Source organism: Amblyomma maculatum, chromosome 11 (genome assembly GCF_055883805.1).
Source record: "Amblyomma maculatum isolate TAMU_Amacu chromosome 11, ASM5588380v1, whole genome shotgun sequence".
Lineage (NCBI taxonomy): Eukaryota > Metazoa > Arthropoda > Arachnida > Ixodida > Ixodidae > Amblyomma > Amblyomma maculatum.
This window is the reverse complement of record NC_139354.1, coordinates 96716796-96853005: the sequence shown is the minus strand read 5'-3', so window position 1 is coordinate 96853005 and position 136210 is coordinate 96716796. Positions and strand designations below refer to the sequence as shown.

The 136210-nt window shown below is 44.7% G+C and overlaps 1 protein-coding gene and 1 pseudogene across 6 annotated transcripts; one reads left to right on the top strand and one right to left on the bottom strand.

Moving 5' to 3' along the window:
- Positions 1–67074: 67074 nt before the first annotated feature.
- On the bottom strand, positions 67075–123707 carry LOC146174449 (uncharacterized). Of its 6 annotated transcripts, XR_014701753.1 has the most exons (7): positions 123488–123707; positions 119343–119443; positions 112161–112354; positions 85042–85093; positions 69996–70135; positions 68975–69026; positions 67075–67282 (listed from the first exon to the last, which is right to left on the bottom strand). XR_014701753.1 is itself a non-coding variant. In XM_084583422.1 (5 exons), exons 1-5 carry the CDS (start codon positions 123541–123543, stop codon positions 67123–67125), a joined length of 498 nt encoding a protein of 165 aa, XP_084439548.1. In that variant the 5' UTR covers positions 123544–123705; the 3' UTR covers positions 67075–67122. The 6 variants fall into 6 exon arrangements, 3 of the variants coding, with proteins under 3 accessions (XP_084439548.1, XP_084439550.1, XP_084439549.1); XR_014701751.1 differs by lacking the exon at positions 119343–119443 and having other exon boundaries at positions 123488–123704; XR_014701752.1 differs by lacking the exons at positions 112161–112354; positions 119343–119443; positions 123488–123707 and adding an exon at positions 121623–121765.
- LOC146174450 (uncharacterized) lies at positions 96403–106865 on the top strand (annotated as a pseudogene).
- Positions 123708–136210: the final 12503 nt, after the last annotated feature.

The window sequence follows — 136210 nt, the reverse complement described above, 5'->3', positions numbered from 1 at the left end:
GCAACAAAAAAAAAATGGTTTGTGAGGTAATTATACTAAGCCACACTCGACACATATTGCTATCCCGGGTAGAACCCGGATGTTATGTCGGGGTTCTAGTTTAGGAGACGTTGTTTCGAAAGGTGGCCATACTTCCGGGAGACAGGCGTGATTTACATCGCCAGTGTTCGCAATGTACTCTCTGTGCCTGTTCTCTAAATGCGGATGGAGACAAAAACACCTTCATGATGGGCTTTCCGCACAACCTCTTCCACAGTATCATTGGATGAAAAAAGGTCTAGGTAACCCCTGATAAATAATGTTTTCCCATTTATTGTTGGCGAAATCATATATCTTACGGATTTGCCCTACGAATTTCTCGTAGGTGACATAACGGGTGTTTTGTAAAGTCTCGAGCACTATCGATTATGCGTAAATATATACCATTGCTGGAGTTAGACGCGGAAATTGGGGCGAGGGAGTCAATGACGGAACAAAGAGCCGTAAGCTCTGAACCAAACTATGACACCTTTTCTAGTTCTTCACACTTGGTTCACTGTTTCATACCGAACTGATTAGAAAGTGGTTTGCTGCATCTCATTGTATACCCGTTCGAAAACCTGTCTTATAGAAACGTTTCACTCATTATTTTATTTTCCTAGTGGGTACGTGTCTGGACTGTACCCAGCGCAGTGTTCTCAGGAGAGTGTACTTAACACAGTGTACCCAGCACAATCTACTCAGGAAGAATTTAGGGGGTGGCTTCACCGTATATGGACTTCTTACTATAGGAAGCAATGTGTGCGGTTAACACAGCAGCCACTTTGCAGATATTATTTCAAAACGCTCAATATTAGGGGCGTTCTGTATCGCCAGATGCAGATGCATCCTTGCAGAGTATTTCATCGGAGGCATCCATTTGTTTCCGCCATCAAGGAGACAAGCATGGAGAGTGATATGGATACCTTGGGGGCGCTGCCGTCTACTCAGGCAGATTTTAATGTCATTATCAACCATGTTCTACGCTTGTCGGTTTGTTTTCTGTTTCTGTAAAATGCTCTCTTTCGTTCGGGCCTGCCACAAAATAACGACACTGAGGGCCTGTTTGGCTGCAATGTTCTGCCTTTTACAAGGCTGTTATGGCTAATTAATGTTTATGATTGGATACTTTCACTCAGTTCGCCAGTTTGTTCGAAAGTGTTGCTAATTTATTTCACTGTCCGTGAGGTATCGTATTAATGGGTGAGTTATATTTAGTTCGTGCCAATTCTGATGCACGCGACAAATCAGGCGGTGAAATTTCATTCTGTGTAGGAGGTACCTCAGTGATGGACGCAGGAGTGTCCTTCTCTGCTTCTGTTTATTAGCCCATATTCGGGCTTATCTCATGCTCGTCTAGAAAGGAGTTATGCATCTTACAATTCATTATCTGTTCGTCGCTCAACGTTGTTGTTGTTGTTGTGGCTGTAGGAAGACGGTAAAGAAAATGCACGGGCCTGCTACTGGCTCTGTAGCTGAGCCACCTCCGCTTCCTCGTGCGGACAGAGGAGAAAATAGAATAGCCCAACGTTCCTATGGGTCCAAGCGCTGCTTTGTGCCACTTCCCGATAACTCAATTGCTCTCTTCATTTCTCCGACCACAGAGCTTCTTTCATGACAGCCAAGAACCGTTAGTGGAGTATTTTTTGAAGGAATACGTGTGAAAAATTAAAAACAAACGTTGTCTGTACTTGTACATACGTGTCTTGCTCGAAATATTTGCCTCAGTCTATCGAAAAGCTGAAACAGATGATGAGCTGCGCTCAAATTTCGCATCTAGAAGGAACGTAATCATGGATAATTTTTTTTCTTCGTCCTTCAGCCACAACGACATGCTCTATAAGCGCATTCAAAGAGGGCGCATATCGCCCCGACCGACCTGTTACCACGATCGGTATGCAGGAAATTTAATGCTCAATGTGGTGGCGCAGTTTATAATTTTTGCTGTATATCAATGCTCATGCATAACACCTACAACTGGAAGGGTAGGTCGGCCTCAGGCAAGCTCATGAAACCTAATTACCTTCATACCGAATCTAGGGTCATGTCTGACACCTAGCTGCTGCACGTCTGATTGGTCCTGAGTAGAGCCACGTGATTTGGTATTTGAGTTTACCAAAAGTCCCAGATAGATTCAAGCGATCATTTGGTGACTTATTGCGGTGGAACGCAACCTTGATACCGAACACCTAATGGTATAGGCATATGAAATCATTATGCCAACAGTTAAGAGAAAAAACCGTATTAAAAACAATATGCGTTAAATAAGCCCTTAGTTTTACCTTGCCAGCGAAATCATAAATATGAACCTGCTACATCGAAGTTGGCCCTGCTTGCTATGATGCTTGCGTTGCACCCGACCTGAGAAGAATAGCCAGTATTTTGTGATAATCTCCCTTTGTTCGCCTCCACAACGGTATGGTAGCATACTGGGCATCGCCTAGTTAACCTCCCTGCCTTTCTATTCTATTCTCTCTCTCTTTCTCTCGGAAGCAATGCAGTACAGTTTTGATTGCACACAGATGAAGCTGCAGTAATAGGTGCTTTACACAATGCTCTGATTCTGCCACATGAATTCATGGTCATAGGGCGAATTGATCGATCGTCCCAATTAAACGTTTTTGAAGCTAAGCAGTTTCAAAAGTGTCCTGCAGAATCTTGGACAGGGCTCATACGGAAACAGAAGTCAGATTCCTATCCATAATTTATCTCCAAGGTTTAACTGAGACAGTCAACCTTTGCCTGTAAAAAACGAATGCAAGATGCCAAAACCCACGTTTTACATCATCAAAAAAGCTACTGGGTTTATTGAGTGGATAGAGGGTGTCCCTTTTCGCCAGGTTACATGAAACCTTTCACAACACAATTTCTCCAGTGCTGCAGAAGCTGTTATGACTGTGAAAACCTTAAGCTAAAGCACACCCACATGACTGCAGACTTCCGACATTGTCAGCCTTTTCTGTGAATAGCTGAAGAGTAACACTGAATAAAATACACTTTTGAAACTTCCGCCAGCATTTTCGCAGCAAGCTATCTGCACAAAATGGAAATTAAAAAGCATCCCAAAGGAAAGGCATTCTGGCTGAAGTACAACAGTAGCAGGTAAAGTACATGAGATAAAGGTTAGAACAGCCACAGTAAAGAACGAGTGGACGTCTGCAGCAGATTTTTTATTATGACTGAATAATTCGTCATTTCCTGCTATTTTCCCTAAAACACGACAAAAAAAAACAATTTATATTTGGTTTTATTACTTTTTGCGATGTTTTGAAAAATTCATTTCGCGAGTTTTGCCCATATGTTCAGGAAAATAACTGCTGCACATAAAGTCGACACCTCCAAGTGAATGGCAAAAAAATGGCAGGAATTTTTGTAATGTCTACGTCATAAGATGCTGCATGACCTTGCAAGACCAGAGACCTATGGTAGAAAGCACTAAAAAAAGAATGTGAGCCTATAGGCATTCAATATATATTTTGTACTCAAACATATACAGCACCCAGACTTCCAATATGTGTTTGGATAGTTGTTGAGAAGCTGAGTCTAGATCTTATTGTGATATTAGCTGCTTTTATGTGCAGATGTTATTGTAATACCCCCGGGGCACTCTCCTCAACACTATTTTTGAATGGTTGTGCTTCCTTCGCGGTGTCCAGCCTACTACCTACGCTTCACCCAGCTCCTAAACCTCGTCTCTTCCTCCATCGACCTTTCACTGCAAACCACCAGGCTCAACACAGTCCACTGCCCTTTCCATCGTTGGTGGACCTTGCCTGGAATGCACCTCTCGCGCAGCCTTCTATTCCTGCAACACCTTTCGCACGAAAAGGCTATAATGCCTCAACACTGCTACCCATGTCCAGCCTCTTGCGTCAGGACCAAATGCGCAATGGAGACTACCACCTCTCCCTGCACTACCTGGCCATGTGCTGATATAGCGCCCTGAACCTGACACCAGTTCAACGTAACTAGCCCCTTCCATCTCGACCCTGTACCCCATGCCTCTTCTACTTGCACTACATTTTAGCCCTCACGTCTTTGTGTCACCTCGTGGAATTCAGATTCATATGAGTTCTCAATAAATTGTTTTTAAAAAATGTTTTGTTTGTCTCATTCATTTGCATTGTTTTCGCGGGTCCTTAGGTTGATGATATGCAAGGTGGCATTGGGAAATGACTGTGCCAAAAAATCACAGTTGTCAGACTGACAATTATTCAAAGCAAATGGCGACAGTAGGGGCAAGGTGAAATAACTAAAGGTGGCTTAACAGTGGCAGTATCAATGAAATGTATGCCAATGAGTCCATGTTGCATTCCAATAAATCACGTTGCACATGCAAATACTGGTTCAATGTTGGCATATACACGGTCCCAATATATTGTCACGTAAACGGCGACTAAGGATACCTGTGATAGCAAGGGTAACCCAGGCACAATGGCGACAAGCAGCACAGACGCAAACGCGCAAGCGACACTTCGTCGTCCTTTCAACTTCATCCTCCTTTCACACCTCAGTCATGCGCCACATGGCAACGATAGGTGGCATTACCCCCCTTCCGAAAAAAAAAAGAAAAAAGTGAGGACTGCCGGTAAAAACGGTGTGAAAAGCAAGAGAATGGTCACAGCGGGTAGTCATGCGCTATCGGTGGTAGTACGGCCTCAGTCGCACAATGTGCACAATGTCCGAGCTGGGCTTTCGACGTTTTGGTTGTGTGGCAACGTCTGGGATAGCTTCATAACTGAGCCCACTCACACGACGCAACACTTTGTACGGCCCGAAGTAGCGGGAAAGGAGTTTCTCTGACAAGCGTGGACGGCGAACTGGTGTCCATACCCAGACTTGGTCTCCAGGTTTGTAGTCAACCTGGCGGTGCCGGAGTTTGTAACAGTGCGCATCAGTGGTCTGCTGCCGCCCGATGCGCACACGGGCGAGCTGGCGGGCTTCCTCAGCGCGGATGGCATATTGCTGGGCATCTGAGGAAAGCTGGTCGTCATCTGGGCACGAGGCATGGAATCGAGCATGCTCTGAGCTTCGCGTTCGTAAACAAGTCGAAATGGTGTGAAGGGCGTTGTCTCTTGTAAGGCTGTATTATACGCAAATGTGACGTACGGCAGCACCTCGTCCCAGGTCTTGTGCTGCACACCGACGTACATTGACATGTCCGCAATCGCCTTATTCAATCTTTCTGTAAGACCATTGCTTTGTGGATGGTACGCTGTGGTCTTGCAATGGGTCGTGCAACTCAGCTCAAATATGCGGTCGATGAGCTGCGAAGTGAAAGCTGTTCCTCTCTCAGCAATGACGTATGAAGGGGCGCCATGGCGCAAGACTATGTTGTGCATGAAAAACTCTGCTACTTCGGAAGCTGTGGCATGAGGGATTGCCTTTGTCTCAGCGTATCGAGTCAGGTTGTCAGTAGCGACTACAATCCATCGGTTTCCCGCCTGCGGCAAAGAGAAAGGACCAAGGAAATCCATGCCAAATTGGTCGAACGGAATTCGGGGTGCTTTAACGGGCTTGAGAAATCCGGCAGGCTTTTGGGGCGGTGTTTTACGGCGCTGGCGTTCGCGAAAGCTTCGTACATAGCGTTTCACAGCTGTGTAGAGTCCTGGCCAGTAATACATGTTGCGCACTCGAGCAAGCGTCCGTGAGCAACCCAAATGACCAGAGGTCGGTTCATCGTGGCAAGTAAGGAGATGATCCTCAGGAAGCTTGCATGGCACTACCAGAAGGTAAGTTCTGTCTTTCTTGGCCCTTGCAGTTTCTTTTATACAAGTCGCCTTGCCGCATGCAGAAGGAACTAAGGTGCCGAGATAGGTGTCGAGGCAGGGTCGTATCACGGCCTTCCAGATAATCGATGAGTGGAAGGATGTCTGGATCAGCGCTTTGTCAATCCCTGAGCTGAGATGCGCTGAGGCTCCTAGGAAACCGCTATCGTCATCGGCTGCAGTATCGCCAGTGTCAACGGGTGCTCGTGACAGCATGTCGGCGTCTTCCTCTTTGCGGCCGGACTTATAAACAATAGTTATGTTAAACTCCTAATGCCGTAATCTCCAGCGTGCATGTCGTTCAGAAGGGTCTCGCATATTTGCCAGCCAGCACAAACAATGATGGTCTGTGACGACTTTAAATGGTCGGCCGTAAGGATAGGGGCGAAAATTCATAGTGGCCCACACGACCAAGGCATTCCTTTTATGAGGCACGAGAGAAAGGGCGGCTAGCATAGGCTATTACTCGCTCAAACCCGTTTTGATGCTGAACAAGGACCGCGCCAAGACTGATACTACTGGCGTCAGTGTGCACCTCACTGTCAGCCGCTTCATCGAAGTGCGCTAGAACAGGGGATGTTTGAAGGCGCTCCCGAAGCAAAGAGAAGGTCATCTGCTGCTCAGAGTTCCACACAAAGGAGGTGTCTATTGTGAGGCGCGTTAGAGGTTCCGCGATCCGAGAAAAGTCCGCAATGAACCGCCGATAATACGCGCACAGGCCGAGGAAGCGCTGAGAAGTCCTCTTATTAGCTGGAACGGGAAACCGTGCTACGGCAGCAGTCTTATCGGGATCCGGGCGCACCCCATCAGCGCTTACAACAATGGCCGAGGAACTTGAGTTCTGTATACCCGAAGTGGCATTTCTGTGGCTTTAGCGTGAGATCAGCAGAACGGAGGGCTTCCATGAAAGCTCGAAGACGTTCGGGGTGTTGATCAAATGTTTCGGATAAAACAACTACGTCGTCCAAGTACACAAGACAGATCTGCCACTTGAGGCCAGTGAGGACGATGTCCGTCATCCTTTGGAATGTAGCTGGGTCAGAGCACAATCCAAATGGGAGTACTTTGAATTCATATAGGCCATCTGGAGTGACAAATGTGGTTTTTTCTCGGTCTCTTTGTCTACTTCGATTTTCCAATAGCCACTTTTCAAATGAATAGATGAAAAATACTTAGCACGTCGCAATCTGTACAGTGAGTCATCGATGGGCGGCAAAGCGTATACATCTTTCTTTGTCATATTCAATTTTCGATAGTCGACGCAAAATCGGAGAGTGCCGTCCTTCTTCTTGACAAGGTCTACTGGTGAAGACCATGGACTTGGCGTAGGCTGCCCAACACCATCATCTTGCATCTCCTGAACTTGCGTATGGATCATTTCCCGTTCTTTGGCAGAAACACGATAAGGCTGCTGTCGTATAGGGCGACCGTCTTCATAAGTAATGATGCGATGTTGTGTGATGGGCGTTTGACGAACCTTAGAGAAAGAAGCAAAACAGTGCTTGAAGTCCAGCAGCAGTTGCTCTAAGGCCCGCCGTTTCTCTGACGAGTGGAAGTTAATGTCGATGTTGTCAAGAGATGGCTCGTTAGTTTTTACTGCCGTGGATGCAAAACAGACCGGATCGTGCGCAACATGGTCAGCGAAAGCGATAGTAGTTCCCGGAAACAAGTGCCGGTGCTCATTAGAAAAATATGTGAGAAGGAGTGCAGCCCGGCCATTTTGAAGCGACAACAAACTTCAAGCAGCGCAAATGCGTTTAGCAAGCATGCGTGAATGGTTCGCCTCCGCTACAGCATCACCGGTACGGAAATCGTCACAGGTCGAGCACTGCTTCGCGGCGGCAGCGATACGCTGTCGCCGGAAACACGAAGTGCGGCATTGCAAGGACTGCTACTATCTTGTTCGGCAGATTGTCTCATCGAAAATGTGACGAGTCTATTTCGCAGGTCGATAACTGCTCTGTACTCCCGGAAAAAGTCAATGCCGAGGATAAGATCGCGGGAGCAGTCACTTAAACAACGCAACTAACAACGAACGTACGTCCGTTAATCTGAAGCGAGCTATGCACATCCCCTTTGGAGTAACTATATGACCGCCGGCGGTTCGAAGGTACACACCTGGCCAAGCAGTGGGCACCTTCGTCAAAACAGTCGCCATGCGACCGCTCAAAATTGAATAATCGTCACCGGTGTCCACTAATGCATTGACCGTAGTGCGGCCGTCTAAAATAACCGGGATGTCTAGAGAAACGCTTTTTGCTTCCCTAGGTGACGGTACCAGCAGCTCGCCGTCGGATCGAAGCGGCGCCGACGGGAAGTCTTCAACGCAGCGACTACCAGCGGCCCCGCCCCTGAAGGTCGCTTTTTTTCAGTTTTTCCGATAAGGGCTAGATGAGCGGCCTTGGTCCTCTCGCGAGGAACCGTGGGTGAACATCGAGGAGCGCCTTGGTGAAGTGGAGCGGGACTGAGGCTGCAAACAAGATGAATGCTGCTCCGCCAGGTACTCCTCAATAACTCGGGGTTGTTGACCAAACCGGGGAGGAGGCGAGTCGATGCGGAAGCCGTGAAGACCGAGGCGTCGATGCGGACAATCCCGGTAGAGATGTCCTGGTTCACCGCAGTGAAAAGCAAAGCGTACCGCGGTCAGGCGTGCTCCAAATGTCGGCCTTGCGTCGGGGCAGCGTACGATTGCCGAGGTTCTGCACAGGCTGCATCGAGGGCAGCGGAACTGTAGGTGGCGCGAGTATGGGCGGCGGTGAAGGGGGAGCCTGACTCTGTAGAACTTACGCATATGTGGGACGGTTGTCGGTCCCCGACAGCAATGTGGGGCTCGTAACTACAGGCGAAAGAGGGCTTTTGAGCGCCTGTCGCACCTCCTCCCACACTATAGCAGAAACGGAAGCATGCGATTGTTGCAGAGGGCTCCAGAACCTGCTCAGTTGTTCACGCACGACGCTGCGAACCAGTTCGCGCAATGATCTGGATGCCGCTCGGAAGATGCAAATGATTCCGCGATTGTGCCTGTATAAAAAGGTCGGTCATAAGCCGTGGCACGTTGTTGTAGCATCATTTTCATTGTGGTGGCCTCCGCATGAAATCCGTTATAGTCGACGATGGGTTGCGCACAAGGTCTGCGAACAACTGCTCTTTCAAACCCCGCATCAACTGCCTGACCTTTTTGTCCTCGGACATGGCGGGTTCGGCTCGCCTGAAGAGCGCGTCATGTCCTCGTCGTACGCTTGGACACTCTGATTCGGCATTTGGATGCGAGAGTGAATGGCACGTTCTGCCTGCTCGCGACAATCAGCGCTAGTGTAAGCCTCGAGCAGTAAGCCGCCACGATGTTAACACTTGCTCTCGGTTCTCGAACCAGATACGGGCGCCGTCCCCAAGGCTGAAGTAGACGTTCCTTAGTTTGGCAACATCGTCCCACTGGTTAAAAGCAGCGACACGTTCAAACTGAAGGAACCAGTCCTCCACAATCTCAAAGAGGTCCCCATGGAAAGACTTCGGTACCCGAGGGGCCTGCAAGGTGTAGTTACAGGCCGGTGCGACGCCCGTTACGTGCTGAGCAGAAGCACTGGATGTCATGGGGGCTGCTAATGGCTGAAGCTCTGGAGACTGTCCCCGGAGCCGTCGACTGGGGCGATGCACTGGGGTGTCTAATGGTACAGGGCTTGAGCGACGTCTTGCAGATGGAGACTCTTGCATAAGCGATAGTTTTACCCAGCAGCTCTACCAGAATGTCACGTACATGGTTACTAAGGATACCAATGATAGCAGCGGTAACCCAGGCACAACGGCAACAAGCAGCACAGACTCAAACGCGCCAGCGACATTTCGTCGTCCTTTAAACTTCGTCCTTCTTTCACACCTCAGTCATGCGCCACCTGGCAACGCCAGGTGGCAATATGATCATGTAGTAATATCTTAAAATTCAGCGTTATGCCAATGCTCGTTCCACTTTTTGCCAACATTGGACCGCGGTTTGTGCGGTGTTGGTGTGCAGCCCAGGCGTCTGATCTGCAAACCCAACGTTTTCAATTACATAATTCTAACAAAACATGTGCGCAAAACGACAAAGGAGATTATCGAGGCGGAGGCAATAGCTAATGTGTCAGCACACCATCGATTCTGCTATCTGAAAAAGAGTTGCCTTTCCTAGATGTGCGAAGGTAACCCGTAATTATAGATGCCGGGGAGTCCACATCTTATCTTTGTTGTGTTCGTTTTGTCGCAGTTGTTTCGTAATAATTCTGACATGCTCCCGAATAAACCTTTATTTGTATGTTCAGCGCTTGTTCCTCTTCCTGACCGCGTTTCCTGGTGCGCTGTTTATAGTTCAGTTCAGTCGTTCAGTCGTGTCCGACTCTTCATGACCCTATTGACCATGTCACGCCACGCTTTCCGGTCTCTCACTATCTTCCTAACATCACATAACTTCATCTGCAGTGCCTCGAGGATGCCATCTAACCATCGCGTTCGCTGCCTACCATTCTCCGGCAACCCTCAACCTTTCCCAACATCACATCTTTCTCCAGCGACTCCTCTCTTCTCATCAGATGACCAAAGTAGCTGAGCTTTAACTTTAGAATTTGGCCCTCCAATGAGCAGTCAGGGTTTATGGTCGACAATATTGACTGATTTGATCTTCTGGCAGTCCAGGGAACTCTCAAGAGTCTTCGCCAGCACCACAATTCAAACGCGTCAATTCTTCGGCGGTCAGCCTTTTTCGCAGTCCAACTCTCGCATCCATACATCACAACTCGAAAGACCATAGCACGAGTTATACGGATCTTGGTTGGCAGACTAATGTCTCTGCTCTTTACTAGGCGGTCAAGGCTAACCATTGCTCTCTTTCCCAGAAGCAGGCGTCTCCTAAGTTCATGGCTGCAGTCTCCTTCCGAGGTAATCTTGGAGCCCAAGAAGAGAAAATCTGTCACAGCTTCCACTTCTTGTCCCTTGATGCTCCAGGACTTGATAGGGCAAGACGCCATGATCTTTGTCTTTTTAATGTTCAGTTTAAGCCCAAACTTCTCACTCTCTTCTTGTACGCGCATCAGAAGTTTCTTGAGTTCCGCTTCACTTTCTGCAATTAAAGTGGTATCATCCGCATATCTAAGGTTGTTGATACGTTTTACAGCAGTCTTCACTCCAGCTGAAGACTCGTCCAGACCGGCCTTCCTCATGATGCACTCTGCATATAGGTTAAATAGGCAGGGCGACAGTATGCAGCCTTGCCTCACTCCCTTCTCAATCGGAAACCAATCAGTAAGACCATGCCCAGTTCTGACTGTGGCCTCTTGCCCTTCATACAGGTTCCTGAGGAGAGAGATGAGGTGAATTGGAACTCCCATCTCTTGGAGAGCTTGCCACAATCTGCTGTGATCTACGCAGTCAAACGCTTTCGCATAATCAATAAAGCAGAAGTAGATGGGTTTCTGGAACTCTCTTGCTTTTTCCATGATCCAGCGAAGGTTGGCAACTTGGTCTCTAGTTCCTCTGCCCTTGCGAAACCCAGCTTGCACGTCCGGAAGCTCCCGATCCACATACTGCTGCAGCCTACCTTGGAGGATTTTCAACATCACCTTGCTAGCATGCGAAATAAGCGCGATCGTGCGGTAGTTGGAACGATCCTTGGCACTGCCTTTCTTTGGCTTGGGGATGTAAACTGACCTCCTCCAATCCTGTGGCCACTGCAGGGTTGTCCAAATCTTCTGGCATAATGTATGCAGAATGTTAATGTATGCAGAATGTTCCACTCTGCACGCTTTCTATCCCTTAATGTTACTCCTACCATTTTTCGTTCCATAGCCGTCTGGGTTGTCTTCAACTTAAGTAGAACTCTCTTGGTTAGCCTCCACGTTGCAGCCCCATAGGTGAGTACAGGCAAGATGCAACTGTTGTATACTTTCCTCTTGAGCGATACCGGTAAGCTGCTAGTCATAATATGCGAGTGCTTGCCAACTGCGCTCCATCCCAATCGTATTCTTCTTGTTATTTCCTTTTCGTGGTCCGGATCTGGGGTTACTACCTGTCCTAAGTAGACATATTCGCCTACTGCTTCCAGTATTTCGCTACCTAATGTAAGCTGCTGTTCCTTCCCGAGGCTGTTGAATATTACCTTAGTCTTCTGCATATTGATTTTCAAGCCTACCTTTCTACTTTTCCTGTCTAGGTCATCAATCATTATTTGCAGTTCATCCCCCGAGTTGCTTAGCAAGGCAATGTCATCAGCAAATCGCAGATTACAGAGGTATTCTCCATCTACCCTTATCCCTAACTGCTCCCATTCCAAGTCTCTGAATACTTCCTCTAAACAAGCTGTGAATAGTACTGGGGAGATTGTGTCTCCTTGCCTAACACCTTTCTTTATGGGAATTTTGTTACTTTCTTTATGCAGAACTATGGTTGCTGTGCAGCCGCTACATATATCTTCCAGCACTTTCACGTATGGCTCGTCTACCCCCTGATTTTGCAATGCCTGCATCACCGCCGAGGTTTCAACTCAGTCAAATGCTTTTTCGTAATCAATGAATGCTATGTATAAGGGCTGGTTATATTCCGAGCATTTTTCTATCACGTGATTGATGGTATGGATATGATCGAGTGTAGAGTACCGTTTCCGAAACCCTGCTTGATCTTTTCCTTGATTGCAGTCTAAGGTTGTCCTGATTCTATTAGCGATTACCTCAGTAAATAACTTATACGTAACAGACAGTAAGCTGATTGGTCTGTAATTTGTAAGGTCCTTAGAGTCCCCTTTCTTGTGAATGAGGATAATGTTTGCATTCTTCCATGGTTCCGGTACCGTCGATGACACCAGGCACTGCGTATACAGGGTGGCCAGGTTTTCTAGCACGATATCCCCCCCGTCCTTCAGCAAATCTGTAGTTATCTGATCCTCTCCAGCTGATTTCCCCCTTTTCATAGTTTCTAGTGCTTTCTTGACCGCGCCCTTCGTCACTGGTGGAACGTCTGGCTGTTTATCCTTACCGCCAATCTCATTACGGTCCTGACTACTTTGGCTACAGTAGAGATCTGTATAGAACTCCTCGGCTACTTTGACTATCTTTTCCATATTAGTGATGACGTTGCCCGCCTTGTCCCTTATCGTATACATCTGGTTTTTGCCTATGCCCAATTTCTTCTGTACCGCTTTAAGGCTTCCCCCGTTCTTTACAGCATGCTGAATTTTCTCCATGTTATACTTCCTAATATCGGCCACCTTGCGCTTACTGATTAGCTTTGATATCTCGGCCAATTCGATCTGGTCTGTTGGATTGAAAGCTTTCATACTGTGGCGTTTCTTAATCAAATCTTTCGTCTCTTTAGACAGCTTACCGGTATCCTCTCTAACTATCCTACCGCCTACTTCTACCGCGCACTCAGTAATGATATCTCTGAAATTATTGTTCCTTGCCTCTAGGGTAATGTCGCCATCCTCATTTAGAGCTGAAAACCTATTCTGTAGCGAGATCCTGAACTCTTCTGCCCTCCCCCTCACCGCTAATTCGTTGATGGGCTTCTTTCTTACTAATCTGTTGCGTTCCTTCTTCAGATTTAGGCTAATTCGGGACCTCACCATCCTGTTGTCACTGCATCGCACTTTCCCGATTACCTCTACATCTTGCATAATGGCGGGGGTTGAACACATTATGAAGTCGATTTCATTTTTAGTCTCTCCGTTAGGACTTTTCCATGTCCATTTCCGGTTCTTCCGTTTGCTGAAGAAGGTATTCATGATTCGTAAGTTATTGCGCTCTGCACACTCAACTAGTAACTCCCCCCTGAACCAATGCGATAGTCACCTACTGCCTTGTCTCCTGCCTGTTTTTTCCCTACCTTGGCATTGAAATCGCCCATTAGTACAGTATACTGCGTCTTTACTTTTCGCATTGCCGATTCTACATCTTCATGCAGTAGAAGCCTCAATAACTAAAATGGTCGACCTAATAGTTGCTACTGCCACAGAGCGTTTTTCAAACGTTCTGGAAGTTCAGCTAACGCAAACCCTGCAATCAGGAACAGCCCCTTTCATAGCAAACATGCCCTCTGAAAGCTCTCAACTTCTTAAAAGCACTATTGTTGCTTCGCCTCACAGGACTACTCCTCCAGATGAGGATGGAAACATTATGACGCAGAGATGGTGGAATCAGATGTAAGAATTCTAAAACGGTGTGGGCCTCTCTGCGGCTGCCCAGATTTCGCAATCATAGGGCAACTAAAAGTTATCCAGTGGAATTGTCGTTCAATTCTAACAGCTTCAACAGATTTAGTCTACACTTCTTCTGAATATTATCTACATATAATTATGTTGCAAGAAACTTGACTAACACCCGAAAAGCATTTCTATTTACAAAATTATCATTCATTCCGACAAGGTCGCCAATGAAACGGATTAGGTTTAATTATATTTGTCTGTACAAAATTCTGTCACAGGGCTAAGATTTCTTTCCAGTTATCTTCTATAGATTGTGAGTTATTGGCCCTAGGCTTTTAAATCCCAGGACACTCTTCATTTTCCTTAGTGAATGCTTATTTCCCTAGCGGTGCACAAGGTACAAAACCTCTAGATCTGCAATTAGTTAATTGTCGAAACTCAGATCTTCAGGCAGGTGATTTTAATTCGCATCATAAATCATGGGGCTACAAGACAGATAGTTGTCACGCTCAATCGGTGTTAGATTTACCTTTTACCTCTCACAGTCGTTTCGTTAATAATTGGTCGACAGTTGGTTGTGGCACCTCTAGTGACCACATGCCGATTGCGTTTGATGTTAATCGCCCGGTAACTCCGGCGACTTCTCAGTTTAAGTCATTTATCAACTATATTAATTTTCAGTTAACGTTATGCTCTAATCTTGAGTCAGTGATTACCACGGATAAAAAACAAAAATCAAAACGCTTATGCTCGGTGATTGAGGATTGCCGTAGGAAGTCTGAGATCTTGGTACTGAGATCAAAGGGGAATACTTCAGCTGTTTGGTAGAATGCTGATTGTTCCCGAGATTAAAGACGAAGAAAGGCGGCATGGAAAAAGCTTCTGCACAACCAGTGTCCGAAAAACTGGCATGATTATAAGTTCATTGCAGCTACATTTAAACGTACAGTTGCAAAAGCGAAGGACGAGTATGATGTCAAGCATTTTGATTTTCTGTCGAAATCTGGCAACTGAACTGCTCTTTTTGGTTTTTTACACTCGCGGAAAACGATTCCGCAATCACAAAATCTACATTCCAATATTTTGACTCCCCATGAAGCAACAGACCCAATTGAAACAATTCCCAAAGGACTGGAAAAGCGTTTCTCATTTACACTTCTTTCATGGTCGATATCTGTAATGCCAATGGAAACAGTTAATTATGATCCTCAAGTTTCCGTTTCTGACCTTTCTCCTATAGTTGAGATTATCAGCCGCTGCTCCCGGTCCTGATAACGTAACTTCAAAACTGTTAAAAATTCTTTTTGACGATTCACCTGAGGCGTTATTAGAGCTAGTAAATTATAACATCAAACATGCTTGGATACACCCAGAATCGAAACTTGCCAAAATAATTCCTTTCCTTAAGAATAAAGGCGGTGCCTTGTCCATTGATAATGTTATACCAATTGCAATAACATCAAAAATTGCAAAATTGATTTAAAGAGTCATACTTATACGTATTTCGGACTTAATGTTTAAAGAAACTATCCTCAGTCCTTGTCAAATTGGTTTCCGTCAAAAGAGTTCTATCTGGAATGCGCATGCTGACCTCGAGAGTCGAGTTCTTTTAGCGCGGCGCCAAAAAATGCACGCTGCTTAATAACGCTGGAGCCAAAGCCTATGATAGCGTTGAACAAAACATTATGTTGTGAAAAAATAAATCTCGGCAGTTTCCACATTTTTTAGTAGCCTGGATATCTGAATTCCTCAAAAACCGAGAGTTTTACTGTGCATTAAATGGCGTTCTTTATGGCAGATATCAGCAAGCCAGGGGAGTGCCACAAGGAGCAGTCCTCTCACCAGTCCTTTTCAACATACTACTCAGCTCAATACCAGCTAATCATGACGTTCGCACTTACGTATATGTAGATGACATTGCATTCTTTGCAACTGCATCGGATATTCAATCCCTTTATCTCCGCTTGCAAACGTACCTAAACTCTATTGAGAATTGGTTGTGTGGATTGCGTCTAGCATTAAATGTGAACAAAAGCGCGGTCCTCGTATTCAATATAAAAATTCCGTAAGTCTGCAATGTATCCGCAGCAAATATTACCGAAGGTTAAATCATTAAATTATTTAGGGGTCACTTATGATGATAATCTTTCATGGCAGCCCCACATTTCCGACTCTCTATCCTTGTGTTCATTCCTTTCTTTGTCGATGGATTCTGCAATAGTTAAAACCTTTGTCTCCCTGGTCCCTAGACATTTCAAAATTGTACATAAGGTATGGGTACCAGGTCACAACAATGTGACTTTAAATGAATATGCCGACAGTGTGGCAAAAGAGTCCCTCAATGGCCATGTATTATCTATCCTTCCGGCGACAGCGTACGTCACCGCAGCCAGGTTTGGAAGAAACGTTCTATTAAATATGAAAAATGGACATCTTTTAAGATCTGATGACTCCCTGCATGTAAATTATTCTTGGGATAGAAAATTGTGTCATTCACGGCAACTTGAGATTTCTCTAACAAGGCTGCGATGCCGTATCCCACCTTTATTTCTATCTTTACAGGTCTGGTTTGGCACTGTCTCCCGTCTGCGCATTTTGCGGTGAACAAGAAAAATTAGATCACTCTTTATTGTTTTGCCGCCACTTCACTACGTTGAGAAGACAGTTAATGGAAAGGCCATTGCAACAGCTTGGCCTTAGTTTACGCAGCCCGACATTGTTATCATTTGGCGCCACCATTCTTGGGCCCAGTCACAGGTCTGTTTTTATCGCCATGCAAAATTTTTTACTGGAATCAAATCGTTTGCCTTGCTAAATACTTAAAGATCACTTGTTCTACAAATGCAGTGTCAATCTCCCGGGAGTGTTTCCACTTTTCATTTTATATTTCTCGTATTTCCCGTTTTGTTTCCTTTCATCTACTCCTCGAATCAATTCTGTTTATGCAAGTATACTTCAAAAATTTTTTTGCTACCCTATTCTTGGCCGATCCCCCTCTGTTGGTATGTGCCATAAGTTATTTGGACAACAATAATAACAACAATATCACCCGAAAAAGGACGACGACCGGTATCAAGCTAAGAACTGGCGCATCAAGTGCCCGAATTAAAAGCAGCGCAGTTGCGCGCCCACTGCCCTTCCCTGGATTCAAATGGTGGTCCGTGTATTTTTGAAAACGACTGTGCTTCCTCTGGCTGTTTAGCTGAAGTTAGCCGTGCAAACGGGAGAAACTTTCACGTGTGAGGGGATATTTACGATTGCCATCTGGTCTGCTGAATATCACTGCCGAAATCACACAGAAATCACAAATGAAAGATTATAGAGCTTGTGCAAGCAACAAACGCACCCGCAGAGCAACCGTCATCACCCTCGTCACAGTTAATCACCCGTCATTTCTTTAAACATTGATCTCAGAATATTGTCACGGAACTTGCTAGTACAGTGACGACAGCAATAAAATGTTACTCAATGTCTTCACCGTGCCAGCATCATTTTATTGTTTTATTTTTTACAATGGAAACCATTTTAGTGTTCGACGGCCTAGGAGTGCCTTGGCCTATAAATTGTAAGCTACTTTCTTTCGATTTTCGTGAATAGCAGCGCGTAAATTTCCATGCTCCTAACACAGGGCTCTAAACAGGAGTGGTTTTAGTGGGAATTTGAACCAAAAACGTGCGCCCTTCTGTTATTGGCTAGGCAGCATCTCATCCGAGTGAAAATTTTATGTTAGGGGCTTCTTTTAATCGGTTCAAACCAAACATTTTTTTTCGACATCAACGAGTTGTAATCATAGTCAGGAAAGTATTCTACTTTCATTACTTTTCGCATATCAACGGGTATTTAGGTAGCAAACGTGTTGACATTTAGGTTGGCCTCTTGTTGGGCTAGTTGGTAGATGATTATAGGAAATTTAAAGGCACCAAATACCACACACACACATTCACACAAGCGAAGGCACTCTGTCCGGTTTTCTTCGCTTGTGTGTGTGTGTATGTGTGCGATTTGTGTCGCCTTTCACTTTACCATAAATTGATATTGTTGTTTAAGTTTTACGCGGTAGTTATCACAGCACCTCTTCTAGCTTTAAAGTACCGAAAGGAAAAGATACAAAGGCTGGATTCCCATGCGTAATTAAATCTACATTATTTACCTATATTTGGTACAGGCTGATGGTACAAAATAGAAAATGTTCGTTGTGAGTGCGTGATATATATAGCATTATATACTGCATGACCTCAGTATTGAGAGTGGTTTGAACTTTGAATATACAATAAAATTTTGATTTTACTATTTTTGTGCGCACGTACCGAGAGTAGTAGAAATCTCCTATAGATAATCGGCGAGCTTTGTTTATTTCATTACTATTAGAACACAAGTAAAGTTCATTTGACTAAAGGTCTGTGATTATATTGATTTTTATTGTGAAGTAGACGATCGTCTTAAATTCAGTTCAGCAGTGTTTTCAAGAAAATGCCCCAAAGGACTTCATACATCTTGGTACGATACCTCGAACTAAAACCAGGTATATGTGCCGTCATCCATGATAAATTCAATGCTTCAGCATAGAAGAGAGACAGTTAATATCATTGAGTTTAGTTTGAAGACCATAAAAATTGTCTCATTCCATTAGGGAATAAGATAGGAGCATTTTACAACTGCTGCGCCTTTCCAGGGGGCTGTTTACAGACATTGGGTGGGATGTTATCAATTTCTTTCCTAAGAAAGCCTCAAGAACACAGTCCATTATGATAAAGATATCACTTAATCTCACAGACGGAAACCAATGTGCGCCAACGTAGCTCTTTCTATGTGACTTTACTTGATTCCTTGTAATTTCCAGTGAACTGCTGAAAAATGTTATCCACAAATGCGAAGTAATTCTTTCAGTGTCAGTAGTGACGAACGCTCTTTCTTGATCATCATAGATTTTATGATTTGCGTGATAGGCATGACTGCCCATACCAAAGACCATATAAAAAATGTTGAATAGAACATGTTCTTCCCAGTACGCTTGCGCTTGCCACACGCACACATTCACACCTAAAAAGGAAGAAAGAAAACGTTAATGGCGGTATCTGGCGCGGAGCTACAGAGAGCACGGTCCATGACCTGCGCTCCAAATTAAACTTGTCATCGGTAGCATCCGGTTCCCCGTAATCAGCTGTCGCTTCTCAGCAACGCTATTAGGTCGGGAGAACCAACAGCTAGCGGAACCGCGGAGCCTTTCCCACTTTGTTTCCGACAGCGACCGTAGCGGATCGTTCCAAATAGACTTCGAGGCCATTCGCCCCGCTCTCGTCTGTTTCTGCTCATATTGCATATGATAGTACGCCAGTCTGCCTTCGACCTAAGTGCAAGAGTGGGAAGAAGGTGATGCAGTTTTTTTTATGGACACATTTTCAGTGTCCGAGGAGACACTGTGGAGTCTTGTGGGGATGAGTTACAGACACAAGGTGCAGTCATGTCGCCCCAAATATATTTAGCAGGACCAGCTCAGCCAGGCCGGAGCAGGACAACGCGACGCCATTATTCATTTCATTTCATTTATTATTACTGTCAGTCTATGCAGGTTATTACTGGAGTGAAGAACAAGCAAAATCCACAAAAAAGGGAGCAGATTTCAACAACTACAAAAGTCCGATACAAAAATGCAAGCAAATACAGTTTACGTAAAACAGAAAGTCAAACAATAAAGCAAAAAAAGAGGAAACCCATTATGCAGACGGACAACTTTTATATAGGTACGTTATGTTCAAAGTTTATTTTCAGGCTTTCAAGAAAGGCATCTAGAGTATTACTTTTTACAATTACGTCAGCAGCATATTCCATTCCTTAATCTATTGACCAAATTATCAGTTGACCAGCCACAAAAACCTATCTGCGCGCTGTTGTTGGCCTCTTAAAAAATGAGACGTGCCTGGTAGGCGTGCTAGGGCTGTCGTCACCGTTTCTGCCGGACCACAATAGTACGCAATTTATTCACATGCCCGATTTGTAAAATGATAATTCATAGGCTTAGAAAACTTTTTGCAGGTCCCCCTGAAGTGACTGTCCTGCATTTGCTAGCCGTCGGTAGTGACTACTTCACCCTTGCTTGGGAGCGACCAACTGGGCGTTTCGACAGCTACAGGGTTCACGTCATCGAAAACAGTCAGAAAAGTGACAGTGGTCAAAGGTGCCGACTGGGGTCGTGTGTCAATCTCACCACCCTCCACACAAGCCAGACGGAGTTGGCGGAGGTGGCTTCGCCGACTGTTGCCTTCTTTCCTTGATGTATTATATTGAGTACCCTCATTTGCCCTTCATTTATCTGCTTGTAGCCTACGGGGGTCCGGGTCTGGCAGTCTTGAAGCCATAGGTAGCGTACGAGGGTTCTAGCACAGCTTTCGTCCTCGCTCTTGATCACATTCTACGTGCCGCCGGCGGTAACACGACGTTCCATGTCCACCGCTATGGTTGAGGGTGGCGCTGATGAACGCACTCAAGGTTCGTATACAGACGACAATAATACCCAAGAAAGTAGCAGGGGGGACAGCGGCCGATGTAGCTCAGTTGGAAGAGCACCGCATTTGATATTAGAAGGTCGTGGGTTCGGTTCCCACCATCGGCAGGTTGTTTTTTCTTCTACTCTGTGTTTAATTATCTTTCCCCTAAACAGATTACATTACTAATTTATGTTATTACCGAAGCAACATTAAAAAAGCAAACTACAATCCCTAAGGCTTTCCTTGGCCTCGCCGACTGTTGGCTTCTTTCCTTCATATATATATATTGCCTTGCTAAGTAACTCGGGAGATGAACTGCAAATAATGATTGATACCTAGACAGGAAAAGTAGAAAGGTAGGCTTAAAAATCAATATGCAGAAGAGTAAGGTAACATTCAACAGCCTCGGGAAGGAACAGCAGTTTACGTTAGGTAGCGAAGCACTGGAAGTAGTATGCGAATATGTCTACTGAGGACAGGTAGTAACCTCAGATCCGGACCATGAAAAGGAAATAACGAGAAGAATAAGATTGGGATGGAGCGCATTTGGCAAGCATTCGGAAATTATGACTAGAAGCTTACCGGTATCGCTTAAGAGGAAAGTATACAACAGTTGAATCTTACCTGTACTCACCTATGGGGCTGAGACGTGGAGGCTAACCAAGAGGGTTCTGCTAAGTTTAGGACAACTCAGAGGGCTATGGAGCGAACACGGTAGGAGTAGCATTAAGAGATAGGAAGCGCACAGAGTGGGTCAGAGAAATAACTCAAGTTACTGACATTCTAGTGGAAATTAAGAAGAAATGGGCATGGGCAGGACATGTAGTGCGAAGAGAGGATAACCGATGGTCTCTTAGAGTAACTGGATTCCAGGGGAAGGAAAGCGTAGCAGGGGGCGGCAGAAAGTAAGGTGGGCGGAGGAGGTTAAGAAGTTCGCAGGGATCAAGTGGATGCAGCTAGCACGGAACCGCGATAATTGGAGAAATATGGGAGAGGCCTTCGCCCTGCAGTGGGTATAGTCAGGCTGATGATGATGATGATGATGATATATCGAAGTCGAAAAAAACTACAGACCGTTTTCAAAAATACGACAAAATATCCTGTAGTTCTGACGTAGCCATCAGATTGTTCTGTGGTTCTGTAGTTTTTCGGTAGTATATTTTTTTAGGATATAACTGTGCATTGTTGTCTAGCCACAGTTGATGCACACAGTCTACGGCAACCGACCAGGCAGTACACTGTCAGTGCTACATTTAACCTGCTTAATCCTTGAGTCAAGTACGATAATGAACCAGGCTGTCTTGATTCATTTTAAAGTACTGCAGGTCAGAGCCCGAACCTTATATGTGCGTGGCTTTGACCCTAACTTTGCGTGTCTCATTCGAACAGAGTTGAAAATGCGATGGGAAACTTAAAGCTGTCTTTAAGCACGTGGTACTCTTCAGGCCTAAGTATGAGGCACATGACTGCGATACCACGTAAATGCGTACAAAGTGATGCCAGTAAATATAAAAGACGGGTGCTTGTGTGCCTTGTTTTCCTAATATCTGCGCTTCTTCTGCTGCATTGGCGAAATCCAGAATTTTGTTTCTGTAATATTAGAACACTCTAAATAGTAAATCGCTAATGCTTTACAGAAGGCACGTTTTCATCGGCAATAAAGCCTCTGTAAACTTGGAAGCATATTTACGTAGTGTGTGTTTAAGCGAGCGCCTCCGGCTGCTGATCTACAAAATCGGAGCGATGGCGGCGCCACCTCTAGGTCAATTTCACGGCGAAGAAAAGGGGGGAAAATTTCATACATACTGAGCTCATCAAAATTAAACAATGATAAAGTCTCAGGATGTACACCATGCAATTAACCTTGCTGTAAAGTTTGTCCTGTAATTAATGCAGCCACGACGGTCTAATCAAGCTCTTCTTTTGCATTCAAAATTTTGAGAGTCTTTAACTGTAACACTAGTCCTGCGTTCTGCCTTCTCGAACGCAGCGTTTCCGGTGAGCAATATATTGGGCAAACAAAAGCGTCTTTCCTATTAAGAAAAAAAAATCATCGCGCATATACATCACTGTCAAGTCTTCCGATCTTAAGACACGTAAGCACAAAACAGCATTCGTTTGACTCCTTCAGGGTGATGGTACTATATCCAGGCTTCCTAACACATTATCACGGGGAAGCTTGCAAGTCGTGCTTAATATACAAATTCAGCACCGTGAATGCTGGCATTAATGAGCTCGCAGGTAAACTCTCCTGTGTTTCCCCATAAACTGCAACGTTACCCGCTGTCTACAGTTTGAGGAGTGGATGTTATAATTCTGAAGACTAATTAAGTGTTCATAGGCTTCATTTTATTGCGATAGTAATACTGCGCCAGGTTTCGAGCAGTCGCGTGGTCTTGGCGGAGGCCATGCTTGACCTTGAACAGCCGAAGAGGAGGATGAGGAGGAGGAGCAGTAGAAGAACAAGTAGGAGAGGAAGGAGGAAGAAGAAGAACAAGAAAAAAAAGAAGACTGGTAAATTACGCTCTCACGTTACACTCTTCAAGGATAAGCTTAGGTGTCCCTAATAATGCAACACCTTACACTGATAGGGCGTGATCGGAGAATAATGTAGCAGGCAAAATAAGCTTCCGCTGTTGCTATCGCAAGTCAGCTAGGGTTAACCAGAGTTAAACCACAACTAATTTTTCTTTTTAGACGCAGTTGATGTTTGGTTTTCTGTCATGTTTGTTATATTGACGATGAACACTGCCTTATTGTGGGGTGCCACCCTTTGATGAATGTCTGTACAGTGAGAGCTTCTGTTGACCGAGGGACAGTGCCGCTGAGTGACATTCATATTTATAAAAATGTGGTGCTTTCTTTGTATTTGTTCGGGTACCTTGAAACTGTTATGGCGTGCTTTGGTTGGTTGGTTGGTTTGTGGTGTTTAACGTCCCAAAGCAACTCAGGCTATGAGAGACACCGTAGTGGAGGACTCCGGAAATTTCGACCCCCTGGGGTTCTTTAACGTTCACTGACATCGCACAGCACACGGACGCCTTGCTTTTCGCCTCCACCGAAAAGCTGCCGCCGAGGCCGGGATTCGATCCTGCTTTATGGCGTGCTTTCGTCGATAAACCTGTGTAGACTGATTTTGCAGAGTCATAAGTTCGCTTATCTGTACTGCTTTAGCTTCATTTGTTCCTTCTGCCTTTCCGTGTCCTTATGATTTTAACTCCTGGATTTACTTCTCGCTCACGCACTGAACATCACATTCTGCGCTTTTTACATGCTGTATCTACCTCATGTTACAACCGCATTGCTTCACCGTAACAACGCAAAGCCGCCTCAAATTCCTGCCCTCAAACAAATGCGTAAACCCGTCGAGATGCCCCGTCACCTTCTTGGGTTGTTGACCACCCGCTCTGGTTGTCGTTTTCCTGTTTGCCTTTTTCGTTGCGTGCGAAACCCGGTCCTCTGTGGTGTTCGCCCTTTATATGCTCGAGTGGCAGCGAAATTCTTCCTACGTTTTCTTGTTTCTTTTTCCCCTCTCTCGTTCTTTCGTTAGTTGTCCCTATGCATTTCGCCTTCCTCTGCCTTCTGTGGCTGCCATTGTCAAACCTTTAAGGAGGTACCGGACGCACTGTAAAGACTTTCTTGAGCAAGGTCAAGTAACGATCGAAACATCGAAATAGGTTTGTTGGTTTTAAGTTTCTCAGTGTGGCTCTCATAACGTACTACATTATATATATATATATATATATATAAAGGTTTTTTCCGTGAGTGCGTGTGCATTTTCATTGAAGTTTTCGGAATTTTGCTGTGCTCTGGGTGATTACTAATAATATATAGTTGATTGGTTCAGCCGGACCGTTGCCTGCCATATTACTAAAATTACTTGGTCGTTTTTTTCTTTTCTGTTTTGGTATTCATTAAATATTGAAGACAACCATTTGGATGTGCAAATGATAAATTCAAGGACAGTACAAATTACTTCTAACCTGTCCCACATCAACAGCTGTCTGAAAGCCGATTGCGCTGTTTGGCTATTTGTAGTTGGAAGAAAAACTACTGGTCCCATTCCTTGCAACTTGGACGCGGGGAAGAACCTTGTGTTCTTATTACATCATGTTCGGCAGCACGAATATAACGCGCTGATCATAGTGATTAACATACCTCATATAAACGAGATAATTTATAAAGCAGTTTCTTTCCAGCTTGCTTGGCAGAAGAGAATCCTTTCAGTAAAAAAGGAGAATATTTAATAACGTATAATTCTAGGGGCCAAAAAAAGTGTATAATTGGTTATAGGCAAAGGTAACAAATATTTGTTCGATATTATCCTGACTGCATTCCTATAACCCCGTCCACTGAAACGTCATATAAACTTTCATCAAACTGTGGTCGTCTTTATAAACGAAGGTGCTCTTCAACGTTTCCTGTTCTCCCTGTTCTCCTTTGTTAGCAAATTATTTTCATCGGCTCTCACCGGGTCTTATGTATGCTGCCGGCAATCATAAAAATAATTATTCATGACATAGCGCACTTAATAAAGAATATTTTTCTGAATGAAAGCTAGAAAAATATACACCCCCCGGCCGGTTTAGAAAAAAATTTGCATGATTACGTTTAACACTTTTTAGATCTGATTTTGCGAAGATGTGAACACGGCCGCGAAGGCCACCACAGCCTCTTCAGACGTTGCAACACACAGCGTCGGCAAAGACGCAAGTATAATACTTGTACGAACAGTCACATGATGGATTCTCTTCAGAAAGCCCTTTCGTCGACTTGTAAGGCGCGGATCACGTACCCTCAAATGCGTTGAACCAACTTCAGCGGTTGCGTTGGCATCGACAAAAAAAAATCGAAGTTTATTCTATCAAAGCAGATGTTTCTTCAATAAAACTACCTTTTGGGCGAGTTGGTAGCTCGTCGTGATGTATGGTTTTTAGCACAAATAAATACGAGGTCAAGAAAGGCAAGACACACACACACACAAGCGCTATAACGCGCTTGTGTGTGTGTGTGTGTCGCCTTTCTTGTCCTTTGTGTGTGTGTGTCACCTTTCTTTTCCTTGTATTTGTTTGCGTTAAAGAAGCCATACATCAAGATGCTTCTTCAAACATCGCAAATCTCGTCCTTGTCGTTGTGACTGTGGGCGACGAGCCACTGAGATCGGAAGGAGGGGCATGGCCTTGAGGGAGCGTAGTCGCTATACCGGCCCGCAGACGCCCTCAACATGCGCACTGTCCCATACATGCGAGGACGAGCGAACAAGCCCGTACGTAGAGATAGTAATTGGTGCATGCCCTCCACGATGTCTTTGCGCTCAAGATACTACTTCCCTCGCGTAATTGCTAGCTCATTCATCGTGCACGCAAGGGCTGCATCGCTTCTCATCTATATGTACCCGCTCTCTTTGTACTTCTGTCAACGGAACGTCAAAAGGGCATGCCGCGTTCGAATACTTCAATCAATCGGCATAGAAAATGGTTTTCTGCTTAAAATGCGGTCGTTCGTCGCCCATTCCTCTCAGGTGATGAAAAGCAAGCTGCTGGGCGTCAGTTTGCGCCACTTGCCGATGCCAAAATGTCCTTACCAATGAAAGAGAAGGGTTGAAATGAACAGCGCTCAATGCGGTATCATGCAGTCAACATTAGAAGAAATGTCTCGCGTTAGGGTTGGTTCGAGCGGCAATATGTCTACCTAACATAAGAAAATAGCGCAAACGAATATCGCGCATGGTGGTTTTCAGGATGCGTTTATATTTTGAAGCAACAGTGGGACACTGCAAGGTAGTTGCATTCAAAATTTGATTGGAATAGAATAAAGCTCCCAAACGTAGCTCAATACAATTTCAAATTTCTTCCGCGCTCTAAACGAGTTTCAAAACAACCACAAATATAAAATTCTCTGCATTTTAAATTATATTGGAATAACTGTAGAGCACTTATTTTACCAGACATGTATTACATAACCGCAATTTTGTAATGTGCTTATTTACATCAAAACTGTTCTTCTGAAGCTCATGCTGCGGTGAAAACGATATTTTGTGGCTGCCGTTGCAACGCAATGGTACGCATTTCTTAATCAATATATCGCAGCTGAGGTAGTAATCAAGATACTTTTTCCATATGGGAATTAAGATGTTATATTCTTCGCAGGCATAGCAAAATTCTCTCCTGGACTTTCTTCCTTTCGGAACATGAACACATGACTGCCCGCAGCTTTGATGTTATTAGCGTTTGTTTTCCAGTCTCACGAGTACAGCCTTGTTCAAAACTGTATAGCCCCCGGGGTCGGCTTAAGAACCGCGTAGCAGCATTTTTTAGCATTAGAAGTGCCTCTTCCTACTCGCTAGAGTAGGAAAAAAATCTTATATCCAACTAATTCGCAACACTGGATATGCAATACTACCCGCACGAAGTGGCTCAGGAGTCCACCACCTGGGCTCTACTTTGTTGAGAGACCTTACATCTTCGGGGCATGTCAAAGGCGGAAGTTAATCTGAGTGTGATCGCTAAACAGCTCTCGACACAAGACTGAGGAATTAAAATTTTTCTTGTCATATCGGCATAAATATTTATCAAAAGAGCAAAAAAAAAATTTTTGCACACACAAACACACAATTTCCTTGAGTGTTGTGATTGCTTGCAAGGGGAACATGTTTTCGGAAAGTTCAATAGTAATTTGCAAACCATTGTTATCTTTTACCTGCTGTACATATTTGACGAAGCATATTGATTACGCTGATATCGGTGGGTCCCAGGGGGTATTTTATACGATAGCATAGGCGTTCTAATGCAGCGTTTCTTTGACCACAGCAATGAAATAAAATCTTTGCGAGCTTGTGCTAGCATATAATATAAGAAGGAGTTGAACTGGAGATGACAGAAATTAAGATAGCCTTTAAAGAAGCGGAAATAATTTTCTGTAAAAGTTACTTTAGATATAAACATAAAAAACTCCAGATGGGAGTAACATAAATACACCAAGGTGAGAGAAACCTCTTGAGTAAAAGGCTGCTGAAACAGAGCTCGGTTCTGATTTTCCATTTCCATTGATTCCTTATGTTCATTTTTGGTTGTTGATGTTTATTAGCTTGTTTGAGATACAGAAACAACTATGTTTTTGCTCTGGTGTGTTCTCAGAAAAGCAAAGCACTTCATTCAGACACATTGTTAGCCACTAAGCTTTTTTTACCAATCTCTGTTCAAAAACGGTAGACGTAGGTCTGGACAGGGATGGATAATATGTTGCGTTTTGCAAAGTTCCACAGCAGTGGTGTTGGTGGCACGTCACAGGTGGGCCTCTTTGGCATTGCCGTAAGGCTTTTCTTTATACTGAAGGGCATCTTCCTCTCCGGTGGTAAATGAAAGCGTATTGCGTAAGCACTGATGTTGGAGGCAAGCTGGTTAATCAACTTAATTCCCGCGATTCCACTGTCCCAAAGGAACAATCGGACAGTTGTGGACATTTTCTCGAATGTGGACAGTGTGTGAGAGTTTTTAAGTTCCCTCATGTCCATTATAGAGCATGCGTAGTACGTTGTTTATAGCTAATTTTTCTATTCTTTATTCTCTTACGTTTCCAAGATTTCTATTTTGCACAAGCCGTTTTAATATGAAATGGAAAAACCAGTTTGCACAGAAGACGAACTTTGTTTTTATTAGCTCAAAAAGACTCTTGAATGTTAAGCACGAAGGACAAATGTAAGGGGAAAGGACGTAGAACTCTATATGTCACACATAATAATGGTTTAATCATTGTAGATCATCATATTATAGCAGTGTATAATAAATATAGTCCGTGCAGATTCGCGTTTTATTAGTGTACAATGCCTTCTATTCGCGCATCGCCTCAGCACCGCATCTGGGACATAATATTCTCGTGCCGCTGATGATGTTCTAGTCATTCAGCAGTCATTATAGACTCTGAAGCTCACAATATTTTTTAGGATTCAGCAATTGTACAAAATTCGGCTAGCAGCTGCTACATAATTTAGGATTGGTTGGTTGGTTTGTGGGGCTTAACGTCCCAAAGCAACTCAGGCTATGAGAGACGCCGTAGTGGAGGACTCCGGAAATTTCGACCACCTGGGGTTCTTTAACGTGCACTGACCAGGACCTATAATGATACGCTTTCCAGCTGATGTTGTCATTCCTGCCAAGCAATAAATTCGCAGAATGCGCAAAGCATTCAGCACATTTCTAGAAAAAGTTACAGCGGGAAAGGAAACACGTCATGGAGCCCAATACCTCCCTGTGAATGCTCTTTTGAGCCAATAAATGTCTTTCACCACCACACCACCGGAGGCCGTGTTGCTGCCTTGGTTGATTTTTTGCCTGAATTGCGCCGTTAGTAGTTCATATATATATATATATATATATATATATATATATATATATATATATATATATATATATATATATATATATATATATATATATATATATATATATATATATATATATATATATATATATATATATATATTGTAACGTATGAAATTGTTTTAATACAAGTTAACGTCGTATGAAGGACGGACGCACCCGGCTCAGAAACCCGGATCAGTCTGCGCGTGCCTCGCTTCCTCTGCTTGTTCTTCTTCTGCTCCTGCTGCTTCTCAGAGCGCCGCTACGCGGCGTACGAATTCCCCCCGGGCAAACGATTCTCAAGAAACTTAGGCAGACTGAAGATGGCAGAGCTTCAGGTGAGCCACGTGAACTACTTGTGTCTTGCGGGATCGGCGGTTGTCTGTCTCGACTTTAGCGATGACGTAATTCACGTCATTCAGTTGGTCCAATATGACGAAGGGGCCATCGTACTTGCAGACAAACTTCTCATATAATCCTCGCTTGCGAATGGGTGCCAAAAGCCACACGTAGTCTCCAGGGGAGTAAGCAACTGCACGATGATGTAGATCGTAGTGTTCTTTTGAGCGGGTCTGAGAAGCCAGTGTGCGTAAGCAGGCTATACGACGAGCTTCTTCGGCACGGCATAGTATCAGGGAACGAGACACATCGTCGTTGGGGGAAAATAGGAAGATAGTGTCTAGGAAAACGTGGGGAGTTCTTGCATAGAGTAAAAAGAAAGGATAATAGCCGGTAACTTCATGATTTGTAGTGTTATAAGCGTACGTCACATACGGTAGCACTGACCCAGTTGCGATTGTCAGACGAGACGTGCGTGGACAGCACGGTTGTCAAGGTGCGGTTGGTGCGCTTGGTGAGACCGTTGGTCTGCGGATGATACGACGTCGAGTGTCGGTAGTGTGAACCACAAAGTCGGAGCATTTGTTCCACGACATCAGCAGTGAATTGCCGACCACGATCAAATATACTTGAGTAAAATTTGTCGGGCTAGTTGGTTCATAGTTCAATGCAATAAAAAGCTGCGCTAATAAGGCACGAACGAAGGAAAGGTAGGACGCACACAAACGCAGACTCACAACTTTATTTCGTGAAGAAAACCATGGCATATATACGCGATCTCCGCTACTATCTAATCACAAAAAACAGCAAGCGAAGAGGTGACGTGCACTAAATCAACACACAATATCAAATTCTACTCCAGAGATGATAAACTTAACCAGGGCCGGCCCACTAAGTAAACCAAACCCAAAAGGCTATGTATAATGTCGGCTTTGACCTTCTTTCATGTGTCTGCGTTGTGGGTTGCGTGTTAGTCGGATGTCATAGCTTCGCGAAATTTGTTGTTGTTAGTGTTGTTGTTGTGGTTGAAATTAATGTTAGACAATTGGTTTTAGCCTGACTTGGTGCCTTTTTTCACTGTATTGCTTGTTTCTGACGAGGCTTGTATAAGGTGCTTGTGTGACCTGGTTTTTATACCATGTTTTGTTTGTCTAGCCTGAAGATGGTGTTATGATGTACTATGGGTTTTGTCTTGCATCACTGTGTTGTATTCGTGCTTTACCATTTGATGGTTGTGCTGATAATCCATCAGACTGGAAGATTTTTGGCTTACTTAGTGGGCCGGCCCTAGTTATTTTTAGCATCTCTGCAGTAGAATTTGATATTTTGTGTTGATTTAGTGCACGTCACTTCTTCGCTTGCTGTTTTTTGTGATTAGATAGTAGCGGAGATCGCGTATATATGCCCTGGTTTTTTTTCACGAAATAAAGTTTTCAGTCTGCGTTTGTGTGCGTCCTACCTTTCCTTCGCTCGTGTCTTATTAGCGCAGCTTTTTATTGCATTGATCAAATATAATACCACGGGGTGCGTCATGGCGAAGAATAACAGAATGCAAAAGAAACGACGAAACATCATCAGTCTTTGCGGCACCGAGAGCAGCGAGCGGTCTCCGCGTATCTGGTAAGATAGTCAACGCAGACGATAACCCAGCGGCAGCCCTCTACAGTCTTTGGAAATGGACCGAGCAGGTCAATTCCAATCTTTTCAAAAGGTGAGGTAGGTGGCTTGACGGTTTTTAAAGGCCCGACCAGCGTGGTGGGGCGTGCCTTAAGTCGTTGGCATTGTTCACATGTCGCAACGTATTGCTTGGTTGTCTTATAAATTTGTTGCCAATAAAAACGCTAGCATACTCGGTGTAGGGTACGACAGAAGCCTAGATGTCCAGAGGTAATATTATTGTGCATGGCATGCAAAATTGTGCACGGAGACTTCTTGGGACGACCAAAAGAAGGGTAGCATCGTCAACTGAGTAGTTCTTCTTGAACAAAACACCGTCTTCGATAATAATTTGCGTTGACACTGCTCTTCCTTCGGCCTCTTGTATAAGAGGCTGCAGTGACCGTTCGTTGCGTTGTTCTCGCCTGAAGGTCACCATACTAGGAAACTTTGACGCGATTGAGGTTAAACAGCCGTCGAAACCGTCTTCATTATTAGCGGAAGTCGGCAATGGGTGCCGTGACAAGCTGTCTGCGTCACTGTGACGTCGTCCACTCTTGCATGCGACACCAAAGTTGTATTCTTGTAGGCGCAATGCCCAGCGCGCCAGACGACCAGATGTATAGCGAAGTCCGATGGTCCAGCATAGCGAATGGTGGTCAGTAACTATGCTGAAGTAGCGTCCATATAGGTATGGTCGGAACTTATGCACAGCGAACACAACTGCGAGGCACTCCAATTCGGCAACTGTGTAGTTTCGTTCATATTTTGTGAACGTGCGGCTGACATATGCAACAACGTGCTCGGCCACACTACGCAGGTGCACAAGCATCGCCCCAAGACCGATGCCACTAGCTTCAGTGTGAACCTCTGTCACAGCAGAAGGGTCGAAGTGACGCAGCAGTGGTGCTGAAGTTAGAGAAGACTTGAGCAGATTGAAATGGGATTCGCACTCTGGGGTCCACACAAATTACGAATCTTTATGCAGTAGAGAAGTAAGGAGATGGAAAAGTTGCGCAAAACGAGCAATGAAGCGCCGAAAATAATAAGAGAGGCCAAGAAAGCTCCGAAGACTTTTCAGGGGGCCTGAAGTTTCGAAGTCGCGTACTGCAGCAATCTTCTTTGGATCCGGCATATTACCATCAGTAAACGTCAGGTTCTTCTTGTTTCTTCAAATCTTCCACACCTCTCCAAGGTGCCCTTCGATTAGGCAGGTGACGTGTAGTTCACAGACAAACACACTGAGATGTAGGACGACGAACTTGCAGTAACAAAACGAAAACTAACTTTATATAACAAGAACACGAAGCACAAGGTACAGAAAACTTATTTACACGAGGCAGTGAGCCATCACACTTTACAAACGAGACTGAGCGAAAGACTAATTGCAAACTGAGCGCATCGCTCCTTTTACGACTTCTCAGTCGGGGCCTTCCTGCTACGCTATCTTCTCCGAGCGAGAATCAAACCAAAATCAGAACCAGAACCGTCGATGGCTGCGTGGCGCGTTCTTAAAATGTCAGCGCAGAAGCTTCTAGGCGCGGAGGGGGAACGGAACACAGCTTATCGCTGCCAAAGCTATTCCTCCCCCCCCCCCCCCCCCCTCGGCCCTCTGGAGGGATCTCGATTTTACTTGAACATGGTCAGCACGCGCGGCCCTCCCGCGCGAAGCGAGAAGGAGGGCCAGGACCGTGCGGAGGAATGCACGCGTGACTCCGCCCATGACGACAAGGGTGAGGAAGCGCAGCGCGGTAGCCGAGATTGCGTAATTGGTGGTGTCGCGTTCTCGAAGCTTGCAGAACTTTCCATCGCCGTTTTCTGCGGCGCCCGCTCCGAAATATTAAAGAAAGGGCCACCGCGGCCTTACACCATCCTCGTTGACGAGGAACCCAAAAACTAAAGTTTGTCGCTCTCCAAAATAGCACTTCTTCGAATTCAAAATGAGGCCCACTTTGCCAATGCATTTAAGAATATTATGGAGCGTCTCATTGGGTGCGCATGGAAGGTATTTCCAAAAATGATAACATCATCAAGTTAACACATGCATATTTCCCATTTGAGGCCACAACGGATAGTGTCCATAAATCTCTCGAACGTCGCGGGAGCGTTGCATAATACAAAGGGCATTACATTAAATTTGTATAAACCATCTGGTGTTACAAACGCATTCTTCTCACGGTCGGATGGATGTAGAGGAATTTGCCAATAGCCAAGATATTTGTTTATATATATCTTTAACTAACTTATTCACAGATCGAAATGGTCGTTTATTCAACTATATAGCAGTGCATTTTAACTTGGGAACCGTCGTTTTCTTTGACGTCCATGGGCCTGGGGTCTAAATCCCCAAGGTAGCTGAAGGCTAGGGTCAAGGCACACTCCAGATCGTTCGTTTCGTGTCTCTGGGAAACAATGACATCCCAGCTTGCATTGCATTCGCAGGTCCATTGGATCGCACTGAAAACAGCAAAAAGTTTTGCGTTAGTAAAGCTTTTTTAAGAAATGATATATAATTAAATCAGTTTTTATTTGCAGCTTCTACGCTAGATACGGCAATAGCTATCTATTTGTTTTTCTAATACCGGTGCAGAGGGGAAATGGTTTCAGCCCACCAAATTTGAATTTTTACACGGCGGCAAGAATAGTTGCTTGGACACGGCGATGGTCGTGCGCTTGTTTGTCCCTGAGAATGCGTCTGACCACTATTATCTACGAGCTGCAGATGTTTAGCATAGCAATTTTACTGAAAGCAGGTGTCACTTGACCGACATTAAGGCTTGGGTACCATTTTCACGCTAGGAGAACAACATACGGTTTTGTTTCTCATAATTGCGAGATATATAAACTGCTTGAATTAATTATTCACGCTTTTGGTATTATATAGCATCTATTCTCTGAAACTAAGCAGCAGCAAAGAAGCACCTAATCCCAAATGGGACTTTGATGCATTTGAAATTATTGTGGACGAGACCGTTTTGCATGGACTCAACTGGTAAAAAAAGGTAATTGAGCTGTACTTCCAATTAACTTTTTGTATAGGCCAATGAATCAAAACATTTTCATTTCAAGCTAACTCTTAATACTAGGGGCGTAATCTGGGAGGGCAAAAATTTAAAACTGGGCTTCAGTGATTTAATAGTTCCGTGCACAATGAATTAGGCAGATCTACACAGCGTGCGCATGCTCTGAAAACCGCCTAAAACGAAATTTCTTTTGCTGCGAGGTAAGCAGCACGACGCGCTGCTTACTTCTTCTAGTGAAATCAGCCAGGTATTGCTTGAGTCTTCTGTAGACACGTACAATATTGTCTTACAAAGCTCCAGGGTCGAAGTGATAATGTTCATAGTGACATTTTCCTGCTCGGGCAGCGCTGCTGCCTGTAGTATTCAAATATAAAATAAAAAAGGGTCGTCATTAACTGAACACACAAACATACAACATTCGTACCCATAGGAATGGCTTGTCTGATTCAACCCAACCTATCGGGTCAGATCTCTTCACACCTGCTGAAATCAAATGTGTTGCATATGTTAGGAGCTCCTACTAACTCTGCAATGTCATATAATGTGTGACGCCATACAATATGTGCACCAACCTGTGCGTGCCTATATTACTTTGAAATTGGCACCTGCAAGGAGGATACCTGCTGCATGTCGCTCACTCCAGCGACAACGCCAAAGCCAGGTTTTCCTGAGAACGAGTCCTTTAACGGTGTCGCGTAAACGAGCTTTCCAAACCTTAGTGCCGTGAACGTCCTGTTCTCGGCACCTTAGAGGTTGTATACAGTGCGCGTGCACGTGATATAGGGTTTCATTGTGAAAACTACAGCCCCTTAGCTCGGCGCATACCATTTTTCTCGTTGAATGTGTGCAAGTTGTGGCGTAAGGAATTACACTTTCCTATAGCAAGCTTTGCTTATATAAGACGGGAAAGAAGGTGCTTGATAGAACACCTGAAGGGATATAAATAAAAATTAAACACGAATTAGCTTAATGTGCTAACTGGGAAGTATGTCCGCCAGCTTGTAGCGTCCAATGTCGATTTGGTTCAGACCTACAGTTTCAATGTCAACGTTAAGAATTGGGAAAATGATCAATGGGGATTCTGCTGTTAGCGCATAATAACATTTGTTGGCAGCCTAGTGAATCTTAAAATTGCAGTGCGAGAGCGAAGTGTTGGGGGATGATTGTATCAGTATCTTGGAGAATTCGAGTGATTGCACCACATAGCGGCAGTGAGTGCTAGCTATGTAGGCTTAGCACTTGAAAGGCAGAGGCGGGTCGATGACTGAGTGCTTGTATGAAATGTTCATTGCAATGGATCGTTTGGCACAACTTCGGGATGGAATTCCTTCTTCGGAAATGTTTACCTGTATTTAGGTTATTTCTGTCTGCGGCTCTTCCTGGTTTCAGATAAGCACAGCGTCTAAAGTTAAAATAGAGATACATCAAGTTGGATGCTACGGATTCCAACATAGAAAGGCTATTTCCTTTGTAACGTATAAGCTGTTCATAACCAGGCAGTCTCACAAGAGAATGCATGCCGTTATGACCTGCAGAAATAATTAAAATTGATTGTGCGAAGTATCAAAGCGCTTCTATTTTTTCCTCATAAATACAGGGTATTAGGATAACGTAATCAGCAAGCTATAGTTAGTTTTCTGACTGTTAAATCCATTCAGAAGTCAGTTTTCTTGGGCTTATGCTTAAGATCTGCATGGCTCGGAAACAGAAAAACGCTTAACACGATAAAGTGTTATTTCCATTTACTTCCTGAATACTCTTGTACAAAATCTTGTGACTCACGTTGGCGTCTACAATACCATTTGCACAGATTAGTTTCGTTATGCAACCTCTTAGTTCTGTTCCAATTTGATGTATTCACTGGAAATGATATTCCTTCTTTAGTTATTTTTACATTTGTATTGCTCCGTTACTGTGTGAACTAGACACCGTTAGAAAAAATTGACAACTTCGTGTAAGGAAACAGATAAGCTAGATGAAATGCATAATTTCTTTCAAAACGTTTGCTTCGATCGTCGTTGAAGCTAACCTTCAATTTTTATATTTACGCTCCTACTGTACTGTTGCAATGCATACTTTTTACTGTTATCAAACATATATGGTAATTACAATTGGCATGTGTGATATAGCAGCTGCTGGGCAAATTACATGAAAACGTATTTAGCCAGCCTAAAAACCCGGAAAAAAGAAGTAGATGATATGCCGAGTCTTGAAGTTTCCACTGGAACATTTAATTATCGCCTGTGCATTCGAATCGAATAAGTAGATTATTGGAAAGAATATTTGCCCTAACATTGTCTCACCCTATTTTAAAAAGCTAAAAAAACTTGGCTCACAGGAAAACAAGCAGCTGTACAATTCTATGAAGCTAATATAATTAATATCGGTCGCAACGGGCACGCGACTTTTAGAGTGCGTCAATATTTCCGCTATCACCAACGCCAAAATATTCAATTCTTGTAAAGACGTAGCCACAATACAAAAACCTAAAATATTTAAAGAGTGAACACTAAGTTTCGTCAACCTTCGAGAGTGCGCCAGTGGCATTTTAGATGCGATAGATGGCCGACTGTACACCTTACTTCTGGGCTACTTTTCAATGGCAGTGGAAGACAATGCTCCCGGGTATTGTGTGTTGTCTCAGCATGCACATTACGACTCTACGACGATTGAATTTACCATCACTTTACCACTTCAGCTTGCTTCATGCGCCGTGTAATTGTTCCACGTTGTACTATATAGCATGACGCGTTTGAATTGTGGTGCTGGCGGAGACTCTTGAGAGTTGCTTGGACTGCCACAAGATGAAATCAGTCGATATTATCGGCCATAAACCCTGACTGCTCAATGGAGGATCAAATTCTAAAGTTAAAGCTCCGCTAATGTGGTCATCTGATGAGAAGAGAGGAGTCGCTAGAGAAAGATTTGATGTTGGGAAAGGCTGAGGGTTACCGGAGAAGGGGTAGGCAGCGAACGCGATGGTTAGATGGCATCCTCGAGGCGCTGCAGATGAAATTATGTGATGTTAGGAAGGTAGTGAGAAACCGGAAAGCGTGGCGTGATATGGTCTATAAGGTCGCGAAGAGTCGGACACAACTGAACGACTGAACTGAACTGAACAATATAGCATACCAATAATCCTTTAGTGCATACCTTATGGGATCAAATGTCTCAGGAAACGTTATAAGTCCAAGCTTTGCAGTTAGCATGCTCTACCACAGTTCTACATATTTGATAAAGCCAAATGGCTTCCTATTCTTTAATATGTCTCAGAAAATAAAAGCCACGGCCATCGGTTATAGAAGCAAGCCTAAGAAGTAACCAGACAGTAGACTACTAGCTAGAATTAGTCAACCGCTGGTTAGTTACTTTATTTATTCGTAGTCGCTCTTCAGGTGCATAAAATTAAAAAAATTATGCCTTGAGTTAACGCGTTAGTATTGCTTAGCAGTAAAACCAAATGGTGTAATTCAAATACGTCTCGGCCTACAGAGGCGCAATAAGTGTATTATATTGGTGAGATCATAAGCGCACCTGGACTTCCTTCTTACTTATCTGTTACTATGATAGGTGAATTGCCGCTCGTTGTTTTCGTGCCAATATAATCAAATTTGGGAGTAAAAATAACAAAACAAGCACAGAATAAAGTTAGTGGTTTATGAGGTTTTTCTTCTTTGGAATAGACATTTTTAGCAAAAACAGGATGGGAATTTAAAGGCTTAGGTGCGTAGGAGTAACCTGACATTTTCATCAAGGCATCTAATTCTGATGTTTCTTTTCTGCATAGCTGGGCTAATAATGTTTGCAATTCATTAGGAGCATCGGCTCGCTTTGTCGAAAGAAAAAATGCCAGCGCTGTTTTATACGTTTTAGTTAACTTCATTAACGCTACCTCACGGATTAAAAGCTTTGCGATGCACGCCTTCGGTAGCGGGAGCAAGAGTCGTTTTAATCACAAAGAGCGCTTCATTTTGCCATACAAAATATAAGGCGTAAACTATTGACTTACCGGTTTCATGCAGCTAAAATGGTTTCGCGATGGAGGTTGCGAGACTCCTTTTCTGAAACATATCAAGGTAAATGTGCATCGCAGTGAATTTTATTTATAATACAATGATGATGGCGGCCACATCGTATTCTAAAGCAAACAAATACATGACAAAATAACGAATGCACGCGAAACACCTCCCGGAAAATCAAATATTTCACATATTTAGAATGCCTAAAGCTATTTACTCTAGAGAAAGCTCCGTTGAACCTAGTAAGGCATGGGTTGCTTCTCTAGCAACTCCACTACGGGTCCAAACGGGGCGGATAAGTTGTACCTGTGGATTGTATCTTAAAGGGCGCTCTGTTTACATGACTACGCCTGATGGAGATACTGATACTTCCTGCTATCAGGTCGGTCATGGAGCTCCCCAGGGAGATATCCTCAGCCCAACTTTATTTAACGATGCGCGAATTGGCTGCATGAGTGAACTGCCAACTAATATCCACATCAGTGTATATGCTGATGACATCTGCATCTGGGGTTCTAGTTCGACGCGCTCACAACTACGTGCGAGATTGCAATGACGCTGTGTCATCTACATCGATGTACCTACAGCGTCCATGTTTGCTTTTATCGGCAGAAAAGTGTGCAGTTATTGCATTTATGGCAAAATGTGTCTGCTGCTATCCGATTACATTTCTTTATTGATTTATAGGAAGGGAAAGGCGCGGTAACTGTCTCACTTGTTTTCTGTGGACGCCTCAACCACGCTGTAAGGGAAGGGAGGAAGGTGGGAGTGAAAGTGGAAAGAAAGAGGAGCCGTAGCGGAGGACTACGGAGTAATTTCGACCACCTGGGGATCTTTAACGTGCGCTGACATCACACAGCACACGGACGCCTCTTCGTTTCGCCTGCATCGAAACGCAGCCACAGAGGTCGGGTTCGAACCCGGGTACTCCAGCGCAGTAGTCGAGTGTCTTACCACTGCACCACCCCAGCGGGGCTACTCTTCATCAAGTTCTAATACTTTACTTCTCCAATGTCAGATACTTGGAAGTAATTATTGACCGCATACTATTTTTGTAGATTTATATTATTATGGTGAAGAAACGGCAGGTGAATTTTTGTCACTTTCTTCGTTTCATAGCTGGAATCAAATGAGGTGCAACTGAGCGCTCCTTACTATCGCTTTACGAGACTCTGTAAGTTACATCCGCTACAGACGCCTAGTACTTTCTGATATGAGCATTTTCTTTTGGTGAACTTTAGAAAGTGTGAAAACGTATGCACTGAAAATAGGCCCTGGACTCTTCACATGCACCTCTAACAAAGGTGGAATTGAAGAGGCACATGCTCGCGCATATTTATAAACTTGTCACACGAGCCACTTCGAGTATATTTACGAGCGCTTACACGACACCGTTTTCACTCATTGAGCAAGATTCTGGACGGGAGGCCGGACTTCAGTTTTAAAAGTGCACTCCGCTGCCATTAGTCTCAAGTACCAACAGGATATGCCCTCCCATATCATCTCGACTAACCCGAATGGCTGATGGATAAACATTTGGTGCACATTTGTGTTCCCGGGATACTAAAAAAATCAATGGTGCCAGTTAGTGGGCTCAAAGAACTTTCTCTGGAGCTCATCTGGTGAGCATATTCAAATTATATTCACATATACACTGACGGATCTGTGGCAGCACAGGCAACTGCTGCAGCTGAGGTCCTACGCGCTCAGAAAACAACTCTATATTTCTTTCGGGACATATTTCTAAGCCAACCACCGCTGAATTTGTAACCCTGAGGGAATGTATTCGCTACATATGCATGGAACCACGGTGTATATTTACGGCCTTGAATGCATGGTGTATATTTACGGCCTTGAAGACTGCATTGAAAAATTTGGAAAATTTATTACGTCACACTGCTTACCAGTCTCTGGTACTAAACTTTAAGAAGCCTCTTACATCTTCCCGACTGCAAAGCCACATCATAATGTCGCAATTCATCCCTGCCCATTGCAGGCTCCTTGAAAATAAACAGGACGATGTTGCAGCAAAACGTGCCCTAAGCAATGGCCTCTAAACCGTTGTGCCTTTTTCAAGAGCGGATGTGACGTGTCTTCTTACCAACTACATAAAAAATGCCACTGATGGGCCCAGCCAGACGCTCGACACATTCGTTTAACAAGGTTTGATCAAATATTGTCACGTGGGGGTGACCAGGGTCGATGACACAAATGAGGACACAGGCTTGATGGTACGGAAATTAATTCTTTATTGGGCTGACTTGCACCCGCAAAACAACTAAGCAACTAAGCAAACAGATAGCAACAAACGTACTGGTCGATCGTCGAACAAAGAATGCTCGTCGCAGTCGTCAACGCTCAATGTAAAGGCTGCACAGAACAATCTAGATAACGCCGCAAACAGCTACCAGCACGGGAAGGAACATTGTGGAAAGACACACGAGTGGCCGGAATCTTCGAGGCAGATCCCGGTGCATCTCGCGCTACAACGAAACTGATAAAGGTGTGACTGGCGACATCGAGCATTAACAAACAAAGATTACGGAACTGATACGCGATACAGAATCAGAGCGATAAGTGTGTATGCCGGCGGCTGCTAAAAAACAACAAATACAGTTTTGAAGGTTTCGCGGCAATATGGACATTTTATGTTCTGCGTGGACTTCCGCACCATCATACATGTTTTCTACATAAACTTCTTTAAATCGTGACTTTCGCGCGCCGGTACTTGCATTTAATTAATGTTCAACTTGTGTTTTCCCCAAAACTGTGAAGCATATATTATTGATGTGGCCAACATATGCGCGTGGATGAAATGTTGTAGTCGTTTCCTTGAAGCGCTTTGACAAGACGCTTCTGTCGGAGGAACTGCCGCTGGGCGCTTGACAGGGCAAGGGGAAGGATGTCCAGGCAGTGCATGCTCTTTGCCGTTTTTAGTGCGCCAGCGGACGTGCTTCGCGCTTGTAAAGCAAGCTGCCCGGCTTGTATGTTTTTTCATAGGCCGTCTCTTACATCGCCACCCATCATAATCCTCTTTCTTCTCCATTCCCCTTCCCCAGTGCAGAAAAGCAGGCCAGATTTTATTCATTCTGGCCAACCTTTCTGCCTTTCTTTTCAATAAATCCATCCATGTATCTTACTGCCGCCTGAGTTGCTCGATAGGAATAAAATGAGACCAATATGAGTGTTGTGGTCTTTACTTTCAAATTGATTGTGATGTTCAGCAACTGCCCCTTGCGAATAGAACAAACTGAAATGCAACAAAGGAAGACACGCAGTCCCCGCTACGAGTTTCTGGTTGCCAATATGCAAGTTTGAGAGTTGCTTTGTTAAGTTTGTCGTGATATGCTATACATATGGCCTATATTCTTAGGGTTAATGCACTTCTTGAAAGCACAGATAATGATAAAATGTCCATTTTTGGGAACATCTCTACTTTTGGCACACACATGCGCAGTACGCGCATGATAAATTTCTACCCTTGGTGAAATTTGCATTTATTTCCTTGTCGGGGAAAATTGTTTACTCGAAGCGAATGCTCGTTGGCCCTTATATTTACTTGTTTGTTTGCTAGGAATCTCTGGTAGTGCATGTTATTGGCACTATTCTAAACTCTACTATGAAAGTTTGAACAGTATATTATTTCACTGGCACCCTTCCTTGTAGCGAATTCTTGTGTAGGTGCACTATGGCACTTCTTTGTTGAGGGATCAGGAGAGAACAATTTCTAATTTTTCAAAAAAAAAACAACACACGGTTATAAAAAGAAAGAAGCCTACACTAAGGTAATCTATAGATATATGCCAGTATTGTACTTTTCGGGTTGTAGACATTCGCCTTTAAAGAGCAAGAAACTTCACCCTAGACGGTTCCGATCCCTCTAGTTGATCAGAATCTTCGATTGTCATTTGTTTCCAGACATTCTTGCGGATGATGATCTGGGGAGCCTTTAAAATCATGCCATACATCTGGCTGGTGTTGAAAAGCACTGCAGTCCCTGGCATCACCGTATTGATCTATTCTAGTGCTCGTTTCAGTTCTTCCATACGAGATCACTGAATAGTGCTGACAACTTCGAAATCCGTGGTTCACTTGAATAGGTGGTGCGTATTTTTCGCAGCAGCTGTACTGCGAGACCTGACTTCACAGGTAGGTGGGATAAATGGCAACCCACCACGTTATGTTACGCGCCCGCCAACAGATGTTTCTCGATGGGCGTTAGAGCACAACGCATGCCGAGGCATCGCGAAAGTCAATATTGCGAAACTAAAGCTGAGTATTAAGTGATGCTTTTCTCGATTAACGGATACAACTTGGCGATTGCAGAAAGAACCAGTCCGTTTTTTGAACTGGGCAGTCCACATTTACGCATGCTCAAAAAACATGTTTACGTAAAGCTCAAATATCTTGAGCAATATACAGCGTTCTTTTATGACTTCTGCGTGGCTGCTGCCATGCAAAAACTGCCGCTGTTCTGTCGATAATAGCGTTCGCAGCAGCTTCTAAAATGAACCATGAAAATTTGTAAAATATGTGCTTTTATGGCAAGCTTTACATTTTCTATATTTGACAGCACGCGGATGTACTCGACCACCAACCTTTAACAGTTTGGAGCTTCAGCAGTGGTAGGTGGCGGTGCAATAGATCAAATTGCATTTATGCGACAATTGTCGAGCTTCGGTGGAGGGAGTTATGGATAATCCAAGATTCTTTCATATTTATGCTTTTTGAATTTTAGTCACACGCTTTATCTGCTCTAGAAACAATATTTACAGCAGCCGATGCAATTAGACAGCCTCCAGCTTGTTACCGCTTTGTTTCTCTATGCTTCTACAATGATTCTTGTTTTGTTTGTGATTTGCATACTTAAATATCTTAGAAAACAAGCCTGGCATAAATATATATTACCTATTTCAAGTAAATTATTTGGGTTCTCCCGGCGCTTCATTTATATGAATTTTTTTCTTTAATAAGCTTGCAGTTGAAAAGAGCAATGCGTATGAAATTGACTAAACTGCAGAAACAAAAGACGTGTTCTGATAATATCTGATGATCTGCGATCTTTTTGAGGCAAATAAGCGCATATTTTACTTCTCTTCAGCCCAGGTCGAGGCGGCTGGGTATGGCCCTTAACAAACACATAAGCTCTGGCATAAGCAAAGCGCGATTGTATTCGCACTTGCACCACAAATAAAGCGGGTGTTATCAAGAGGAAAGTACCTAGACAGAAGGACATTCCCTCGGAAGCAGTTGTCAGGGGGTGCCGAACAAGAGCACCTGAGTCCTATACAATGAACAGGGCAACAGCGAAATTTCGAAATATAATGCCTGGCTCCTAAACGGGCATCAGTGCTGTAGACTCCGAAAAGCAGCCCTCGACCGACATCAATATGTTTGTGAAGAAATAAATCATTCTTTTTTTAAGGCTAGGTTTTGGGCGCAAATATGTTGATATGGACAAAATACAATAAAAAAGTGCGTTTATCTAACCGGAGTTTCTGGTTGCCTGGCAAGAGTTCGTAAAAAGTAAAAAAAGAAAAAGATGTGCTGGGAATAAATATGAAATATATAAAACGCATGCTTCAGGATCACAATAGGTCTTAATTTGATTGAATCCCTGCCTATTGATCTTAACATCGAAGAGAGTGGTTAGCATTTCAGCAGCTACGTTGTGATCAACACGAGTCGCACTTTCTGGCACTCTGTTACTCCGTGACTCCGGGACAAGGGCGAATATTCCGCAATAACTGATACGGCGACACCCTCCACCACCATAGGAACTAGGCGGTCTGAAGCTGAATATCTCAAACCCTGTACACAATCATGAAGACTCTCTTTATACGGCCAGTGTCTGCCAACTGAAGTTTGAATGCTACTGGTCGAAATAAATAATAGAAATACGCGTGGCGTCTCACTCAGCAAACTGGTTGGTTGGTTAGTGGGGTTTAACGTCCCAAAGCAACTCAGGCTATGAGAGACGCCGTAGTGGAGGACTCCGGAAATTTCGACCACCTGGGGTTTTTTAACGTGCACTGACATCGCACAGCACACAGGCGCCTTGCTTTTCGCCTCCATCGAAAAGCTGACTCAGCAAACCGTTTTACTTCTAGGTAGATTACACCTGTAGCTTCGACATGCCTCAACATATCCGGTGATGATGTTTCGCTTACGCTGAGTAGCTGTAGAGCTTTACTCGGACGCTCTAAAGTGGCAGCTCTATATTTTTTTAATATTTGCCTTGCTGTTCGCCGCTCGTCTCACAGAGTTAGGTAGGTTTTGATAAAAATATGTCTATGTTTAACGCTGCTTGACCCGTTTTATTATAGCGCAAACATTACACGTCAGCCAATATTATCGAATTTGTAAATTCTCCAAAACGCTATGAACGTGTACAGCGGTTGTAAGCAACATCCAAAGAACTTATCGACGGGTAAGCTAGTACCAAGGTTTTTTGGAAACCCATCAGAAGAGGGCGTCCTTATGAAATCTGAGTAACATGTTAAAACAATGGCTTGCCTTGAGGCTCTAAATCGCCTGGTATGAAAACCCTACCGGCATATGTTTTCTAGATCAAACGTCTCCTAGATCCTTTAACGCGCCCTCATAAAAAATCGGACGTCTACGAATGTTTTGTGTGACATTGCTCATTATAGTGACGAAAGCTTCCTTAATTAGAACGCTCGTACTGCATACTGCGTTGACGTTCTATATGTCTCTGAAGGATCTAAAATTTCATTTGCAGAATATATAAATGCGGTTGAAGGCCATTGTTTTCTAGGGTGATTATTTTGATCTATGATTCATTAGAGTTGATTTTGCGCTCATAAATATGGGGATATGGACGCTCTCAAGTGCGTGCTCGCGCCTCACTGAATTCGAAAATTGCCATAAGTGTGTGTGTGTTTGTGTGTCTATATATGTCGCACCTGCGTGCGTGTGCATGTGCGTGTGTGTACGTATGTGTGTGTGTCTATATATGTCGCGCCTGCGTGCGTGTGTATTTGCGTGCGCGCGCGCGAGCGTGTGTGTGTGCGTGTGTGTGTGTGTGTGTGCGTGTGTATTTTCGTGCGCGCGCGCGAGCGTGTGTGTGTGCGTGTGTGCGTGTGTGTGTGTGTGTGTGTGTGTGTGTGTGTGTGTGTGTGTGTGTGTGTGTGTGTGTGTGTGTGTGTGTGTGTGTGTGTGTGTGTGTGTGTGTGTGTGTGTGTGTGTGTGTGTGTGTGTGTGTGTGTGTGTGTGTGTGTGTGTGTGTGTGTGTGTGTGTGTGTGTTGGGGGAGTGCATAGTCGAGAAACACTGCGCCCGGAGGAATATTAATTCTTCCTGGCCGCGACCCGCGCTTCGGGGCTGCAAGTTGACGCCTCTCGCGACCGCTGGCATTTCGCAACCAACCACTACTCTTCTGTCATAGGAAAAGGAACTGCGGAAGGAGTACGATCAAACAGTGCTTTGGCGAATAGGACTTGGAGAGAGAGAGTGACTTCGAAGAGAGCCCATCGATAAAACAGACAAGACAAGAATGAACTCGAGTGCATAGACGATAGGCCACATCATGAAGGAGAAGTAGGGCTGAGTGTGTAAATATCAGTTCAAAAACTTTTGTTATAAGTAATTAATGATCTATGTTAATCGGGAGAAGTGACATATGAAGAGAATAAAGCAGCATGTAGGGTAAGTGAAACTAAGCGATAGAACCTTGACGCTATACAGAAAACTGGAAACATATTTCGTATTGAAAGCAAAGAGTTGCATGAAAAACATTAAATAGCCGGCCTTAAAACATATGTCAGCGTTATGTTTTATGATTATATGTTTCTACGGCGCGTGCATGCATGCATAAAGCTATAGAAAATTTGAGACTAGGTTTCAGGCAAATAGAAAAACTGCAGAATGTTGTCTGATACCAATATGTTCACTGATTCTGGTATAGTTCATTTTTGTTCATCTATGCCGCCCCTCGGGGCGAAAAACTTTCTTATGATCGATAATGTTCGGCGAAAGTTTATTGTGTAGACCACATGGATACTGAGAAAAAATAATACTCACTCGACAATGACGGCAAACATAAGCAAAACGCATAGGCTGAGCGCGGGTTTCATCGTTTCCCGAATTACGGAAGCTGTTTCCTTGCAAGCTAAGTATAGCATTTAAGTGTTTATCATTTATAATAGTGGGAGAACTGTCATGCGAAATACATTGTTAGTAGCACCAAAACTTGCGAAATCACGATTCGATAGCAGTGACGCTTGCGGAAATGATAAAGCCGTTGCAACGACTGTATGTCTGGCCTCATCAATATGCAATGAGCATTTCGTATTTCATAAACATTATTATGCCGTTATGAGCTGCTAAAACGGAAGAGTGATTACCAGGATAAGAGCAAAGTATGCACGTCGCCGTCTTTCGTATTCTCCTAGAGTAATATATTGTGCGAAATTTGCACGGACAATCAGGCGTGTCCCAGCAGGGCTCTTTGTAGCGTTAATCTGAACCATCATTTTTTATTTACGAATCCCCAGGAAGTTTTTTTCATATATACAGGACGGAGACATGATATTCGGATGATTACTAATGATTCAAAGAGTGCAAAAAGTAGTGTGTGCGAATGAATGGGCAGCAGTATAACTTTAAATGTCAACCGGCACAGCGGTCGAGATATTCTCGGTGCATCCAAGTGATTGTGTATCATATTTCGCTGTTCTTCGGAACGCAATACATTGGCCTTAGTGGGAGATGTGCGAATGAATGGGATGAGAAATTGAAAAAGCAACATGAGGGAATCTGGCAGCAACCTTGCATTGGAATGCAAATGCTGCAAAATTTTCAAGAAATAAAATTGCCCATCCAGCCTATATAACGCTGAAGATTGTAAATAAAATATCGACGTGTTAACGCAAGACATTATAGAAGCCTGAGCACAAAAGCGTCGCGTGTCCGTTTTTTTATTGAAGAAGGAGGTCGAATTTCTCTCTTATTGTCAGGACCGTGAACGAAAACGTTAGCTGTAGTTATATGAAGTGAAGAGGAAAGAAGATCCGCGGGCATGAATAATTGTCGCATGTACAGAGGAGAGAAGTTATGGTTGGCCTCTTGAGAAGTGAGTTGTAAGGGCAGCATCGTCTTTATATGTGTTTCTCTTTGTATTGTTGTCTGTTCAGCTGCGTTGTTCATTACCTGCTGGGCGTTATTAAAAATGATATAAATAAATTTCTGATATAGTTATGCAAGTAGCAATTATAGTTTCGTCGTACTCGTGGCGACAGCTGTGTGAGACGACTGCAGATGATGGGACAGGGTAACAATCTCCAAATGTCAGTGAAATTGATCAAAGGTTTTCATAGAATGCAGGCGTTTTGATGTTATTTTTACGAACAATTGCCCCAAATACATAAAAGATCAAACATGACAACAGAAGTGTCATATTTTGCTTCCGCCGTTTGCCTAAAACGGCGTGCTTCGAAAAACAGCGAAACGCCTATGCACACGTACTCCTATAGACATGGAAACATCGTTTTCATCATCAAGCATGATTTTAAATCAGCACAGCCGTAAGTGCTAACGCTACGGGAACTATGACGATATAAGTTCTCCATAATTCATAATGAGGTTCAAATGCACCACAGCACAGATGCTGCAAGATTTTAGTACCTTCTATAAATATAAATTATATAGAACAATGCTAAGGACAAGGTTTCCATGATACATTTCAAACTTGTTATTAACAAAGATGCGTTTCTATGGAATCGTGACGAGAGCAAAACGAAGAAGAGGAGTGACTCCGTCTGAACGTCGCACAGCGTCATGTGTCAGCTTGCTCTGTGCTTGCGAGGAACTGTCAAAAACGTCAAACCAAAATCAATGCATTCCACGTAATATCGATGATTTTAGAGCGATACATCTACCAAATAATATTTCTGCAGCCGAAGCCTGGCTGACATTTCTGTGAATGGGCGCGAAATACTTCCGTCGAAATTCCAAGTATTTCGATTTCGAAAAGATTGACGATCTCGTGGTCGCTTCGTATTGATTGGGGGGGAACACCGACATAAAGTGAACAAAAATATAAATCCAGTATAAGGTGTCAAAGACCGTATGCTAAACCCTACGCCCCCGGGAAGGTGAAACACTGGTTTAGAAGACATTTTCCCGGTCATTCTTCTTAGACGCAGGCGTTATTAATCCCTTAGATTGTAGCCTGGCCTATTCCTCGGCTGCGAGTGCAATATAAACTGGGAAATTCAATGCTCCTGACCTTACCTGGACTATAGTTCTTAGAAGGTTTCTTCCTAGTGATCCGTGCGCCAGCTCCATGCAACGGCAGGGCGTGGCACCACATGCGATGAATACGCGTAGCTGGCGCCAGGTGGAGCAAGCGCATGGGAGGGTGCCAGCCCAACGCACTTGGCCTGGCTGAGGCGGGTGGTTAATGCGTGGTGTACAAGTTGTTAAGGGCCTCTTTTCGTGTTTTCGTGGTATGAAGCGTTATGTGCTTGGAGCTTCGACAACAGTTCTGAACGAAGACTGAATCAATCGGAAATGTCTACGCCGAAGCGCCAATGTAAAGAAAAAAACATGTTTTGTGCCGTTATGCAGGAGCGGCTACCGTTCAAACAAGGACCCTGTTTCTCTATTTACTGCACCAACGGATACTGCGCGGCTTGCAGTGTGGGAGGAGAATATCAAGAGAGAAGATAGAAGGCTGACACCTGGCTGTGTAGTGTGCGAAAAGCAATTTGAAGAAAACTGTATTGAGCGCTCCTTCAGGATCACTGTTAATGGAGACGTGAACGAGCTCCCTCGTGACAAACCGCGCTTGAAGCCCGACGCTGTTCCGACAATATTTGATGGATATCCGAGGCACCTTCTCCCCAACAGGCTACAAAGAGAAATACGAGGGACATCTGCGAACAGCAGAATAAGCGCGAAAGCACTGAGGCCTAGTGCAGACGCACAATTTCTAGAAGACTCCATAGCCTACCTGGAGAAGTGGGAAATGCATGCAAAGCCAGCAGGTTTTTTTGTCAAAGAGTACTGCTGCTGGTTTTAGAGTGATTGTCAAGAGCACCCTAGATCTAATGCAATATTTGACTTCAGTTGTAGAGTTCTCATACCTTTTAACATCCTGCCTGTGCCAAGATAAACTAGAGAATTTATTTGGTATAATCAGACAGTAATCTGGTTGCAACAATCATCCTACAGTCACTCAGTTTTTAATCACGGTAAACTTATTGACTATGTATAATCTTGCTGAGCCACCAAAGGGAGGAAATTGCTCGCCAGAAGTGATAAATGCATTGCTTTACCGGCCAGCACAGTCTCAAAAACCCCAAAAATGCCTTTTGGACACTGTTTATGATTTTTTGGACCAAGGGAAGCTTAGCGAGCTGGGAGTAATTATTCAGGCTCTTTGCTCAAATGAGGATCATGTCAGCTACACCGAGAAAAGGAGCAAGAGTACTTTGATGTTTTGCACAGCAGGATATGTGGCACGAAAAGTTATTGCTAAAAGTGCATGTCCAGATTGTGCAAAGCGCCTGTGTGTGTGAGGGAAGCAGAGGCAGATGCTAACTCGTGCTTAACAGCCCACTTCGACAACGGTGGCCTTATATATCCGAGCCATGCGCTGTCCCTAGCTGTAAAGCTCATGGAAAATGCTTTTACTTCCTTCTTCAGTAAACATAAATTACATGCAGGAAGCTTGGCTGACTTTGCAGAGCACCTTGAAGCATTGACGCTACCACAGCTTGGTTGCACAGAGCATGAAGGAGCCACATTATCCCAGGTTGTGAAGTTTTATGTACTGCTTAGATTTCGGTTTTTTGTGAAAGGCACAAAGAAAGGGATGCTCAGAGGCAGAGGCATAAATTGCTGGAATTAGGCCACTGCCAGTGACTAGCCGCTTCGCAGAGTTTAACTGCTGCCTTCGAAATTTGTCCGATTCCGGATCTGTGTATGTGGAAATTTTTTTCTTGTTATGCCATCTGTGTTAATTTTTCATTTTACGCAATGCATTATTACTGTGTTTGCAAGCGAGCAGCAAATATTGTCATGTCTAGGCAGCCTTAAAGGCGCCGATCACTCGAAAGGAATTTCATTGTTGCAGATTTTAGATAAGCTGTTACCGGTCAAGCTTCACACTGCTTCGTCGAAAAAAAAAATCCATTCGGTAAGTTCCGCGGCTGACAACTTGGATCTACCACCCCAAGTATGTAAGAGAAATCACCCGAGTAGTGCTAGGGGGGCTCTTTTTATCCGAAAACAGTGTAGCATGCCGCAACAAATTTGTGGTCTTTAGGGCACTTCCCGATGGACAACGAAAGCCCAAGCAGAAACAAAATAAGAACGCGCAGCAGTTATTACGGCTGCGAATGAAGAAAGCGCGGAAGGCTCGCATCAAAAAGCGGCTACCCGCTCGCACCCTCTCGCACGGCAGCGCCCCATGCGGCAGCCGTCGGCATCCATTGCGTGCGGGGCCTCTCGGGCGCTCGGGAACGACACACTAGGAAGAAAACCTTCCAGGCACTATACCTGGACGGACCATCCGCGACCTACAGGAATCCCATCTACAATTTACACAGGGATAAATAAATAAATAAATAAATAAATAAATAAATAAATAAATAAATAAATAAATAAATAAATAAATAAATAAATAAATAAATAAATAAATAAATAAATAAATAAATAAAATGTAAGATGGGAGTTTATTGGGCAGATTAGCAGGACTGGGTAGATGAGCAGTGAACACAGCGACAACGAGCACTGTCAGGTCCAACACGCGCAGCGATCACGATGCCACTGACTGGCATGTTCATTGTGCACTTCTTCCTCTTCACAATTACCCGCGGGACGAAGAGGAGACATCCTGGCGACCTACGGCGTGAGCAAGACGGCAGGGTAGTAATAGGGTTTGAGGCACTGGGCGTGAACAATCTCGCGTCCATGCTGGCGTAGATCATGCGACAGTGTAACAGGATCCACCACATAATTAACCGGAGAGGTGCGCTCTAGAACTCGGTATGGGCCATGGTATTTAGCAAGAAATTTTGAAGACAGTCCAGGAGCATTATAAGGTATCCACAGCCACACAAGAGCGCCACACGGGAAGTCCGGCGTCGAGTGTTGGCTGTCATGGTTGGATTTATGGCAGTACTGGCCGTGAATGCGCGGGCAATTCGTTGAGTCGTCCGCATGCCGGGCTGCTTGACACGCAGGAGTATACTCTGATATGGCTGGCTGATACGGGAGTATGGTGTCGATTGTAGCAGAGGGGTGATGGCCGTAGAGCAGAAAAAAAGGAGAGAAGCCAGTAGTAGACTGCGTAGCGGTATTATAAGTGTACGTGACATATAGAAGGACGATGGCCCAGTTTTCAGTGCTGGGAGGAGACGTACATAAAGAGCATGTCGCCAAGGGTACGATTGAAACGCTCAGTGACGCCATTAGCCTGCGGATGATAGGCGGAGGTGGTTCTATGAATAATGTTACACTTGGTGAGCAAGGCTTTCACAACATCACTCAAGAAAACGCGTCCTTTGTCGCTGAGCAGCTCTCGAGGTGCGCCATGGCGAAGAACAAATCGCTGCAAAATGACGGAAGCTACTTCTGACGCTGTGGCAGATGGAAGTGCGGCGGTTTTTGCCTACCTCGTCAGATGATCAACGGCTATAATAGGCCAGCGGTTGCCGGCCGCTGATGCGGTCGACTTCAATGCTGACACAGCCGAAAGGGCATGGCGCGCTGAGTAACGGCAGCAACGCTTCTGCAGAACGTTGAGGAGATGTCTTGCGACGTAGACAGGTGAGGCATGAGCGAACGTACTTGAGTTCAAAGGTGTACTACATGCCCCGCCAGTAGTAACACAGCCGGAGACGAGTGCAGGTCTTGAAGACGCCCGCGTGACCGGATTGTGAGTCAGCGTGCAAATAGTAACAGATTTGTGAACGCAGCTGCCGGGGAATAACTAGCAACCATTTGCGGTCATCTGCGCAGTACTTGCGGTGGTAGAAGAGGTTATCACGAATGACGAAGTTGGAAGCATGGCGGTGGAGAGCACGCGATGGAGAAGCAGCTGCAGGATTGGAGATAAAATCGAGGATAGAATTTATCCAATATCTTGCCATTGCGCTGACGGCATGTCATTGATGTGAAGCGATGGCGGGGAATCGTCGGAAGAGGAAAGGCTCTCGACCTCAGCTGTAAGCGGGCAGCCGGAAAGAGCATCGGCGTCCTGATGCTTGCGGCCGGAGCGGTAAACAACGCGGACATCATATTCCTGAAGGCGAAGAACCCATCTTGCCAGTCTGCCGGTCTGGTCATTCAGTGAGGAATGCCAGCACAGCGCGTGGTGGTCCGTCATTGCGTCAAAAGGGTGGCCATAGAGGTAAGGGCGGAATTCAGCAAGAGCCCAAATAATCGCTAAGCACGCTTTTTCAGTGACAGAGTAATTGGATTCAGCCTTCGTGAGTGTACGGCTAGCATAGGCGGCCAAGTATTCAGTGTAACCTGATTTTCACTGAGCGAGCACTGCGCCGAGCCAATACCACTGGCGTCTGTGTGGACCTCGGTAGGCGCTGTGGGGTCGAAGTGACGCAGGACAGGCGGTGCCGTGAGGATGTGGCGTAAAGCATTGAAAGCATCGTCGCACGCTGGCTACCACGACGCAAGGTCGGAACTGCCGGACAGAAGTTCTGTCAACGGAGCAGCAATAGAAGCAAAATTTAAAAAAAGCAGCTAAAATAAGATAACCGCCGGAGGAAGCTACATAGATCTTTGATGGAAGTAGGTTTGGAAACAGCTGCTACGGCACGAAGTTTGGCAAGGTCTGGAGACGCACGTTTTTTGGAAACAACGTGGCCGAGAATGGTGAACTGGCGTGTGGCAAAACGACATTTTTTTGAAATTCAGCTGCAGTCCCGCATTAGATAGGCAGATCAAAACGTGCTGTGTGTGTCAAAGCCAGGGAAAAAGACGACAATGTCGTCGAGGTAGCAGAGGCCCAGTTTCCACCATCCGCTCAAATGTTGCCGAGCATTACAAAGGCCAAACGGCATAACTGTAAATTCGTACAAGCCGTCGGAAGTTACAAAGGCTGTTTTGGGGCGATCAGCCGCTTCCAAGGGAACTTGGAACGTAAATCTAGAGAAGAACAGAGCTCGGTGTCTTGCAAACAATCGAGAGCGTCGTCGGTGTGTGGGAGATGGTAGACGTCCTTTCGCGTAATCTTATTAGGGCGGCTATAATCGACCCAGAAGCGGATAGAACCATCTTTCTTTTTTACGAGGACAACAGGTGACGCCCAAGGGCTGCTTGAGCACTGAATCACGCCATTCTGGATTATTAGGTCGACTTGCTCTTCAATAGCCTGGCGTTCGCTTGCAGACACACGATAGGGGCGCTGTCGCAGTGGTGCGTGGGTGCCGGTCTCGATGTGTTGAGTGACTGTAGAAGTTTGGCCCAAAGAACTTTGATGAGAGTCGAAGGAGGAGCGAAAGTTATGTAGTAGGTTCAAAAGCTGAGTGCGCTGCTCTGAAGGAATATCGGCGTCGATGGAACAGATGAACAAGTCTGCAGAGGGGGGAGACGCCGCAGGTGAAGGTGGGCTGAGAGTAGACACGGCAGAGTGGGGCGCGTCGTCAGGTTCCTCAGAGATCAGAAGAGATGCGATTGGCTGGATAGTTCCGAGGCATTCTCCACGGCGCAAAGCAGTAGGGGGGTTAAATGGGTTAGAGACCCATAACATGGAAAGGCCAGCAGAAATAGCGAGCACTGCCTGGGTCATTGGAAGGCACTTGCAGCACAGGAATGTATGGGCTGATGTGAAGAGAACGGCGTCATCGCTAACAGAGGCACAAGCGACACGGACAAGCCCAGAAGAGCAGGGAGGAAGGTCGATATCTTCAGCGACGAGGGCTTTAGCACATGAATTTGGTGGATCAGCGTCTGGTAAGGCATCTGGCACAGTCGAGAACCCCACTTCAGCTCGAGCACAATAGATAATAGCAGCGTGACGCGACAGGAAATCCCAGCCTAAAATTACAGCGTGTGAGCAACTTGGCAGCACGACGAACTCAATCGTATAAAGGCAATTCTGGATAACTACTCGAGCGGTGCACGCTGCTAAAGGCTTGATATGCTGAGCGCCGGCCATTCGCAACGAAAGTCCCTCAGTTGGCGTCTTAACTTTCTTTAAAGTCCTACATAGTTTTGCGTCCATAACCGAAATCGCAGCACCAGTGTCAACTAGAGCCATGACAGCAACACCCTCGACGAACACTTCAATTAGCTTGGCCGGCAAGAGATGAGGACTTATGAAGTCGACGGGGTCGCAGTTCTCGCCTCAAGAACGGCGGTTTCTAGTTTTCCTCACGTGAAGCGTTCTGTCGACGTCGCGTCGGAGAGATAGAGCGGCGTCGCGGCGACGGTGAACGGTGGTCGGACATGGCAGAGTTGTCTGGGGAGAAATGACGGCTGGCTGGAGGCTCAGTAGGCGCGGAATACTGAGGCGTCGGAGACCAGTACCCAGAACCGTGAGTAGGTGGTGCCGACACTGAGAGGCGGTTGCGGCAATAGCGAGAATTATGTCCAGCAAGCCCACAAGTGCAACAAATTGGCCGGTTATCTGTCGTGCGCTAGGGATTGTGTGGTCTTAGAGCCGGTCGAATAAACTGCGCAGGTTTTCGCGCAGTTTCAGGAGGCGGCTGAACGTAGGCAGGTGGCGGCGGAGCATATGTAGGTGGTGGTTGGGCACGGCGCTGCGACAGGCATGGATTGAAGGGCTTGAGGAAGAGATTCAGCTACCTTTTCTTGAATAATTTGGCGCAAACTGGGAGCTAGGTGTGAGGAAGATTCTTGATGGCAGGATTTAAGGGACAGCTTTCGAGCAACTTCTTCCCGGGAGAAGCTCTTGATTTGTTTGCAGGAGAGCAAAAATTTCGCCTGCATCCGTCAGGCCAACAAGCTACTCAGAGTGCATGGTGTTCGCCCGAGTTATGGGCCTTTTTTGCGCAGTTCATCATAACTTTGACACAGTGTGACCACTTCCGCGATGGTGCGGATATCTCGAGCCGACAGCATCTGAAAGGAGTCGTCATCAATGCCTTGCCGAATGTGCTTGATCTTGTCGGCCTCTGACATCTGTGCGTTCACACGCCTGCACAAGTCGACGACGTCCTCGATATAACTCGTGAAATTCTCGGCAACGTGCTGAGACCGCGCACGTAAGCGCTGTTCAGCGCGGAGTTTCCACACAGCCGGACGGCCGAAAACTTCAGAGAAGCTGGATTTAAACACGGACCATGATGGAATGTCCGCTTCATGGTTCCGAAACCATAGGTTTGCTGCGCCGGTGAGATAGAAAATCACGTTGCTTAACTTCGTTTCCGCGTCCCATTTGTTGTAAGCGCTCACTCGCTCACAGGATGTGAGCCAGTCCTCGACGTCATGGCCGTCAGTGCCGCTGAAGATGGCGGCGTCTCGCTGGCGGAGGGAGCCGGGACAGATGATGGCCGAGCCAACTTGTACGGCTTGATGGTTAACGTCCTCAGGCATGGCAGGAGGTGGTTATGTGCGGCTGCGGAGTTCCAGGGCGAGAGGATAGATCAGAACCGGCAGCTCCACCAAATGTGAGATGGGGGTTTATTGGGCAGATCAGCAGGACTTGATCGGCAGGACTGGGTAGATCAGCGGCAAACACAGCGACAGCGAGCAAAGTCAAGTCCAACACGCGCAGCGGCGATCACGATGCCACTGACTGGAATGTTCCACGTGCACTTCTTCCTCTTCACAATATATATATATATATATATATATATATATATATATATATATATATATATATATGCGAGAACATCTAACGCACTTGGCCGCTAAAAAATTAGAGTGAAGAGTACGCTTCATTTAAACAAATATTTTATTGGACTCGACGTTTCGACCAGCAGCTCCCCTTCTTCAGGAGTGCGAATGCAAACGATGCGGGTAGGTTCTATAGGCGAAGAGTGGAAAAGAAACAGATGGCGGAGAGGTGTACAATGACATTGTAGTGGTGGGTGGGGTAAAAAGCAGGTGCAGGCGGGGAGTGGAAAAGAAAGGGCAGGTGGCTAGTGCGAGAAAAAAAAAGACTGCATGGAAGGAAGCACAGTAATAGGTATGACCACAGGCGATAAAAGCAGGAATTGTGTGGCCTTCGTTGTGTGTATGGTGGGGGAGGATGACATTCCTTCGGTCTACTGGCAGTAAGCTTGACTTGGCAGTTTGGGTGAGTTTGCGGGGGGAATTTAGGGGGTAACTGAACTTTATTTATTTATTTATTTATTTATTTATTTATTTATTTATTTATTTATTTATTTATTTATTTATTTATTTATTTATTTATTTATTTATTTATACAAGTACCTGCAGCGCCCAGGGGCATTATAGCAGGGGGGGCAATAACGGTAAAAGAAATACCTAAAATGAGCATGTTACTATACTGAAAGTATACAGTAAAGCACATTTGTTTAACAATAAAAAGAACAACACTGAAAATGTGAGTGCGAGAAACAGGTTTAAAAGGGTGGAAAGCAACTAAGACAAATTGGAAGCCAGGAAAGACTGAAAATGTTTACCTGTTTTACATTGTTCTATGCTCTTAGGAAGACTATTCCAAAGTGAAGAAGTGTGAGGAAAAAGGAATTACGGAACACGTCAGTTCGACATCGCGTTACAAGAACTTTCAGCTTATGGTCGCGGCGTTCAGAGATAAAATGTGGAGGTAGAATGTACAAGCTCTTGTTTATTCCCGTAAGATCAGAGTATATTTGGTAAAAAAGTTCTAATTTTGCGGTTAGTCTCCGGTGAGCCAATGTTTTCCATCTAAGGTTTTCTTTAATTATTGTGATGCTACTACGGAAGTTATAGTTGCCGGAAACAAACCTGGCAGCGCGGTTTTGGATGCGTTCAAGTTTTTCCACAAGGTAAGAGCGTTGAGGGTCCCATGCCGCACAAGCATACTCGAGTATTGGACGGACGTTAGTTACGTACAGCAGTTCTTTTACTTTTGTGGGGGCTTTACAAAAATTTCGTCTAATGCGATTTAGCGTTCTAGATGACTTTAAGGTTAAGTATTCTATGTGTCGGTTCCATGTCAAATTTTCTGAAAAATAGACCCCTAGATACTTGTAATGTTGGACCTTTTCAAGTGGTAGGCCGTCCAAATTATAGACTGATCTCACGGGAAGACGTTTACGGGAAAATGACACATACTGGCATTTAGCAGTGTTCAAAGACATGCCCCATTTAGAGCACCAACAATGAATTTTGTTCAAAGACATGCCCCATTTAGTGCACCAACAATGAATTTTGTTCAGATCACTCTGTATTCTACTTACATCAAGATCATTTCGTATATTTCAGTAAATGGCACAATCGTTAGCATATAATCTCACTTTACATTCAAGCCCTTCAACAATGTCATTTTTAAAGACTAGAAATAGCAAAGGCCCCAAGACAGACCCTTGGGGCGCGCCAGAGGTTACGGTGACATTCGTTGAATTAGTACCATTGATTACAACACTTTGAGTTCGCCCAGATAAGTAATCTCTAATCCAGTCTACTACTTCGGGGTGTATACAGAAAGAAGATAATTTATATAACAATAAAGCATGAGGAACAGTATCAAAGGCTTTGCGGAAATTCAAAAAGATGCAGTCTACCTGAAAACCAAGATCAAAATAATAAAAGAGATCATGAGAAAATTCTACCAGTTGAGTCGTGCACGACAAGCCAGGCCTGAAGCCGTGTTGAGCATTAGAGAAGAATTTATTGTTTTGGAGATGTTTCATCACAGAGCTGTAAATAATGTGTTCAATAGTTTTGCAGCATATGAATGTAAGAGAGATTGGTCTGTAGTTTTGCAATGCCTTTTTGGGACCACTTTTGTGGACTGGGATGACATTTGCTGCCTTCCAATCTGCAGGTAAAGAAATGCTGTATGGTGATTTATTAAACAAGGCTACTAAGAAATGCGCAATTTCTTGTGAGCAAGATTTCAATACATGCGACGGGATGGCATATGGCCCACTGGCTGATTTGTTTTTTAGGCTAGAAAGTAACTTGAGGACACCGTTATATGTGACAGTAACCGCGGGCATGTCCTCGTAGGCTTTTTCTTGTGTTTCAGGCAATTCACCAGAGAATGCGGCAGTAAAGACGGATTGAAAATAAAAATTGAAACAGCAGGCCTTCTCATAATCGTCGGACACTGTTTTCTCGTCAACTAACAAAGTAGGGACAGAGGTCACCTCTTTACTATTGATTTTAACAAATTTTCAAAATTCTTTTGGATTTTCTCTTAACCTTGTATCAAGCGATGAAATATATATATGTTTATTTACCTTTATTTCTTGTTAATTTTGTAGCTTATCTGGCGCATTTCCTGGAAAACAGACTGCTTGTGATTTCTTATATATGTGGCATACAGACGGCGTTTCTTATTAATTAATGCCCGAATTTTCTTATCCACCCATGGCTTATCATTCCGGCCTCTACGTGTAATAATTTTTGAAGGGATGTGTTGCTCAATTAAAGCCATTAGTTTATCTCTGAAAAGAATCCAAGCTCCATCTATATCCAGTGACTGGATGACTTCATAAAAAAGAGGGTAGAAACTAGAAAGTTCTCTTGAAATTGACATGTAATCACCTCGGTCGTAAGAAAACACTTTCCTGGGATGTTTGTCGGCAGATCGGACTGAAGTGGTAGAGCACGCGGCCACAACACTGTCATGGTCACTGATACCAGGGATGACAACTACCTCTTTAATCAATGACTCAGAGTTAGCAAAAAACAAATCCAAGGTACTCTCACTATCATGACCTCGTCTGGTGCTCTCAGTCCCGAATTGGGTCAGGTCATTAGTTGTAATAAACTCTGAAAAAGCTAGAGATAAGTTAGTCGAATCAGCGAAAACAGGTTTCCCATTATTCCAGTGAACGGCAGGCATATTAAAGTCTCCTCCAAGTATATAATCACTATTTATGGTAGTTAAAAAGCTTGATAACTCATTAAATGATTCTGGACTAGAAGAACCAGGAGGCCGGTAAAAGGACCCAATAGCGATGTAACTGCCATGGTTAAGTCTAATCCTGCACCACACAGATTCAGAATTATCAAAAGAGCTAGGTAACTCACTACTCTGAAGGCATTCATCAATAAGGACAAAAACACCACCACCATGTGTGTTTCTATTACACCGGTAAACTTCATAGCCACAAGGAAAGACTTCGATATCTGCAACGGATTCATGAAGCCAAGATTCAGTCCCGATAATAGCATGTGGTCGAACAGAGGAAAGCAATGCAGCAAATTCGTCTACCTTATTTTTCAAACTTCGGCAGTTAACTAGCAAAATACTAAGCGGAAGGCTGCAAGAAGAATCAGATTTTGCACTGGCGCACGAAGCTTTAGACTTTGAGCAGTGGTTGACATTTAGCTATCTATTTATTTCCGTCACCATGTCATCTCCGCTATCGTAGACAAAAATTTTGTTGTCAATATGTAGTTTTTCGAAACGCAGTTTGAATGAGAGGTTTGTGGTTTGAGCATATTCATACAGTTTTGAGCGAGCGCGTCTAACAGCGGGACTGAAATCCTCACGAATAGCATATCGTTTACTCTTTAGCTTTGATCCGCACGACAACAGTAGTTCTTTAGCTTTAAACCTACAGAAAGTTACAATAATCGGCCGGTTCTTTCCTTCACGAAAAGTTTCGAGCCTGTGAGCACGTTCGATATCATCTGCGTGGGTGATCTGGTCAAGCTCAGTTTTGAAAAACGCGATAACATTTTTCTCAGATTCTTTCCAACTTTCATTTTCACAGTCAGATAAGCCAAAAACTATCAAGTTATTTCTGCGTGTCCTGTTATTTGCATCCTCGAGGGACGATTTGGCGTTTACCAGTCTACGCCGATTATCTGAGGCGCCTTCTTTGACTGCACCCAGGTAGCACAAAGTGGGCTCTGAAGGGTGGGCCCCGGTGGGCCCGATGTAGGCAATGCAGGACAGCCCCGGTGGGCTCAATGTGGGTGCTGCAAGAGGGGCCGACGTAGGCCCGAAGGGGGCTGTCGACAAAGCCCCAATGGGCCCCTCTAGGGGCCGATGCAGGCAGCCCTTGCGGGGCTGCCCACATTTTTCCGGCATTGTTAAAAGGGCACATGCGCCAACTCCCCGCGATGGTCCTACTTTGGACCGATTTGGGCAGCCGCTTTGGAGGAACATTTTTTTTTATTTCAGTTAGCCCCTCAGATAATGACATAGGACCAATGCGGGTTTTATAGCGCTAGCCGCACTTGGGCTTGCCCACATTATTCTCATAAGGGTCCGACGTAGGAAATTGGTGGAAAGCCCTAGTCCAAATTTTCCCAATCAATATTTATGCACATAATTAAGTAATTATTTTATACATGTCTGCACTTTCTAAACAGCCACAATATTAAATTTTACAATAATTCATAACATTCATCTAGCCGAAATGACTTCATGTGCATCTTGTTCAGGCTGTGGAGATGTGTGTTCTGAACAGTAATATTGTGCTGCGAGTTGCAGGCTGTCCAAAGCAACCACATAAGAGGCAACAGTTAGCAATCAGTTTGTTTTAGTATTTGTAGCGCAATTTGCATGAGCGCGAGAACTAAAGCCATGTAAATTTCTAATCGACTAAACATGACAACAACTGTTATACAAATCATCTATAATAGTAATTTAGGGCAACATCTAATGCAAATAAAAGTTGGAAACAATGATTACGCAATTGCACGCACGCCTTCTAGCCCCATTACGGCCGATGTGGGACCTACAGCGGTTTTATGTGGGCAGCCCCAATTGGGCTGGGTGTTGGTTTTGAACCTAAAGCCCACTTGCTGTTGCACGTGCCTTCAAATTCCCCACAAGGGACCAATTTTGGTATCATGCGGGCCCTCCCGCCTTCCAGCCCCATTACGGCCCATGTGGGATATAAAGCAGTTTTATGTGGGCAGCCCCAATTGGGCTGGACGTTGTTTTTGAACCTAGAGCCCACCTGCAGTGGCACGGGCCTTCAAAGTCCCCACAAAGGACCGATTTTGGTACCATGCGGGCACGCCCGCCTTCCAGCCCCATTACAGCCTATGTGGGACCTAAAGCGGTTTAGCTAAGGCTGCCTCATTTGGGCTTCACGAGGGCTTGCCCAAATTGAGCCCTTATTCATATTTCACCTGCCCTCAAGTAACCTACAAGGGGCCGATTGGGGCAGTATGTGGGCATGTCCGTTTTCTTGCCCCACTACGGCCGATGTTGGTCCCACAAAGATTTAATGGGGGCGGCCTCACTTCAGATCTATGAGGGCTTTCCCATAAAAAGCCCACATTTAGGTTGGATTGCCCTCAAATATCCGGCAAGGGACCCTTGTGGTCTGGATGCAGGAATGTGCTCTGCATTAGCCCAAGAAACGCCGCTATGGGACCCATGCAGGAGGAGCAGGGGCAAGCCCAAATGGGGCTTGCCCACTTTAGCCCCATCGGGGACCGATGCAGGTTTTATGATGGTTGCCCCAGCCCCTCTTGCCTACATCGGACCTACCGGGGCCCCACATTCTGTGCTACCTGGGCAAGTAAATCATTTTGCAGTACAGCGACTGAGTTTTGAAGTTCCTGTAGCGAACGAGAAAGAGCATTCTGTTCCTTCATAACTATTTCAAGATCGGCAAGAAAGCGTGTCTGTCCCTGCTCTAACCTGCGGACAACTGCATTAATGCCCCCATTAGTACATGCATCAATACTACCACTGTCCGGACTAGGGCCAGGAACATCTCCCGAGAGGAGTAAAAGCAATGCAGAGAAAGCACGATGGGACAAAGTACGTAAACCCATGCATTTCTTAACCCACTCCAACAGACTGTCGGGGCACGACACCGCAATCACACATCGGTTCGAGCACCGGTAAGAAGAAGCAGGGTTTCGATAACCAACCTGTGCGAGAATACGCGGTAAGCTCATGTCGACAGCGGTGTAGCGCCCCGGCAGTCGAAAAAGATTAGCAGGGCTCTCAATTATACCGGCCTGCAGGGCATTAAATTTAAATATAAAGTGCGATTCTCGTTGTTCCCGTTCGCGGTTGCTATGGAAGCCGCTCTGGAGTAAGATAACTTTAGGTTTGTCGAATTCGTGACTTTTCTGTTAATGGTGTTTGAACAGGGGAAGGTGGGGGAGAGATTTAGTGTGCGCGCGATGGTTGTTGAATTGAATTAGAAAGGGGTTTTCGGTTTGCCCTATGTATTGCATTTGACACTCACCACACTCGAGCTTCTATACCACGTTCCTGGAGTCACAATTCAAATTTCCGCAAATGGAGTGTTTAAAATCAGAGTGTGTGCTCTTTGCCGTGAACGTTATTTGCATGTGTTTGCAAACTTGGTATCTATTCTTTCTGCACGGCACGCAACCCACAGGATCTGCTTTATCGGCAGTAGAGTGGAATCCATAATTTTGTAAATTTTTTGGTCGCATGTATGTAACCCGCGGAACCACAGAAAACTTTTTGGAGAGGCGATCACTTTATTTGATGATGTTAAAGTGTTTTTTTTTAGTATTTTTAGATGTTCGGAAGGTTGTTAGGGTGGTTAGCAAAAGTTCAGATCAGATTTGAGCGGTGGTCATTTTTGTGCAGTCGGCCGGCCTTCTCCAAATGTTCCATTACGATCAATTAATCCCGCTTTTCGGATGGCATCATCAATAATAGGGGGCGGATAGTGCTTGCCTCAGAAACTCCTGCGGATAGTGCTCGTTGCGGTGTTCAGCGTCTAAATGTTGCGTTGTAGGCTCTTATTCAGTCACAGATATGGAGGTACACAAAAGAAATGACGAGCAGCAATTGCTGCATGTAATGAACGCTTACACTCGCTGTTGAGAACGAGTAAGAAGCCATGCAATGCACCTATATTCTTGTCAGCTGGGGTAAGCTTCGATTGACTCATATCTTTAAGGTATATGCGGAAAAACTATCTCACATGTGCAGAAAGGTTGTATTCTACACTGCTAACGTTTTCGCGATTACCAATTCACTGTCATTATGTTGCTTACCCCAAACTACCACGCAAGCGCCTCCGCACATGCAAAGACCCCGCTCACTTCACTGCTAATTTCCCATTTCCATACTGTTCAAGAAAAGCGCCTCCCCCGCACCATTTATTGTGCACCGCGCCCAGGCACCATGCGCAAGGCCCTTCGAGGTTAGGTCTCCATCCATTCCAATGGAATCCTGATTTGCAGTTGTAGTACAGCCTTGATTAGATTAAATGTAGTCAGAGGTGCCTGGTGGGACAGTTCGGAGTGTTGATGGTGTGATAGCAATTGCTCTTGCATACACTCCGCATAAACTGAAGCTGACAAATTGTGTCCGACGACCACAGCGAGCTACCCACCCAATGCGGGTGTGTTATGAAGCAAGTTGCCGCTGTGACTGTGGGAGCTTGCCCTGAAATGAATTCAAAACAACCACAGCAACATTAAGATGTTGCCTCGATCTGCGTTCGTCGACGACGGCCGCGGAGCAGAGTTCTGGCGCACACTTCTTGTCCCGATCCCATAAAAATAAAATTTTGTCTGCGCCATTTCGATTTTACCGGCGATTCCACAATAGCGATTCCTCTCACATTGCAGGTAATTTCCACCAGCTTAGAAAGAGGCGCTTTCTTGGAATGTTTTGCTAGCCATTTTGATTGAGCTGCATCGATACGTCCTGATTCTGCTCCGAAGGGGATATACTCTTCCCGGAAGGTTTGAATCGGACAGGGTGTGTCCGTTGTGTGAGCTTCATGCTGAAAAGGTACGTCCCGTTTGAGCTCAAAACCAGACCTGCTATCCGCTTTTACAGGCATGCTGAACATGGTTCATCAGTTATGAGCTCCAACCCGGACCGGTATGTCTGATTTCAGATCCACCACACAATGACGGCCCCATTAGACCTACATACTGGTCGTAGTTCGTTCAGTATGAACTTGATTCCGGACTAGCCTGTCTGATTTTTGCATTATACCGGTCCGGTATCCACCTGCTTAAGCATTACACCGGTCGGGTCACAACAGTTACAAACTTGTGCTTTATCTCACAGGTCAGGTAAAAATTGGTCAGGCGCGGTACGCTATATTTCAAACGGGCAGACAGAGAAGTTGCCGAATTGTGCCTTCTCCTCACACTGTACATGAGCACCCTGCATTTTGCTTTCCTTCATCCACGCGGTCAAACCTGTGTCTTGCGGCTCACTAACCCAGCGCACTAGATAGTTATAAAACATGTAAGGTTTTTTTAATAAATGACGGTCCACTTGGCGGCGTTGCGTCAAAGCGGAGAAACAGATTATGTATTCCCCACATCCTTCTTTAAAGTATGTGGCCGTTCGCGAACATGACAGATTCGCAAAGTCCTCTGAACATGCCAAGCGAGGCTCTCAGAGATGAATTCCTTAAGCTGAGAAAGGTGCCCTACATAGTGTTGTCTATAGCGACGACTCTTTATTTTGTTGAGATATGGTGCAGTTCATCACTGTGGTCAGGAGCTCTCTGAGCGAGCTGACATGCTTTGAACGGCAGCGTTTTGCAAAAGCTACGCCCGTGGATGGACTCCCACAGCAATGCCAATTTTTTAAGCACGAGGCTTAAATCCTTGTTCCGTAGGTTGCAGCACTGCCATCACTTTTGCCAATTTATATTTTATGACAATCGTATTTTTCTTTGGAGATTGCTTTTCTACGGTTTTCTTCCCTATCACGTTCGAAAACTCATCCGACGTTATTATGCCGAACAAGGAGAATTACAGACTATTATTAGGTAGTCAGTGTGGAGTAGTAGTAATAGCTCTCGGATGGAAATCAAATGGAATGCGGATTGACATCAGTCGGTGACACGATTTTGTGTCTACCAAAATGAACATTATGCGGTCACATTCTGCCGCCCAAATCCTATGACGTGATCTGCTCATGCCACTCAATAGACACTCAGTGCGTTAAGGATAAAATATAAATATACGATTTCATCACAAATCTGTCCTCTGTAAAAAGCGTTAAAGACTAGGAGTTTTGTCATGGTAGCTATTAGGCGCGCGTATTATTAAGCTATTTTATTTCTTTCTTCAAGCCAAAAGATCACAAAACTGCGTAGAACTACGCACGAGCCTAAAAAATTGATTGCTACATTGAAAATTCCTCCACAATTTATATTACATAATTACGAGGACATAAACTTAGCTATCTTCTACCCTTAGCCTCTTCATGCTCTAACATTTCTCTGTGCACCTTTTCTGCATTCATGAATATCTTGCTGCTCACTGTCACCTCACGCATGCTAGCGAGTTTCTTAGATATGCCAGCATAAATGAAATTTGCCGTTTTACGTTTTCTACTAATGTAATATGCTGTTGGCTGAAGGCGTTACCTTACTAGGTAACTTCTGACCGCTAAGGCAAGGTTCGAGAGGGCAGTCTGTCAATCGAGCGACGTTAAGTGGGCTTTACTGATAATTGCATAAGTGCCTTGACAGTCCCATGAGATTTCATAAAAGGCAGCTCTCTAATCTTCTATTTGTGCTTTGTATATCTCGAATTTTTCTTACAAGTCTTGGAAAAGTCTTATTACTTGCAACTAAGCGTTACCCAATCAGAAGCTCACGTTGTATTGTTAAAATACGCGTGTGGTCATGATAGGAGAATCTGTGGGATCCATGAAGGAAAGAAGCCAACAGTCGGCGAGGCCAAGGAAAGCACTGAGAATTGTACTTTGTCTTTTTTATATTTTTAATTGATATTGACATAAATTAGTAATGTTAGGGGAAAGATAAAAAAAACAAAGTAGAAGGAAAAACAATGCGCCGATGGTGGGAAACGAACCCACGACCTCCGAATATTGCGTCCGATGCTCTTCTAACTGAGCTACATCGGCCGCTGTCCGCCCTGCTACTTTCTTGGGTATTAATGTTGTCTGTATACGAACCTTTACAGTGTTCCCAGCGCCATCATCAAGTGTAGCGATGGACGTGGAACGCCCTGTGTTACCGCCAGCGACACGTAGAACGTGATCAAGAGCGAGGGCGAAAGCTGTGCTAGAAACCTCTAACGCTACCTACGGCTTTAAGACTGCCACAACCGAGACCCCCGTAAGCTACAAGCAGATAAATGAAGGGGAAATGAGGGTGCTCGGTATAATACATGAACGAAAGAAGCCAACAGTCGGCGAGGCCAAGGAAAGCATTGGGGATTGTACTTTGTCTTTTTTTAATTTTTACTTGATAATCATATGAATTAGTAATGTAATGTGTTTAGGGGAACACATTACATTACTAATTAATGTAATTATCAAGTAAAAATTAAAGAACAAAAGACAAAGTACAATCCCCAATGCTTTCTTTGTCCTCGCCGACTGTTGGCTTCTTTCCTTCATGTATTATAACGAGCACCCTCATTTCCCCTTCATCTCTTCGTGGGGTCCAGGCAGACGAATTTTCGGGCTGCGCTGTATGCGCTTGGCATGCGCAAGCTGCGTGACCCAACCCACTCGGAAATCACAGGACGTACCCCAGGAACGGAAAGGGAAATTCCGTGCCATTCCCCTCCCAAGGAGCACGCAACACAAGAGCAATCCATGAGGCGCCACGCAGGCCTCGACACTATAAGATGAACAGACTGCCCAAGGGCGAGGAACTCTTCATGGATGCAGGACGTCGCAGCGCCAGAACAGCACCACAGCAGCAGTCACTCGGCTAAGCCATATGTTGGAGCCAATGACTAAGCATTCAGTGACTCACCACTTCATCAAAGCATTGATCGCATTAGTAGGCAGCACACAGCGAATCTATACTCATTGTTATCGAGTTTGAACGACCTATAATATTTAAATGCGAAGCATGGGATCTCCACTCACGCGCTAGGAATCTTAGTCCAAGCCAGGCAACATGTTCGCAATACTAGACATGAATCATGTTCACTGGAATGTATTATGTAAATATTTCGGCTTATAATACGCCCACTGATATGTTAGGCGTTAGAAAACCAGTCGCGGAAGAAAAAAAACCATTGCAGGGCAAGAAGTGCGCTGAATGGATACTGTAAAAATCTATGCGCAGGTGTGGGTAGTCACAGCTCGCGTGCAGGACTGCCTGTTTCCAAATAAATTGCAGGCGTAACAACTTATAGCGAGTAGGAGAATAACGTTGTAACATCTGCCGCCGGCTACTAGTTAGCTTAAGAATGTTTACCGAATAATTTTATTCAGCGGCTGTACACTCTATTACGGACTATTCCGCTTGGCAATCCTCTGTTTTTTGTGAACGCTGCTTCGTACGCTGGAGGAGGTGGGAGAACAGAATCAAGGCACATCCCGATGGTTGGGTCACTCGTCTCCCGGAAACACTGACATCCCGGTGGGCAGCGGTGTTGTTGGAGACGTGGATCACACTGAGAAGACAGGAAACGACAAAACATTGTGCTTATTTGAAGGTCTTGCACACATAGTTTCTTTGGGAGCCGCTTGAGCGACTCGGGAAAACACACTGCAAAACACATGAAAAGAAAAACGCATTTCGTCATATTTGAAAACACTGGCTTAAGATGCAAACTTATAAAACAAATATATTTGCTAACTAATGGTTGTGAGAGTGAGCTTTTTATAGCTGATGCAACATAAGGGAACAAACTACACTGTCCGATAATAAATTTATTGTGTTATGTTCTAACCTGATCTCTCCTGGAGCGATGGTATGAAAATTATATAGAGATAGGAATAACGCTGGCTGCTTGCCGAATGCATGTTTCCGTCTTTTTGTGATCATCGGCAAAAGTGGATCAGTGTCCAAGCTGCTGTCTGCTCTGTGGCAGTCTTTACATGGTCTTAGGCTCTCGCATTTCAAGCCGATTAGTGGCCTGCTGAGATGCGGCCGGAGTTTTAAGTGGACTAAAGGGGATTAAACGAAACCAAAACGCCGCCCTGTGTTTACGTGCCATTGCATGTTCAGGATTGCCAGATAGGTGAAGTGAATCGTGGAGCCTTCGACTGGTCTTTCCTCACAGCCTCTGCGGTTTCTTGATGTTCTCTTTCAAACAAAAGCACTATAAGTTCTCCATAACAACGTACCTTCCAGCAATGTGGCTGGTTTGCCTGCGTCCAATACGACTATGGGGAATGTGGCCACAGTAGGGCTATTTCCCCCGTTCATACTTTTCTTCTGTGTGAATACATATGCATGTTTTTCATACCTAAGTGGGTGGCCCTGATATGAAACGGAAAACTGCATCACTGCATAGTTTCTTTTGGTTAAGTAAGCACATCGGCTGTGTGTTCTTTGTAACTAGAATCGCAGCTTTGTTTGCAAACCTTCCATTGAAATTCATCGTCACACATTGTGGCGATGTCAACCATGGAACCTCATCATCCTAGGAGAGAAGTTTCGAAGTATTGTTAGAATTCTCCAGAAAATAAAAATGCCGTGAGGCGGCCAGTTTTAAAGGTAGGCGAAAATCAAAGCGCATGCATGCTGTGCGATTTTATGCACCTTTAAGAATTCCATGTGATCGATATTTTTGAAGCCTCCACTACGGCCTCTCTCATAACCTGAGTTTATTTGGAATGGCAATCCCCATATATTAAACTAAAATTTTTGGCTTCAAATCATGCAATGTCTAGTTTCTAGATTACACATAAATAATAAAGGCAAGTATTTAGAGAGCAATGACTGGATGAGTGGCGAAGTGTATTTAATCAAACCAGTACTCCAAAGGGGAGTTGCGGGTGGGTTTCGTGAGAGGGTAGACTTATAATTTTATGACTGTGATTATGATGGTCACGAATTATTATAATTTTAGGCGCCCTTTAACTTTTATTTGGGTTTAAATCTCTAACTTCTACTCTGGCCTGTTGAAACGTTCATGGAAACATAAGGACGAGTATTATGGTGGACATTTCTAAAAGGCTTAGTTGTAGGCTTCGCGCATCGGTCCCATAGAGAAACATTTGGAAACAGTTTTTGTCATAAATATTTCATATCGCTAAGAACAAGGGCGGGAACATTTCACGTCCTTCCAACGGCTTCACTATGGTAAAAGGCAACTGTACCACTTATAAGGAAGCGCCATAAAAACGTTTTGCCTTACGACTTTCAGGCACCGTAGATGATTTCTTGCGTGAACAGGCCAGCTTAATGCCCTACAGTAGAAACAGTGAAATGAGTAAATGCAAAAAGTAATAGTAACCTGAATTCTTTTTTGAACACACACAAAGCACGCACTCGCATTATATTGTATACCGAATACTTTGCAGAGGGAATAAATAAGCAGAACTCTGAAACCAGGCATGTGAAATGCAAGGTTTAGGGGCCACGCACATGAATACGGGCTACTATGGACGCCGAAATTTAAAAATGTAAATACATCAAAGGAACCACGATTTATCCTTTACACTGGCAAAGTTCAGTAAATGTGCACACATTGCATTGCGCCTGGAAGGAAACACCCAATGCGTAGGCGACACCACATCCTTTCTTACTACTCGCGAATGCCACAGACAGTTCGATCGACAGCCATTGAACGCCGGTTTCGCAGAATGCATGCAAAATCTGTATATGAAGCAATGGCTCACACTCCTATCTGTGATGGTGTGGGCGTGTGAAAATGAAAGGTTTAGGAAAACGAATGTAGAAAAATTGATGTAATTTTGGAATGTTTGAAAAAAAAAATCAAATTATGGCAAAGCAAAAAGACGGAAAAGCTGTAGAAGGGACAAAATAAGCTATAAACAGCGACATTCAAGGGTAAATAAAGATCACAATATAATATATAAAAGAACCACATTTGCTTCTTAAAGAAAAATAAATATATCTAAGCCATTATCAACATCAGCAAAGCATAGCGGCAGTTGGCAGCTAAAACAACCTTTGCTGTATTGATTTGGGTAAACAGTGAATGGCATGACACTTCTAGGTTTCTAACTAGGGCTGTTGTCTTCAAGTGGTCCTCACACGATTCGAGATTATATTGACTATTATTGGAATTGATTGCTGCGGCAAATATATTTCTCTATAAGAAAGACGTTTTGTAGCATAAGTTATTCCAGCGCTTCCACAAATTTATCATTCAACTCTGCTTAAATCAGTTATTCCACCCAAGTCACACTCACCTGTTTAACTTGGGCACAGAGCTGTATCCAGCAGGCAGCGGAAGAGACGGGTCGAGACACGCTCCCATCTTTGACTGACTTGTTTCCGCAAAGCACTCGCATCCAACCGGGCATTTATTCTGCCTTGAGAATGGGTTGCACTGAGGAGATTGAAATAGAAAATTATGTAAACATGAATATTTACATCCAATTCAATATCTTGTTTATTTAAGCTGTTGAAGTAGCCAATACAATATAAGTGGGAGCAAGAAAAGTGAATAAAAGATCAATATTACTAATTGTACTCTTAATAGCATTCACGTAAGATGATCTACAGCCTTGTTTTCCTTTATATGATCAAGGGGTATCACTTTTAAATCATATATGAGGCCGAAATGGAAAAGCTATGTATTTTCCTTTTCATAATACTTAACCATGCAGAACTGTGAGCGCTATAACTGAATTTGAAAGGTATGAATTTTGAGGAAACTTTTTGCAATATTTTACGACCAGTGTGCTTTTATATATAAATACAAATACAGGAACATCCGAGCAGAATCTGTGTTGTCCACACGTTCTTAAAATTTAAATGTAACAAGGATTCAGGCAGCGCAATTACTCTTTAATAATCAGCCGTTTTCTTCTTATAAAGATTGGTATGTAATTTTGGCACTTCTGGTTAAGGCTATCACGGTAATGCATAACGGCAAACACTATTTTGAGCAACTAACTCTTGCAAATATTCGCGTATGCCTTTTGTTTCATCACCAAATCCCAAATTGTTAGCTGCATTGACGAGAATATATTAAGATTAGTGTCCTTATGAAAACAAATTATCTGGAGGGTCTAACGCAATTTATTGTGGTTGCCTTGTGTGGTTGTCTTGGATGCATTCGATGTGAATATCGCATGGTAAAAACCAGTTTTCAATGAGTGCAAGAATTCCACCGACCTGATCCTGCGACTTTCTGTGCAGAACTCCCTGGGAAAGGAGTTATGGATCAAAGAAAAGCCACATATGAGCTCCTGCCACACTAGGCGGGCTTATGGTTGACCGATGGCACATACCAATCGGCGCAATCCTTTGTGAGTCGGAGAGAGTCTGAGTACGGCCTCTCAATGAAGGCGCACTTGGTGCGGCCCGTCGCGTCGCGCCTCAATGGCTGGGGAAGCGCGTATTGGAAGAAGTTACAGTTTCCGCCGTCATTCTCCGCGGGGGCGCCACCACTCCAGGATAAAGCGCCGCCGGCACGCCGGGCACGGACGAGCAGACGACGCGGAAGGAGCGCGCTGGCTGGGTTGGCGCGTGTTATCGTTTTGACTACTCAGCATAACCGCGTGGTTCGATAGTTCTGCATGCGCGGCATCGGTGCCTGTGTCAACAGCGTCCTAAGCGTATGCAGCACCATGGCAGGCAACTGCTGTGTGCCGCTGTGCACCCCGAAAGCAAGAAAAGATCGGTTACCATGAGTTCCCGTGCGATTCACAACGTCGAGCTGCATGGCTGCAAAACATATCTCGGGAGGGCTAGGATGGAAAAGGAAGCCGGTGGGAGCCGAGTGACGAGTCACTGGTGTACTCACTGCACTTCACAGATGACGATTACAGGAAGAACATAAAACTGAAGATCCTGCTTCCTTCAGCTGTCCCCTCCGTGTTCCCGAACTGCCCACATTACAAGCTAAGTTACTCACGCGGGCTCATGTTGAGCCAAACAATATTGAAAAAATTAATGTGCGTAGGTCAATAGCTTTATTTTCCCCACTTGTTATAGCTACACTTCATTTCCCCCTGGACAACCCCCCGTGTCATTCTGAAGCATGTGTGTTTCAAGATAGCTGCGCCACGATCACTTTTATGACGATGATATCAAAATGGTATGCCTTGTCCAACATCGCATAAGTGAAGCCATGGAGACACCAAGAGAAGCCGCTCTTTTTGTCAGATGACGAGCGACTCTCTTGGTTTGAGTTGGACTTTGCCATATCGAAGACATTCAGGTCCAAGGAGGCACGTCGAAGCAAAGGCTAACCAAACAAACGTACGAAGTGACAACCATGACAACCAGATCCACAGTGGCGCAAATTAAGGACCTTCTTGATCACATCAAGTATCTTACAACAATGTCTTCTGTGTGCCTTACTAGTGCATTGCATTTACCCGAATCTTATTTTCAGCTTCCGATACGCCCTAAAGCAGGCTCTGAAAGGGGGTCTATAGTATCGCTTTTTAGCAGCCTAAGGCAATTCAAAGGCGGGAACGACAAAGTTGACGCAAGGGCTGCAGTGTTCACCTCGGAGAAAATACTGAAGGTACCACTAGCAAAAAAAAAAAGAATATATCGACTGAGATTATACACATTTTGTCATGCTTTGTGCAGGTTGGCATCTTGCAAGCATCAGTCTGCAAATGCATCTATCAACAATAGGCAGCCATAAAACTTGGCATTCGTGATTATGAAAGTACCTTGTCAACTGCCATATCACGTCTGCTGCGAGGGAGTTTTCGAGTCAGTTTGGATTCATTCATGTGTGGTGTGAACCAGCAGCTGACATAGAGTTAGCACCGAATGCATTCTTGGCTAGTTATCTTGCACGTCCATTTGAAGAAAAATTATACGAATAGTTTTACAGCATCTCATGAAACATTTTTATTTATTCTGTTTTCAGTGCCTGCCCATGTTTTCATTATTTATATATTACCAAAGTTTAAAAACTTCTAGTGCTTACTTTAGAGTGTCAATTATTTTATTTTATTAGCCCCCATCCATTTATTAACTTTGTGCCTTGTGATTCCTGCAAAACCCTTGACTTATCAAAATTCTTGATGATGGACGCCTAAGGTATCTGAAAATCACCATGCACCTTTGTTAGCAAGGTGATGAAGTGACCGCAGGTCATAAGAAGCAGCAAGCTATGCCACATGTTAGTTTCATCCATTCTTCCCTATTTTGTGCAATTTCCGAAATTGATTTGCGTAAGAGAAGACCGCAGTCACACTAAGGACCTAACCAAACTAACGCGACCACTGCTGACCAACTGGACAGGCAACATCAATTAGACAGTGGAAAAAATCACGCTTGCACGTAAACCTTTTTCGAGAAACGTTCTTCGCTTGTAAAATAAGCTTGCGTGTCTTCTGTGCATCACGCGGCTTCATAATCAAACGAGAAAAAAATTGCCTGAGCCTGCGGGCGTGTCGTTGAACTGGCTGTCTTGTGTTGTTTCTTTTGCAACAGTTTGTGTTAGCTAGTATGTTTAGGTGGTGGTACCCACTTGAATATTATTTCCAGTGAAAAGGGAGGAACAGGCTGAACAATAATAATGTTGAACGCTACGTCCTGAATTGTAAGTTTCCAGAAAAGTGCACGCTGAATAAATGGCCCCAGTCCATGTCCCGATTTCATGATTGCAATATCTAATACGTTATTACAGTGGTTGAAACGCAACTAAATGGGTGCGCACTCAGCGAAGCACACGACTGCCTCGTTCTTGTTGTAAACGGAAGACCACGAATGACTTGGAAAACACCCCTCCGCGAACACCTTTTTTTGTACCACTTTGAACCCATTCGAGATGAAACAAGCAGTCGATTCCTTTCGCATGCGCCTTCTCGCCCATCTTCGGCATTGAGTCTGTTTTTGAGATGAAATCTCCAATTTCAACAGGCCCTCTTACGAATCATGAATACCTTCTTCAGCAAACGGAAGAACCGGAAATGGACATGGAAAAGTCATAACGGAGAGACTAAAAATGAAATCGACTTCATAATGTGTTCAACCCCCGCCATTGTGCAGGATGTAGAGGTAATCGGGAAAGTGCGATGCAGTGACCACCGGATGGTGAGGTCCCGAATTAGCCTAAATCTGAAGAAGGAACGCAATAGATTAGTAAGAAAGAAACCCATCAACGAATTAGCGGTGAGGGGGAGGGCAGGAGAGGTCAGGATCTCGCTACAGAATAGGTATTCAGCTTTAACTGAGGATGGCGACATTACCCTAGAGGCAAGGAACAATAATTTCAGAAATATCATTACTGAGTGCGCGGTAGAGATAGGCGGTAGGATAGTTAGAGAGGATACCGGTAAGCTGTCTAAGGAGACGAAAGATTTGATTAAGAAACGCCAGAGTATGAAAGCTTCCAATCCAACAGACCAGATCGAATTGGCCGAGATATCAAAGCTAATCAATAAGCGCAAGGTGGCCGATATAAGGAAGTATAACATGGACAAAATTGAGCATGCTGTAAAAAAACGGGGGAAGTCTTAAAGCGGTAAAGAAGAAATTGGGCATAGGCAAAAACCAGATGTATGCGATACGGGACAAGGCGGGCAACGTCATCACTAATGTGAACAAGATACAAAGTAGTCAGGACCGTAATGAGATTGGCGGTAGGAAAAAACAGTCAGACGTTCCACCAGTGACGAAGGACGAGGTCAAGAAAGCCCTAGAAACTATGAAAAGAGGGAAATCAGCTGGAGAGGATCAGATAACTACAGATTTGTTGAAGGACGGGGGGGATATCGCGCTAGAAAAACTGGCCACCCTGTATACGCAGTGCCTGGTGTCATCGACGGTACCGGAACCATGGAAGAACGCAAATATTATCCTCATTCACAAGAAAGGGGACTCTAAGGCCCTTAAAAATTACAGACCAATCAGCTTACTGTCTGTTACGTATAAGGTATTTACTAAGGTAATCACTAATAGAATCAGGACAACCTTAGACTGCAATCAAGCAAAGGATCAAGCAGGGTTTCGGAAACGGTACTCTACTATCGATCATATTCATACCATCAATCAGGTGATAGAAAAATGCTCGGAATATAACCAGCCCTTATACATAGCATTCATTGATTACGAAAAAGCATTTGACTCAGTTGAAACCTCGGCGGTGATGCAGGCATTGCAAAATCAGGGGGTAGACGAGCCGTATGTGAAAGTGCTGGAAGATATATATAGTGGCTGCACAGCAATCATAGTTCTGCATAAAGAAAGTAACAAAATTCCCATAAAGAAAGGTGTTAGGCAAGGAGACACAATCTCCCCAGTACTATTCACAGCTTGTTTAGAGGAAGTATTCAGAGACTCGGAATGGGAGCAGTTAGGGATAAGGGTAGATGGAGAATACCTCAGTAATCTGCGATTTGCTGATGACATTGCCTTACTAAGCAACTCGGGGGATGAACTGCAAATAATGATTGATGACCTAGACAGAAAAAGTAGAAAGGTAGGCTTGAAAATCAATATGCAGAAGACTAAGGTAATGTTCAACAGCCTCGGGAAGGAACAGCAGTTTACATTAGGTAGCGAAATACTGGAAGTAGTAGGCGAATATGTCTACTTAGGACAGGTAGTAACCGCAGATCCGGACCATGAAAGGGAAATAACAAGAAGAATAAGATTGGGATGGAGCGCATTTGGCAAGCACTCGCAGATTATGACTAGCAGCTTACCGGTATCGCTCAAGAGGAAAGTATACAACAGTTGCATCTTGCCTGTACTCACCTATGAGGCTGAAACGTGGAGGCTAACCAAGAGTGTTCTACTTAAGTTGAGGACAACCCAGAGGGCTATGGAACGAAAAATGGTAGGGGTAACATTAAGAGATACAAAAGCGTGCAGAGTGGGTCAGAGAAATAACTCAAGTTACCGACATTCTAGTGGAAATTAAGAAGAAGAAATGGACATGGGCAGGACATGTAGTGCGAAGAGAGGATAACCGATGGTCGCTGAGGGTAACAAACTGGATTCCAAGGGAAGGAAAGCGTAGCAGGGGGCGGCAGAAAGTTAGGTAGGCGGATGAGATTAAGAAGTTCGCAGGGGTCAAGTGGATGCAGCTAGCACATAACCGGGATAAGTGGAGAAATATGGGAGAGGCCTTCGCCCTGCAGTGGGTATAATCAGGCTGGTAATGATGATGATGATGTTATCTCGAGAAAGTCGAAGCTCGGTTGCTCCACGGCGGCATAAGGTTCACCGCTTGGGTTACACGACGTAGCATAGGAAAGAAGCGGTCCCTTAAGGTGTGGTGCATCTCCCCACTGGGCTTGCGCTGCGATTAGGAATTTTTTGTCCCTTTCGTTGATACCCTTGAGCGTAAACTTGCTGGCCGCACTGCATACGGAGCCGAAGTAGTCGTCGCAGGGCTTCGCTTCTCGGGCACCCCTGGTCGCATCCGCCAAAGCGTCGCATGCCTTGCTTCTACAGTAATAGGCGTTTTTGAATTCTGATATAAACTTGACGTAGAACACAGTTGGCAGGCAGCTGTCCTTGAGGCAACCGGCACCACCGTTCGAGACGCCTGGCTGTTCGAGCTGCGCTGTCTTGCCTCTGCTCTGATGACTTGCCTCTATCACCTTATCAATAGCAAACTTGCACATAGCATCACATATTGTGTGAAACGCCGCTTATAATCCTAAATTGAGCAAGCGCCGACCACGCAGACGCCGAAACGAAAGCACAGCCACGCCCGCTGCGCGCAGCTCTCCGCCCGGACTCGGATGGATGGATGGAATATAGGAGCGTCCCCTTTGAAACGGGGTGGTAGCAGTAGCTGCCATGCTCATTTTTCTCCCTATATCTTAATTATTGATTCAGAATGGTTAACTAAACCATCATTCTATTTATTAAATTTTGTTCCTACATTACTAACATTATGTCACTTCTCTGCTTTTAAGCCGCCAATCTTCCAGTCGTTTTTTTGCTATTTTCCACCGCCGGTTTATTCACCTGGCCACTGTTATCTCTAAACCCCAGTGCTTCAGGAACAGTGATTGCGCCTGCACCAACTTCCGGATGGATACCATTACATTCGAGTATAATATGATCAATTGTTTCAGTGGAGTTTCCACATCCAGCACATGCGTCATCTCCATTGTTAAATTTCTTTTCGTAGCTGCCTGTTCTAAGGCACCCTGATCTAGCTTCAAAACGTAGGGCACTGCCTCTTGAGTTATCAAACAAATCTTCCTTCCAGATCTGCATTTTCCACTTTCGGTATAATTCCGCACTCTGTTTCTTTTCCACCGAATTTATGCAATTTTTACCTTCTGTGTTTTTCACCTGTTGCTTAATGCTCTTTATTTCTCCGTCCTTATTATTAGCATACTTACTGGTTAGTTTCTTACTTCTTTTACTCTATTGTGAGTCAACGCTTTTTAGGTACAGGTATTTAAATACTTTAGCTGCCCATCTGTAACTGTCCAATTTCCTCAGGCGTTCCTCATATAATATTTTACTCTGAGCTTCCCGTACTTCGAAAGATGCCCAGCCCATACCTCTCTGTACCGCCTCGTTTGTAGTTTTGCCGTGGGGACCTAGTGCTAATCGTCCAACGGATCTGTGATTTGTTTCTAATGTCGACTGTACCTCTGACTTTAGGCACAAAACCGCATTTCCGAAAGTAAGTCCGGGCACCATAATTCCTTTCCAAATACCTCTCAAAACCTCCTACCTATTGTATCCCCAAAATGCCTTATGCTTCATTATCTCGGCATTCCTTCGCCCTTTGGCCTTAAGTGATTGCTCATGCTTTCCAATGTACGCCAATCATTCGTTCAGCCATACCCCCAGATATTTATATTCTGCTACTCTAGGTATTTCAAGGCCTTGTATTTTAAGACCCTGATCAGTTGAGCCGTTGAAAATCATCAGACCCGAATTAACTCCTCTGAAACTGAAGCCTAGAGCGTCCCCTTCGTCTCCGCAGTACTTAACTTTGCAATTCTTCCAGACTCGCAGCTAGCAGCACAATATCGTCTGCATACATCAAACCGGGGAGGCGCTGCTCTACCGTCTTTCCACCTAATCTATATGACAGGTTAAAACCTAGGTTACTGTCTTGTATCCTCCGTTCCAGGTTTATCATATAAAGCATGAACAGCACCGGTGATAGAGGACAGCCTTGTCTTAATCCTTTGCATACTTTGACATCCTCCGTACTTCTTATCCCTTCTCACGTAATTTCTACTTTGTTATCTAGGTATATTTCCTGTAGGCACTATTATCTCATAACCGATACCTTCTTTTTTTAATATGTTCCACAGGAGTTCCCTGCTTACGTTGTCGTATACGCCCCGTTTATGTCCAGGAAGGCCAAATACAAAGGTCTATTTTCCACTCTATATATTTCGATGCATTAGGTAAGCATGAACAGGCTATCATCTAAGCGCCTACCATTTCTAAAGCCGTTCTGAAGTTCTCCGAGCATCTTGTTACTTTCAACCCATGCTTGCACCTTTAATTTCACCACCTGCATGGCTAACCTGTAACAGACATAACAGATGTTATGGTAATCGGCCTGTAGGATTTTATGTGCATCCTGTCTCCTTTCCCTTTATAAATCAAATTCATTTTACTCTGCCGCCAGCTGTCCGGAATTTGCGTATTCGTTTTGACTGTTTCCAGAGCTTTTAACAACGTTTCCTTTTTTTTTAGACCGAGTTCATTAATCAGCTTGATCGGAATTTCATCTATTCCTGTAGATGTGGTTTTAGGGATATTTTTTTCTGCCTATTTCCAGTTTAGATTGGTCAGTTCTAAGCTGCTTTGTATTCTGCTACCTTGTGTTGCTTCCTGATTTGCGGAGATTACCCTATCGTCGCTCTAAAATGACTCGGCTATAACTGATGTAATGTAGTTCACTGCATTATGTCCCTTTAAACAATTTCCCTCGTTATCTTGAATCCGATCCTGCTTTCTTCGATTATTCTTCCCTGGGCAGCTTATATGGTTTCAGAATTTTTCTTGCTAAGCCTCTAGAGGCATCGTCAGCCATCCAGCGATCGGTGGACTGTCTTATTTTACTTTGAACGAGGGCCTGCACTTGAAGTTTCTTTTGTCGATATATTCCCATTTTTGGTCCGTTTCCTCCTGAGATAGCTGTGCTTTCTTTGCCATTCGGTGTTCCCTTGAAGCAGCCCGTCGTTGTTCAATAGCTTCCCTGATTTCCTTATTCCACCAGCTCCGTGGCTTCCTCTTTCCATTCCAGTGGTTTGCTACTTTAGCCTCCTGAATTTTCCTCCTTATGAGTAGTTCTACCTGTTAATAATCCCAGTCTTCCATGGGGCTTTTCTCTATTGCTTCCTCTATGTCTGCTGCTATCTGCGCTAATTGATTGTCGTTTAATTTTGCGTTTACGTTTTGTCTAAGTTCCATTTCTCTTTTCATGAAGGGCCCCATCTGCAGAATAATACGTTTATGATCCCTTCCCACACTACACTCCCCTTCTTCGTCTATTTCCATTTTTGTGACCTTGCTATAAATTTCATGCGACATTAGACAATAGTCAATGGTCGTCTGCCTGTTGCGGAATTCCCACGTAATTTGGCCTTCACATTTTTTTTCTCTATTTACTATAACTAGGTCGTGTCCTTCACAGAAATCTAGCATTAGCTTGCCGTTACAATCCGTGTATCCATCCAGATCGTCGATGTGGCCGTTCATGTCCCTCAGTAGAATAATATTGGCCCCGTTTCCAAACTGGCTTATATCGTCACTTAGACATTCAACAAGATCCCTGTTTTCTTGCCTGCATTGATGACCTGTTCCTAAATAAACTACCCCTAGCCTTGTCCTTATGCCGCCCATTGTTCCTGAAACCCAGATATGTTCTTTACAAGATGATTTAATTCTTTGCCAATTTGTTCCCTGGTGTATCAACATACCTACCCCTCCACCCTTCTTTTCCGTTCTCGTTCTGTTCACCTTTCCCAGACGTAGCCTTCTATAAACGGCGGATCTTATAGATCCCTGAGATGAGTCTCGCAAAGAGCGTACACACCTATTTTGTCATCCTTCAACTGCTGTTCTATCTCTAGCCATTTCGCTCTTTTTCTACCTCCTTGCATGTTTATGTAGCTGATCCTAGTGTTAAATTTCTTTTTGTACTTTCCTTTCTCGACCTACTCTTTGCCATTTTGGGGGGCTCAGCCTCCATTATTACATTTTCCTCTGCTTCACTTCTAACTACCTCTGTGCACGGAGTCCTCGCGGACCCCCTAAAAAAGCTACAGCCCTGCCTGCCAGGTGCCAGCCGATCTCTGCTCCCACCCTTCTGTTAAAATGAATGCCATCTCGCTGAAAAGCCCTACCAAAACCTGCTTTATGTACCTCCCTGTTTACCTCAACCACTTCTAAACGCTTCTCCAGGCTTAACTTTTTTATGTCCTGATTAACTGTCACCACGTCCTTTTTCATCTTTCCGTTCAATTCTAGCGCCTGTTGTACTGTGCATACAACTATCTGCGTCTGCTGTGCTATCTCCCTGATCTCGTCAACTCCCTTAGCAAAACTTTCCACCACTCCTGAAGCGTCACCATTTAGGACATCGTTTAGCCCCGCGGCTACTATTACCATACGGCGCTCTCCGGAATTCTTCAACAGCCTAATTTTACTCTCTTATAGCACTGCCCTCATTGTTCTCCCTGGGTAGGCTTCAACCAACACTCTCTTATCACCCCTTACACGTTCCAAGATATCTCGCTTGCACCTGTTCATGTTAGAATCTCCGGCGATAAGCACCTGGGCCTTCTCTCTCCCTCTCCCAACCGTTGGCTCCTGCTTTCGGTTATCTGTGTCCTTGTCTCTGGGATTTTCATTCTTCCTTACTTCATTTTTTTTCTGGCGTCTTTGCTGCTTCTAAATAACTCTGACGGTTCGGATCCGCCCGACCTACTTTGCTTATGCCTTCCATGTCAGTGCTGGCCCCAGCCACGTGGCCCGCATTGAAATGTTCGTCTTCGTTGGTTCCAAGGATAAAGTCGCCCCCTTTTTTTTTTCAATTTGAGTAAGCTGCCCAAGCAGTTTCTGATTTTCCGCTCTTAACAAACGTACTTATTTTCTAAATCATCCACACTAGACACTAAACTGCCCCTTTCTTGACCAAATCTATCTAGACGCGCACTCAGTACGCAACACCGACCCAAAAAGTCGCTGCCTTCCGCTTCACCTACAGAGTCAAAACGCGTTTCCTTGAAATTAACCTGCGCCTCACACTGAGGACACTTTACCTTCTTTTGATTGCACATCTTAAGCGCTCATCGACTGAACTATATCTATTACGAATTCTCAGAATATACAAATTGCCAAAAGAAGACACAAGAAACGACTAGCAAACACGCGTTAAAAACCAATTCTGCGAATGCCAATAGCCTAGAAAAAAAATATTTATCTAAACAAGATAGCTAAATAATGAACGCCAAGAAAACCTAGCTGCCGGCACGAAAAACCAGGCCGCTAGGACCAAGAGCTAAAATCTATTCTTTAGGCTGCACCTAACCTAACTAGCTGAAAACAAAATAATGTTAATAAAAGAAAGAACTCATCTCTCATCTATTTGACGCTTCGGAAGCTTCCGCTGTCGCCAGTCCGTCCGTTTCCGGTAGCCACGTGCAATCGGAGGAGCGATGGAACCCGCTTCCGCACCACACGGCTGTCAACTGTCAACTGGACTCGTCCCGGAGCGGTGGCGCCGCAGCTTTGGCGATGAGAACTAGGCGCAATACGGCTCTCTTGGGCGACGCGACGGGCCGCACCCAAGTGCGCCTCCATTGAGCGGCCGTGGTCTGAGTATGTCACAGGGTAGGCGACAATGTCGAAAGCTGATTTATCGTGAGAGCACGTCCTTGAACCCCGTGACAGGATTGAGGTGAGGAGACCTGCTGCTGGAGGCAGTTGCTATTGCCTGAAGACACGTCCGAGTACTTGTTGATTACCAGTGCGTGCTAATTGCCAAACTTTGCGACAGTTCCGATTATTGAGTGCTTTGTGATATGCGTACATCTAGATGCCACAGGACCAGGTAAATGCACTAGGGGCCATTGAATGTCTAATCATTTTCAGCTTTCTTTTCTGGGTGTTGAATTGAGGCCGGAGTGTATTTCATGACGAGGCCTCAGTACCTTAGGCAGTGTGTAGGTGCGCTGGCAGTCCACTATTGCAGAAGGTTCAGATCACCTTATCGGGCTGGGAGCACTGGGAGATGATTTAATCCACAACTTCCAACGAATGCTAACAATTGAATTGAGCAAAACACCCGACAACAAGTACGTCGGGCTCCAAACATGAACTAGCAGCGTTCATATTGCTTCTAATCCTTTAGTAATTATGGCGTCAATTCTCCACATTTTTCATAAATAAATTTTTTACACATGGCTATTAAAAGAAAAGAAATGTGAAGAAGAGCTTTCCATGTATGTCATAATATTAACCGGCTGTTTACTGCAGAGGACGGAAAACTTAATTCATAATTGATGCTTCAGGCGCTCCCATATTCAAATTATTGTAAATAGATCGAAAGCGCAGCTTTTTCGGCTTGTTGGTGCTTGAACATAGCGATAGTGTAGCGGAAAACAGACAAGACACACGAGATGACCGAACAACGCGAGCGCTACTTCCAACAAAACTTTATTACACACATGCAGTGCATTTATGCGCCAAAGACAAGATATCACATGTGCTAACAGTATCATTGCCAGAGAAAAGACATTTTCTTATCACATAAACAAATCGACGGAGTGCTAACACATGTCTCTCCGGTAGCATTTGGCTTCCGTATAATGTATAATAAATGTATAAATGTAGCTTTGGCGAATAAATGTGGTGCATGTGTGTAATACAGTTTTGTTGGAAGTAGCGCTCGTGTTGTTCGGTCTTCTCGTGTGTCTTGTCTGTTTTGCGCTACAATATCGCTATGTAAAAAATAGGCTTTATGCAGAACTTAGACATACAAAATTTAAATGCGGTTTCAGAAATGGCTGTTTCAATTTTGAAAGCGGTGAAGATATATTTCCTGGGTAGCTCAATAAAATGTAACCGCCCGGCATATTGTTTGGAAAACTCTTGCGTTTTAGGGTCAACCTCACAGTGTAAAATTAAAACCATTCTTACTATATTACAGGTGAGATGGCATTCCATTCCATATGCCTTCAAAGATGCCAGAATACTGTGAATTAAGTAATGTTGGCAAAAGCGAATTAGCAACACCGGAGGCAAGAATAACAGAGTGCGATACTCAATGAATGGAAGTAGTGAGCAATCTCGTCTTTTTGAACTGCAAAAAACATTCACGCAATGTCTTCTCTGGGGAGCGCCAAATTCCGAATCGTACAATCAAACAGCAAGGCTGTTCTTAAGAAGGGTAAATGACACACTCGGAGGGTACCTCGTTTGGTAGCTCTTCAAAGATCACTGCAGATCAGCAAGAGGGCAACATTAACCCTTCCTTGAAGCTGACCAAAAGCAATTGCAAGCCTGATCGCATCATTTTTTGGTTTTTGTAGTTTAACGTTCCAACCGACATCAGCTGTAACGAACGCGGGAGAGGTTGGATAGCGAAATTTGAGCCCCTTAAGAGGGGATCTCTTGTTACAAAAGGTGCAAAGTTTGTCATGTTTTTTATAACCAATGTTTCTTATTAGTGCCATAAATTCTTCCCTGAAAATAGCATCTATTAAACCTCATAAAAATTCAGACACGCACTGTGAAATCTGAACACTGAAGACGTGAATGGTGAACATGAGGCGAACCCTTAAGCTCTGGGGTTGTGAGTATGACACGAGAGTGTTAGTGGCTACCATCACTAGGTTCGGCTTTCCGCACTTCCTTAAACCCTTAAAAACAGAAATCTTTATTGTGTGCCTCTATAAGCGCTACATTTAGGCGTCCGCTAATCGACTGTGCGCTATAGCCATCCTCGGAGGCCGCGTAGTCAGCGTAAAAGGCAGGCTGCCTGCCGTGGCTAGTAGTTGATGTGTGAAGCAACATTAAATGCTCAGTCCGCGTTTAAGGAGAGGTCAAAAAATTGGAGGTTAAGGTTGCTTACTACCTTGGGAAATTGGGATGGAGAAAGATTGTTTTAGCCAAGCTTTACGAAAATACATTTTTAGCTTAAGGGTGGCGTGTCTCTCTCGGGTCTAAGAATTTAGTGAACTGATTCAGTCCAATACTCCCATCTGTATGACGGCGCTTGAGTTGGAAACGCCCGCAAGTGCTGCTCTGTCTTGCTGTCTCGTAAAATCAAATACACATGGAGCACCACAAGCTCGCTGATATACGCTGCCATCTGCTGCCTGCCAAAGCCATTCTAGCGATCTTTCAATCACAACTCTGGAGCTGGCAATGGCGATGGTAGGTTTTGTTAAGAGCAGATCTCTATTAACGCAATCGCATTAAAATTAGAGGAAATTTAAATTTATTAAGCGTTGAGGGGTACGACCACATGAACATTCTGTGCTTTAGTCGTCGACAAACTACATCTTGAGGACATCCGTCAGTGCTAGCTATTTTCTCTTGTGTGGACTGCCTCCTAAGGCAGACATACAAGAAGCTGATTCAAGCCCCATTCCTCCTTTTGTATACAGTTTTCTGAAATGCCTTCTAGTAAGGCAGCGCGCTGTGAACTGCCGTTCACACTCCAGCTCTTTTCGTCCCGTCATGTGATCAGGAAACCTGACAACACCAAAATATGTCACACTACATTGCCTTATGACGCTACGCCGCCAGGCGGCCTGTCATGTTTGTCCATTGTCCATGCCAACAGCCTCCTTCCAGCGCACCAGCTAGCTCACCCAGGTCCTGCACGCTCACTACATCATCATCCCCGCTGTCTATTCAGCACTGAAATAATTTATTTCAGCATGTAATATCACCCCTTATGACCAAGTAATAAATTATTGAGTGCCTGCGCTGGTCACTTCTCGAAAGCAGAACGCTTTTTCATAGAGGACGCTGATATTTTATCACAAAAAAACTAAATGATGCATTTAACGTTGGGTCTTCATACTGTTGCATATATGAGGATTACTTTCTAGAACTGTGCAGTTACATTTATCACTCCACCCACACAGTTTTCTTAAAAACCTACGATATGATATAACGTATGTCTAAACTGTTAGTCGATTACTTTCCACAAGTACATTAAATACAGCGGAAAGTGGGCAAATTTTTTCCCGTGTGTCTTAGGGCATCAAAGGCAACCTCTAGAAGGAAATATATATGTAGTGTAAAGCTGTCTCCAGAGCAGTTTGCACCATTTTAAAATGATATGGGTGTAAATATCCATCTTACGACTTTTAGGCAACGCCAATGGTTCCTTGCCCTAATCGGCGCATTTCCAGCCCTGTAAGGGAAGAGACCAACATTTTTATAGCTTGCTGCTCTTATGGGCATAAGGGCAGCCCTTATGAATTATGAGAGAAAAACTGGGAAATATAATGATCATGAGTAGGTGATATCTATTGCAGCCTAGTGAACAAGAACCATGCGTGAAATCAAGATAAAGAATAACTTCTATTACAAAATTTTCGTCCTGTAGTGGCACACAGAAAAAAATTGAAATATTATGAAGCACATCATTTGAGACGGCAGATATATTGCAAATTTACAGCTTAACCACGAGGTAAATGTAATGATCATACACAATTTCCGTCCTGTAGTGGTACACAGAAAAATATTGAAATATTATAAAGCACATGACTTGAGATGGCAGATATATTGCGAATTTACAGCTTAACCACGAGATAAATGTAATGATCATCAGCAGGTGATCTCTATTGCAGCCCAGTGAACAAAAACCATGCGGGAAATCAAGATAAAAAACAGCGGTGAAAACTTCTATCACAAAAGTTTCGTCCTGTAGTGGCACACAGAAAAATATTGAAATATTATGAAGCACATGATTTGAGGCGGCAGGTATATTGCAAATTTACAGGAAAAATTTACAAATTTACAGGAGATAAGAACTAAAAACTTTAAAATTACTGTAGGTAATCAGAAGTGTGACTTCATGGAACCGAAGGCCAAATAAAACCCGGGGCGAAGTTCAGAAGTGCCGCATTGTGGACCCCGAAAATTTTTGTCGTACCGTACCAATCGGTCGGTAGCCAGATTCTACAGACCCTTCCTCAAATATTTAGTTAGCCGCAGCCACCACCTAATTACAATATAATACAAGCATTCCTTCAATCTTCGCTAAATCAAAGCATGCAACCATTTTTAAACGCCATCTTAATGTTCTGTCAATACTGTAAATAGATTCATTCTAGAAAAATGCAATGGCATCGGTTGGGCTAAGTTATTAAAAAAATATATGATTCACCCGAGAGCATCCATGAATATCGTCATCAAGTGTTGTTTGCTGAGGTAGTCATAATCCCATCTTGGAGTGCAAACCTTTGAGGCAAACGATGCCTAGAAAAGCCTACGGGGGCAGTCTACAATATAATCGCGTGTCTCTAAATTGGCGTCTGATAAATGTTCTCGGCGAATTGGATAGCACTGTTTTTTTTTCACACATCATTTTAGGAAAAAGAGGGCAAGGTTAGTCGACAAAGACCATTTCGCAACATTTTTTAACAAACAAATACGGTCTATGCTTGGAGATACCCGCGAAATCTAACGATAAATTTAAATGCTCTATCAAATGCAGATGTCAAAGTGCTGATTTTGGAATAACGCCTTAAAATGAATCTGCGTTATACCTTACGTATATTTTGAGCGATACCAACTGCTTGCCGGCGATGGCACTCAGTATAGCAAGAAGTGGTGTAGCAGCAGGCAGCATTGCTAGACGTCATTTACTGCGTATATATAAGCAATTTGAAGTGTTCTTTAAGGTCATCGAGTATGGTTGTGCATAAAGTATACCAAACCAATATTACTGAAATTACAGGAGGCAACTAACATAAATTATTGATGCCCAGCATATGATGTTTCGATAATGAGTCTAAAAACTTATTATAGGCAGATGTTACATCTATAGCCCTGCTCGTGAACTATTTTCGTAGGGCCTCCCATCACACAACTTGACTTAGGAAATGTTGAGAATTTTAATATATTTCAGCTTTGAAGTTCCTGCAATGTAGTGGAACAGTAACGTCGCGAGTAAAAGATACTAGCGCTCATCGCAGATCACCAGATCACCGAAATCATAACGCGTGTCGCTGCGTTTTACGAAGAAGCTGATAACCAGAGTAACGGGCAGTTCGCATTCCTCAGTATTAGGGAGGTTAAGCGAAATTTATTTTTGCTGACATAAAATAAACTAAAACAAACAATTGCTGGTCAAAGAACTGCGATAAAAAGAACTGTCACACGCAACTGTCGCATAAACGAGGAACGTATACGCTCGGGTGGTGACACGTATGAGAAAGTTTCTTCCTGCCGTCCTCCCTTGTGCTGCGAAAGTGATAACGCCCCGATAGGCATACCTGCGAACCGCAGTGCCCCATGGCGAGATGTCGCAGCTCTAGCTGCCAGTCATTTGTTCTAATATATTTTACTGCGACTGTTCCTACCTGAACAAATAATTTAAAAGTGGTGGACACCATAGCTGTCGATTTATATGGTGGATAGTCGTTACTAAATAATTCCAAAATGCATGCAGTTCTTTGCAAATATTCTTATTCTACTGTGCAATAATTAGGCGTATTATTAAGCAGCCATACATCGCCCAGCACGATCATCGTAAATCTCCTTATTGCCCAGTTATAGAAAATATTCAGTATCATGTTCATGTGGAGATGGTAACAAATGTTGCAAGAAATGTTTAGCTCTTTTGGTATCAGATTTCAAATATCAGCTTGACTGAGCACCCGATATATTTAAAGAACGCCTTACATGACAAATCTCTGCCAGTTAATAGTAATTACATTCTGTTTGTTTGCATTATTACTGGTACCAAAACTGATAAAGCATTATTTTATCTAATGCATACAACAAGTGTTTATTTTGCTATAAGGTCACTTTTTAAGCAGCGGATATAGTGAGCCGCGGAATATTTCAGCAAAACACACACACTCAGATAGAGACTAACGACACAGGACAAGCGCTCACGACCAATTGCTTTATTGCCAGAATGTAACACTTTATATACAGCGAGAAAAGCATAAAATGAGGAGGGGGGAAATGAGAACCAATATTGATAACTGAATTGACATAGAGTAGGCAGGTGCAGGTAAAAATAAGCAAAATTAAATTTTTTCTTTCAATGTTTTCTTTTTCTCATCAGTAGTGAGCACATTCCAGATTGTGAAATTCAGAGTAAAAAAGAATTACGGACGGGATGCTGATACCCTCACAGCCAGGCTTCCTTACTGTGATAGGCTTCTAAACAAACACGGGCAGCCTGGTCTGAACTTGTGCTGAGAATCTTTGTTCGATCAAACCCTGCCACGCATCATTGCAATTACTTACATGAGCAACTAAATGTGCATACCTGTCAAGTTTATTTAGCTTTTGAGCTTGTTCCTCTAATTGGTCATTGACGCAACGGCAGGTTTTCCCGACACAAAATTTCCACATGACATGGGAAGGGAATACAGGTAATCATTTCAGAGGAACACTTCACAAACGGCGTTTCGTGATTTTTGTTACATCCACGTTTTTTGCCATCACAGATGCGTGGACACAGCTTTGCCAGTTTGTTGAGAGCCAAGAAAAGGACAGCCACGCCAGGTCTGCATGCCACATTTTGGTGGGTAAGTTGATGCACAATATGCAGCAACTTACCGAGGAAGTAGTCGTACTATTCATATTGCGCGACAGCACTTGCACAAAACGTCTGTTCTATTACAGAACCAGCTGGCACACAGCGCGCGACGCTCCGAGCAGCAGTCAGCGATGATGATGATGATGATGGATCTATACAGATGAAAGAGGTGAAAGTTCACGCGTTGCACTCACACAAATCTTCCCCCCGACAAAAGAGCGGCCACCCTGGTCGCTGATTACAGGGATGAGGGACGATGGGCATAAGGCTTCATGCGCGAGACGTGGACGATCTCTTCGGGGCGACGACGTCGATCTGCGATGGTGTGCGAGGGAATGACGCGATAGTTCACCGGAGACGCTTGTTGGAGTACTGTATAGGGGCCAATGTAACGATGGAGGAACTCTCACACAGGCCAGGAATGCGGATTGGTGTCCACAGAACTTCATCACCGGGGTAAAAGGAGGGAGTTCGATGGCGTTGATCATACAGGGATTTGCGCTCTTGTTGAGCATCTTCAGTGTTCAAACGGGCAAGTTGGCGACACTGGGCCATACGTGTGGCAAACGCTTCGCCCAGAGATTCACACGTAGAGGGAGCAGAGAAGAAAGTAGTGTCGAATACTGTCGATGGTTGACGGCCATAAACTAAAAAGAAAGGGCTATAACAAGTAGTGCGCTGAACAGCGGAATTGTAGGCGTAGGTGACGAAAGGTAAAACTTTGTCCCAGTTCCGGTGATCAGGAGCGATATACATGGATATCATGTCGGACAAAGTGCGATGAAACCGCTCGATGAGTCCGTTGGTTTGAGGGTGGTAGCTAGAAGAAGTGTTATGGACGGTGTTGGCTTCGCGCAGTACTTCCTCAAGGACTTGAGAAAGAAATGTCTTTCCACGGTCGCTAATGAGAATATGAGGAGCACCATGACGCAAAATTATCGCACGCAGGAAAAAATCGGCGACTTCAGTGGCGGCACCGGAGCGAAGAGGTGCGGTTTCAGCGTACCGCGTTAGATGGTCGATGGCAGTGACAACAAAACGGTTGCCGTCTGACGTAAAAGATAGAGGACCAAACAAGTCAATGGCGACCGTGTCAAAAGGCACAGGTGGGTAAGGTACAGGTTGCAGTAGGCCAGCAGGAGGGGATGTTGAACGCTTTCGATGCTGGCAAGACGGACATGATGAAATGTATTTGGCGACGCTGGCAGAAAGCCCAAGCCAGAAGTAGCGGCTCTTGATACGGTCGTAAGTTTTAAAGTGGCCTAAATGTCTAGCAGTGGGGTCGTCGGGGTAAGCCTCCATAATTTTAAAACGAAGGGAGCGGGGGCAACGGGCACCCAGTGTTCACCCGTAGGGTGATAAACGTCGCGGTAAAGTGTTCCATTGTGAAATCGAAAGCGACGAAGCTGACGGCGCCAGCGACTGTTTGGGACAACTGATTGTCCACGGAGGCGAGCGATGATTGTGCGGCAGTAAGGGTCAGTCAGCTGCAGGGACGAGAAATCAGCATTGTTCTCGAGTGGAGCTATAGCGATGGGTGCAACATTCAGGTGGCCAGCAGAAGGCTGACTCGGATGGCAGGAGGGAGAGGATACCATATGTGGGGCCGCGTCAGTAGGTAGCAATGGGCAGCGAGAGAGGGCGTCAGCGTCGAGGTGTTTTCGCCCAGATTTATAAGTGATGGTGAAGGTGTATTCTTGAAGACGTAGTACCCAGCGACCCAGTCGACCCGATAAGTTCTTCAGCGATGACAGCCAACAGAGTGCGTGATGGTCTGTGACCATGGTGAAGTGGCGGCTATACAAATAAGGTCAAAATTTTTGAACCGACCAAACAACGGCGAGGCACTCTTGCTCGGTAATAGTATAGTTACGCTCAGCTGCAGTAAGCGTACGACTGGCGTATGAGACGACTTGCTCTTCAGACACTGTGTTGCGTTGCAAGAGAACCGCGCCAATACCGTGGCCACTGGCGTCTGTGTGAAGCATGGTGGGCGCGTTAGCGTCAAAATGGCGAAGCACAGGAGTGGAAGTGAGTGCCTGCTTGAGAGCTTTGAAGGCGTCTTTACATTCAGTGAACCAGGTGTAAAACACTTGGGAAGACACGAGCTTGTGTAACGGGGCCGCACATTTCCATCTATGAGGGAGCCACCATCACTGGGGTCTTGCACGAGGCGGCACGACTGTAGCTGGTCCAGTCGTTGGCATGTGGATGTGATGTCAGACACGGACGACGGATTTTTAACCACGAAAGCATTGAAAGCCGCAGTGTTGATGCCCTTAATTAAGTGGCGAACGCGCTCAGATTCAGTCATAGCAGCGTCCACACGGCGACAAAGGGCCAGAACGTCCTCGATATACGATGTATAGGGCTCGTCGGGCTGCTGGAGACGAGCCTCAAGTTTTTTCTTTGCCTGCTCTGAGCGACCAGCCGGAGTGCCGAAAATTTTCTTTAGCTGGTCCGTGAATGTAGGCCAATCAGCGATGTCATCCTCGTGATTGGGGAACAAGGTTGTGGCTACGTCAGCCAAGTAGAAGACGCGATTGAGCAGTTTATGAGCGTCATCCCAGCGGTTAAATATACTGACCCTGTTGTAGTTATCGAGCCAGTCGTCGACATCTTCACCGCGAAGGCCAGCAAACATTTGAGGATCGCGCTGGCGGCTGGTGACAGTCCAGGCAGGGGCAGCCGCAGTAGGAGCAGGAGACGCCGGGGGTGAGCGAGCACCGTTGCCCTCATCCGTAGCACAGGGCCGTTGACGCAAGCGAAGACCTGAACGGAGCTCCAGGGAGAACGGTACGTGGGTCTAAAGCGAGAGGTGGGGAATACGAATCGCACCTCCGCCACTTGTGGGACAGCACTTGCACAAAACGTCTGTTCTATTCCAGAACCAGCTGGCACACACCGCGCGACACTCCGAGCAGCAGTCAGCGATGATAATCATGATGATGATGATGGATCTATACAGATTAAAGAGGTGAAAGTTCACGCGTTGCGCTCACAATATACATTTCAGCATAATATGGTCTGCATGCTTCTATAATTTCATATAATTGGCTCATGGAAAAATTTTGAGTAAGACTAATAACTATGCCTGGTAACAGCAGTGCTCGTACCCTAGTGAAGAATACCTATGAGCCAGAATAGCCTCATACAGAGTTCTCATACTAAACTCGTACAAATCTCATATCATCTCGTACAAATATCGTTCAACGTATGAGAAATATATGAGGTTTATGATATTTGTATGAGTTTAGTATGAGAAATCTCTATGAGGTTATTGTGACTCATACAGTGTCTTCGCTAGGGTACGTGCGGCCATGACCAGATACGTCACTATTAGTAAAGCCAATACTGATTTTTGTGCATCAGTAGAATTGCTGTATAAAGTAGAAAATACGGGAAGCAAATGTAATTGCTTTGCAAAAAGAAGTCCCGAAAACGTGGGAAAACAATGAGTACCAGACTTACCTCAGCGCTCTTAAAAAGCAGAAAATTTCAACGAAATTTCCACAAGTGGCTGTTCTACAGAGTACTATGAAACCATTCTTATCGACCATGAAAAAATTCAAACAAAGCTATCTGAGCACGTGAATGGGAACCTACGGCATCCAAAAAAAAGATAAGATGCAATACGAAGCAATATTTCTTTTAGAGTAAATATAGTGTGACTGCCGATTGTAGTTAAAACTGTATATAATTGTTCTGCTTTTACCGTAAAACGCGAGAAAGTTTAAACCTTTTAGTTGATGCAGCAGTAAACATAATAACAAAATTTAGTTGCAACTGTATGAGCCCAATGTTGATTGTTGTTTGTTTTTAACTTCTTATCAAATCAAGCTTCTATGTCATTTAGATCGCTTCACTGAAATTGATCACAATTATATTACGGTAAGATTTAGCATTATCAGAAGACACTGAAAAGCAGATAAATCCTTACCCACACCTGGCGGGAAACCGTTCCCTTTAAAGCTGCCGCCCTAACTGACGCATTAGAAACCTTTAGAATAGTTGACGACGCAACATGCTTTATGCTTTTTGCCTATTTCATGCTTTACGTCTACTGCTATCTCACTTTTTCGCGTTTGTCTGTCGGCCATAAACAATGCTTCCTGAAGAAATGTCTTTGGAGTTTCTCATGCCGACGAACACTTTAAGAACTGCGCACAGAAAGAAGGCATCTTATACACCGGAGTCCAAGCTTGCACCTTCTGTACAGTGCATTTCTGCAAACAATGAAATGCAGTATTTGTCCAGAACACAATCAAACTGCCGATGTTAAGTATGTCAATCGGAGCTGGTAACTCGTCTTAGAATTTAACCAACGCAACACGAGTGGCAGCCATTAATGGTTGGTTGGTTGGTGGGGTTTAACGTCCCAAAGCAACTCAGGCTATGAGAGACGCCGTAGTGGAGGACTCCGGAAATTTCGACCACCGGGGGTTCTTTAACGTGCACTGACATCGCACAGCACACGGGCGCCTTGCTTTTCGCCTCCATCGAAAAGCTGCCGCCGAGGCCGGGATGCAGCCATAAATACCTTAACGTAAAACAGCATTTGTTTTAGTCACCGGTGTTAGGGTAAGTACACTTAAGATTCCTGTTTTCGGCAATCAAATACTTAACACACTGCGTGCAAGAAATGGTAGTGAGAATGTGATTTGTAATTACAACACGAGGTCATAACCATGCCTGTTTTGTTTGCAGCCAAACGCGCAGTTGGCAGGAAGCAGGAAGAGCGTACAGAATAACCAATGTTCATGTGTAACATGACGTCAATCATGACATTACAGTTCATTCGATAGTGCCTCTCCAGCTAAGAGTCAGTTATATACATCAAATATGTGAAGCATTTCTTGTTTCAAAAGTTTGTATTAAGCTATCCTATCTGAAAATACTCACTCGACAACTGCGGCAAAAAACAGCACCAGGCGGGGGAATAGCGCAATGTACTTCATTTGACTGTAACCGGCGCAGCTATGAGTTTAATGGTGACACTAGCGACGTTAAATAAATTTCACTGCTTCCTGGACTTTCTAGACAATTTTGTTGCTACCGCGAAACTGAGCGTTACTTCAAATATTGTGAAATATCTGCACATAAATCTTACACATACATTTGATACGTTATATCACTGAAATGTCGAAACAACCATCATATAGTAGGAAGCATAAGGACACGAAAACGTTTGGATTTCGACAGAATTTTACATTGCAAAATTGGCCTTACCACAAGCAAAAAGTGACGTCGGCCAAAAATTTGGAATCTGACTTTTTGGTTACAATCTTCATAATAAGCAACTTACAGAATTTGAGTTTCCGTTTAAATATTGACGCTCTTTTCACCAATTTTTTTTTGTTGGTTCGTACCTCAGCCGCAATGCAGAAAATGAGTTTATTAATCTAGTATTGTATACTTATACCAACCCTGTTTTTCTCGTGAGGTGCACATTCCTTTAGAAGGAAATTTTATTTGGCAAAGATATTTGCCCTTCCGCACATACGTTCAAATTGTCTGAGTTTTTAAGGCATATCGCTAAGGCTACATGACTTGTTGGCTGAAGACCCATTACGATGATCTGAACAACAATAGTGCTAGCAGCTCAGTTTTGAAGAGCTAGCACAAATACCGAAATCCACAATGAAAGTTTGTTACGGAAGGCATAGAAGATCAATTTCCTAATTGCATCATTGCTAGGAGGCAGTTGCGACGTTCCCTATAGCCTTCAGCGTAGTCTCTAAATTCCTGCTCACGCATCCCTATCATTTTATTGCTATACCTCAACCCACAAGTTTTGGGTATCTGTTAGTAATTGCGGGTTACCTCTATCACACTTAATGAGGTAGAAGAGCTTTTAGACAAGAACAAATACAAGAAGAATATGTAGAAGGTTTTCTTTCAAGGAGCTGTATGGATGGAAAGAAAATATTCAGGAAAGAGACAGGAAAGGGCTCGTTCTGACTATAAAAACGACGACGGCATGTTTGTACGTGAGCAACTCCCACGATAATCAACCAGTATCCATCCAGAGTCATTGCTGGAAATCGCACCAATTCCCTGAGGAACTGCAGTAGATGGTTCCAATGCTACAGAAACAGGAGGCTGGCGGACGGTCTAAGAAAAGGAGCCTCATGGAAAGGCGTGCTCAGCAGTAGTGTGCGGTAATTTTTAATCGATGGGACAGTGATATGAAGAGAAGTGCTCCTCTGTGGCTGCGCCGCTGTTGACTGTAGTCTTCTGACCTATATGTATGTGCTTCCAACAACCCGGATAATCGGGGCTATCGTTTGCACACGATTACTATAGGTCAAGAAACCGCAGAAGCCTGCTGCCGAAGAAGACACGACACAAGGTGTTAGCTGTGCAATCGTGCGCGAGAAGGCTGGACGCAAGGATGGACCAATTAATGCGGGGGCGGTGTGGGAGGAAAAACTCAACCTCCGGGAGAATAAGCTAGAAAGCTAGAATTCAACAAACCGAGCGCCACCTGAAGGCGTCTTGATGGGCGTGGTGGAGTCCCTGAGTTGTTTTCTTTGCTTTTTTTCTCCTGTTTCGAAATATGGTGTTGAGAGGGTAGAGAGCGCCATTTTTATTCGCCGATATGAAATATTTTTTTGACGCAGTGACCAGTGAGGGAGCACACATATGTCCCCTACTTTGCTTTACCTCAATTTAGGCGTCTCATGCTCCTTTACGCCACGTAGTTTCCTCTAGCCATGTGTGTAGTCGCTAGGTGCCTAAACAATTTTATGCCTCAAGCCCCACTGCTTTTCATATGTCCTTGTAATGACAGCCTACTTGCGCCTTATTTAAGGACGTAGGATAGCTTTTAAGCCAGGCGAAAGAAAACAAACCTTCGAGCGTTTTCTTTTAGGGAGGCTGCAGGGCGTATCGAGAGCGTGTCAATGAATAAAGCTTGACATCAGCATCAAAAAGAGGAAGAGTGAAAACTTTATAGCGCCGATCAAATTGCGCCTCCCATGCTTCCTGGCTCCCTATTGGACCCCACCGGACTACAACGTTCATACCTAAAAGGTCTGTGACAATAGCAGCATGGCTGGTAACGCATCTTCTGCCTTTCTGGGTCCATGAAGCATAGTGAGGCCTCCAGTCCTCCCAATAGGGAGCGCCACCGCATCCGCGGGTGAAGTTGAAGCCGGATATTTTAGGTGGATTATCTTCAGGTTTGCCTTCTGTGCTTTGCAGAGAGGGCAGATAGGTGGGATGGGTCGAAATTGACAAAGAAAATTGGGGAGAAGATATGGTTCGCGTATGGCCCCTGGTAAATGTTTACAAAAGTCAGGGGTGCGTACATTTCTCTTTTGGCACGAGCATTCACACTGAGTTCATCGAAGGCACACGTACGCTGTTTTAGAGCCCCCCGAATAAGGTCCGCCTGTTCCCACTTTGTAGACCCTCGGGCTACCGAATCGGAGGTCTCATGCCTAGCTTTCAACAGTGCGCGGGTACCCAGGTGAGCTTAGTGCTGCCGGAGGAGGGAGTTCTGGGTCAGTATTTTGTAGGTGGCAGAGTGGACACTGCCCCAAGAAAATTTAGCAGTGCTGTTTTTGAGTTGGGACACAAATCGCGAGCGCTATAGTGATTTCTTGCGATATCTTAGGGTTAGTTGAGTGGTAGCCTCCACCATCACTATGTGCGCATTTGACCGGATAGGAGTAGAGAAGGTATCGATGTTGCATTACACAATTTTTAAATTTTCGTTTTGCGAAATGCTTTACCTCATGGTTTGCTTCAAACTGAACCTCCGGCTCAATTGCATTTCATAATGGCTCCAGCTCACCTCTTCTGGATGATAATTCGGGAACCTCTATTTGATTCTGAAGTAGGAAACATTATTATTTAGGTGTGGAAGGTTTACTGTATGCTTTTAGGGGTACAGGTGGACACTGGGGGGGCTATGAGTGTTGGGTGACGAGGAGATGGCCAGCCTTCGAGAGGAGGTAAGAGGTTTTTCACAGGCCGTCCCCAACTCATCACACGACTCACAGATACGCGAGAGTGTGTCTACGACAGTGATTGATCCTACACTACATGTTCGGTCCGATCTGCACGGCCTCCCCCAAGTGAAAGATGTAAGCACAGAATCAATAGCCCTAAAATGGGACAGAAAGAATGCCTCAAGAATGCAGCGTCCAGGCTGATATAGCTGATCAGTTCAAAATAAGCAATAAGCGGATTCAGTACAAAAATAAAACAATATTTTTACGCAAGTGGCAGCCTCAAGTGAAAAATGAGACCAGCGTTGCATGGAAAAAAATTTCTTTGCCTAAAATATTATGGAAACATAGCGGCGTCGGAAGTCGTCATCATGCTCGTCGGTGGTAATTCTATGAATGCCCACAGAATGTGGGCGCGCTAAAGTAAGATTCGGCAAAGAACTATCTAGATAACAGATCGAACGAACCTTTAAAAGTCTGGAACCTTAATGAAACTGTTGTGCCTCGCTGCGAACAGTCGGGAAAACTTTCGACTCATATTGGACTAAAATTGATAAAGGCGCGTTTCAGTACAAATATGAGTCAGGCGCTGTTCCGTGTGCTACAGTAGCAGTGAAAAGGCTGCGTGCTGCTGGCTGTTGAAAACAAGAAATATAATGCTGTCAATGGCATGCGGTTATATATAGTGCCTTAACGTTAATTTCAATTTGTGATTACTAAACCTATCGCTGCTTTCTTTAAGTAAAACTCGCCTTTCTAACAGTCACTGGCAGTTTTGACTTTCGATTGGTGCACGGCCGACATTATACGTCCTCTGCTCAGTGACAGACAAGAGGCAGATACGTCAAAATTGTCTGTTCCGTTCAACCAGTAGTTCTTTCATAATAAAATTAGACCAGGACCCATTAAACTACGCGCATATGAAGAGGATAACTCTGGTCAGGCACCAATAAAAATTTTGCCTAAGATTGGAATTGCGAAAGAAATTAATAAACTTCTCGAAGCACATAACACGCGATTTTTTTAGGAGGAATATGTTTCGACCGGAGCAGCTGTCCTTGCTAAACCAGTAACAGCAATTCTCTGCTCAATCCTGACATAGTGGTACTTCTTCATCTAACACTGTTCTAGCGCTACAATACAGAGATTGAGGAGTCAAAATTCAAGGGGGTAATGGAAAAGGCGTTTATAATGTATTTTTATTGAGTCAACTTATTGATGCCATTCTTCACATGATTGAATTCTCAACATCTAGTGATTTGGTTTACATGTGTCTTAAAGTGTAACCATGCTAAGTTAGGCCGAAATAGCATAACAACGAAAATGCAAAAATAGGGAAGCAAGTTTAGCATGGCTATAATAGCTGGTACGTAACCTCGGTTTTAGCAGCAGCTAGTGGAAGAGGTTGGAGCAGGGCTATTGTTCCAGGGGCAAACACTGTTTATTCGATGTACTTCACAAACAATATTGCGCTGCTTAGGTTAAGTTGGGCGTAGACGCGAAAACAGAAAAAAATTCCTGAATATTGTAATAAGCACGTTGTATTGGTCATACAGATGCAAAGGAGTGGTGTGGAGAGTCATGCTAGCTCGGGGAAGCGCGCAGGTTGGTCGTTTCGGTGGTACACTGACTACTGGCTCGAGGCGAGATACTTTACAAATATGATTGTGGTGATAATCAATAAAAAAAAAAACAATTCAGGGGCGTTGGTCGGGTAAGCTGAAACACGTAATAAATTAAGGACCTCAAACTCTTCATTAGAACCACATCATCATCATTCTGCAATGAAAACCGACATCTTTGATTGTAGGTTTGCCTATAGACAAACTTTTTATCTGAATAATGATGATTGTTGGAAGCTCTGCCGTAAAAGAAACATTTTCGTGCTTCAAAGACATTTGTTTGAGAGCATTATTGTGAAAATGTGCCGAATATGATTGTGACCTACATTTTTTCGGTTGTCTTGTTTTGTGTTCCGCAGCAAAACTCAGCGCCGAAAATTCTTTGCCTTAGAGAAACGTCTAAAGCTGCACTACGAATATTCTTTGCGAATATACCGAATTATTTCAAAAGTAAAAAATTATTCATTTTGATTTTCCACTGGAAAGAACGTCATTTCTAAGCTTCCGCAGTTACTCCTCCGGTGGACCTTAAAATTTTCTTCAATACATGGCATCTTCAGAAATGCGAACACATGACGGGAGCATTAGGATAGATGGGTGCTCCGATTCTGTGCTTCAGTTACTGGAACGTATTTAGCCTCTTATTCAGACAGGTAGCCTAAAGATGTTGTTCCACCAGGGACTAATTGAAAGAGCGCATTTTGGTATCTCAGCAGCAATAATGCTCAGTAATGCGTAGGGCAGTGCGGGCAGTTGATTTAGCGAATGTTACTTCAAGTATGCTCACAAGGCGGCGTCATTTGCATTTTTAAACTTTCTCAGCTCCTAGAGAATATTGACTTTCTATTTCCGAAAGCCAAATGAAATTTACATTTTGCGTGCCAGCTTAAACCTCCCAGGGCACCGTTCCTATTACTTGCTTTGCTGGCGGCTCCCTCATTTTATGATCACACTGTTCAAGACGGCGGACGAGTGCGCGCGCAAGGACACATATAGGATGGTGTCCCATATAATAGGCCAAATACAAAAGCTTTTTGCGAAAGCAAAGAAGACGACGATGGCGAAAAGGATTACGTGGACCAACGAAGCTTTATGATGATGAAGGAGTAGTCAGTGACATAGCAAGCGCTGATTGGTGAACAAAAGACGGCGAAGACGGCGATAAGGCTGACGCGTATCAATGCGGAGGTTATAAAAAGGCGCGATATCGAGAGGCAAGCGGGTGAAATCCAGAGAAGCGGAGGCTCCAGGAGGTGAGAGACACCTTGGCTGGGAGTGAACAACGCTGGCAGCTGTACCGGCGCCCTCATTTTGTACGACACTGCACCGTAGACTCCCGGCTATTTTCGAATCGGTTCCTGGGATTGAGCGACTACTCAGCCACCTGCTACATCCATGGGGCACCGCCAAAGCTCGTACCACCGTCCACCTTCATCTTTCAGAAGGTTGACCTAAACGCCGTCACGAACGCCGAAGTTGCTTCAGATCAAGCTTCAACGGAAGGTCGTCCATTGCGGGCAACAAGATCAGCTCATTGCAAGCCAAACGCCACCTCGATGCCGACGCCATAGCCTGGACCAACGAAACGCGTCGGCCGCTTCGAACTGTAAGCTCGAACGCTGTCTCTTAGTGGGAGGCATCGTGCCTATCATTAGTCTTTGTAGGTTGTGTTAGTGTTTTGTTAATTTTTTGCGATAGAATATGTGTGTGTGGGTGTAATAAATGTTGGTCCGTGTGGATACGGCTGGCGTCTAGTTTATGCTTTCGGCCTGAGGAGGAGGAGGAAGAACATTTACTTCCGCCGAATATGGTGCAGCAGCCCCCCTACGGGTCCGCACGCAGGTGTCCGGGGAGGCAGTCTGTCGCACCGCGGCCAGAGGACACCCGGCCTCGTCTAGGAGAAGAGGTCTTCAGCCTCGGCCGCCAGGCGGATGGCGAATCGCTGCGTTTTTAACGTGGTCTCCCATTCATCGCTAGTTTTAATCGCATTGTGCCCTGGGGCACGAACGCATCTCCATATTATATGATCTAATGTTGCCACATGGCCGCAAAATTTACAAATTTCGGTTTCTGCACCGTCCCTCTTCCGCCCTCTGGCACCCGTCCGACTCCTCCACAGGGGCGAAAAGAAATTTCGAGTTTGGAGTCTTCTCCAGTCGTACGATTCCTTTTTACTCAGGGATCTAACCGGTGGCGGATATATCCTCCGGTCTTTCTTCAGGTTGTCGGTTACATTCCTAAAGGTACCAATACATTCTTTGGTGTTAGATGTTGTGGAGGCGTCCGCAGCACCCCGAGGTAGCGAGGAGCATGTGGGCAGCCCCGTTACCGGCGAGACCGGCGTGTGCAGGGGTCCAGATTACGGTCACGCTTTCGGCGAGAGACGACTCGTTCAGAAGTTTTGCAGCACGATTGCTGACTCTACCCTTGCTAAAATTTCTAACCGCCGCTTTGCTATCGCTGATGACGTGTTTCACGCCTGGTCGTGCAATGGCAATGGCTATTGCAATCTCCTCCGCCTCTACCGGCGGTAGATCTCGGTTTCTTTCTATTCCTATGGCGATCCCAGTGTCTAATAGGGCGACCGAGGTTACGTCGCCTTCTTTCCCGATCGCTTCATCGGTGTAGGCGACCGGTCCCGGCGGGAGTTTGTCCAGTTTGTTAGCGAGGTGCTTAGCTCTGCTTTTCCTCCTCCCCTCGTCGTGTACGGGGTGCATGTTCTTCGGTATGGGCGAGACGTATAGATGCTTTCTGATTTCTCGATCTATGCTTTCTCTGACACTTTCGCCTTCCCCGGGCGCTAGTAGGTTTACCCAGTCGAGGATTTGCCTACCCGCCACCCGTTCCTGCGAGTCGCTCTCTCTGGGACAGCCTGACTGCCGCAGCCAGCTTTCCACTCATTATGCAACCCCATTTTCTCTAGAATGTCGTTAGAAGTAGTTATGGGGAGTCCTAGAGCGCACTTCGTGCATCTCTTAATTATGGTGTTTAATTTGTGTTCATCGGTCTTGTTGATATTTAGAAATGGAGTCGCGTAGCACATTCTGCTCGTGACAAAAGCTTGCACGAGTCTGAGTCTACTAGCCTCCGTGAGACCACTCCTTCTGTTGGACGTCTTCTTAAATACTCTACGAGCTCCGCCTGACCTTTTAATTTCTTAATCAGGCTTGTGTTACTGCCCCTACGGTTGATAATCATACCTAATATTCTAATTTCATCTACTTTCGGGACTTCGCTTCCGTTGACTTTAATTTCGATATCTGGAGTTAACTTCCCATTACTGCTGGTCATTACCAGGAGCTCCGATTTTTCTGGCGAACAGCATAGACCTACGTCCTCTGCGTGATTGCTGATTATATCTGCTGCCTCTTGGAGCCTGGATGTAATGTACGAGTCGTTCCCTTCGCACATCCAGACGGTCACATCGTCCGCGTAGATGCTTAGTTTTAAGTCATCGAGATAGCCAAGCTTACTGGCAGCTTTCTCATTACGATGTTAAAAAGGAAAGGTGAGAGCACAGCCCCCTGCGGAGTGCCTCTGTTACCCAGCGGGAACTCCTCCGAACATAAGCCCTGAAAGCTGATGATCGCCGTCCTGTCTCGCAGGAATGATCTAATGTAGTTGTAGGTTATTTCGCCTACTCTAAGCTCAGCGAGCCCGTCGAGAATGGCGTCGTGGCTGACGTTGTCATAAGCTTTTTTAAGGTCTAAGCCTAGAATAGCTTTCGTATTTTTTTTCCTGAAGTCTCTGACAACATCGTTATGTAGTCTGAGCATGGTATCTTGCGTACAAAGGCCGGGCCTGAATCCGACCAATTCAGCCGGCCACACATCATTCTCTTCGGTGTATTTGGTTAGCCTCCTCTGAATAACTTTCTCAAGTAGTTTGCCTACGCAGGATGTTAGTGATATTGGGCGGAGATTCTCCAAGCCCGGTGGTTTTCCCTGCTTGTGGATTAGGGTGATCTTAGCCCTCTTCCACTCTTGGGGTACTTGACCACTCTCCCACACCTGATTTAAATATTTGGTTAGGGCATTGATCGATTCGTCGTCCAGATTTGCGAGCGTCTTGTTATTAACGAGGTCCGGCCCGGGGGCCGAGCGTTTTTTTAGGCCGTGCAGCTCCGCTCTGACCTCTGCCACTGTTATGGACGCGTCAAGCTCGCTGTTCGCTGGTCCGTTGTAATCTCTGTAATGCGCTGTGGCGGGGGGAGCTACGTACGTGGACTTGAGCTTGTCAATAAGCTGTTTGTCCGTACCCTTAAAGTTATACCTCGCCTTGACCTGTTCTATGTTGGCGGCCGTTTTGGACTTACTGGGTTCTATCAGGAACCTGAGCAGTTGCCAGGTCTTGGCCCCATTCATGGTGCCCTCCATCTCGTCGCATTTGTTATCCCAACGTTGCGACTCGAGTTTCCGGGCGTATTTTTCTATTTCGACGTTGTGTCTGGCTATCTCTCTCCTGAGATTGCGGTTCCACTTTTGCTTTTTGAGCTTCTTCGTTAGCTCTTCTTTCTTTTTGAACATGCCGAATAGCCTGCTATCCATCGCCTCAGGCAGAGCTTCGCCTTTAATTTCTTCGGTGGCCTCGTTTAGATGGGTAATTAATTGGGCGGCCCAATTTTGAATGCACTCTATATCTCCAATTTCTTCCCGTTTTTCGGATCTGTCTGAATTTATCCCAATCCACTTGGGTTTCCGTCCGACACACAGCGGGCTTAACACTCACTTTCCTACTTAGTTCTACCTCTAGCACGTAGTGGTCGCTACCTAGATCCTGATGCATGTTCGTCCACTTGACTATGCCAGTTCTATGGCAGAGAGTCAAGTCCGGGTTTGTGTCCGCTGACACACTGTTGCCCACCCTCGTCGGGCATCTAATGTCGTTAGCGATGTAGAGGTTTGACTCAGTGATATCTTCGAACAGCGTTTGACCCTTCGGGCTGCTGGTCCTGTAACCCGATTCTCGATGTCGGGCATTAAAATCGCCGGCTATTATTAGTGGGTTCTTACCTGCCAGGCTAATCGCTCTCTTAAATATCGGGCCAAACCTCGCCTTCGTGCACTTCGGGGAGCTGTACACATTGAGTACAAATATGCTGCCTCTGTTCTTTTTACCGGTCAGGATTTCCACAAAGACCGTTTCGGTCTCCCTGTTGCCTACTTCGTGCTGGACGACGGCGACGTTGTTTTTGACGTACGTCACGACCTGTGTTTTACTTCCCTTCCCGCTATCGTAGCTTTTGTACCCCGAAAGCTTCCATACACCTCGCGTTTCCTGCAGAGCCATTGCCAAAGGCTGTGTGTTCTGGCTAGCTACGTACTGTTGCAAGAGCCATCGCTTCATTGACAACGACCGGCAATTCCATTGCCAAATTTTAGACGTTTTTGGATCCATTATGATTTTGATATTGTATACCCGATGCGTTGCAAAGGGCTTGAAGTATCGCTTCTAGCACTCCAAATCTCGCCTCGAGTTTCTTATTCAGGTTCAATTCGAAGTCTATGATTTCATCCATGGCTAATTTTCTAAATGCGACGTGCTTTCTGGCTTGTGCAATTACGCTAGTGTCATCTGATTTACGTTTCGCGGGTCTAGCCTGATCGATATTCATTTCATCTGAGTCGTCACTGTCCCTGCCACAATTGCTCTCGCTTGCCCCACCGGGGCCCCGTATGTCGGGCGGCCTGAACATCCGAGGTGCCGGTGGAGGTATAGCTTTTGCCTCTTTTAACTGTTTAATTACCTCGACTACGGATTTGAGGGTTTCTTTAATCTCTTTGATGTCTTCTTTAATGATTCTGACTTCTTTGCTATGCTCGGCTTGAGTCTGCTGTAATTCCGAAAGTTCCAAGTTTTTTTCTTCGGAGACCCCGCTAGCGAAGCTGACCGACTTACCGCCTGCGTTAACTTCTTCATTCGTCTTTGCTTGTCCGGCCGGCGTCTCCCCGGGCTTCGGCCAGTGGTTCTTGTCGTCCTTGGGTGGCGGTGGTTGTGGCGGCCCCCTGTTCTTGCTCTTGGATCTGGGCTCATCTCTGGTGACGGATGCGCTGGAGTCTCTCGCACGGCCCGGTGTGCCCGCGGCGTCGCCTCTTCCTCTTGAGCTGCCCCGGGTTTGCGATGGCTCTTGCTGCTTGTTTTGAGCCTGGATGGCTTCTTTGTCCGCTTGTCGGACTTTGAGAATGTACGGGGTCCGGTACATGCTTCTGCAGCGGTTGTGCCCCAGGGGGTGGCAGCCGCCGCACAGTAGGCACTGCGGCTCGCAATCTTGTTCGTGCCCCTCCGGTGGATTAAGCATTCTGCACCTTCGGCATCGAGGGCTGGTGGGGTCCGGGCAGACGTCCGACTGAAGGCCCAGGTTGCCGCATGCGTAGCACACATCGAATTTCTTTTTGTAGAGGTTGCACCGGTATAGCAGTCCGTTGAACCACACCTCTCGCGGGACTTCTTGGTCTTCGAAAATGATGAGCATGGTTTTGGACTTTTTCCCGAGCCTCCTCGCTCAAACGAAGCCAGGGTTATCTCTGAGTCCCTGCCGAATTTCCTCCTCCGTGACGTCCAGCGGAACGTCGTATATGACGCCCTTGCCGCCCTCCGGCATGGCCGCGTGAGCAGTTGCGTCTATCTCAACTGACCCGATTTTTATTGTCGTAATTTGCTCGTACCGCTTCGCCCTGCCGAGCTCCGGGGTCATGATTAGTAGGGACTGATTCTTCGGGTTGGCGATGAATCTGTCTTTCCCGTTCAGGTTGAGGCCTGCAGCCGTAACCAGGAACTGGCGTAGCTTCGGTCCCGCTTTCCTTGTCAGCTGATCGGCGCCACCGTGCGGTCGCAGCACTACGCGGAACATCTCCTTCGGTATTTTTGATCTGACCGTGCCTACGGATCTCTCGGCGAGTGGCCTTTTTATCGCTTTTTGCCGCGATTTCGGCCTCAGTGTTCTGAGATTCGTCACAAAGAAAAGTGGCGAGCCTGCCAGGATATATTTTCTTGATTATATTCTATTTGTCTCGGATCTTTCAGATTTCTCGGCAGCAAACAGTATGGAATTGGCAATGACATTACATGTGACTCTTAAGCTGGGGGAGGCTGTGACCATATGAGCAAAGAGTAGGCGATCAGCCTGTGAGCAAGAATTGAACAGGTTAAGAGATGAAAGAGCACAGGCAAGTAAGGATACGCGTGGTGAAGCCGCGGAGCTAGAGCGTGGAGCAGAGTGAGAGCGTGAAGCAGCGCGTGAAGGCGCGGAACGAGGAGCAGAAATCAGCGAAAGAAGCGAAGGAATCGGAGTAACGCGAAGTTAGAAGAGTAACGCGTGAGAAGGAAGAAGCGAGGGAAGCAGAGGAACGTGAAATAAGAATAATTAAACGAGAGAGAACGTTTTTGCTGTGGAAACAACAGCAGTTGATTGGAGAACGCGAGGGGAGCATGGATGACGATCGGGGCTTTGAACTAGGAATCGGAGCGCCTAGATCAATGAGAGTTTGTCCGAGGAAGCTGCTGGCTCCTTTTGATGACAAAAGACATGACTTGGATGCATATCTGCAACGATTTGAGCGGATAGCATTATGACAAGGTTGGGAGTGCTGTGAATGGGCAGCAGTGTTGAGTACGTGTTTAGTCGGGGAAGCGCTGAATGTGTTTGGTAGTAGGCCTGCGTCTGATTCCATGGATTACGATAAATTCAAGAAGGGACTTCAAAGATTCAGGCTCACAGCAGAGGGTTTCCGCGAGATTTTCCGCACCACGAAACCTGGGGATTCTGAAACCGCTGAGCAGTTCGCATGTCGGTCAGCCAATTACTTCGATAGCTAGTGGCTTGAGATGTCGAACACAGAAAAGAGTTTTCAAGGCGTGCGTGACAAACTGGTGACAGTGCAGTTCCTAGTATGCTGCAGTCCAAACCTAGCAGTATTCCTGAAAGAAAGAAATTTGGGGTTATTAAAGAGGTTGCCGAGAATGCAAACCAATTTCTCGAAGCTCAAGATCTCAGGAATATAAGCAAGGGGAAGGCATAAAATCAGAAAGTTTCAGAATTTAATTCAGCAAAACCAAGATCCTCTGGCGGGGCTTTCAAGGCACCAACCAGAGTTTCCCTCTATAACAGGGTAGGACACCGTGCAGCTGTCTGTAGATCTAGTAGTGCGGCCCGAGGACGCAGGTCGTGGGTGAAGGTTGCAAAAGGAGAGGGTATACTGTGGAAGAATGCCAATATAGAATGCAGGACCGAGCTGCATGTGTTGTTGATTTAAAGATAGAATTTATCACACCAGCCAAAGTTCCACAGCCCAAAGAGCAGCAAACGCCACTGAAAAATGGGGTAGAGAGTGGAACGCCCAAGTCGAAACCAGCAATGCCAGCGATGGTTGGACTAATAGGGGACCTTCATATATTGGTACTTAGAGACAGCTTTGGCTCGGAGAAGCCTAGTGAGGAATGAAGACCTAACAGTGGAAGCGACCGCTGACACTCTGGTGGAAAGCACGGTTAGGTATCTGCCAGAAGCCAGGATTCTAGTGTCAACCCCCTATTATACCGGAGAGCTATTGACAAAATGTGTAGAGCAACCAATCTACGATTTCATCTTGGGAAACATTCCGGGTGCAAGAAGCGTCAATGACCCTGATCATTTAGAGAATTATCGATGTTTGGAAGCACCAAAACCAAGAAAGGAATACGACTGGCTAGCAAGGGGATGGTGCAGTCAGTTTTTTGTCGGCACTAGAGACGCGAGCGCAAAGAGACAGCCAGAGCGACGCAGCGGCCGCTCTCTACTCCCGTTGCAATTTGTCTGAAAGTAACAGCGAGCCAAATGGCAATTAAGCAAAGAGAAGATTCGAGCTTGCAAGCTGCTTCGATAAAATAGGAGAAATGCAGAAAAGGAGACGGAGTCCTACCTTGTTTCAGTTTCAATACGTAGACGTCCTTCTTCACAGGAAATGCATATTTAGCTCAAGAAGGCAGGTCCAACCACTCGTGTCACCAAAACATTTGCGAGAGATGCTTTTACGCTTAGGACGTGAAACCATTGTGACCCGACACCAGGGGGTTCAGAAGACGGTGTTCAGAATCGCCAAGGAGTTCTTTTGGCCAGGCGTCCAAAGCGAAGTTAAACGCTTTGTTAGGTCATGCTACGTTTGCAACGCACAATCCCAAAGGGAAGAGTTAGTCCCGTACCACTGGGCAAGGTGCCAACTATCGGCCTACTGTTTCAGAGTGGCTATTGACATTGACCAATCTCTACAAGATCTATTAAAGGCAATAGATATGTGCTTACCTTGGCCGACATGGCTACTCGTTATCCTGACGCCGTTGCATTGAAAACCATCGACAGTATCCAAGTTGCTGAAGGTCTTTAGGAGATGTTTGCTAGCTATGGAATTTCCAACGAGGTTTTAAGTAATCGTGGATCAAATTTCACGCCGAATCTGATGAAATAGCTTAACCGCCTTCTGTCTATAAGGCATTTACTAACAATGCCATACCATCCCATGAGTAACGGTCTAGTAGAGTGATTCAATGGGACGCTCAAAAATATGATATAAGAAAATGTGCCAGGAAAGACCAACCGATTGGGATAGATACCTTCCAGCTCTTTTATTTGCTTTGGGCTCTCTCCCTTCGAGATGTTGTATGGGAGAACCTTTAGACGCACTTGACAATATTCAAGGAGCTGTGTGCAAATAAAGAGGTTGCAGCGGAACTCAAAGCGACATACACATGTGTGCTTGAGTTGCGAGCCCAGCTGAAGGAGACATGTAGGATGGCCCATCAAAGGTCTCGAGAGGGCTCGAGAACGCTGTAAAGGCGACTACGACAGGAAAGCCACCAATGGTCACGGATCTCCGGAGAACGCTCAGGCTGAAAGCATGAACTAAACGCCAGCCGCACCTACACGGACGCCCATTTAATACACACAAACACACACAGATGCTAACTCGCAAACAAAATTAACAAAAAAACTAACACAACCTACAAAGACTAATGATAGACACGATGCTTCACACTAAAAACCAGCGTTCCGCTTTCACACTAAGAGACAGCGTTCGAGCTTACAGTTCGAAGCAGGCGACGCGTTTCGTGGGTACAGGCAATGGCGTCGGCGTCGAGGTGGCGTTCGGCTTGCAATGAGCTTGTCTTGTTGGCAGCAACGGACGACGTCCCGTTGAAGCGTGGCCTGAAGCGACGTTGGCCTTTATGGCGGCGTTGAGGTGAACTACCGCTACGAGTTTACCTTGCGTCATAGATCTTACATTCCATGTTGCTATGTGATACATCTCCTTGCAACATCGGACTTTCCGGTCGCTTTCCAACACATCCACAACTGAGCGTCTTTTTGGCTTTAGCCCAGCCGCTTCATTCGTCCTGGAGCTACTACGAATCGCCCTTTGTTCATTCCCAGTAACATGTGGGACGCTTTCCAACCTGGGGGGCTCATCGTCCGGCGCCATATCATTAATGGTATTGTGACTGGCCATAGGGTTTTCTTGGCAGGAAATACTGGAGTGGGTTGCCATTACCTTCTCCAGTGAATCACATTTTGTCAGAACTCTCTGCCGTGACCTGTCTATCTTGGGTGGCCCTACACTGCAGAGCTCACGACTTCATCGAGTTTCGCAAGCCCCTCCGCCACGACAAGGCAGTGATCCATGAAGGGGGACTCTTGATTACTGAGCCCCAAAACATTGGTGCGTCCACAACAGCGACCACCGCGCTTTGATAAAGGCGAAGTGGAAGCCGCCTGTGCAGTGTCTAATGTCAGCGCGCAATAAAGAGCCCCAGTTGGTCTAAATTTCCGAAGCACTCCATACGGCGTCCATTAGCCGATCCAGTTTTGAAAATCCAAACATCATTTACCACATGCAAACTGAGTTATACTCAAGATAGCACTCTTTTGCTTCTTATTTCTTTGGCATGTACGACTAAGTATATTTTCAGGATATAAAAAGGCATAACATGCGTGACATGCAGGCGCGGCAGCCTAATGGGCAATATATATGTATATATATATACATATATATGAGGCACGAAAATGAGGCGGTGTAGCAGGGAACCACACATGAGCACAAAGCGGTTATTTATATGACTGACGCACCAACAGCAGGCGACGACACAGTCGAATTGGTGAGGCTTTCTATCGATGGCAGGAAGCATGCAGAGCCCTTTATAACTGGCGAAATTTATATACGAGCAGTACACATGCCAGTAATGCTTGTAGTTATTTAAAAACGTTTTTTTTTTCGACACTAACTCGCCACCGTCATTTGCGACAACCGACGCGGCCGCAGCGTGTCATAAGTTAAAGCAGCGAGCATTTCCGGGATCTTAAAGCTCAATTGGTGCCTCTCACCGGATGCTCACTAGTTAAATAAATAGCATCAGGAATATACGAATACGTAAAGAAAAATTTCGAAGGCGCGACACTCAGAGTGCATATGTGATTAAATGGACCTACATATGTAGCGCGGATGTGGGCCTGCTTGTGGGGCCGCCCTACATTGCAGGTTGCCCATAGTCGCATAAGTCCACTTCGGAGGGCACATCAAGCAGCACTTACACTGCTTTCGTTAAGCGGCGGTTTGGAAAGCATTATGCTATTTTTAATGCATCGGTGGCAATCCCTAGGCTACTCAAACTTACCGGGTGTCCCAGCCATGGAGGAAGTCCCAGCTAACTTGGACCAAGAGTTTTCGCGCTAACACAGTGAAACAAATTCAAAGATGTTCAGAGCCACCTATGCTAACCTCCAGCATTGTTCGTTCACTACAGTTGAATAATTAGTAAAAACTAATTAGCTAATTTTGTAATTATTGCCTTAATAGAAAAAGTGTTAATACAAACGTTTTATATCTTCTCTAAAAACGAATAAATGTTGTCTTCATCAGGCAACAACTTACGCCGCCCTCTTTATAGGCCTTCAAATAATGCTATCACTTGACCAGCTGTTAATTAAAATCCTTCGCCAACTGCCTACAACCAGAGAGCATGGCCCTGAAATGCGGGTTTTGCTATCTGGGACGCGTCTTGGGCCTAAAAGTGACGCAACAGTCACGAAGAAGTTTGTTTTTTTGTGTGCCAGACTTCATTTGCGGCTGGTAAAAATGTAACGTTTCGTAAACGCTAGTTTGATGAAAACAACGTAGCTAGCTTCTGTCCGAGATCAACTTTTCCTTTTACCTTTTCTCTCCTAAAGGCAATAATTAAAAAATAAGCGAAATACGTTTGCTTAATATTTCTTTCTCTGTGCTACGACAAACCATATTTTTTAAAACCTTAGTCCAAGTTAGCAGGGGCACTCGTTATATATTTCTTACACAACCTTCAAAACATTTCAAGTTTCGCAACAATTGTAACGTAGTTTGCCGAACGCCTGTTGCGCGTGCCTGCCTGTGGCACCACCTCTATCGTATCCGGTGAGCTGGTGTCATTTTTTTTTTACATATGTTGGCCCTGGTCTTCTAAAGTTGCAATATTTCTCTCACCGTACCCATGTAACTTCTCCGCCGTTATGTAAGTTCGGTACTTTAGGCTTTCTTATAAATTGGTAAGATTTACATCTGTCTTCTCCAATCTTACTTCGAATTTTTCGTAACATGTTTTTTATTCGTCTGTGTATCTTTTACATAAATTCGGCTTCCCATAGCACTAAGAGTCATCATGTAGGTACTGCAATCATTGAGGTTCCGGTCGTGTTCAAGAGTACTTTCCATTTCAACAAATCATTAGGCTTGCAAATCATTCCAGATTGAAGTCGATCATTGCGTATTGGAACGTTGTAAGGTATGTGCCTATAACTTCGTGACATGGTTGACTTCTCTCTTCAGTAAGGAAAATATTATGTACTCACTCTATGTCCGGAAAATAATATGTCTTCTTTCTGGCAGATTCCGAGTACAATAGTAAATAATTCACAGGAAAGGAAAGGCACAGTATATGTCACACTTTTTTTGTGAACACCTCAACCACGCCGTAAGGGAAGGGAGGACGAGGGTACTGAATGAGGAAGAAGAAGAAAGGATAATATAGTTGAGGGCCCCGGGGTAATTTCGAGCATCTGGAGATCTTTAACGTGCACTGACATCGCACTGTACAAAACGGACGCCACTTTGTTTCGGCTAGCCGTAGCTAAGGGCTACTAAGCAATTTCGACCATGTAAGGTTATTTAAAGTATACTGACAGCGCACAGCCCCCTTATTCCTCTTCGTTTAACCTCCATTGAAACGCTGCCGCTGGCGGTGGGGCTTGAATCCGGGTGCACCGGCGCAGTATTTGGGCATCCTAACCATTGCACCACCGTGGCGGGGCGGCAAAAGTCATTTGTGAACTTTCTGAAACTCATATTTGATTTGAATGTCCTAGTAGCGGCGTTCATTGCATAGTTTGACGGAGACATTGCTGGGTTAATAAGTAAGGTGTTGTCAATATAAAAAGGAAGGAACAAGAAGATGTTGTTTACTATTGGGCTTGTATATGGTCTTTGTCAACTGGTTGACTTCGTGGGCTTTTTAATATTCGCATTTGGCGCGCTAGTCATACCATTAAAAAACTTCCCCTAGGATCATTGTTTTGTCAAAAAATTGTCGGTATCATGATAACGCTAATACTGTTCTGGTAATAGGTCTAGAAGAGGCAGAAATTATCTCCATTTGTCATCATGGCTCACGAAGTGGCGTCCGTGTGCTGTGCGATGTCAGCGCACGTTAAAGATCCCCAGGTGGTCGAAATTACTCCGTAGCCCTCCACTATGGCTCCTTTTTCTGTCCACTTTCACTCCCACCTTCCTCTCTTCCTTTACGGCGCGGTTCAGGTGTCCACAGAGCAAGTGTGACAGTTGCTGCGCCTTTCCCTTCCTGTGAATCAACCAACCAGCCCGCTCCCACATGTGACTTTTCACAACGAAACAGGGCAATGGTTAGAAAAAGATCACTTCATACTTGCAATCACTGAGGAATTCATCAGCTAGGATTACCAAGTACACATGAGATAGCCTACTCATGGTCGCGTTTAGGCGCATGTTTTCACCAATGTGAATGACTGATAGCCATAATTTGCATTATAAAATTGCACTGCACAAAACTGCACGAATACTGTTTGTGTGATGGTATTTGTTAACTTACACTAATACATGTCTTTGAAAACCTGTTTATTGAGGTCTTCTAAAGGTCCCATTTGGGCAGATGTGCATCTATCGCATATGGCTTGTTAGCGGTGAACGGACATTGACGCATAAAAGTTGAAGACCAGACCTCGTCCCAATTCTTCGGCACATGCAGTTATTGTAACAGTGCTTCCCCCATTGACCAGGTAGACACTGGAACAATACAACAGAGCTGTATTTAGCGCGTGCCTTAAGAACATTAAACGTGTTAAGCAAATTAAAACATATTTTTAAATAATTTCAACAGCATTAAACCCTTTACTAATTTGTTGGTCAGGGGTGTTAAAACATCTTGCTGTCAAGCACAGACTATGGGGGAATTGTCATTAAACACATTCTTATGAGCATTAAACAAGATATATATGGTGTGGCGGTACACCATATATCCCGAGCGTCCACGTTTTACTGTGCTTAGCAATATACCGTGTCCGGGGAAAACAATTGTCCTATTAGGTTGAGCTAGCACTCGTGTTTGATACGTCTCTCGCCCGCCGTAATAATTGTATATTGTGGGCATATGAAAACATTACCTGTGTGAATATTTATCTCGTCGCAAAACCCTCACAGTAAACCAAGGTTTAGCTGCCTAATGCTGATTTGGATGTACTACAAATGCAGATTGCACAAAAACAGCGTGCGGTATTAGTAACCTACGAGGTCGCTGTGGAGAAATAGCGCTCCTATGAAAGATCTGAAAATCCATCCTTTTGTGTGGCGTGCACGCCAGGTATGGTGCATACTCAAAAGAATTTCTCTTTTGTGAATCAAGCGAGGGTTTGTAGAACATGTATATGGTACTTTATATATTGTCACCAACACACGTAGCAAACAGAAGAACAACCGAGCTGCCCTTTTTTTAATCAAGCGAAGCTCGAGACAGACGAGGACGACGCTCAGCCACGCGCCAAGACATTCGGCCACTTGGTGGCACTAGAAGATGGGCAGCGGTGTGGCATTGCCCCCCTTCCAAGAGGCATCGACCCGATGCCGCAAACCTAAAGGAACAATAGAAAAGCGGGGCAAGTTATACGGGAGTCTCTGGCTCTGGTTTTGACCCTAAAATTGTTTAACGATTATAATAAGGCTTCATTCTGGCGACGTGAACTATTTATGACTTCGGATGGCGAGTGGAGCGGACAGTGGCTTGTAGTAACACCTCGTAGTTCACCGCGCTAAGGTGACGGAGCACCTCGTAGGCTCCAAAGTAATGGCGCAGAAGCTTTTCAAAGCGCCCCCGCAACCGTATTGGGCTCCAAACCCAGACTTGATCATCGGGTGTGTAAGTCACCTCTCGGTGTCGCAGGTTCTAGCGCTAGGCGTCGTGTACTTGTTGGTGACGAATTCGCTGTCGGGCAAGTTGGCATGCGGCTTCTGCATCACGAATAAATTGGTCAGCCCCCACGACAGTGGAGGGACCCGAATTTGGAAGAAGCATGGCATCCAGCATAGTTAAAGGTTCGCGTCCGTGGACCAAATGAAATGGAGGGAAGCGTGTGGTTTCATGGAGCGCAGTGTTGTATGCCAACGTGATGTACGGCATAATTCGGTCCCAGATCCCATGATCGTCGTCTACATACATAGAAATCATGTCGGTAATTGTCTTGTTAAGCCACTCAGTTAGTCCATTAGTTTGAGGATGATATGCAGTTGGTTTGTGGTGGATGGTGCCATTATGTCGAAGGACCTCGCTCGTGAGTGCCGATGTAAACGAGGTTCCCCTGTCAGTTACGACGACTATTGGGGCCGCGTGACGGAGTACAATGTTACGAGTGAAGAAATGCGCAACTTCCTCTGCGGTACCACGGGGAATGGCCTTGGTCTCACAGTAGCGGCTTAGGTAGTCAGTAGCAACCACTATATACCTGTTATCTATAGAGGACTTCGGGAATGGGCCCAGTAAGCCCATGCCGTGGAAATTAGCTAAAATACCAGAAGTGGGGTTCATGATATACGCAGATGATGTCACGATTTGGTCTGTTCATAAACAAATTGATAGACAGAATCGACATCTGCAAGAGGCTTTAAATACCATAGATGAGTACGTGCAAAGTGCAGGCCTGGAATTATCACCTCAAAAGTCCAGTTACATTCATGTTGCCAACAAGAATGGAAGAAAACAATTGGCAACGCAAAGAGTCTCCCTAAAGATTGGAAATCTGGCGTTGGAAGAGGTGGACGAGTTGAGAGTTCTTGGCCTAGAAATTCACAAATCCGGCAAAGGAACACAATGGCTTCATAAGGTGAAAAAAGTAGCTGCGACTTCCTTAAACTTGATAAGACGCATTTCGTCTAGGGGAGGAGGAGCTCGAGCGGACATGGCAAGACGTCTTGTACAATCAGTGTTACAGCCGAGGATACCATACCAGGCCCAATTCCAAAGACTCACGAGGCGGCAATGCGCGAAATTGGAAACAATAAATAGAAACGCAATGCGCACTATCACGGCCTTACCAAAACTTACCCCTGTCCCTATTCCCCAAGAGTTTGCACAGATAAATACGTTGACCGAATTAATTGAACAACAAGAGGCAACAAGGGATATGAAGCGAAAGTACGTTACGCCCATAGCATCCTTGTACAACGAAGTGGCAGTTCGAACACCACCAATGGCTGACTCCCCTCCGTGGGAATTCACTACTATCACGACAAACAAGACCACTCGGCTTCGTCGCAAAGAAAAGCTGGCATCTCGACCTCTGGTTGATGCACTTCCAGCTACCTTAATTGCATATACGGACGCATCAATTATAGAAAATGGCGGTAGAACAGCAGCTACTAGTCCAACACACAGCGAACTAAAGGTACATAAAGAATATCTTTTAGAAGACACAGACCCGCTTGTGATGGAACTCTATGCAATCCGCGATGCTATGGAGGCCATAAATAAAATAGATTCGATAACAGAAGCCCACATCTATACAGACTCAATAGCCGCCATAAAACAACTGAAGAAAGTGACGAAGACGCTATGTGTTAGCCAGGAAATCCACGCACTCAATAAAAAAACAATGATAAGCATCCAGATACATTGGACACAAGACAATGCTGAGAACGCCGAGCAGAGAAAAGTTGACCACCTCACACACAAAGTTCCACACACTAATGCGCCCCCCACCAGGCTCCCTTTCGATGCCCGCTCCGCTGTTTCCATTTTAGCATCCTCATTAAGGAAAAGTACACGTGCCCTCATTCCCCCGTGTACATTCCCACTCCCTCGTAACTTAACGAGATTGGAGGAGGTTTCCCTTAGAAGGATAAGAGCTGGGGCGGCCCTTACCCGGTCGGTAAAATTCCGATGGGAATCGCAAGCTTACATCGGGCCAACCACATGCCCAAAGTGTTCCACACCAGCTGCATAAGTGGATGTTCGCCACCTGCTATGGACTTGTGCAGGGACAAGGGAATCAAGGACAGATTCTGCGCGAAGTGGGTCTAACCACAACAAGGGAAGAGGACTTTTCTAAATGGCTCACCGACAACGCTAAGAGCGGGAGCCTGCTCCGGTTCCTCACGGAAAACCATTTACATGAGTTTATATAATATGCCTTATGGCAAGTTTGCGTACAAAAAAAAAGTCCATGCCGACCTGTTGAAATGGGAATTTCGGGGGATCGATAGGCTGCAGGAGGCCAGCTGGTTTAATGGGCGGTGTCTTCCGCCGCTGGCACTCACGGCAGGTACGGACGTAGCGGTGCACAACGACAACTAGCCTGCGCCAGTAGTATTTTCGGCGTATCCGTGCCAATGTGCGCAAAAAACCGAGATGACCGGAAGAAAGGTCATCGTAGCACGCACGAAGAACTTTGTCATGAAGCGTGGTGGTTACTACTAGCAGATAAACAGTTTCTGTTGGACCGTAGTTCTTCTTGTAGAGCACACCTTCGCGCAAGCAAAATGACGGCAGTCCGCGCCTGAAAAGCTGAGGAGGAGATGACACGGTTCCTTCGATGTATTTGATGAGGGGCAAAATTTCAGAATTGGCCCGCTGCTTTCGTGTTAAAGTGGACGACGTGATAACACCAAGGAAAGCGGTACCGGCTTCGCAGCCGTCCGTGTGGCAGGGAGTACGGTCGCGGGACAGACAGTGAGCATCACTGTGTTACTTGGTGGACTTGTGCACGATAGTAACGTCAAATTCTTGCAACCGAAGGCTCCATCGAGCAAGCCGACCCGATGGATCTTTCAGGTTTGCCAGCCAACACAGTGAGTGATGGTCGCTCAAGACACGAAACGGATGACCGTACAAGTACGGACGAAATTTCATGACTGCCCACACAACAGCGATGCACTCCTTTTCCGTACTTGAATAGTTAACTTCAGAACGGGACAAAGTGCGACTGGCGCTAGCAATGACGCGTTCTGCACCGTCCTCCACTGAACAAGGACCACACCGAGTCCAATGTTACTGGCATCCGTGTGCAGTTCCGTGTCAGCCTCTTCGTCGAAGTGACCAAGTATAGGTGTACATTGGAGACGGGACTTGAGTTCCGTGAAGGCTTGTTCCTGGTCGGGGCCCCAAAGGAACGGTTAGGCATCTTTTGTCAGGCGGGTCAGAGGCTCAGCGATCTTGGAGAAATTGTGAACAAAGCGACGATAGTATGCGCAGAGGCGAAGAAATCGACGCAAGCTTTGTTTATCTTCTGGTGTGGGGAATGAAGCGAAAGCGGCCGTCTTTTCTGGGTCTGGGCTAACACCTCGAGCGCTGACAATGTGGCCGAGAAATTTCAGCTCACTAAAAGCAAAGTGGCATTTCTCGGGTTTTAGAGAGAGACCAGCATATCGGATGGCCTCAAAAACAGCGCGCAAATGTTTCAGGTGCTCGTCGAACGTGCCCGAGAAAATTACGGCGTCGAGATATACGAGGCATGACTGCCACTTCAGGCCAGAGAGTACGGTGTCCATCATTCGTTGAAATGTGGCAGGGGCCGAGCACAGGCCAAACGGAAGCACTTTAAACTCATACAAACCGTCCGGTGTAATAAAAGCGGTCTTCTCACGGTCTCGCTTTTCAACCTCTATGTGCCAATATCCACTGTGGAGGTCAAGTGACGAAATGTAAGTGGCATGGCGAAACCGATCGAGGGTGTCGTCTATGCGCGGCAGGGGGTACACATCCTTTTTCGTGACGTTGTTGAGGCGTCTATAATCCACACAGAACTTCAAGGTTGCATCCTTCTTCGCGACAAGGACAACAGGCGAAGCCCACGGGCTCGACGACGGCTGGATAATGTCGTCCTGGAGCATTTCTATTTAGTTAAATGCCGAATTACACATAAGTAAATTTCTCACTAGGAATCATCAAGCATTGCCTTTCTATTCCGATCATTTTCCATTTTTGAACTACGTTTTCTTTTTTTTATTTTTTAATTTTATAACTCATGAATACATATTTCATTCCAATGATTATATAAATTTATTATCGCCTATCACACACCAATTAACCACCAAACAATACAGCCCCCTATTTTGTTGTGCAGCGTTTTTACATAGCCTCCAGTTTTTTACGACACGTAGTGCGGGCAGCTACACTTACTATTTTAACGCCGATATTTTTTCATTAAAGCGAACTGGTGTAAACCATCGCTCAAAAGGCAGGCTAAAAGTCTGAAGACAACCACTTGCCTCATTGCACGCGCTAATGTGAAAGCACTCAGTGGTGTCTCGGGTTTTTCTTTGGCTTTGTGCTGTTTCTCAGGGTCTTTGGTAGGCCTGTTTTGTGGAATGTGGATGGGATTTTGTCTATTTATACATTCGGCCTACGACTAACTTTGTCATTCATTATCTATTCTCACTGAGACACAAAAGCATAATAATAACTACTAGATCTTGTATTGGCTCATTGTGTGGACTGGATTGGATTCTTGGCTTTGACTTGTAGTCGGGCTGGAAATAAAGTTGCAAGGTATTATGCATTTTCATCATTGCATTAGGCTATGGTTTTGATTTTTGTTTATGTTATAGATTCGTGTTATGAATGATGTGCCTACTCATTGTTAAAATTTTTTAAATTCATTATCTAAAAGAAATATTTAAGGAATAAGGTATTTGTCTTTTTGTCTTGCTATGCAAATTATGCTAATTAGCTTTGGATCGGTCTCGTCTGAAGCAAGCCACTGATGAGCTACTAAAGAATTTTGCCTTAATATATGCAGCGTGTGCGCCTTATAGAAGTGTTCTGGTGGTCATCTATTGAGAATTGTCTGAAGCTTGCATCAGCCAACCATACGACCGCTTTCCTCAAAAACTAGCTTTTCAGACGCAGCGATATTCAAAGAAGAACAAAGTAGTTCTGTGTCCTGGCAACCGTAGTGTCTGTGCTCGTTGCGCCCAACCTGCATTGCTTGATGACAAACATGTAGTTCCTTTTTCGCTTAATAAAGGGGAACACTGCTGAAGTACTGCACATTTTATCCCCGTCTTCATCAATTTTAAAAATGTCTATACCTTTGCTTAACTAACAGCGAGAGCCATATAAAATTTTTATCTCTAATAGAGATGATGGATCCAAAAATTTATTTGTAGGCAAAGAATTCCAGAGAACTATTTCCCAATTCGTGATATAACAAAAAATTTCTAACTTAAATGAGCAGGACAGTAGCGTGTGCTTTGTAGCGGTAAGTTGACAGGATTAAATCCTCCCCTAGAGCATAGCAAAATTTGCAAGGTTTCAGCAAAACGATGAAGATGAATATATATGTAACATTTGGTTCTCTCCGTGCACAATCCTCCATTAACATTTCATTGAAGAGAGTGATGCTTATTCGCTGTCTATTCTCTTCCCGCTCAATATCAAGAAGTAAAGAGAGCGGCCAGTAACGGTTAATAAATGTGGAACGAACTATGTTTGAGAATAACTTTGCATGCATTGACCTTTTTCAGGAGCTACCGCACAAATGGGGGACTGGTAGGGAGACGTACCCTGAAGAAACATGGTCCAGCCAAGCTTTTTTGAAACTTTTTACAGCGATTTGCAGCTGCCACAATACACCATTTCTTTAACTTCTAGATTGATGTCGCGGCTTTGACGGCGATAAAATTTATTGCAACACTAGCCAATAAAAAATGATAATTTCGCTTTCCCTTGCTGCACAGATTTGATAATATTTGCGAAAAACAATTATTTCGTAATTTTCCTACATACCAATTACGCCATATATTGCTGATTTAGGTTCCGCCTCTCATCATCATTAGAGGCGGAGAGTGTGGCCTAAACCATGTACTTTTCGGGATGATTTCTCCTTCCTACAAGGCATTTATTACAAAAAGAATTATTTATTACTTTTGAGCTATAGAAGTATTCAAATCATTCGCATGATAAAAACACTCAGAAGGTTCAAGAGTGACTTAATTACTCGCAATTATCTTTAAAGAGGCGCAAGAAAACAAGCTTTTAATTTTTGGTAAACAATTGTCGGACATAATTTGCGGCCAAATGACGATTGCTTTAGATATTTATGAAAGAAAAGACGGGTCTGAACTGAGCTTTTGATGTCCGCGGTATGCGACATGTATAAAACATAAGATACTCTGAACTGAATTTATACCGAATGCGAAATGTTCTGCCAATGGGCATGAGTCCCACGGGTGTCGAAATAAAATTACGATTATTATGGTAAAATGTCCGTTTAGTGCCCGAGACAGAAATGAACAAGAAGCTGATATTCTAAATTGCCGGCATACAAATGCTGAACCAGATTTTTACAGCACCTGCCTTTAGGACGCCTATCGTGGCAGATTTTAATCTTCAAGAAAATACACCGAATATTCAAATAATTGTTGAATCCTGTAATAGATGGCATGCGAGCACTGCTGGAGAAAGGTTGCCAAAACACTAGGTTACACAATTCGGGAATTGCTCCTTGAAATCGCAATCTTTTCGTAACTCAAATATATCTGCAAAACGGTGTGTTTCAATACTTGTACAAATGAAATCTTGGTAGCTTTTAGGGCGTGCTAGATACCATTGTTATTATTCTGTTCTAAGTTTCTAAGTGATACAGATAAAAGTAAATAATTTTTACCAAGACATCGACAGGTATTTCGTAATAGATTAGCCCCTCCGCTATATAAACGTAATCTTATTATTTCCCCTGCCTATCAAGGTAACTCTCAACATAGCGCAGAAGACCGAGATTTCGTCAATCATTTACAGACTCCAGGGCCGGCTTGCACGATAAAGTCCCAGCTAAGTCCATACTTAAATGGTGTCTTTAGAAAGACCAAGCTTATTTAAGACGGCTCGTGTTCCGAACGTCGAACGCTTCGGGTTCATGTTCACCAGAGTGGCTTCCCAGAACGGCCTCAGCAACCACTTGGGGCATTTTTCCTCGTAACACAATCTTATGCCGCAAAAAGCAATGGCACGGGTTTTACACAACGCAAATTGACCGAATGTGTACATCTTACAGCAGGGACAGTGCCAGCGCATCCCTGTATTTCCCTAATTTCTCTACTTAGACACCTGGCGTCCTTGTGTCTTAACCAAGACAGCACTAGAGTCGTAATCATACAAGCGACTTATTCAAGTCAGGACTGAAGCCCAGTCTTAACTCCAGTCTTAAGCAGCCATGCTAGTGGCCTATTCTTTAGACTCCAGTTAAGTCTGGACTTAGCTAAGACAGTCTTAAGATTGTTTTGTGCAAGCGGGCCCAGGTATCCTTCTTACAAACTGGCCATACATGTTTGATATGTATCGAACGTTACACGTATCATATTGTTGCACATATGCCAAGAAATGTTTAAGATATCCTGGAATTTAATATTTTGTGCCCTCAACCATATCGGTTGCGACGCGTAACATTACAATTATTTTCATGCAATAATTTTCCCTAGTACTTTGGGCAATGCAGTTCGACCTCGTTGCGTTAATTAACTTTCTCTTTTGGCCGGTTTGCGAACAGCCGCGTAAAATCCCTAGACCCTGACCTGAAGCTCCGGTTTCTACCTGGACTACCCCGACGCGAAGAAACTTTGCTGTGCCACCTGTGGGTTGGTGTATGTCACCCGTTAATAATTAGGGGGTATTAATAACGATGCGCCCTTAACGGTGCGCACACTCCCAGACATCCTTAGAGTGAGTGGGGGTAGCTGTTCCGGTCGCAAAGGAGATGCCCTCGACTTGCGTGGCAAGCTCAGCCGGAATTCAACAACTTTGTAGTGACAGAAGGGGGTGGTCGTTTGGTGCCCAGCGGTCACCGGTTCAAACCAGAGTAAGGATCGGAGTCAGAAGTAACAAACAAAACACAATTTATGCACAGCAAGAGACGATACAAAGGAACACACAAGATCACTTGAAATACAACAGACGAGAGGTTCACAGAACACAAACGCTAAGCATGCAACTACAGAGTGATTAAATAACACAGGCTTTACAACCGATCAAACACGATAGAGTTACATAAACAACCACCAAATTGTTCACCGGGCACAGTTGCAGTCCGACGCCTCAAGAGTCACGATGTGGCCGCCATACGAGACGAGCGCCGCTCCCTTGAAAGTCCGTGGGCTTGCCAGCAGCGGGTGATCCCCGGGAGTCCAGCCGAAGCACAGGTGAACACGTCGCAAAGCGCCGACGAACTGACTGACTGACTGGCTGACTCGTCAAGCGGCGCGGTCGTTTTAAATAGGGCGCGCCGCGTCTGTTTGTTAACATGCGTCAAAGCTAGCGCACACACACACATAGCTTCGCTGGTTATAGCTCCCTCTTCTCCCGTCGAGCCGCGCGTCGTCATTGGCTAGGTCCCATAGAAGATGCGGGAATTTTCTGGCTGATTCCAGTCCGATGAACCACCGTCCTCCCCGGGCAATGGGAAAGAGGGTGACGGCAACGCGTACAAAGCTACGCGCTCTCCCGCGCGGGGAAGGGGGCTTTTCTCTACATGCTTTCCACGCGACGCCGCGCGGGCCTCGCGCCGTGCCGACTTGATGAATATGTGCGCCGATTTCGTGACAGTGTAGCATTCACAAACTCGTATTCTTTTATGAAAGGCATGGCAGACAGCCCTACATGTAGAAACTGTGGGCGCGATGAGTCTATAGGCCACATTCTTTGTGAATGCCCCATATACAGTGAGGAAAGACAGTGTCTGTGCCCTACGCTGGAGCATTTAGATGGACGCCCATTGAATGAAATTAAGATTTTAGGTCCCTGGCCACGGCGATCGTCTGCGGTGAAGGCCTCCCAGGCACTGCTCCGCTTTGTGGAAAGGAGAGTCCTAACGAAAGACTATGGGTTTGCTGTTATGTTAAGCGATATGACTGTGACGTGATGTGATGTGGCATGTCTGTGAAGTGAATGTACTGACTTCAACCATCTCTCTATAAGAACTTTTATATCCACTCACCCCCTTTCCCCAGTGCAGGGTAGCAAACCGGTTGCTTTTACGGGTTAACCTCCCTGCCTTTCCTCCTCATCATCATTTTCCTCCTCCTCTTCCTGTACACATTGATGCGACTTTACGGACATTGTCTATTCTAGTTTTTGCTTCGTCACCCTGCCATCAGTGCGCAGTATGACTCATTTCCTCGGCTTTCGAAGTATTGCTCGAAGTGCCCTTGATTACTCCATGAAGCAAAAATGAGGCAGAGACAAGATGCAGATGCCTTTGTTCTCCGAAGATGCGAAGCCGTAGAAATGTCAAACTAGAAGATATTAATATGTGGAATAATTCCATGACATTCTTACGTGACATTCTGAAGCTCGGACGTTTGAACGACGGATACTAAAGAATAGCTCGAGAAATAATATTTTTTTTCTTAAATTACAGGAAAAAGTTAGCTGATCAATGGTATTCTGCGTCGGAAACATAGAAAAAGAAAACTAGTGTTAAGTTTACATTTGCGTAAAAGGTCAGTACGTATTTGGTTTACTTTTAACGTTTCGCGGTGTTCTTCTCCGTATGGCATAGTTAAAAAGACCTCGCCTTTCAAGAACTTGTTAGTGGTTATTGAAAACAGATGCAAAGCGATCTATAATATTGCTACATAAAATCACACAGAAATAAGAAAAGAATTCGAGAAGGCAAGAGTAGAAGGGCGTAATGATAAACAACCTAAAATGATGAAAAACATAAATTTAGGTTAAGTGTCATTTATATATTTCTTCAAATTGCTTCCTGAAGACGCATTTAATTGCAAAATTAAACTTCCGCGTAGCGTGATTATAGGGCAGTACAGTATCTTTATAATTTCTGTCTTGCTTGATGCGCCTCGAATTGCTGCGGTCATGTCTGCAGATGGTCTTTCGGAACTCAAATTAACACTTCGTGAATAAATGAAATCACTTACTGCGATAAAACGAATATTGTACAGAGCAGCACCAAGTGCATCCACTGCTGGCCCATTTCATTCTCTTACCGATAATTTAAAACCTAAACGGTTCTCCTTTTAGAGTGCTGTAATTCACTCCAAAAGCCTTGCAGCTTTTTATTTGAAGTCAGACTTGAATTTAAGAATTCAATATTTCTGATGCACTTCTGTACCTTCTAAACTTCTGCATGATAAGTATTGCAGTAGGAGAATTACTGCTGTTGGAAGAGCAGCTTATGTTAACTACAATGACGTGTCTTAAATTATTCATCTAGATATGCGGCGTAGTTGTAGAAAAGGAATATTTTTGCAGGGAAATGTTTATACAAAAGCCAAAGCGTCACAGATGGTGATTAGGTATGAATTGTGAAAATGCTGAATCGTTTGATATTCAAAGTGCCAGCGTAAAGATATTGGAGCGCACATGTCCCGAGGATATGTCTTGTCGATCACAGATGCGGTTACTCTATTTGCATTTGAAATCTCTACCTTCTGTATTACAACTACTCAATTCTAACCTTCAGTTCGCGCTCCTAACAGCTGTGCAAATTGCTCATTAGCTTCCGCAAAACACAGTATTTCGTTTTTAAATACGCGCTCTAATGTATACCAAGTGCAGTTTTACAACGAGCGATCATATTCCAAGTGCCTTCTCAACAGTCAGGAGCTATTTTATTGGTCATTGTTGGACAATCATTTATAGATAATTTCACACAGAAGTATTACCACGTTAACATGACCGTAGTGTAGAAGAAAGGAAACATGAGCCTTATTAAGGGAAATTTTCTGAACTGACTTCCAACCACAGCAACCTGCGACAATATGAGCTTACTTGCTTGGCGATCGACTCAGAATAGTTTGCCTGCGGCTTCCAACCACGGTTGATTAGGAGGAGCTAGCGCTAAACATTCGAGAGTAGCAGCGGTGATCATTTACCTCAACTCCTGAAACAATGTGGGTTAAAAAAAAGCAGCTCACATTTTTCTTCACAATGTTGCAATACATGGCCCAAATAAAGCAATGAAACGACGACCTTCAGCTCTCGCTTTATATGCAACGCTTAGCGCGACTAACACATTGCTTAACGTCAAGGCATTAGAGTATAGAATGCCCGCTTTGGTGCTTTGAAATTGTCTCAAACATTTCGAGTATAAAATATTTCTGCTGTGAAATGTATTACACTCGCTGGTTAGCTTTACTTCGAAAGTTGAAAACCTTTATTTAGTTTACCGTAACTATGATGAAAATTAAAGAAACTAAAGCTGATCTTTTCCTCCATCATAATAGGCTTTCCGACTCGAACGGTAGCTATATAAGCTGTAAAACATTACTTCAATTGCGCTAGAACCCCAAAGCCTGTCTTTCGTACTAGTTGGTTTAACAGCCATCTTCTGCTGTAGAGTGCGCTAAATACCACTATGTACTAAAAACGGCACTGTAACTATAGCTGATTGTTAATTAGCATAAGTTAGTTAAACATCAATGCTTTGAGGCTGCTGCAAGCAAGGTTGTTTCTAGTTTTCGGCTCAGCCGAGTTAAATTACGTTGTGGTATGTTACCCATTCAAATTTTGCTTCATAACACTGCAGGCCACTGTCCTTGCCCTAGAACAAGGGTCATTTTAAATAAATATGATAAAGAGACGTGATAGAATAAGACCTGAAGACCATCAAAGGCAATGTAAAAGATTCACACGGCGTATAAGCGATGGCGTTGAGCCCCCAACGTGGTGTGAAAATGGCATTTTACCAGTATTTACCTCTCACGATTGTTTCTCTTACAACAGGCTTGTTTAGCAAATTTATAAGGAATCGTATGAAAAACATCGGCGAAAATAACGGTCCTTCCTAATGCGAAGCTTTTCGATAGATTGAGGCAAATACTTCGAGCAAGACATGTATTGGCAATTACAGACAACTGGTTACGAGGGACAAAGGCGGCGACTACGACGACGGGAAACCCAGGAACGGCAGCCAGAGAGCCTAATGCTAAAACGATGCCATTCGAGACATTTTTTGAAATACTGTTTTTTCTTTTACCGTTGTGAACTAGGCGTATATACTCCAGATACATCAAAATATGATACTTTTCTCTGTGAGTGTGTGAATTCTCGGTTACTACACATGTTACCCTGCTGTTCGGTGTGGCTGCTCGCATTATTCATGAATTAGCAGTGTGCACCGTGTGTGGTCACGTCTTCCAATTGAGTTCTGATGCGTGCCTTTCATAATTGGTTCACACAAATGGAAAGGCGAACAATCTGTCACCTGTTTCTGTCGACACCTAAATCATTGCAGTGCGTACCATGTGTGGTCATGTCTTCCACTTTGGCTCTAAAGCGTGTCTTTCATAATTGATTCACAAGAATGAAAATGCGCTGTATTTGTCATACCTCTTTTGGTGTACCACCTGAATCGCGCCATAAGGGAAAGCAGGAAAGTAGGAGTGAATGTCCACTTGAGGTCTGAAGCGTGCCTTTCATTATTGGTTCATATCAATGGTAAGGCACTGTAACTGTCACACTTGTTTTTGTGGACACCCGGATCGCAAGAGAAGGAAGGAAGGTGGGAGTGAAAGTGGAGCTTGTTACGAGGCGCAGGGGCTTTATCTTCAGATACTGCGCCATTCCCTTCCTATGAACTAGTAATTATAAATATTATTACTACGGGAAACGCCGCTGCCGCAAAGCCTAGGAACGGGCGCCGAAGAGCTACGCTCTAAAATTGTGTCAAGAGGCTGATTATGTTGCAAAATCTTTATTTTGTTCTGTGAAGGAGGGGTCCTCTTAATGCGTTGCTGAAGATGCTGCCGTTAGCCTGGTCTGGTTTACTGTTGTGGACATCCATTTAATTGCTGGGTCCATGAGCATGTCAGGCGCCTCCATTTCCGGTAGGTAAAACAAGGATCAGACTGCACGCCTTGATGGTGCCTAATGGATGAAGGTTCTGCTTGTACTCTCCGTGAACAAAATTATTATACTGCGGTGAGTAATCAAAAACCTAAAAATAAATGTGTTTGTTATTTTACCTCTATACGGCCAGCCTTCTGATAGTTCTTAATGGCGTAATGGATATGTACGGACGGAATTAACGCATGAGAAGGCCCGCTTTTGTTATACAGCAGATCGTATGAGGGACAGAGGTCTATAGTAGTTCCTGGTACCTAATTGGCATTTATGCGTACTACAGCGCCACATGGCCTACTTCGATCGCTATGAGGGACGTAGGCAAAAATAACAGTCACTTCCTGCTATTGGCTGCAAAAAATGAAGCATACAATGGGGGACAAAAGTGACCCCTAAAACCGTAGTTTATAACTTCAAGTGAACAAACTTTCTCGAGCTTTCGCATCGTCTGCAGCTGCAGTAACTGCTGTGTCTACGATTGTGGCAAGCTTCCGCTTTTGCTCAGCTTCTCGGCAATAGTACAGTGGCTAGACTAGGGAAGTGTGCTGACCGCGCCTCCGCCAGTGAAGCCACTCCGCGAAGCTCCGGAGAGGGATATCCAGGTGGCGCTGACACCCGCTTACACGTCCAGTCGCAGCGAAGTCGTCTCCTCTCCGCGCAGTAAATCGGCCGCGTTTAGCGACGTGCCTTTGGGTTCCGCTGTATTCGTTGTTCTTACTGGGACTTGCGCATGTACACAGCATCTTTATTTGCCAACCATGTGTGTCGTGCCAATGTGAATGAATACTTTCGCAAAGCTGCGTTTTATTCGCCGTGAATTTCGTTGTTGCGGATCGCTCTCGGGTCTCGCGTTTCTTTCAATCAACTCCGCGACTTCTTTAGCATGCAGATACACTAACCATTCCAGGAGCCCCCAATTCACTTTCCAGAAAGATAAGCAACAATCGCAGGCTCGGTGACGTTTGTGGAATTTGGGCGAAACGGGGATGCGAGGCCGCTATCAAAGGTAATGCACTTTGCCGAGCACTTTGCCGGACCCACAAGAAGGAAAAGCTGGCAAGTTCGCATCGTACAGAGCAAAAGCGAGAAATACGATCTGTTGACAGTTGTGTATTTGTCCGTGAGGTTAATTTGTTTGAATGTTTATTTGCCTAAGATGTTTTTAGCTCTTTTTCTTCTATCAGCAAAAACGAATTTTTGCTGTACAAAACATTTTTATTCCACAAATGATGGGCACTAAAGCATCGAACAAAATCCCAAATTGCAGCCAACACTATGGTTATTTGTCAAACAGACCGAACTTATCGGACACTAGTTTTAAAATGTTGGATTTTTGCATCAAACAAGTGACATGTGGTAGGTCCAAAAGGAGTTGCTGCCACTCAAGTTGTTCTTCTAAGCTTCAGTGCTTCCTCCTTTCGCTTGCTGAAGGTCGATCTTTATTGAGGAACTTGGTAAAAAAATGAAGCCTAGCACGAAGAACGAACTTCACTATGTTGTTTGTGAGTTCCTGCTGGTGTGCCTGACATCCTACACGGGGCACATTCTGCATAATGTGAAGAACTTCCACCATGCTGTCTCGATGAAGCTTGTTCCAACTGAACCACATAGTAAACACATCTTCTAAAGCTTCGACGAATCCGAATAACTGGACTGAAGGATACAGAAGGCCTCCTTGATCGCAAAAAGCAGTAAATGAGGAGAGACCCTCATCCGCATCTTCAGCAGATGTTAAAAGCTGCTCGAAAGATTCCCGATACTTTGTACCCATCGCCCTTTCTCGAGCCACATATCCAGCCAAGTAATATGTCAACCTTGCGTCGCTGGTCTGCTGTGGGTAGATATGGTCACCGAGTTCGGACTTGTCGAGGACACTTGAAGCCTCATCAAGTTTTCCCTTATCAATTAGAGTGTCTGCATGGTTGGCAGCTTCATTCACTCCGACTAAGGAAGTGATAGTATCGCCCGCGCAGTTTCCTGTGTTCAGTGCTTTCGCGAGGTTATAAAAACTTAAGCAGTCAACTGCTGTTAGGAACTGAGACGATGTAGGATGATCATTGCAGCCAGAGAATTGCCGAATGATTCCAAATAAGTTTTCAAGTGGATCTTGGCTGAGACTCGAAGTTAGTAAATACTTATATCCGACACATTCAGTCAGATATGTGAGAAGCTCCAGTGTGCCTTTCAGTGTCACTCTAAAGCCTTCTGCAGTATTGGAAGACAAAAAGCCTGCCTTTGTGGGCCCTGTGTTGGCTTCCCACCTACTGATGTAGTCCAGGGCATTTTGCAGAACTGCTTCTTCTTTTGAGTTCTTTCTCAGTGCTGCTGAAGGCACTCTTGAGGTCATGACAGAAATCAGTTTCTGCATAAAGGTAATGAACTGTTCTGTTGGTTCGCTGTACGTGCAGGAATTTGAAATTTCCTCTCTGTACAAAAAAAGCCCGCGCAGGAATTCGCTGCTGAAAAGGTGAAAAGCATAATTCACCTTCATCTTCTCAAAATTATTTGGGTTTAAGTGCACATTAGTTATCTTGGGCATCGCTTTTCGAGTTGTTGCACACTTGTCCAATTGATGGGCAACTTTGATTGGTCGCACGTCAACGTGACCCTGTGGTGTTTTGTACCCCGCTTTTATGAACCCGTTTCTAATGCATTTAACCAAATGCGGAAAGTCTGACAGAAAAAAGAGGCGCGTACCATCTTCAGTAGGGTGTTGTACTGATGGCGTTACAGCTGCAGTGGTACCGCGCACACCAAGCTGGTGCCACATCGAGCGATTCCAGGATGCCCCGTCGCAAGTGATATAATCAACTTTAAAACCTGCTTTTTCTGATAAAACAACCACTTCCAAAATAATCTTGGAAAGCAAGTGGGCCTTCACGTTCCCTCTCGACGCTAAAACGCCTAATACCTGGCGCCAGGACCCGGTAATGGGCTGGAACATTATAACCATGCCATGGTCACAAGGCATTATCTTTTCGTGGTCAGCAGTGAATGCACCGAGGTCCACAAAGCCATCAATTTTTCCAGTACCTTGTGCCACTGCATAGTTTTCGGCGAGTTTCATCTCGTCTATTATCAGACCTCCATGGCACTGAAACTCATCCATTTTTTCAGTTTTTTTGCAATTCCTGAGAGGACAGTGGAATTAAAACCAAAGCTGCTCTCATACTTTTTTATAAAATTTCTGAGGCAAGTGCGGCTGGGAAGTGCAAAAATTTTTTCCCTGCGCGCATGCTCATACAGCCTCGGGCTCTTGATACGCATAATGACGCATTCCAAAACCCATTCGGAGCTGTAGCGCATGCCATTTGGTGATTTGCGGCTTGCAGCTTTGAAACAATGAAGGATGGCAGCTTTCTGTTTAGGAGCCTCAATCTTCTCATTTTCCGCTTTCATTTGCGAAATTATCTGGTCCAAGCCACTCACTTCGGCCTTCAAGCGCCGCACAGGTTGAGTTTTCACTTTCACCTTTTTTCCAACATTAGTTGTTGACTTTGTTTTCTTTCTCCGGCATCTTCGATTTATCAAGATCTTCCGGAGATACTTGCACGCTACACACCTCTCAAGCGAAGTTCCAGTGCACTTCTTGTTGTAAAGGCTCCCATTCCACACTACCAAGTTAGAGTTCGAACACGCGAACGGGAACTCTTCGAGAACTCCTACCCCTGAACATACATGCATACTATGAACGGCCTGGAGAATGGAAGCCAGGTCGCCAGGCTCGTCTAGCACGAGTTTCACTCCGCGCAAAAACACTTCATGCGTCACCGCGTCGTCAGTTATAGTACACAACACAAGCTTCTCGGCGCACAGAACACTCATGTCCGGTCCGGGTATGCACACGCTGAACGCGACTTTCAGTGGCACACCACTGAACACGTGTTTTCCCCAGCTCTCTGAAGGCGGGGCAATGTCCATGTGGTTGAAAGCAAGTCGACAGTCGGATGTGACCATCGCTGACTCATCCGACTCCTCACCTGGAAGCAGCTGCAGCTCCTCGCTCATCCGTGGTCGCTTTCCTCCCTTACAAAAATGGTCGTCAACAGTCTTTAGAATTTGTATTAACACCTTATTTACTCTATCAATATTGTACGTACTTTTAATCTCTATGGAAATGTGTAAATACGAAGTTCATACACGGATACTTTTGTGCATTTAGATCAGTTCATATAGTTAGTACATAGCAAGTTGTTAGGCCAATATACTTCTCTGTATATACGCCTGTCAATATAGAGGAGGGGCGTAGCCAGGGCTCTGTTTCGAGGTCAAAACACCTTCCGAAAGTTTTTAAACTCCTTTTTTCGGCCTTTTTTGCAATTTTTTATCGATGCTGTATAACGCCCTCGACAATTATGTCTGGTTATACCACTCATACACAGCTATGGCAATATATATTGATGCAATTTGGAATGTCAGAAAAAATGTTCAGATCGAAAGTATATAGTCCCAAGTCTCTGACCGAGTGCATGCTGCTCATTGCAAATCATATTTGAATTAGTTTTTTTATTTTTATTATGAATAACATCTGTTCAAAAACTAAATGGAAAAAGACAATTGATACAACCAATTTGCAAGAATCATTGATAAAAACGTATAAGTTTATATTTTGAAAAATTTAACTGGTTACAATTTCACTCTTTCTTCATCGCGCATTTCTTCGTCAAGCGTCCGCTCTTGTTGAGGACGCACTGAGTCCTGTTATCGAGCTCACTCGCACCATTAAAGACTAAAACATCACAAATGGAAGGTAAACACAACCTCTCCTTGGGATTTCTCTTCTTAGGAACGGGCTTTGACAGGTACGAAGGCCCATTTGGGAAAATGGTCGGAACGACGCCAGGCAGAAGGACCGGCCTCGTTCTCTCGAGGCGCACAGTTTTGTTGTCTATAATATGCTCGAAATGGCGCGACACGAACTGTTTGTCGAAGTGGAGCTCGCACACGGCAGTGTTTCGCTCAAGCGGCTTGTCTGCTCTTGGTATATTGCGCTGCCACTGCTGAAATACCTCCTGTTCTTTCAGCACACCGAACAACGAACACTTTTCCTTGCATGATTTGTACCCGCTCTTGCAGCCGGGCACAAAACACTGACTCTGTCGTCGGCTCAACGTGAATCCTCAAAGTAGCATTTGCACGAAAAAGCAACGCAACGCGCCCGCACCGCGCACGCAGTTGAGGCTCCAAGCATGCATTTCACGTGGCGGCCTGACGTGTAAGCAGGAGAGCACGCCACCTAGCGGAAGATATAACTTCGTAAAGTCAACGATGTTCAATGCACACCTCAAAAGTTTTGCTGTCGGAACTTGAAGATGATGATATTTTCCGCTTTACTAAAGATGAAACAACCCCTATGTAGCGTTAAGATTCGGTTAGTTAAGTATGACACAAAGTACACATTTGGAGCTCTTTCTTATAATGGAGAAGTTACCAGACGCTGCTCCTGGCGCTGATGATGAAATGACGAAAATGATAAATTCTAGAAGTGTGTGATGCTAGGCTAGTTGGTAAGGCATTCTAAAGACGTAAAGCTACGCAGGAGACAGGACACCGAAAGGTGCAGACAGGACTAACAACTGATTTATTGAACGCCACGTCCTTTACTTAAGAGCATAACGCATGCGCAACCAACCTTAACGCCAAAAACAAAAGTACCCTGTCTTACCAACCCAAAAAGTCAAGTTCCTTCTGATACAGGTGAATTGATGCCTCGCTAACACATTTTTCCGCGCCATATCCTGGCTTCAAACATCTCGCGTGGGGTCAGATACGTTGACGATTTTCTAATCCTTTTGAATATCAACCCTGACGATAGTCTGCAAATTATTGCGAACGAAGGTTTGCCATCCTTCAAATCTGAAGCCACTAATCTGAATTCTACTTTTGAGCTCCCGGAAAGCTCTTGTTTACAGATTTTAGACATAAGATTGTTTTTTCTTACTGAGGGCCATCTAGGTTGGGCCTGTTTACCAAGATCTAAGAAGGCTCTTTTACCTTAAGATTTTTACCACTCAAAGCTCGTAAAAAGGGGAATCGCAACCTCATGTTTAGGATCCTCGTTTGTCAAGTCATGTCCACGCATGGTTAAATGTAGTTTTACCTGTCAAGTAGATCGGCTTTACTCTGCGGGGTTTCCTCCTGCTCTTCTGAAAGCTGTCGCAGAATCTTAGCTAAAACCCCTACGGTTGAAACGAAACCAACAAGAACTCACTGAAAGCGAGAGGAGGAAGTTTGAAGTCCTTCCTTATGTGTACAAGACCTCGCACGGTTTCAAGAAGGTGGGAGGGAAATTTGGTGTCAACCTGTTCTTTTCCACCCCATGTAAACTGTCTCCTTTATGCCGGTTAACAAGTGATAACCTGCAAAAGAAAGTAGGGTGCGGAGTCAACCACAGACCTAAGTTTATAGCCTGTAAGATGGTAGTTATCTACGAGATCCCATTCTGCTGTTGTTTCGTATATGTAGGGTAGACGGGTCGCTACATTAATAGACGCCTTCAGGAGCACAATAACTCTTTGAGCCAGCACGGTGGGCAGCATTTAGCAAGGCACTGGCAGTCTTGCAAGATCAATGACAAGAAGAAAAAAGTATTTTGTACGCCGCTTTTCAAGCACACAAAGGTTTCGCGAAGAACAGGAAGGCAAGCGAGATTTTTAAAGTCTGGCAAATTGCTAGATACGGTGTAGAAAATTGTGTTAGCGATGCATCAATTCACCTGTATCAGAAAAAAACTTGACTTTGTGGGTTTATAAGGTAGGGTACGTTCGTTTTTGTCGTTAAGTTTGGTCGCGCGTGCGTTATGCTCTTGAAGGAAGGACGTTTCGTTCAATAAATCAGTTGTTAGTCTATGCTCGTCCTGTCTGCATCTTTTCTGTGTCCTGTCTCCTGCGTAGTTTTATGCCTCCTATTTGACGCGCCTTTTAATTCTGTATTATAGCTGGTATATTTCTCTAAAAGCATTCTTGTATACATCCTTAATGGACACTAGCTAAAATAATCTCTTTATTGGAATATAATAGCAGCGGCTTTACTTTAAATAATATTAAAACAGTGTCATACCATCTTACTTGTACATTAGTAGAAATGTCATACTCCTACGTGTTCCCACGTGCTTCAAAGTTTGTGAACCAAGAAAATATTCTTGGTGCCTGGCAAATCAGTTTCCGCGGAAAGTGTTACGTATCGAATTCATAGAACGCCCTTGAGAGTGAATTCTTTCCTGGCACCACAAATTTATGCTGGTTTGGTGACACTAGAAATAGCCGATGCTTATGACGGTGAAGAGCGAAGTATCTTATTGAAAGTACTACAGAATGCGGTTTCCACATTATCTATTCACGCAATTGTCTCCATTCGTCCGAAACCGACTACTTTATGTGCATTAAAAGGTCTTATTTCCGGCAGCTATCAAAACATCAAAGGGGCTCTTGAAGTGGCCGTCCTCTCACCTGTGCTCTTTAACATCCTACTCAGTTCGAATACCAGTCATCACCAAGTCTGCACGTATGTCAGTGCAGATGAAACTATGTAATCTGCGGCTTTACCTTTAATTTTATCCGTCTATGTGGGCTTGCCATCGTAACTCAGCTTCTTTGATCATTGCTTGTGTTACGTGCTATTCACGGTAGAAGAAGAAAAGAAGCCAACAGTCGGCGAGGCCAAGGAAAGCATTGGGGATTATACTTTGTCTTTTTTTAATTTTTACTTCGGTAGTCACATAAATTAGTCACTTATTCTGATTAGGGGAACGATAAATACGATTTAGAAGGAACAACAACGTGCCGATGGTGGAAACCGAACCCACGACCTCCGAATATTGCGTCCGGTGCTCTTCCAATTGAGCTACATCGGCCGCTGTCCACTCTGCTACTTTTTTGAGTATTAATGTTGTTTGTATACGAACCTTGAGAGTGTTCACCAGCGCCACCCTCAAATAGCGGTGGATCTGGAACGTCCTGTGTTACCGCCAGCGTCACGTAGAACGTGATCAAGAGTAAGGGCGAAAGCTTTGCTAGGACCCTCTTACGCTATCTATGGCTTTAAGACTACCAGAACTGAGGCCCCCGTAAGCTACACGCAGATAAATGAAGGTGAAATGAGGGTGCTCGTTATAATACATGAAGAAAAGAAGCGAACAGTCGGCGAGGCTAAGGAAAGCATTGGGGATTGTACTTCGTCTACCTCCTTATTTGGGACCGCTGAAATCGGTTTATTTCCCGCACGTAACACATGTGCAACATTGTTTTGAACGTTTAAATGTGCTCCTGTTTAATATCATTCCTTCAAAATTATGTTGGGGTTCGGCTGAAATTTTCTACACGACGTTTTCACCAATAACACAAAACATTTGTCACCTCACGTTTATAAATTGATTATTACCAGATTAATTGCAAAGCCTTCCAGTTAGCAAAACAACAGCAACTGGCACCTGTCAATGCCATGAAAAGGCAGGCATGGGATTATAATTCTGCTTTTAGACTGGAGGTTTCTGTTGGGCTTCAAGACAGCACCCCAATGTTTCTGGTGGTCTTCCTGGTAGTGGTGCATTCTCTGCACTAACTAAACGAACCTTATTCAGCATTGGCAGTCATTACAGATTTTATTCCTTGTGCTTGTCGCATGATTCGAATAGAGATGGTACTGTTCTAATCACCTTTCTATCATTGATCCCACCAAATGTTTTTGTTATTTTCGCGTATCAGGTCATAGCAATGTCGCAATAATTGAGTTTGCTGATAACTGGCCTGAACAGTCTGTCAGTTGCCGCATGTTACCTATCCTCAAGTCTACAGCGTATATAAGAGATGCGCGGTTTCGTAGCCGCACTTTATAAGGCACGAAAACTGAATCTCTTTTAACATATATTGGCAATCTCTATCTCACGTAGTGTTGCAGAAGATAACCATGTCAATGATAGCAGAATCAGGTCTCCCTAATAAGGCTGAGTTGTATCCCTACCCTACATTTCTATACGCACAGGTCTTGTTTGCCACCTCATCCCGTCTTTGCATTCTGCGGGGAATGGAATCATATATCATTTCATTGTGTTCTGCCGCCCCTTCACCATGATGAGAAGGCGATGTTTAGAACAATGGAGAACTTTTGGCGGCCAGATAGTATCGTTGTTTTCCTCCACGATACTTGGGTGAACTCACAGGTCCGTTTTGACTGTCATTCAAAGATTCACAGTGAAGTCTAAACGTATCCATTGCTAATATATATTTTGTAATCACTGCCTACAAATCTCTAAGTGCTTGCCCTCTGTGTGCATTGTTTTTTTTTCTTTTCATTTCGATGTTTAATCTTTTTGTTTCCTTCGTCTTCAATAAAATTGTTTTAATTTTCATTGTGAAAATATACATCTATAAATATCCCTGCACCCTAATTCTTGACCGACACAATGTGTGGGTATGCGTCATCAGTTCAAAGGATTTCAACACGCACCATACAATTACATGGTCCTATTTCTGTAACGCATAAGCTACCACGTTCAGGAATAACGGCGAATAATATGAAACTCGGTAATGAACGAAGTACAGTAATCGGTATAATATATCATCACCATCATCATCACCATCATCAGCCTGATTATACCCACTGCAGGGCGAAGGCCTCTCCCATATTTCTCCACTTAACCCGGTTCTGTGCTAGCGGCATCCACTTCACCCTCGCGACCTTCTTAATCTCATCCGCCCACCTAACTTTCTGCCGCCCTCTGCTACGCTTTCCTTCCCTTGGAATCCAGTTTGTTACCCTCAGCGACTATCGGTTATCCTCCTCTCTTCGCACTACATGTC

What these genes read in the sequence shown, in the direction of transcription:
- LOC146174449 (XM_084583422.1), bottom strand. Translation starts at nt 123,543, where the DNA reads ATGGGCCAGCAGTGGATGCACTTGGTGCTGCTCTGTACAATATTCGTT. An exon ending in ACAATATTCGTTTTATCGCA is followed by an intron (nt 85,094 to 123,487) that starts GTAAGTGATTTC and finishes CTTCCCTTACAG; the next exon opens with GGCTGGAAATGCGCCGATTA. An exon ending in ATTGGCGTTGCCTAAAAGTC is followed by an intron (nt 70,136 to 85,041) that starts GTAAGATGGATA and finishes CAATCTCCTCAG; the next exon opens with TGCAACCCATTCTCAAGGCA.